This window comes from Diceros bicornis, chromosome X, assembly GCF_020826845.1.
Source record: "Diceros bicornis minor isolate mBicDic1 chromosome X, mDicBic1.mat.cur, whole genome shotgun sequence".
Classification (NCBI taxonomy): domain Eukaryota; kingdom Metazoa; phylum Chordata; class Mammalia; order Perissodactyla; family Rhinocerotidae; genus Diceros; species Diceros bicornis.
In genome coordinates this window covers 45858144-45996525 of record NC_080781.1, presented here as the reverse complement: position 1 = coordinate 45996525, position 138382 = coordinate 45858144, and the positions used below count along the sequence as shown (strand labels likewise).

The 138382-nt window shown below is 38.6% G+C and overlaps 2 protein-coding genes across 4 annotated transcripts; both read right to left on the bottom strand.

The window, feature by feature from the left end:
- Positions 1-32026: 32026 nt before the first annotated feature.
- FAM120C (family with sequence similarity 120 member C) lies at positions 32027-137227 on the bottom strand. 3 transcript variants are annotated; one of them, XM_058535916.1, is made up of 16 exons: positions 136036-137226; positions 114116-114362; positions 112785-112867; positions 107669-107797; positions 85057-85162; positions 84372-84448; positions 83661-83941; positions 82580-82853; positions 81759-81930; positions 72433-72682; positions 42687-42801; positions 40450-40659; positions 39072-39273; positions 36981-37119; positions 36541-36598; positions 32027-33226 (listed from the first exon to the last, which is right to left on the bottom strand). In XM_058535916.1, exons 1-16 carry the CDS (start codon positions 136726-136728, stop codon positions 32975-32977), a joined length of 3288 nt encoding a protein of 1095 aa, XP_058391899.1. In that variant the 5' UTR covers positions 136729-137226; the 3' UTR covers positions 32027-32974. The 3 variants fall into 3 exon arrangements, with proteins under 3 accessions (XP_058391899.1, XP_058391901.1, XP_058391900.1); XM_058535918.1 differs by lacking the exons at positions 39072-39273; positions 40450-40659 and having other exon boundaries at positions 33091-33226; XM_058535917.1 differs by lacking the exons at positions 32027-33226; positions 36541-36598; positions 36981-37119; ... (10 more) ...; positions 112785-112867; positions 114116-114362 and adding an exon at positions 124937-127852 and having other exon boundaries at positions 136036-137227.
- Positions 80609-81070, bottom strand: LOC131401011 (NHP2-like protein 1). Its single transcript, XM_058535919.1, has one exon. It carries the CDS (start codon positions 81048-81050, stop codon positions 80664-80666), a length of 387 nt encoding a protein of 128 aa, XP_058391902.1. The 5' UTR covers positions 81051-81070; the 3' UTR covers positions 80609-80663.
- Positions 137228-138382: the final 1155 nt, after the last annotated feature.

The window sequence follows — 138382 nt, the reverse complement described above, 5'->3', positions numbered from 1 at the left end:
AAAATAAAACAAGTTATGACAAAGATTTGGATGGAAGGTAATCTATTTTAGATAGGGTAGTCAAGGAAGGCGTCTTGGAGAAGGTGACATGTGAGCTGAGATCTGAATAAGAAGAAGAACTGGCGAGGGACAGAGCAGAAGGAATAAAAAGTGCAAAATCCCTGGTGTGGTGGTTGGGGCCAGTTCAGGGCACCCTCTTCAATAACATCTCCTAAGCATTTATGATGGACTGGGCCGGTACAGGTGGGGGTTGGGGTGGGGTCTCCAGACATGAATAGGAGATGCTGTGTCTACCCTTAAGGAGTATACAATCTAATGAGGGAGGTAAGGTTCAATGAACAGTAACAAGGCTGGAAAGTTCAAACCCTAAGTGCTACCTAGAGGTATGAGCAACGTGTGGGAACAAAGAAAGAGCCACAATTAATTCAAACATGTTCAGTGGGCATGTCAGGAAAGGCTTCATAGGAGGTGGCATTTGACCCAGGTACAGTGGTACTCACCCCTAAAACTTCCTCCCCAGTGTTCTTGGGAGGTGGGGTGGGGGTGGTAAAGGATAATCTGGAAGGCAAAGCTGTCCAGGGGCTGAATCTGAGGCATTTAGATTTGCTGGCAAAGAAACTGTTGGCACTGCCATGGATGGGAGGCAGCTGGCTGCTGCCCTGGAAATGTGTGTTCCCGTTGTATATCTCACAGCATCAGTGCATGATCTGAACTGGCTGTCATAGTATGAGGCTAACCTGGAAACCTTCCTCCCCTACCCCACCTCCACTTGACAATTATAAACATTTATGTTTAATTACACAGGCAACAGTGAATGCATTCCCAATGTAAACGTTCAAAGAGGCTGAAGATCCCCCACCCCCAACCACTCAAGCACTGTTCATCTCCCTAGAGGGAACCTCAGCAGGCTCTTTTCCAATTCATCTCTCTGCATATATGTACATATATCTGTTGAGATGAAAAATGAAGAGGGCTAAAGTGGACTATAAAATACATGAGGAAAAGGGGAAAAAATAAAAGAAGATATACAGATGGCCAACAGGCACGTGAAAAGATGTTCAACATCACTAATTAGGGAAATGCAAATCGAAACCACAATGAGCTATCACCTCACACCTGTCAGAATGGCTATTATTGGGCTGGCCCCGTGGCTTAGCGGTTAAGTGCGTGTGCTCCCATGCTGGCGGCCCGCGTTCGGATCCCGGGCACGCACCGACGCACTGCTTCTCCGGCCATGCTGAGGCCGCGTCCCACATACAGCAACTAGAAGAATGTGCAACTATGACATACAACTATCTACTGGGGCTTTGGGGGAAAAAAAAATAAATAAAAATTATTTAAAAAAAAAGAATGGCTATTATGAAAAAGACAAGAAATAACAAGTGTTGGAGAGGGTGTGGGAGAGAGGGAACCCTCATACGCTGCTGGTGGGAATGTGAATTGGTGCAGCCACTGTGGAAAACAGTTTGGAAGTTCCTCAAAAGTTAAAAATAGAACTACTATATGATCCAGCTATTCCACTTCTGGGTATTTATCTAAAGAATATGAAAACACTAATTTGAAAAGTTATATGCACCCCTATGTTCATTGCAGCATTATTCACAATAGCCAAGATTTGGAAACAACCTAAGTGCCTATCAACGAATGAATGGATAAAGAAGATGTGGTATATATGTACACAATGGAATACTACTCAGCCATAAAAAAAAAAGATGAAATCTTGCCATTTGCGACAACATGGATGGACCTTGAGGATGTTATGCTAAGTGAAATAAGTCAGACGGAGAAAGACAAATACCATATGATTTCACTCATATGTGGAAGATAAAAAACAACAACAAATAAAGACATAGATACAGAGAACAGATTGGTGGTTACCAGAGGGGAAGGGGCAGGAGGGGAGGGCAAAAGGGGTAAAGGGGCACATGTGTACTGTGGTGGATGGAAACTAGACTGTTGGTGGTGAACATGATGAAGTCTATACAGAAGTCAAAATATAATGATGTACACCTGAAATTTATATAATGTTATAAACCAATATTACCTCAACAAAGGTAAATAAATAAATAATGAATTAAAAGGGGGGAATGGAAAAAAATTACATGAGGAAGAACAGGCTTGCTCCAAAACAGACTTGAAAGTACAAGGACAGTGAAAACAGACAAAATAGTGACAAATAACATTATCTGAGAATTTACTATGTGCTAAGCACTGTTCTAAACTCTACTTGCATTAACTCACTCAATCCTTACAGCAACTCTATGAGGTAGTGCTACTACTAGCTTCATTTTATGGATGATGAAGTTGATCACAGAGACTTTAAATCACTTGCTCAAGGTCACATAGCTAGTATGTATCCAAGCTGGGGTTCCTGGCAGTACAGGTCCAGAGCCCAGGCTCTTCACCACTCCATTATACCTCTAGTGTGGATTTAACAGCAACTGGTGACTCTAAGAACCATGCAATGGGGGAACGTAATCAACAGTTCTTTGAATCACAAAAGCAAAATAGGGTTTATACTCACTTGGAATAAAAACTAACAGGATAGTCCCCCAGGTGCCAAACTAAGTAGCTGAGAACACCCACCCACTCCACTAGGACTGGCTTTAGGATGTATGCCACCTGTGCAGAGCTTTGCTCCCAGAAGGGGCTTCAGGCTTGGTTCAATGCTCTGCTGTCACTGTCTTGACATTCTTAATAATTTATGTATGTGCGTGAGGAAGATTAGCCCTGAGCTAACATCTGTTGCCAATCCTCCTCTTTTTGCTGAGGAAGATCAGCCCTGGGCTAACATCTGTGCCCATCTTCCTCTAGTTTATATGGGATGCCTGCCACAGCATGGCTTGATGAGTGGTGCTTTGGTGCGCGCCAGGGATCTGAACCTGTGAACCCCGGGCCGCCAAAGTGGAGCACGTGCACTTAACCACTATGCCACTGGGCTGGCCCCATCATTCTTAATAATTTTATCTTTGAATTTGTGTCTTGTAGTACTCCAATGTGTCCAAGTGTGTGACAATGGAGCACACATATGAGCAGAAGAGATACACTGGGTGGCAGCGCACACAGCCCATGGGCACAGCAGGTGGTGTGCGTGCTGAGCAGTTGGTCAGGCCGCCTGGCATGCACAAGTGCATCTGGGGCAGTCCGGGACACCATGGGACCCAGAGGGGAACATTGGACCACTGACAACAGTGGCAGTAGTAGCCAAAGCAGCAGCGTGGTGGCAGTGACCATAGTCCTGAGAGAAAGGACAGCCTCTGCATGGGGCAGTGACGGGACCCATGGTGAGAGGCAATCTTGCCTTTCTGTCACCAGAGCCTGTCCCTGCAGCATCTGCACAAATATTAACTCTGGCTTGAGCACTGGGACAGGAACTGCTGACACTCGGGCAGTAAACTTTGCCAGTAAATTATTACAAAATAAAAGTGTACCCATGGATATTGCAGTAAAATACATTAAAGGGTTATTAGAATTCTTCGAAGAGTTTAGAATCTCTAGTTTTGAAAACTGGTGCAACATTGCAAAGCATATATCCACAGGCTTAGGAATGAAAATTAAATTTAAAGATCGTCATATTAGACACATTAGACAAAAAGCCTTAGAGGAACCAATTATTAATGAGGAAGACAATTTAAAAGTGTTTTACTTGAATATACAGTGGTAGAATTTATAAAGAGGCATTTTGAATTGTAAATAAATCATGAAGACATTTTCCATTTCCTTTATGGCCTTGTCTTAGTCTGTTCAGCCTTCTGTAACAAAAATGCCATAGACTGGGTGGCTAATAAGCAAAAATTTATTTCTCCCAGTTCTGGAGGCTAGAAGTTCAAGATCAAGGCACTGGCAGATTCAGTGTCTGGTGAGTGCCTACCTTCTGGTTCATAGATGGCCATCTTCTTGCAGTGTGGTGGAAGGGGTGAAGGAGCTCTTTGGGAGTCTCTTTTATAAGGACACTAATCTCATTCATAAGGGCTCTGCCCTCAAACCTAATCACCTACCAAAGACCTCACCTCCTAATACCATCACACTAGGGGCTAGGATTTCAACATATGAATTTGTGGGGGGGGGGGGCAGGACAAGCATTCAGTCTATAGCAGACCTCCACAGTTATAGGAAATGTCAGGAGAAACATTAAATGCCAATGTATAAATTTGTATTTAAAATTAGATTCAGACTTACCGAAAACTGATTTGTATAAAGAGTTAAATCTTTTTAGAAAAATTGTTCCACAAGAATCATCAGCTCTAGATGCATTAAAATTTGTATTTTGAAATAATTTATCAGAAATCTATCTCAATGTTGTCACAGCCTGCAAAAAACAGTGCCAATAACAGTTGGATCAGCAGAAAGCTTCTTCTCAAAATGAAAAGTTATCAAATATTATTTGCTGCGGCAGCCCGGGGTTCGCCGGTTCGGATCTGGATGTGACTGAAGTTGCTTTCAATTATATTGGTTGAAAACAGAGTTGCTAAAAATATAAATTTTGATGACTAAATAATTGAATTTGCAGAAAAGCGAGCCAGAAAAATCTTATGATCGATCAAGATATCACATTAGTAACGTGTTATTATTTTATTATATAAATTATGATAAAAATATTGTTCTGCAATTTGTAAGTTTATGTTGTTATTCATGTATCAGTATTATGTTTTATAAGTAATAAAATATTTTTAAAGGGAAAAACTTTATATTTTAGTACCTTTAACTGTGCTTCCTGCCTCTCCTCTGGTTTTTGAACAAGGAGCCCTCCATTTTCATTTTGCATTGGGCCCCACAAATTATGTAGCAGGCTCCCACTCCCGGCTGGATGGTAATTGTGAGGTGATTTGAGGGAACTGTAGCCACTCAGTCTCACTGCTCTAACCAAACTCCTCTCCACTGGGAGGGGGGTAGGTGAGAGTGGCTAGGTACAGGATGACAACACAGAAATATGGAGATTAGTGTGGATATTTATCATTTTCACGTGAACAGGATCACACTGTCCATATTATTTGACCAATTGCTTTCTTCACTATGTCTTAGAGATCTTTCTACCAAAAAAAAAAAAATCAACCTTGTTATTCTTTGAATTCTTACTCAGGGAATTCCATAATTTGTATGGATCTTGATTTATTTCTCCACTCCTCTAATGGATATTTAAGGTGGTTTTATTTTTCACTAATACAGAGCTGCAGTGAACATACTGGTAGGGGCCTGCTTGTGCACAGGTGTGTTTCTCTAGGTGGACACTCAGAAGTGGGTTGCTGGGCCATGGGGTATGGATATTTTCAAATTTAATACATACTGCCATGGCCTTTCAAAAGCACTATGCCAATTTTCACTCCCATCAGCGATGTATCTTCATGTTTCCTAAGACTCTGATCTTTAAATTGTTTGCCAACTTAATAGATGAAAACAATGGTAGCTCGTGATTGTTTTTTTGTTTTTGTGAGGAGGACCAGCCCTGAGCTAACATCCAATGCCAATCCTCCTCATTTTTGCTGAGGAAGACTGGCCTTGGGCTAACATCCATGCCCATCTTCCTCTACTTTATATGGGATGCCACCACAGCATGGCTTAACAAGTGGTGCGTGGGTGCGCGCCCGGGATCCGAACCGGCGAACCCCGGGCTGCCGCAGCAGAGCGCACGCACTTAACCGCTTGTGCCACCAGCCGGCCCTTGTTTGTTTGTTTTTTAATTTGTGTTCTCCCATCACTAGTGAAGTTGAACATCTACTATGTTGTTTATTGGCCTATCCTCTGTGAACTGTTTGTTTGTAAATTTTGCCTAATTTTTCTTACAGGGTTGTTTTGTCTTTTCCATACTGAGTTGTAAGAGTCATTTATATTTCTGGATATTAACCCTTTGTCTGTTATATATGTTGCTGATATTTTTCCATAGTATGTAACATGTGTATGGTTTGTGTTATACAGAAGTTTTCAATGTTTGTATAGTCATTTGATATGTTTATATCAATCTTTTCTTCTGTGGCTTTTCCATTTTGTTTATTGAGACCTTCCTTATCCAAGGCAACAACCATATTATCTTATCTTTTTTCTTGTTCTGTTATAATGCTTTCTATTCATGACTTTAATCTATCTTAAACTTGTTTCCTTCTCAAAACCTTTGCACTTCTCCTATCTGGAACTCTCTTCCCCAGATCTTCCTAAGGCTGACACCTTCAGGGCTCAGCTCAAATATTGATTCTTCCAAAAGGCCTTCCTTGACCACCCTAACTAAATTAACCACCCACTCTCCATTGAGATGTGCCCTATTTCACTACCTTGATTTATTTTCTTTATAGATCATCTCTCTCTGAAGTTATCTAATTTATTTGTTTGTTCATGGTCTGTCTCTCCTTAGATTGTAAACTCCATGAGAGTAAGGACTTTGTCTTGTTCCCAGCTTCTAGAATACTTTTAGAGTTTATTCTAGTGAATTTCATATGATGTAGGGATAACTTTATTATTTTTTCAAAAGGATAACTATTGTCTCAACACCAGGACTCCCTTTTCTAAAGGAGAATTATCTCAGTCATCCTGTTTTTCTACTCCTACTAAATACTGAATGGGTTAAGTGTAGTAATGATTATTATTCAGTCCAGTGGTTCTCAACCCTGGTGATGTATCAGAATCACACCTGGAGATTTTTTTAAAAATTTAGATATAGAATGTGTATTCATTTCCTAGGGCTGCTGTAACAAAGTACCACAAACTGGATGGCTTAAAACAACAGAAATTTATTGCCTCACAGTTCTGGAGGCTAGAAGTCCAAAATCAAGGTGTTGGCAGGGCTATGCTCTCTCTGAAAGCTCTAGCAGAGCATACTTCCTTGCCTCTTTATAGCTGCTAGTGGTTGCAATCCTTGACATTCCTTGGCTTGTAGATACATCACTCTGCCTCCATCGTCACATGGGGTTCTCCCTGTGTGTCTGAATTTTCCTCTTCTTATAAGGACGTCAGTCATTGGATTGATGTAGTATAACCTCATTTTAACATGATTATATCTGCAAGACCATATTTCCAAATAAGGTCACAATCACAGGTTCTGGATGGATGTGAATTTTGGGGGGACACTATTCTGCTTCACTAGGTCTGTAGTGGAGGCCTAGCATGCTTAATTTTTTTTTTGGTAGGGAAGTTTGACCCCGAGCTAACATCTGTTGCCAATCTTCCTCTTTTTGCTGAGGAAGACTGGTTCTGAGCTAACATCTGTGCCCATCCTCCTCTACTTTGTATATGGGACGCTGCCACAGCATGGCTTGATGTGCAGTGCATCAGTCCACACCCAGGATTCGAACCTGTGAACCTTGGGCCGCTGAAGCGGAACGTGTGAACTTAACCACTACGCCAGCAGGCCGGCCTCAATTTTTAAAGGTTCACAGACTTGATAAATACCAGTGTTCACCTGGAAAGGTAAACATAGGAGAATAACTAGAATATTTCTGAAAAAAGAAAGTGATAGAGGTTGGTGTCAAGATGGTGATGTAGGCGGACTCTGAACTCACCTCCCATGGACACAGAAAATTTACAACTACTCTTGGAACAATTATCCATGAGACAGAACTGAAAACTGGATAAAAAGAACCCCTGCAACAAGGGAAAGTGCTGACTGAGGTGGAAGAGGCAGAAATTCCTTTCTTGAGAGAAAATAGCCACCTTCGCAAGCCGCGGTGCTTCATGGCCGGCAAGGAGCAATCCTAAGGTATGCAATCTTCCCTGGAAGAGTGGGGAATTTGAGTGGGGGAGCATTACCAGTATAAGCAGCCTTTGGACTCAGCACAACGGAGACGAGTGTCATAATATCTGGCTTTGCTGGCTACTAACAACAATAGGGAATACCCCCAGAAAAGCTATCGGACATAAGGAAAACAAAACCTGCTCTTAAATGGCCCACGTAAAATCACCTGTTTTGGAAAGCAACCTAAAATTACCAGAAAGAAAGGTGCACAGTCCTGTGGTGAAAAGAGAATCACCTGATAGGCTCTGATTGCATCTCGGTGAAAACTGAGACCTTGCCAGGGACTGAGACATGGGCGACAGCCATTCTTGTGACCTAGTACAGGTGTAATGACACACACGCTGGCAGATGCCATTGGAATTCTTCCCCTGACCTGTTAGCCCAGGGTCTACCCACCCACTAGAGCACTGATTAATCCAGCTCAGCCAGGGCAGGCAGCCCACCCTAGGGACTGGCCCCACCCAAGAGCAAGCCCTTGGGCACCCTGTGGGCCTGTGTAGGCTGGGTGCCTGGATCCTCTGCAGCCAGGCAAGTGGGCGTGCCTCTGTGGGGCTGGGCACGTGCGAAGAATGGGTAAAGGGTGTGGGGCCTCTGCAGTGTGGCAACTGGGTCTGCCTCAGGTAGTCAGGGCACACATACAGGGCAGGACTGTGTTGACGGTATGTGTGGCCTTGTGGGTGGTAGGGTTTGTCAGCTGCAGAAAACTTATGCTGCTCAAACAGCCACATAGAGGATCGGCCCCACCTTCCAAAGCCTGAAATAATTGGGTGCTCTCATGCCTGGGGCTGGCCCCACTCAGCTGCAATCCTGAGACAGCTGACAATAGCCTTGCAGGCAGGGGGCCTAGAGCGTTTGTAAGCCCCTGAGCCCAGCAACAAGCCACACTAGGGGCCTACTCACTTAACAGAAAAACGGCAACAGGAATGTGCTATTAGACCTTGCAGCCAACTGTGCAGGGGCTCCCCACACCCAATAAAGTGACTGAAGGGTCGATAGCAGCCACACGCAGCTAAGCATTACAACCAGATGGCCAGGGGGACAGCCTAGCTTCCCTGGGCACCTGCAGCAAGAGCAACCCTGCCACAACAGAAGGACACACATAGCCACACAGAGGTCATTCCTGGCACATTTGGAACTGGTGATGAGAGGGAAGCAAACTGCTGGGCCTTATAAGGCATCTCTTTCTTACCTAAGGCCACCTCTCCAAGATCAGGAGATGTAGCTGACCTACCTAATACATAGATATAAGCACAGAGAAAGAAGCAAAATGAGGAGACAAAGGAGCACATTTGAGATAAGAGAACAGGACAAATCCTCAGAAAAATGAAACAGAGATAATACAATCTACCTGAAAAAGAGTACAAACTAATAGTCATAAGGATGCTCACTGATGTTGGGAGAAGAATGGATGAACTCAGTGAGAACTTCAAAAAGGAATTGGAAAATATAAAAAGGACCCAATCAGAAATGAAGAATACAATTCTGGAAATGAAAAATTCACTAGAGGGACTCAATAGCAGAATAGATGATACAGAAGAATGGATCAGCAAGCTGGACAAAAGACTAGAGGAAATCACACAAGCTGCACAGATAAAAAGAATTAAAAAGAATGAGAACAGCAATAAACAAAAAATTAAAAAAAACAAAGAATGAGAACAGTCTAAGGGACCTCTGTGACAACATCAAGCACACTAACATCCATATTATAGCTGTCCCAGAAGGAGAAAACAGAGACAAAGGGGCAGAGAATCTATTTGGAAAAATAATAGCTGAAAACTTTCCTAACCTCAGGAAGGAAACAGACATCCAGGTACAGGAAGCACAGAGAGCACCAGACAAGATAAACCCAAAGAGGTCCACACAAGACACGTTATAATTAAAATGTCAAGAATTAAAGATAAAGAGAGAACTCTAAAAGCTTCAAGAGAAAGACAACAAGTTACATACAAAGGAAACCCCATAAGGCTATCAACTGACTTCTCAGCAGAAACCTTACCAGCTAGACGGGAGTAGCATGATATATTTAAAGTGCTGACAGGAAAAAACCTACAGCCAAGAATACTCTACCAAGAAAGGTTATCATTCAGAATGGAAGGAGAGATAAAGAGTTTCCCAGACAAGAAAAAATTAAAGGAGTTTATCATCAAGAAACCAATCTTACAGGGCCAGCCCAGTGGCGCAAGTGGTTAAGTGCGTGCACTCCGCTGCGGCAGCCTGGGGTTCACTGGTTCGGATCCCAGGCACGCACCAATGCACCGCTTGGCACGCCACGCTGTGGCGGCATCCCATGTAAAGTAGAGGAAGATGGGCATGGATGTTAGCCCAGGGCCAGTCTTCCTCAGCAAAAAAAGAGGAGGATTGGCAGATGTAAGCTCAGGGTCGATCTTCCTCACCAAAATAACAAAAGAAAAAAAAAAGAAACCAGTCTTACAATAAATGCTAAGGGGACTTATTTAAGTGGGAAAGAGAAGACAACAAATAAGAAAAAGAAAATTATCAAATAAAATCACTGGTAAAGGCGAATATACAGTAAAGGTAGCAGATCAACCGCCTATGAAGATCATATGAAAGTCAAAAGAAAAAAGTACTAGAATTACCTATTTCCATGATAAGAGGGTAATGGATACACACACACAAAAAAGAAGTTACATATGATACGAAAAACATAAAATGTGTGATGAGAGGAGTAAAAGAGTAGAGCTTTTAGAAAGAGGTCAAACTAAAGAGACCATCAACTTATTATAGATTGCTATATACGTAGGTTAGTATATATGAATCTCATGGTAATCACAAACCAAAAACCTATAATAAAAACAGAAAATAGTAAGAGAAAACAACCCAAACATAATACTAAAGAAAGCCATCAAACCACAAGAGAAGAGTGCAAGAGAAGAAGAAAAGAACAGAGAAGAACTACTAAAACACCCAGAAAAAAAGTCACAAAATGGCAATAAGTACATACTTATCAATAGCTTCTTTAAATGTCAATGGACTAAATTCTCCAATCAAAAGGCATAGGGTGGCCGATTGGATAAAAAAACAAGATCCATATTGATGCTGCATACAACACACTTCAGAGCTAAAGACACTCACAAACTGAAAGTGAAGGGATGGAAAAGGACACTCCATGCAAATGGCAATGAAAAGAAAGCTTGGATAGCAATACTTATCTCATACAAAATAGACTTTAAAACAAAAACTGTAACAAGAGACAAAGAAGGGCACTACATAATGATCAAGGGAACAATCCAACCAGAGCATATAACGCTTGTAAATATCTATGCACCCAACATAGGAGCACACAAATATATAAAGCAATTATTAACAGACATAAAAGGAGAAATAGTAACACAATAATAGTAGAGGACTTTAACACTCCACTCACACCAATGGATAGATCATCCAAACAGAAGATCAATAAAGAAACATTGGCTTTAAATAACACACTAGACCAGATGGACTTAGAAGATATGTACAGAACATTCCATCCAAAAACTGCAGAATACACATACTTTTCAAATGCACATGGAATATTCTCCAGGATTGATCACATATTAGGCCACAGAACAAGTCTTAATAAATTTAAGAAGATTGAAGTAATACCAAGCATCATTTCTGACCACAACGTTATGAAACTAGAAATCAACTACAGGAAGAAAATCATAAAAGCCACAAATATGTGGAGATTAAATAAAATGCTACTGAACAATGATTGGGTCAACAAAGAAATCAAAGCAGAAATAAAAAATACCTGGAGACAAATGAAAATGAAAATACAACATGCCAAAATTTATGGGATACAATAAAAGCGGTTCTAAGATGGCATTTTATAGCAATACAGGCTTACCTCAACAAACAAGAAAAATCTCAAACGATCTAACAGTGCACCTAAAGGAACTGGAAAAAGAAGAACAAACAAAGCCCCAAATCAATATAAGGAAGGAAATAATAAAAATCAGAGCAGAAATAAATGAAATAGAGACTAAAACAACAAACAAACAAAAATCAACGAAACTAAGAGCTGGTTCTTTGAAAAGATAAATAAAATTGACACACCTTTAGCTAGACTCACCAAGAACAAAAGAAAGAAGGCTCAAATAAATAAAATCAGAAATGAAAGAGGAGAAATTACAACAGACACCTCAGAAATACAAAAGATTATAAGAAAATCCTATGAAAAGCTATACGCCAAGAAATTGGATAATCTAGAAGAAATGGATAAATTCTTAGGATTATACAACTTTCCAGAACTGAATCAAGAAGAACTAGGGAATTTGAATAGACCAATCACCAGTAAGGAGCTCAAAACAGTAATCGAAAACGTCCCAAAAAATAAAAGTCCAGGACCACATGGTTTCCCTGGTGAATTCTACCAAACATTCAAAGAAGACTTAATACCTATCCTTCTCAAACTCTTCCAAAAAACTGAAGAGGAGGGGAAGCTTCCTAACTCATTCTACAAAGCCAACATTACCCTGATACCAAAACAGACAAGGACATCACAAAAAAAAAGAAAGTTACAGGCCAATATCACTGATGAACATCGATGCAAAAATCCTCAACAAAATATTAGCATATAACTAGTATACTAGAAGCCAAAAGGAATGGAAAGATACTCTGTGCTCTTGGAAGAATTAACATAGTTAAAATGTCCTTACTTCCTAAAGCAATCTACGGATTCAATGCAATCCCTATCAAAGTTCCAATAACATTTTTCACAGAAATAGAACAAAGAATCCTAAAATTTATATGCAACAACAGAAAACCCCAAACAGCCAAAGGAATCCTGAGTAAAAAGAACAAAGCTGGAGGTATCACACTCCCTGATTTCAATATATACTACAAAGCTATAGTAACTAAACAGCATGGTAGTGGCACAAAAACAGACACACAGATCAATGGCACAGAATTGAGAGCCCAGAAATAACCCAAACATCTGTGGACAACTAATTTTTGACAAGGGAGCCAAGATCATACAATGGAGAAAGGAAAGTCTCTTCAATAAATGGTGTTGGGGAAACTCGACAGCCACATGCAAAAAAATGAAAGTAGACCATTATCTTACACCATACACAAAAATTAACTCAAAATGGATTAAAGACTTGAATGTAAGACACGAAACTTCTAGAAGAAAACATAGGCAGTACACTCTTCAACATCGGTCTTAGCAGCATATTTTCAAGTACCATGTTTGACTGGGCTAGGGAAACAATAGAAAGAATAAACCAATGGGACTACATCAAACTAAAAATCTTCTGCACAGTGAAGGAAACCATCAACAAAACGAAAAGACAACCTAACAATTAGGAGAAGGTATTTGCAAACCACACATTTGATAAGGGGTTAAAGTTCCAAACATATAAAGAACTCATACATCTCAACAACAAGAAAATTAACAACCCAATTAAAAAATGGGCAAAAGATCTGAACAGACATTTCTCCAAAGAAGATATACAGATGGCCAACAGGCACATGAAAAGATGTTCAACATCATTCACTATCAAGGAAATGCAAATCAAAACTACAATAAGATATCACCTCACTCCCGTCAGAATGGCTATAATTAACAAGACAAGAAACAACAAGTGTTGGAGAGGATGTGGAGAGAAGGGAACTCTCATACACTGCTGGTGGGAGTACAAACTGGTGCAGCCACTATGGAAAACAACATGGAGATTCCTCAAAAAATTAAGACTAGAATTACCATACGATCCAGCTATTCTACTGCTGGATATTTATCCAAAGAACATGAAAACATGAATGCGTAAAGATACATGCACCCCTATGTTCACTGCAGTATTATTCACAATAGCCAAGACTTGGAAGCAACCTAGGTGCCCATCAAGGAACAAATGGATAAAGAAATGTGGTATATATACACAATGGAATACTACTCAGCCATAAAAAAGGATGCCATTTGTGACAACTTGATGGTATTATGCTAAGTGAAATAAATCAGAGGGAGAAAGTCAAATACTGTATGATCTTACTCATAAGTAGAAGATAAAAAGAACAACAATTGCATAGAGACAGAGATTGGATTGGTGGTTAACAGAGGGGAGGGCAGAAAGGAGGAGGGCCAAAGGGGTGATTAGGCACATGTGTGTGGTGATGGGTAATAATTAGTCTTTGGGTGGTGAACATGATGTAATCTACACAGAAATCGAAATATAATGATGTACACGTGAAATTTATCTAATGTGATAAACCAATGCTACCACAGTAAAAATAAATAAATAAATAGAACTACAAAAAAAAGTGATAGAAACCTAGTTTTGTCAGATATTAAAAATACTACAAAACTAAAATGGTTAAAATAGTTTAGAAGATGAAAAGAATTAGATCAATGGAAAAAATAGATTCCATAAATAGATCAAAATACATAAAGGAATTTAGTTTATGATAAAGGTGGCAAGTAGAATTGGTGGGGAAAAGGGCTTTTTCCATAAATAGTGCTTAGATAACCGGCTATTTAGTGGTGAGTGGGGGAGGGGAGTATCCTTACCTCACTCCTCATACCAAAATATAATTCTAGAAGGATCAGAAGTAGAAATGGAAAAAAGTGAAAACATAATTCTAGAAGAAAATATGACTGTACTTATTTGTACTCTAGGAATGCGGATGGCCCTTTTAAAGCAGAATCCTAAACCCAGATGCCGATAAAAGAAATGGATGAATTTGACTGCATAAAAGTTAAAAGCTTTGTAAGGCAAAAAATACCATAAACAAATTCAAAAGATCAACAAAACTGGGAAAATATATTTGCAATATATGTGATAAAGGGCTAGTTTCTTTAATGTACAATGAGTTCAGAAGAATTAATATGAAAAAAGCAAAACCCAATAGTAAAATGAGCTAAAATATAAGCCGGTAATTTGCAGAGAAAGACATACACACATCAATAGAGATTTTAAAAGATGTTCAATCTTACCCATGATTAAAGAAATATAGATCAAAACAATAAAATAACATCTTCACCTATCAGATTGGGAAATGTTTGATGTTTGATTATATGCAGAGCAAGTGAGAGTATGAGGAAATAGATACTTTCATACACTGCTGGTAAGACTGTAAGTTGGTGCAACTTTTTGCAGGTACAACTTGGCAATATATGTCAAAATAGAACATGCACACATTCTTTGAATGTTCTGGGCCTTGCTAGTGCCTTCGCAGCAATCATTCCCCACTTTTTCCTTCCTAACAATTTGTAGATTTTTGTGTATCTGTTCTTTCCACTCATAGCTCACGTATTTTGGAGTAAACTGGGATTCTACTCACAGTTCTTCTGGCCACAGACATTATTAGTTCAGGGAAGGAATTGTGACCTAAGCAAGCCAATTAGGGTGAGCCTTGGGGAGTCCTGCTCACTTGGAATGCTGGGTCAGAAGTTTTCTTTTCTCTGGTGGACTTAAAGGAAGACACTCACAGCCTCCATTGCTACTGGCACCCATCTCATGGCCCCCTTGACTAAACCAATAGTTCTCAGCCTTTAGTGTGCATCAGAATCACCTACTTTGTAAAATCCAGATTGCTGATCTCCAGCCATAGAGTTTCAGATTCTGTAGGTCTGAGGTAGAGACCAAGAATTTCCTTTTCTGGGCCAGCCAGGTGGCATAATGGTTAAGTTTGCGCACTCTGCTTTGGCGGCCTGGGGTTTGCAGGTTCGGATCCTGGGCGCAGACCTACACGCTGCTCATCAAGCTATGCTGTGGTGGCATCCCATATACAAAATAGTGGAAGAGGAGAGAAGTCAAGATGGCAGCGTAAGCAGACACTGAACTCACCTCCTCCCACGGACACAGCCAATTTACAACTACTCGTGGAAAAATTACCCCTGAGAGAGAACGGAAAACTGGATAAGAGGAACCCCTGCAACAAACGACAATCCTAATTGAGGTAGAAGAGGCAGAAATTGCCTTCTGGAGAGAAAAACCGCCACCTTCACAAGCCACAGAGCTCCACGGCTGCCCGGGAGCAGCCCAAAGGTATGCAGCCCTCCCTGGAGGAGCAGGGCCTGAGCCGGGAGTACTCTCGCTGTAGGCATTTTTTGGACCCAGCACAATCGAGACGAGTGGCATAATATCTGACTTTGCCTGCTACTAAAACATTGGGGAGTACCCCCAGAAAAGCTGGCTCACAAAGAAATTAAAACCAGCTCTTAAAGGGCCCATGCACAAATTCACCTATTTCAGAAAGCAACCTAAAATCACCAGAAAGAAAGGTGCACAGTGCTTTGGTGAAAAGAGACTCACCTGATAGGCTCTGAGTGCATCACAGTGAGAGGTGGGACCTCTCCAGGGACTGGGACATTGGCGGTGGCCATTTTTGTGGCCTGGTGTGGGCATGCTGACACAGACACTGGCAGACCCTATTGGAGTTCTCCCTGGGGCCTGCTAGCCCAGGGTCTGCCCCACCCACTGGAGCACTGATTTAATCCAGCTCAGCCAGGGCAGGCAGCCCACCCTAGGGACTGGCCCCACCCAACAACAAGCCCTCAGGCAATTTGTGGGCCTGCATAGATTGGTGAGTGGATTCTCTGCAGCCTGGTGACTGGGCCCACTTCAGTGGGGCAGAGCGTGCACAAGGAGCAGGTGGAGAGTGTGGGGTGGTAGTGGAGTGTGTGGGGCTCCTACCGTGGAGAGACTGGGTCCACTTCAGGAGGTGGGGGTGTGCACACAGGGCAGGACTGTGTTTACGGTGTGTGGACCTGTGGGTGGCAGGGCGTCTCAGCTGCAGAAGATGTGTGCTTCTTAAAGACCCACATAGGGGGTTTGCCCCACCTTCCAAAGCCTAAAACAATTGGGTGCTCCCGTGCCTGAGGCCAGCCCCACCCAGCTGCAATCCTTAGAGAGCTGACAAGAGACCTGAAGGCTGGAGGCTTACACCAATTGTAAGCCCCTGAGGCTAACAACCTGCCACGCTGAGGGCCTACTCACATAAAAGAAATACTGCGACACAAATGTTCTACTAGAACGTGTAGCCAACTGTGCTGGGGCTCCCCACACCCGATGAAGAGACTGAAGGGCCCATAACAACTACAAGCAGCTGAGTATTACAACAGATGGCCAGGAGCATAGCTCAGCCTCCCTAGGCACCTACAGGGAGATCAAACAGGCCACAACAGAAAGACACACGTAGCCCAAATAGGCGTCACTCCTGGAACATTTAGAACTGAGGGAAGCACACTGTTGGCCTCATAAGGCATCACTTATATAAGGTCACCTATCCAAGAGCAGGAGACATAGCTGACCTACCTAATACATAGACACAAGCACAGGGAAATAGGCAAAATGAGAAGGCAAAGGAATACATTCAAAGTAAGGGAACAGGACAAAACCCCAGAAAAGGAACTAAGTGAAACAGAAATGAGCAACTTACCTGACACAGAGTTCAAACAAAGAGTGTTAAGGATGCTCACTGATCTGGGGAGATGAATGGATGAACTCAGTGAGAACGTCAACATAGAAATGAAAGATAGGGGCCAGCCCCGTGGCTTAGTGGTTAAGGGCGTGCACTCTGCTACTGGAGGCCGGGGTTCGGATCCCAGGCGCGCACCGATGCCCCACTTCTCTGGCCATGCTGAGGTGGCTTCCCACATACAGCAACTAGAAGGATGTGCAACTAGACATACAACTATCTACTGGGGCTTTGGGGAGAAAAAGGAGGAGGATTGGCAATAGATGTTAGCCCATGGCTGGTCTTCCTCAGCAAAAAGAGGAGGATTGGCATGGATGTTATCTCAGGGCTGATCTTCCTCACAAACACATACAAAAAATTTAAATAAATAAAATAAATAAAGAAATGGAAGATATAAAATATAACCAATCAGAAATGAAGAATACAATACTGGAAATGAAAAATTCACTAGAGGGACTCAAAAGCAGAGCAGAGGATACAGAAGAACGGATCTGTGAGCTGGACGAAAGACTAGAAGAAATTACCCAAGCTGAACAGGTAAAAGAAAAAAGAATTAAAAAGAGTGAGGACAGACTAAGAGACTTCTGGGACAACATCAAGCGCACTAACATCCGTGTTATAGGTGTCCCGGAAGGAGAAGAGCGAGACAAAGGGGCAGAGAATCTATTTGAAGAAATAATAGATGAAAACTTCCCTAAACTAAAGAAGGAAACAGACATCCAGGTACAGGAAGCACAGAGAGCACCAGACAAGATAAACCCAAAGAGGCCCACACCAAGACACATCATAGTCAAAATCTCCAGAGTTAAAGATAAAGAGAGAATCCTAAAAGCTGCAAGAGAAAGACAAGTTACATACAAAGGAAACCCCATAAGGCTATCAGCTGACTTCTCAGCAGAAACCTTACAGGCTAGAAGAGAGTGGGACGAGATATTTAAAGTGCTAAAAGGAAAAAACCTACAGCCAAGAATACTCTACCCGGCAAGGTTATCATTGAAAATGGAAGGAGACATAAAAAGTTTCCCAGACAAGCAAAAATTAAAGGAGTTTCTCACCAAGAAACCAGTACTACAAGAAATGATAAAGGGACTTATTTAAGGAGAAAAGAGAAGACCACAAATAGGAAAAATTATCTATTTCCATGATAAGAGGGTAATGGATACAAATGCACAAAAAAGAGGTTAGATATGATATCAAAAACATAAAAGGAGGGAGAAGGGGAGTTAAAAAGTAGAGTTTTCAGACAGAAGTCAAACTAAAGAGACCATCAATTCTGTATATGGACCCCATGGTAATCAGAAACCAGAAACCTATAATAAATACACAAAAAACTAAGAGAAAGGAATGCAAATATAATACTAAAGAAAGCCAACAAACCACAAGGGAAGAGAGCAAGAGAAGAAGAAAGGAACAGAGAAGGACTACTAAAGCACTGAGGGAAAAAAAGTTAAAAAATGGCAGTAAGTACATACTTATCAATAGCTACTTTAAATATCAATGGACTAAATGCTCCAATTAAAAGGCATAGGTTGGCTGATTGGATAAAAAAACAAGACCCATATATATGCTGCATACAAGAGACACACTTCAGACCTAAAGACACTCACAAACTGAAAGTGAAGGGATGGAAAAAGATACTCCACGCAAATGGCAATGAAAAGAAAGCTGGGGTAGCAACACTGATATCAGAAAAAATAGACTTTAAATCAAAAACTGTAAAAAGAGACAACAAAGGGCATTACATAATGATCAAGGGAAGAATCCAACAAGAAGATATAACACTTATAAATATCTATGCACCCAACGTAGGAGCACCTAAATATATAAAGCAGTTATTAGCAGACATAAAAAGAGAAATAGACAGTAACACAATAATAGTAGGGGACTTTAACACTCCACTTACACCAATGGATAGATCATCCAAACAGAAGATCAATAAAGAAATATTGGCCTTAAATAACACACTAGAACAGAGGGACCTAGTAGATATATACAGAACATTCCATCCTAAAACCGAAGAATACACGTTCTTTTCAAATGCACATAGAACATTCTCCAGGATTGATCACATATTAGGCCACAAAACAAGTCTACATAAATTTAAGAAGATTGAAATAATACCAAGCATCTTTTCTGACCACAACAGTATGAAACTAGAAATCAACGATAGGAAGAAATTCAGAAAAGCCACACATATGTGGAGATTAAACAAAATGCTACTGAACAACGATTGGGTCAATGAAGAAATCAAAGGAGAAATCAAAAAATAACTGGAGACAAATGAAAATGAAAATACAACATGCCAAAATTTATGGGATAGAGCAAAAGCGGTTCTAAGAGGGAAGTTTATAGCAATATAGGCCTATCCAAACAAACAAGAAAAATTTCAAATAAACACTTTAACAATGCACCTAAAGGAACTGGAAAAAGAAGAACAAACAAAGCCCAAAATCAGTAGAAGAAGGGAAATAAGTAATAAAAATCAGAGCAGAAGTAAATGAAATAGAGACTAAAAAAACAATAGAAAGAATTAATAAAACCAAGAGCTGGTTCTTTGAAAAGATAAACAAAATTGACAAACCTTTATCTAGACTCACCAAGAAACAAAGAGAGAAGCCTCAAATAGTAAAATCAGAAATGAAAGAGGTGAAATTACAACGGACACCTCAGAAATACAAAAGGTTATAAGAGAATACTATGAAAAGCTATATGCCAACAAATTTGACAATCTGGAAGAAATGGATAAATTCTTAGAATCATACAACCTTCCAAAACTGGATCAAGAAGAAACAGGGAACTTGAATAGACCAATCACCACTAAGGAGATCGAAACAGTAATCAAAAACCTCCCCAAAAATAAAAGTCCAGGACCAGATGGCTTCCATGGTCAATTCTACCAAACATTCAAAGAAGACTTAATACCTATCCTTCTCAAACTCTTCCAAAAAACTGAGGAGTGGGGGAAGCTCCCTAACTCATTCTATGAAACCAACATTACCCTGATACCAAAACCAGACAAGGACAACACAAAAAAAGAAAATTACAGGCCAATATCACTGATGAACATCGATGCAAAAATCCTCAAAAAAATACTAGCAAATCGCATACCACAATACATTAAAAAGATCATACACCATGATCAGGTGGGATTTACTCCAGGGATGGAGGGATGGTTCACCATTTGCAAATCAATCAACGTGATACACCACATTAATAAAACGAAGAATAAAAAATCACATGAATTTCTCAATAGATGCAGAGAAAGCATTTGACAAGATACAGCATGTATTTATGATAAAAATTCTGAATAAAATGGGTATAGAAGATAAGTACCTCAACATAATAAAGGCCATATATGACAAACCCACAGCTAATACCATCCTCAATGCCAAAAACTGAAAGGTATCCCTCTAAGAACAGTAACCAGACAAGGATGCCCACTCTCACCACTCCTATTTAACATAGTATTGCAAGTCCTAGCCAGAGCAATCAGGCAAGAAAAAGAAATAAAAGGGATCCAAATTGGAAAGGAAGAAGTGAAACTGTCACTATTTGCAGATGACATGATTTTATATATAGAAAACCCTAAAGAATCCACCAAAAAACTTTTAGAAGTAATAAAGGAATACGGTAAAGTTGCAGAATACAAAATCAACATACAAAAATCAGTTGCATTTCTATACACTAACAACAAAGTGACAGAAGGAGAAATTAAGAATACAATCCCGGGCCGGCCCAGCGGCTCAGCGGTTAAGTGCGCGCGCTCCGCTGCTGGTGGCCCGGGTTCGGATCCCGGGCACGCACCGACGCACTGCTTCTCCGGCCATGCTGAGGCTGCGTGCCACATACAGCAACTAGAAGAATGTGCAGCTATGACATACAACTATCTACTGGGGCTTTGGGGGGAAAATAAATTAAAAAAAAAAAAAGAAAAAAAGAATACAATCCCATTTACAATTGCAACAAAAAGAAGAAAATACCTAGGAATAAACTTAACCAAAGAGGTGAAAGATCTGTACACCGAAAACTATAAAACATTGCTGAAAGAAATTGAAGAAGACACAAAGAAATGGAAAGATATTCCGTTGTCTTGGATTGGAAGAATTAACATAGTTAAGATGTCCATACTTCCTAAAGCAATCTATAGATTCAATGCAATCCCTATCAAAGTTCCAACAACATTTTTCACAGAAATAGAACAAAGATCCTAAAATTTATATGGAACAACAAAAGACCCCAAATAGCTAAAGGAATCCTGAGAAAAAAGAACAAAGCTGGAGGTATCACACTCCCTGATTTCAAAATATACTACAAAGCTATAGTAACCAAAACAGCATGGTACTGGCACAAAAACAGACACACAGATCAATGGAATACAATCGGAAGCCCAGAAATAAACCCACACATCTATGGACAGCTAATCTTTGACAAAGGAGCAGAGAACATACAATGGAGAAAAGAAAGTTTCTTCAACAAATGGTGTTGGGAAAACTGGACAGCCACATGCAAAAAAATGAAAGTAGACCCTTACCTTACACCATACACAAAAATTAACTCCAAATGGATTAAAGACTTGAATGTAAGACCTGAAACTATGAAACTTCTAGAAGAAAACATAGGCAGTACGCTCTTCGACATCGGTTTTAGTAACATATTTTCAAGCACCATGTCTGACTGGTCAAGAGAAACAATAGAAAAAATATACAAATGGGACTACATCAAACTAAAAAGCTTCTGGACAGCAACGGAAACCATCAACAAAACGAAAAGACAACCTAACAATTGGGAGAAGATATTTGCAAACCATACATCTGATAAGGGCTTAATCTCCAAAATATATAAAGAACTGATGCATCTCAACAACAAAAAAACTACCAACCCAATTAAAAAATGGGCAAAAGACCTGAACAGACATTTCTCCAAAGAAGATATACAGATGGCCAACAGGCACATGAAAAGATGTTCAAAATCATTAACTATCAGGGAAATGCAAATCAAAACTACAATGAGATATCACCTCACGCCCGTCAGAATGGCTATAATTAACAAGACAGGAAACAACATGTGTTGGAGAGGATGTGGAGAGAAGGGAACTCTCATACACTGCTGGTGGGAGTGCAAACTGGTGCAGCCACTATGGAAAACAGTATGGAGATTCCTCAAAAAATCAAGGATAGAACTACCATATGATCCAGCTATTCCACTGCTGGGTATTTATCCAAAGAACTTGAAAACACCAATGCGTAAAGATACATGCACCCCTGTGTTCATTGCAGCGTTATTCACAATAGCCAAGACTTGGAAGCAACCTAAGTGCCCATCAAGGGATGAATGGATAAAGAAGATATGGTATATATATACAATGGAATACTACTCGGCCATAAGAATCGATGAAATCCAGCCGTTTGTGACAACATGGGTGGACATTGAGGGTATTATGCAAAGTGAAATAAGTCAGAGAGAGAAGGTCAAATACTGTATGATTTCCTTCATTAAGTAGTAGATAATAACAACAATAAACAAACAGATAGAGACAGAGATTGGATTGGTGGTTAGCAGAGGGGAAGGGGGGAGGTAGGAGGGCGAAAGGGATAATTCGACACATGTGTGTGGTGATGGGTTGTAATTAGTATTTGGTTGGTGAACATGATGTAATCTATGCAGAAATAGAAGTATAATGATGTACACCTGAAATTTATACAATGTTATAAACTAATGTTACTGCAATAAACAAAAAATAAAAATTAAAAAAAAAAGAACCTGAAGAAAGGGATGGGCCCTTTCACTGGGAAAATGCATATACACTTAGATACAAAATGTTGCTTACAAATGTCTGGTTAGGAGTGAGACAGGGGAACAACTGCAACAATTCAGATGAGACACAAGGAGGCCTGCACTAAGCCACAGTAGCCGGGACAGAAAAGAGACAGATGTGAGAAACAGAAAGATGATTGAGTGTTATCAACAGATCCTGTCGTGAATTAGATTTGAGAAATGAAGGAAAGGCATGAGTCTAGGATAACTCCCAGGTTGGTTTGTGGTTTGGACAATTGAGTAGAAGGTAGTGTTGCTCATGGAGAGAAGCAGGTGATGGTGCTCAGGGCAAGCTGCCCCAGGAAGCACCACTCTGGTATGCGGATTATTTCGAGCTGAAGACAATAAGGATATTTGACCTCCCCTACTAACTGCCTAGAGAATCTGGCATGGTGGCTCATTCCTGGAACAGATCTTCTATCATGATGGCTATAAAGATAATGTAAAATAGATGTTGCAATGGGGGGGGCACCAAGCCCCTTTTATCAAAAAACTCTATCTCTCCCTGACCAAATTATCAATAGATGACCCTGAAAAAAATTGTCCTTCTGCCCTCTGAAGTCCCAGGCCACTACCCACCCCCAACACGCTCCTCGCCTTTAGCTGCAATACTTAAGCAAGCAGCTGAGACAGAGGGACGAGTTGCTCATTTCTGAGTTTCTCCCATGTATACATGTTATTAAACTTGGTATTATTTTCTCCTGCTAACCTGTCTTGTTGATTATTTGGCCAGCCATAAGAACCTTAAGGGAAAGGGCAGAGGGAGATTCTCCCTCTTCCCCTACAGTTTTGGCGTAGTCGCCAGGAGCCACACTGGCTGGCAAGTTGCCTTTTCTGGCTGGAAGACCTGCCTTCTCCCTGGACTACTGCAGATGATGAGATACGGGAACGCCTGACGAAAGCCGGCAAAAGGTAAGACTTCTTACCATGTCAGCCTCCCGGAATCTCTATCTGCGGAGTCCAGCGGAAGGAAGTGGTGAGAATTTTTTCTCTTTCTAAATTTAGATTGGCAGGAGAAAATATTTGGGAAACTAGTTTCTTGGGCTTTTAGTGACTCTTGGTTTAAATTTGGTAGAGTACTCTTGGTTTTTGATCTTGATCCCTTTTCCTCCCAGAGGTAGTCTCTGTTTTTCTCTTTTGTCTGTGTCTTTTGTTATAAGAAGGAAATACCATAGGGTAGGACGCAGGCATAGGCCCTATAAGCCTGCTGTCCGGGCCGGCCCCACAGACTGGTGAGTTTGCGGGTCTCACCAGACCGGCGTCTACAAACTTTGCTGTGGGTTATTATGCACATGAAGTGAAGGTCATTGCCAAGGGCATCTTGGAAGCCAAAAAGGCCGCAAATTTGGTGGGCGCGGGTCGAGCAGTTAAGAGCCATTAGGGCGCTCGCCACTTTCAGAAGACTCCCGTGACAGGATAAGTTGGGTCACGGAACGGGGTAGATGACACAGGTCCCCCGCCAACTGCAAGAAAATGTCCATGCAACGACGAGGTACTCTGTAAAGCACACAGTCCCCAACCCCACGGCACCTCCCCCGCTAGGTATTATTCTGGCTCCAAGAGACCTAAGGCATGGCTAAAGCTGTCATTGTGCACATAAAAAAAAAAAAAAAACCGGATGAGGTTTTTCCTTCTGTCTTGTTCTGTGTCCTGAGAAAACTTGGCTTTGTGACCAGTGAGAATATTCTCCTTGGTCTCCGCCATACGGAAGGTGCATTTACCGGGGTGCACCTTGGTGGCCAGTCGAGTAGACTGGGGTTCCGAACTGTCTCTGTCCGGCTGTGCCAAGCTCTCAGGGGAGTGTGAATATCTTTGGGAGTGAATTCTGTGGATCATGGGGGCTACATCATCTGCACCCTCACCAGGGACGCCTCTTGCGTCCATGGGAAAGATTTATTCTAAGCGTGGAAAGTTACCTCCGGGTCTTTCCTTAAAAAGGCTTATTGGTTCGAGTCACTATTGGAATAAATATACAAATGAAGATCCTACTCGTCAATGGCCAGACGACGGATCCTTTGAATTGGAAAAACTTCTAAATTGGGGGAAAAAAAAATGTTTTGAGAGCTCTCACATAATTGCTTAATTGGTACCTAAGAATTAAGGCCAGAAAAAGGAAGGGAAAAATTTGACTAGTCTTAAGACCTTGACTCAGGTTACAATTAAATTGAGAACATGTAAAAGTGTAAGTGTTGATAAGATTATAAAGGTTGGAATGTTTGAGCTAATTTTATACAAAGAGGTTACATCAACTTTGCCTGAGTATGTTTTAAAATGTCTGACTGGGAATGCTTCTCTTGTCCAAAGTTAGAAGACCAAGACCTATTGATAAAAATCTTAATGATAATTATGTTTAAAGGTATAAGAGGTGACGAAATTTACATGAAATTTTGTAGGAAAAAAACTGATGTTATTTCTATTACAGAACTGGTTAACAAAAATAGTAATTTAAATGATGGCTAATTTTATCTGAAGTCTTATGAAGTCTTATAGGCAATCTAAATAATTATTGGGAATAAGTAACTAAATAGTTGTGAAAAAGATGAATGTTGGATGAACTTTAAACAATAATTATGTGTTATGGTGGTTACAGCTTCCAAACTCTTTTTGGTGACTTAAAACTTGAGAGTTTTGCCAAGTTTTATGATAAAAATTCTCTGAGTATCATCATTTCCAAATAAGATAAGATATTAGACATTGATTGCTAAATGTACATTTGTCTACTTTTGGCTTTTCATTACAGGAAAACTAAAAGATATTTTGGGTCTATTGGTAAACATGTGTTTTATTAAAAGATTGTACTATAAAGTAATGTGTTTCTAGAAGTTATGAAGTGTTTATAAATTTTCCAAGCCATAAGATACTAATGTAAAAAAAAGTTTATAATTGTTTACTTAGTTTTTACTTACAAATTAAGGTTTCTAAGGGTTAAAATTTCTAATTAATATATGTGATTGAAGCTACTAAAAAAATTAAGAAAAATATGTCTGTGTACAAGGAAAGTAAGATGTATAAAGGTACAAAGAATGGAAATATTTTGTTTGGTTAAGAAAGATAAATTTGTCCTCAAGTACTAGGAGGGAAAAGAAAGACATGGGACAAATTCTGAATGTAAAAAGAAAGTTATAGAAGGTTTGTGGAAGAGGAATTCTGGAAAAGGAGTTTTATGCATGGTCAAGTTGGCTAAGATTGAAATGAATTTAATTAAGTAAATGAGTTTTAATAGCAGAAATAAGCTGGTACAAAATTAAAATTTGGTCTTCTGTCTCTTAAAAGGGTAATTTGCTTAAACTTGATAAAGAGGTTACAAAAGATTTTTCTTTACCTTTGAGTAAGTCTACCTAAAAGACAGAAAAAAAAAAAAAACTGTTAAAATAATTTCCTACGTTCAAAAGACTGAGGTCTCTCTATTAAGGCTTTTGGACTGTTAATGCTCTGTTTGCTTTGATTGTTTATATTTTTGACAAGCTCCACCAAAATTCATATCTTAAATAAAGTATTTTTTTTACTTTTTTCTTTGAGAATTTTCAAAGGGCCCTGGAACTTCTCAAAGAAATTTGCTCTCTTCCTATAAGGGGAAAGATACTAAACTTATTAGGCTGATTCAATATGTTAAATTACATGGAAAGCATTGTCAGACCAGTGATGATAAGCCTGCTTAGATGCTATTATGTGGGCAAATGTTATTGACATAGGTGTTTTAAAATTTTATAACATTACTGAAATTCTGATCTGTCCTGATTATCAATCATAATTCTGGTTATTATTATTTTAAAGTGTTGTATGTCACAAAATTAACCAAATTTCTCTGTCAATTGCCATTTTGAGGTCTTGTTGTTTACAGACTTATTTCTTTGCTCTAATGCTTTTGCAAAATGTTTCAACTTCAGAAAAATTCATAGAAAGGACTCTGACATTTACACTGGAACTGTACAGGTTTCTGACAAACTTTCTGATCATAAAACTGAACTTGGTAAGAAATTACAGAAATCTGATGGAGAGACTGATAACTTCATGAAGCTGCTAACAAAAAAATTGGGATCAAGAATGGATTACACAGGACTGAATGAACTGATAAGGATGATTATAATTTTTATGATTTTTCACTTGAAGTATTGCTGAATTTTTAATGTTTTGTTTTTTCAGATTTAAAGAAAACTTTTTCTTGTTTCTCCTGAGCTAGCTATGACTTATAACAATTTGGTAAATGATACTTTTGTAAGTAAAATTAAAATATTTATCTTTTTCTCTCTATCTGATCCCTCAAATTTGGAAACTCTTAGTAAGTGAATATTGTTGTTTTCATGGCAATATAGTTATTTGCATAAGTTCAATAAGAATCTGTTCTCCTTATAACAGGACACAATTGGAAACACTGGTTATGTTACCAAGGTTGTAACTGGAACATCATATTTGCGATATAACCCTACAGCTTTTGAGGAATGAAGATTTGACTTTATGGAATAAAGCCACATGGAAATATTGGCCTGGTACCTTATGTTCCAAGCAGCACTTACCAGGATAAGTAAAGAATGTCACTTATCTGGCAGGTACAAGGAACCTTGAAATATTTTGGGGGAACCTCAGAAGAGAGGAATTCACCCAAATCTATAGGTATTGCAGACAAAGTCTGATGACAAAATCCTTGGCTTGGCTTTCCTGGCCTCGAGAGACCTTTAAAGTTCAATGTGAGATTCCTTATAAAAAGTTCCAGCAAAGCAGATTTAAAAGAGCCTATGTGATCAACTGCTATTCTTGCTGTACTTATGTAAATAATTGGGCCAACTCTATTGGAACTAGACTTATTTTGCAAACTACTTTTAATTTTGCTATCTTAATAAAAATGAGGGTGATTTTAGAGAGAAAAATTATATTTCAGTAAAAACTATTTCAGTATAAATTTGCGGATATTAGATCCTAGTTTTGTTGTCTTTTGAGGTTTTTGTTTTATATCTGTTGACTGGACTGGATCCTGATTTCTTCTAGTCTCCTGAGATATCTGGCTACAGATGTCCAAACTAACGTTTTTGATTTTTTTTCCATCATTTTCATTTGAAATCACTGAAAACTAAACCTGCCCTTTTTCCTGAAGACTACAAACTGAAGCTGATGGACTTGATATAAACTTAAGAGATGACCTGACGACACCATCACAGGCTTCAGAAGGGAGGATGGGTTCTGTTTGGGAAACGTTGAGTCAAAGGTGCCTTTATAACATCCAAATAAAGAAGTTCATCAGGAAGCAAAAATGCCCTTTCTTTTGATGATTCTTGTACTGGCTCTCTTGCCCTGATATTCAACCACAAATAGGCTCCTAAATCTCTGTGCAACACTTCTGAATTGAGACAAGTATATCCCCCAATTGCAGAAAGGGATCCAGAAATGGGAGAAAAAAATTAAACTTCACACACCCAAAATTATTTCACAATTATTTTTACTAAAAGAATAGACTTTTATTAAGCACTGTAAGTTTCTTTCCATCAGCATTAACAGAACAACAGACCAATTTCCATCACAGAACAACTCCTGAGACATTTTCATTCCTTTCTGAAACGCTTCCATTAGTTCCTGCAGTTTCTCCTAAGAAGCATCCATTCAAACTTACGTTAATAAACTATGGAGCTTTTGTGGTGAGGTGGGCCAAAAAGGCAGGGAATTTGGAATCTGGGAGTGGGAAAGAGAAATACATATTATCCGTCCACTAAACACACTGTCAAGAGCACAGGAGAAGAGATATTAACACAGGAAAAAACAAGGAAAGAATTTCTTACTTTCGTCAATAATATCATTTATCAGGGAGCACTAAAAATCATTGATTCCTTGCAGTTAAAGTTTCTTTACCTAGTATGTTATTCCAAAAATAGACTAGAATAAAATAAAAGGTGGGAGGGGAAGTGTCTTCAAGGAAGTAACTAAAATGAAGTCATCAGATTTGGCAGGGTTATGAGAGATTAATAAAATCTGAAATATTAATTTGCTTCATTTACATGAAAATTCACTAGTCATTAGTTACTACCGACACAGACAAAAAGAGCATTTATAAAAGTACAAGGGCAATGTGAAAAGCTGAAATGGGCACCCTAGCACAGGGGGTATTTTATTTTGCTTTTAACTTGAAAAAGATGATTTTGTAAAAAATGAAGTTATTTTCTTAGAACATCAAAATAACCTCTGACAATATTGAAGATAATTAGCAGTAATAGCTGAATAGGTGCACTGAGCTCTACCTGCACCAGTGGACTACTGCAATAAGCCAAGGGAAAAGACAATGGAAAATCAAATAAAAGAAGATGCCAAAGTCACAGGAGGGAGAAAAATATAGGATGACACACAATGGAACAGTGAAAACTTACACCCCCCCACCCCGCCCCGAACCCCGAGCATATTTAGGAACTATGCATCAGGAAGTGAACAAGTATAATGATTAAACCTTAGTAGAATTACACTATGTACTTTAAACTGTGGTCTACTTGTATTGTCATTTCAAAGGGGGAGGGTCTTAGAGGTTGAAAGGGTAGCACTGACATGCCCACAGGAGCCTTCTAAGGTTCCAATGGATTGGATCACTATAACAAAACAGTTACTTCCACGTTCTTTCTACCCTACATAAGCATTCTTCCCCCTACCCCCACCTTAACCACCCTCCCTAATGCCTTGTCTGGCTGTTTTCCTCAGTGATCAAAAAAAGTTAATGTGACTTGGCCAGAAAATCAAGATGGAGAAAAAAAATCGAATGTAACAAGCCAAAGCAAGTGCCATTTCTTGGCCTTTAAAGTCTACCTGAAGTCCTGTGGCTCAGAAAGAAAATGATGCAAGTGAGCGGAAGTTTGTCAGGCCTGGTCCAGACCAGACTGGCCACTGAATAAGGGTGGGAATTGTAGGCTGACCCCAAGACACACCAGCAGAAATCAAGAACTGCAAGTCCTTGGGGATCCTTGGCTATATACAACCAGGGTGCTTTTGCTTGTGGCCCTATAAGGTAAAGGGGTCATTTCTGGAGGTTCCTATATGACTTTGTTCAAGAGAAGCCACATCATAGGCAGAAATGGAACCTCAAGTGAAGGATGACAGTCTCTTCAAGCGGCACTTACAGCAAAGATCAGAACCGCCTTCCCCAATTTGTCCTCCAATTAGAAAAAAGTTCATCTTCCACTAATGAACTAAAGACTAAGGTCTTTCTGGCTTCTAAATTGTATATTTTGGCAGATAAATTAAAATATAGGTATATGGCCCTTTACTGTTCTTTCTTGTAACCTTCTAAACCCAAAATGATGAATCTAAATTAAAATCAAGTTTGGAAGTGAGCCACTTGTTTCACCCTGGGCCAGGATAGGAGAAAGTGGACGTGTGTGGAAGGGAGAAGAGCAAGCCTCTTGGCAAACTGGAATCATCCCTGTCAAAGCAGCAATTTTCCTTCTCACAGTGAATGCCTACAAGATAAGAAATCTTAATGCTGTGAGAGTTAACAATACTGTCATTTTGATTGTGTCAAATAGATTCAAGATGCACAGAAACCGCAACTGAAGAAAATACCTTTCCATATAACTCCAAGTACATCCTATTAGAAAATGGAGATCTATATATATTTGATTTAACACAGCTCAGTGATTCTGGTTACTTTTAGAGCTCCAAAGTATTCCTCCCTCTGTGGCTCCAGAAAGAAATTTCCAAGCCATCTAATTTCACTACTAATCCCTCTCTTGCTAGATATAGAAGTCCTAACCTTCAAGATGATGTGAAAGGTTGGGCAGGTCCAAGAGAAGAGGGGGGATCAAATTAGGTGAGCTGGTTCCAAAGAGGAGGTTTTTGTACACTTTGTTCCTGGTTATATCTGGCTAGGTGTGCACTCTTGTCATCCTGCTTTGGTTTATGTAAGAAGTGTCTGGGCAGGGGGAGAGGCAGTCTAGGGCTCCCTCCCTCTGAAAATTGTGTGTTCTCTTAAACTGGGCCAGACTAGGATTAAACAGTCTCAGACTGTTTTCAATCTCTCATGATACACTCATTGCAAGGGGGCAGTGAGCTAACAGCCTTCTGGTTGTCTGGAAAAAAATCACCAAGGACCTGCTGTGGGTTAAGGTGCATGGGGTTTTTTCGAAAAGAGAGAGAACCCTGCTAGTCAGTTGTATTCCTGTAGAAATGTACTTCTTGGGCAAGAATATCACAAAGCCCAAAAGAAGGTGTGTGAGGCTGGAAGCCTCAATACCTGAATGAAGACAAAATGCTAATCTGTTGCACGCCGTGTTCCCATCCCTCATACTTAGGCTGCTGAGGGGGGAAACTGGAAATGCAAGGTTGTCTCAAGAGCATCTCCAGCAAGGAGGAATAGCCTCTTTGTCTGGGTCAGATTCTGGCCTCATGGGGGCTGGGAACCTTTTATAGAACACCCCTAAAGGTCTGGGCCAGAGTCCTCTGAAGTCTTCCTTACAAAGCAAATGAAAACATCCAGTAGTCAAAATGTCAATGAACAGATGAAACAAGCCGATTTCCTCACACTTCCCTACCCCACCTTTCCAATGTTAGTCCTCTCTCCTTCACGGATTCGTGACAATCAGTTCTAGCCCGAGGCCAGTTTGATCCTGGAGTTCCAGATCAGATCTCCTCCAAATTGTCTGCAAGCCCTGGTAATCACCTCCCATCCCCTTTCTTTCTCCAAACCAGGCTGCTCCTTCATAAGGAAATGCCCAACTCTTCCCAATCCCATTCCAACCTCCTGTTTTCACCATATGGGATGTGAGGGCTCTGTTCAAGATTAAGCTTGTGATAACCCAACTGTCTGTTGTTCTGAACAGGCAATCTCTGGAAAGTACTTTTTGTCTGCTTTAGAGAAGCCCATCTTCTCATAATTGTGATGGGCTTTGACTTAGTAAGAATTTTAAAGTGTGGTCTTTTGAAACCCCCACTCCATAGCAGTGGAAGCATTTCTGGGAAATTCAGTAAATCCTCTGGGACATCACCATGTATGTATGAATGCATATATCGGTATATCTATAGATATACCGATATATGCATGTGTATATATCTATAGATATATAGATATATACACACACATATATTTATATATATAAAATATGTATAGATAAATAGATCTCTTTATATAAAGGGTATGTGTATGCATATAGACACACATATTCATATATACATCCACCCACACACCGATACACAAACACACATATACACACACATATACACACAGTCTTTTGAGTTCCCTTTCATACTCAATTTCATTACATTGAGTCCCCCTCTTTCAGGGTATGGGCAGCAGGGAGTGGGTGAACTGCACCACATCTTCTATTTTACAAACGATACATGAGTTCAGAGGCAGGAAAAATCTGCCCACTTTTCCGACTCACTTGAATCCCCCAGTACAAAGGCCATTGGTAGTTTTTTTTTTTTTTAAGTGTATAAAAAAATAAAAAAATAAAATAAAATAACCAATACTACCTTACTTCCCTGAAAACATCTACTTATCCAATTGTCAGGCCAGAGCTAGAGGTGGTGGTATAAAATTCAGGGGTAGGTGAGTGGGGAGAAAGGAAGAGAAGGAGGTGGACACTGGTTATATACCAAGGCCCCACTACTTCAGAGAGAAAAAAGCAAGGTAGGAAGCCACAAACAGCTGTCCCCAGAACCCCATGAGTTTTGTAAATAAGTATTATGATGAAGACTCAGAAAAACAAAGCTGGAACTTTTCTATAGGGCCTTATGTGATGACACCTGATTGCTGACAGTCACTGCCTTACTAGGCTCCCAGGAGAGGTAAAGAGCATTTGGCGCTATCTATTCAATTTGAGAATAGGAGCTAGTCCTGTTGCCATTCGTCTTTTTGACCAGAGCTTTCCCAGAAGCAGACCACTAAGTCTGGAGGCCTAGAAAAAGACAGGGAAGGGGAAAAGATGGATACAATAGGACAAAATCCTGGATAAATCTAGGGTAAGCATTTATGTCCTCCTCTAACTTGGGCCTAAAATCAGAAAAGTATAGGTTTTCCCCTCTTCCTGATCTGGTGAAGCCATCTTCTGCTCATTATTATTCTTTCTGTTGTGCCACAGTTTCCAGCTTTTGCTCTCGTAAGCGGCTCTTTTCCCCCTTCTTCACAGGGAAGTGGCGGTTACCATTATTACACACGCTGCTGTCTCTGGATAAGGCACACTGTGATGGAGCTGGAAGATGATGATCACTCTTCTCTTCCTTGATCAATGTGCCATTGTTTCCATTTACCTGTGAGCGAGACTGACCTTGATGAGGCTCCAAGGATTTAGAAACTCCATCTGAAGTGCTCTGTCAAAAACAGAGATACTCAATGGAGACTGTAATCCCAAACTGACTGACCCTTCCCAACCATGTTCATAGGCTGGCCTGTGGAAGCTGCTTCAGTTCTTCAAAAACACCAGAAAGCCCAAAGCCTGTAATACCTAGTATACTCTAACACTGTCCTGAGAACTTAGGATGACAACAGATGGATCTGACCAAAATCCAATGGCAATGACAACAACACAATAATGACACAGCTACCATTTACAAAGCTTTACAATATATTTTTCTAATACTAATAGGGACCGTAAATAATTATGATGTTCCATTTACAGATTAGGAAGCTGAGGCTCAGAAAGATTAAAGTGACTTGCTCAAGGACACTCAGATAGAAAGTGGTGGGGCCAGGATTCCACTCCAGGTTGGTCAGCCTCTAAAGTCTATTTTCTTAACTGCCAGGCAATGCTGTCCAATGCTGACAATTGGACATAGAAAGGAAAGGAAAGGAAAACAAACCATAAAATCTATGTGCAATATTCCACAGAATCTTTCATAACTAAAAGTAATCACCTGTTTTTCTTTTAATTCCAGGAATGTGCCTGCTATTGAAATGTTAATGAGATGAACTACATTACCTTGCAGTGCAGTGCTGGCTCTCAATGAATGTTATTAGGAATAACAGCAGCTTCTGATTAGTCAGTGGTTGGGCATGCCAGGTACTCTGTTGTTCATTTTACAGATAAGACAAATGAGCCTCAAAAAAGTAAAGGCACGCCCAGACTTGCATCCCAGTCTGTTTGACTCCAAAGATCTTGTTCTTTTCACTAAGATACAATACATAATGGAAATCTAATACCTGTTGAATTTGTGGTCAATTATAAATAATAACTACTAATTTTTATTGAGCACGTCCTATGTTCCAGGCTCTGTGCTAAACACTTTACATGTATCATCTCATTTAATACTCATAACAACTCTGTGAGGTAGATCAATTTCTCCATTTTATAGATGAGGAAACTAGGGCCCAGAGAGGTTAAGCAACTTATCCAAGGTCACAGAAGTGGTAAGTGGCAGAGCCAGATTCAAAGCTAAATCATTTGGTTCCAAAGCCTATACCACATAGGGGCTACTATGAGGTGTTGCTCAAGAACCTGGAAATAAGATGAAACTAGTAAAAATCCACACAATGGATGGAATTAGCCACCTGAGGGAGTCAACAAAGAAATCAAAATGTTATAAATAAGTGACTTAAGAATTTGAAAACACACAAAATTCCAGTGGCCTAGGAATAATCTTAAGAAGACAGGACTATAATGTAAGCAGATTTAATAAGGTGAAACAATTAATTATCTCATACTCTGAAGAAACAGTGACTGAACAGAAAAAGGAGAGTTGGCAAGGTAATCGGTAGCAGCTCTGTCCAGGGAAGATGCCTTAACTAAAAACAAAGTCAATACGAGGATTTTCTTGGCCAGGCTGCCTCTTGAGTAGATAACAGTACCCCCAGCAATCTTAGCTAAGAGAAACTTAAGATCATCTACCATCCCTTGTTTTCCCTCAGTTTCCTCATCTGTAAAATAGAAAAAATAACAATATCTATTTCATAGGTTCCTATAAGGATTCAATGAGACACTCCACGTAAAGCACTTAGAACATGTTGTGCCTGGCACACTGTAAGAACTCAATAAATGCTAGCTAATATTATTGTTTTAATTCCATGTCCTCAAGCAAACTTCTGATACCATGGCCCCCCTTGCAGCTTGCACTTAGAGAAAGAAAGCTCTGGTAGAAATGGTTAAGAGCATATGCACTAGAGTCAGCCAGACCTGGGTCTGAATCTTGTCTCTAACAATTAGAGTTGTTATACTGTAATGGAATCAGCATAGCCTAGGGCTGTGGAATCATTCAGCTCAGGTTGGAATGTCAACTCTAATACTGACTTGATGGAGAATTTTGGGCAAGATGCTTCATCCCTCTGAGCCTCAGTTTACTCCTGTTTAAAATGGAGAATAATAAATACCTCATATGTATTTATAAGAGTGACTGGAAAAGAGTAAGTGTACAATATATCCCAATAATTACCATATAAAGTACCTTACTGTGATAAAGTACTGTAAATCAGTACTTTCTCTTTCATTCCCTCCCTTCTCCTCCCCACCTCTCCATTTTTTTAGACATATCCACATAGCTATTTCTGTGATCTTGGTTAATGTGAGTCAACCACTGAGCGATGGATCCACTTTATCGTACCAAAAATATCAGCGTTTTCAGACTGTATGCCTCATGATTAGACCCTGAATCATGATGAATTCACCAAGGCTGTATTACCTTATGGGAGCCCATGTGAGTGACCAGTTTTCCTTCTAGGCGTAATCCCTTTTACCTTACTGAACAGCTTCTGGAAAAAGCTGAGACGCTTTGGAAAAATCCCAAAGTCATTGCTCTCTGGCTTTGGAGTGCATTACAAAATGCTTTGTGTGGGGGACTTACCATTCTAATTCCATTTGGGGCTCAAAATAACATTAAAGAAAATCTGTATTCTTTGAGAATACATTAGACAACGGGTTAACATGGATGCAATGAGGGCTAGCTGTATACAGGAGAGCTGATTTGGGATTGAGAACTAATGACAAAGGTGCCTTGCAGTGTGGTCTAGTCAGTGACCCTTGTGAGGATTACAGACTACATGTAAAATGTTTAGAAGAGGGCTTGGTAGAAAGTGGGCACTCAAGAAATGGTAGCTGCTATACTATGAGGAGCCCATCAGTCTGAGTCCAGAACAAGATTTTGGATCACTACAAGAAGAGCCCTTCATATTTGGGGGAAGAAGAGGGTGTCTAATGAAGACCAGTGGGAACTGTGATATAATTCAAGGTATAGATTAGAAAAAAGTTTAAGACCATTCTGAGCCATTAAGAATAAGCAGAATGACAATGCTTCTCTGCTCCCATATTCAGCAGAGGCAAAAATCCCATTTTCTAAGCATCTCTGGTAGCTCCTCAGAAGCTCAGGCATGCTGCTGCCAATCCTACTGTTAACTTCACTCTGGCCCCTTTATGGCTGCATGTAGCACATACGATGCTAGGGGTAGGACTTTAGGACATAGTACCTAGTTTCTATCTTGTGGCCTCACTCAGGGAAAGGATGACACTGTAGCCCTGTGGGAACAGCCTGGGCAGGCTAACCCTCACTAGACCACTAGAGAGCAGGGGATTGAAATTAAATGCCGAGAAAAGCTGTGAAAGCTCCCAGGTTTCCATGCCTGATCTGATCTCTTGCAATTTAGCTGAAAAGACAAGAGGTATCAAACAGAAGCTAGATAATATCAAAAAGGTGCTTACTTGTTTATTTCCTTTTTTATGTCCTTTGGATCCTCTACCAGTCTGTTCTTTTCCATGCCTTTAGAAATTGGAGGAAAAAGTGAGCATGAGAAACATATAAAGCCCATATCCCCATTTTTGCTTAGTTAACTGCTCACCTCCTCTAGGAAGTTTGACCCTCTTAAGTTAGATGCCCCTCCTCTCTGTTACCACTGTAAACCTCTATCTCTGTCACTTCTACATTATACTGAATTGTTCTGTGTCCCATGTCCTCCTCTAGGGCAAAAACTTTTTCATTGAGGCAGGGCATTTAGTATATGTTTGCTGAACTAAACTGAAAACTGGCTTTAAAAATGGAAAATTAGTTAATGCCTCTTACCTTAGAAGGATTCAATAGCTGGGCATTTTCCCAAGGGCACCTTGATTGACACTAGTTCATACCAATCTATTTGAATACATACCCCTTTCCTGGCCCACCGACAGAAACCACTTGCATGCCAAAGGAGCCTCGGCCCCTGGAGGATCTGTTGCCAGCCCACTGGCCCACAACCATTCCGGCAATCTCCAGTTTTCCTCCTTGGGGTGGGATTGGATGGAGACCTAAAAAGAGAGGAAGAATGGCAGTAATGTATGATAAGTGCAAGGTAGGATGAAGGGTGAAACAAAAGATCCTACAGCCCACCTACTCTGCTTATTTCCATTTCTCTATGATAAAAAGATTCCATGATAAAAACAAAGGGTCATGGTGGGAGCAACTTTAGGGAGACTGGTTTGAAGATCTGTATACATCTACTTTAGCAAGTGGGGTGTGGATGATTCATTTTTCAACTACAGAGCCTGACACATAGTAGGCATTCAATATTTGTTGAAAGAATGAATGTCTTAAAATTTAGTTAATAGAAAATTATAGGCCAAAACCACTTTTGATTCAAATACGTATCAGTACACATTGGAGGATTAGCCAAACAACCAAACAAAACTGAAAATATCGAAGCTATACTAGCAGTAATTTATAATTGAAAGGCAAGAATAGCAACAGTTGAAAATCAGAACCAATTCAAGACAGGATAGCATGATATCTCCTTAAAACAGGAAATTCCAACTCTGTGTGTATGAGCTTACAAGCACAATAGAGCTTTGTAATTTGGCACAAAAAGGAAGCCTTCATAAAATACAGAGTTCTAATAAATCTTTAATTTTAGTTTATGGAAAAAATCTAAATGTTAATAACCCTTCACTCACTTGGCAGGTTGTTAGTAAAGAGCACTTCGTTTATATAAAAGTGGAAGTCTAAGGAACTAGGGTGCTAGTTACTCCTAGGAAGGCAAGAAAGATTTGCATTTGGGCATCTTATTGTGGCCTTTAAGGAGGCAGGAGGCTCCTCATGAACCACCAATAACTGGAGACTAAGCATCACTGGGAGCTGGGGCAATGGTGAGGACCTCCCGAGGACTTGGACGTAATTAAGGCTATCTTCTGAGACACAATAAAATCAACATGGAAAGAATCAGAGCAGGGATCTGTAAAGTCACCTTCAAGGAATGGAATGAGTGGCTGGCTCCCTGGTTTGTAAGACTTGATCATTGCCTGACTGAACAGGCAGTTACCAGAGCAGACATTCACACTGCTCCTCTAAGCACAGCCTTGAGCTAAACATCCATACTGAATTTTCTGACTCTAAATTTACGACAAACTTCAACTTCCAGCTTTATTATTTTTAAAGTGACAAGCAATGAACAACAAACACCTTCAACCATAGCAATAATACCCTCACCTGATCGTAGAAGCTCGATATTGCATGTTAAAATGTCCCCATTAAAATATCCCATTTCACCAGGGGACAGGTTGTTCGAATTATCAGGATCAGTATCTGAGCTACCCAAGCATGACTGTCTATTTATCACTAAATTGTAGCTCAGGTGTCACCATAATTTATACATAAGTGTGTGTGTATATATATGTGTGTGTATGTATGTGTGTGTGTGCGTGTGTTTATTTGCTTTCCCCACTAAACTGCAATCCCCTGGAAGGCATGGACTGTGACTTATTTCTCTCCATGCTTTTGGAAATATGTCAGGTCTACCCCCAGAGTGGACATGAGTACATCAAGCTATGGTTGTATGCTGACAGTGGTCATTTACTCTGACCTCCCATTGCTCTTCCTGCAAGCTCCTGGGTACATCTGCCTCTGGGGAATGAGTGAGCTAACCAGCAACCATGAAGATCCAGTTCACATGAGTTATAGTTCTCAAAAATAATAAAGTGGCTCCTGGTTTCCACATCAGTTACTTCATGAGTTTGGTTGATGAAAGTCAAATCCTTAGGCACCAACCACCTCTATGGAGAGTGGTCTAGGGAGTCAATGGACTTTCTTCCCCAGGCTACACCCTTCCATCTCAATAAGCTGCTCTTCAAACTATCACAACACAGCACAGAAGGTAAAAAGGATAAGATATATGTGAAACTGCTGATTCCGTAACTGGCAATAATTACTGGATGAGTTATTATGAAATAGATTGAGGATGAAAAATACCTCATTCTTAGGTACTGACCTGCAAACCCTCGGCTCCTTCCTTGAAGAGGAGGTGGCATTGAGCCCATGGCTCGGGAATAAAGTGAAACAGGGTAGAGAGAGGGCACCATGGGAGGCACAAAAGTAGGTGACGGAAGTAGAGCAGAAGGCGGTGGATGGTTCATGTTGACTCCTTCAAGGATACTCTGTCTCATCTTTTCCACTTTGGTTGCCAGGTCAGCCTTCAAATGAAGAACAGAATAATAATAGCAGCTGCCATTTTTAAAATTTCTCCTATGTTTCAGGCACAGTATTGGGCACTCTAGGTAGAGTCTCACGAGTCTATTCCCATTAAGGGAATCGAGGCCTGGAATTAAATGGCTCAAGGCGACACAGTCACGAAAGCCTGTCTGACAGCAAAGCTCCCACTCTTTGCAGAACACCACAATACCATCATACTAGTTCTGACCGAGGGCTTGTAAGTCACATTAACTAGGTCAAGGAAGACAAATATAACAGTAAGTATTTACCTGTGGTCTATTACATGGCCAGCAACAGGCTAGGCCATTTTTTAAGGGGGAGGTAACAGAATTAGGTAAAAGAGAGAAGAATAAAAACTTGACATATACAAAGCCTTTTAACCTTCTCCCCCATACCCAGGATCATCGACCCTGACCCCTGTCCAGGATTAAGTCCATGCCTCTAGTCCAGAGGGCGGCAAACTTGTTCTGAAAAGGGCCATATATTTTAGGCTGTGTAGGCCATGTGGTCTCTGTCACAACTATTCAACTCTGCCATAAACGAATGAATGTGGCTCTGTTCCAATTAAAACTTTATTGGAATAAAAATTCCAATTGTTGGAATTTTGGGGTAGTTTGACAATCCCTGCTCTAGTCCCTCAGCTCATTCCCCCCAAACAGATAAAGGAGTAAGTAAGGGTTCCTTTCCCTTGCCTTCTCTCATCTTTCCCAAGGTTTCATTGCAAAAAACCCACTGCTTCTAATCTGTCATCTACTTTACTACCCTCTTCTATTTCCAAACATAGTTTCTATACAAAAAATGACATTACTTACAAAAGTGACTTACAGTTTTTGTAAATAAGGGAAATGAAATTCTCAGAATTAGAGGAAAGGCATATAGTATATCTGATATTCACGGCGAGGAAATACCCAGAATAAGAAAAGGAATATGAAAACATGAAGCTCATAAAAATTTTTTTCTAACATATGATTTTATAAGATGTACGTATCAGACTCTGTGCCTTTGGGACTATTGTTGACCATATTAGGTTAAGGTCAGACACATTCTCCCACTTCTGCTACCTCCCTCCCAATGTCTGTGCTCCTTTCCCCTCCCTGCTCATTCATCCCCACAGCAGATCAGAGATGGCCCTTAGCAGCTGCCCAACATGCTGGTACCTGGCCATCACACAGCTCAACCAGGGATACTCGCTCTCGGCCTGCTTTAATTAGCTTGCTCTGGAACAGCTTGCCATCAAAGTAAATCCAGGGGCAGCAGTGCTCCCAAGGGACTGGCTGGCCACAGGCATCATTAGCAAACAGAGCTGTGTCAACTCCACTCATGAAGAGGGCAGCAAGCTGGATACCTCGGGCATCCAGTTTCTCAATCTGAAAACACCACAGAAGAAAAACTACTATTAAGAAACTATAAGAAATGATGAAATCCAGCCATTTGTGACAACATGGAAGGACATTGAGGGTATAATGCAAAGTGAAATAAGTCAGAGGGAGAAGGTCAAATACCGTATGATTTCCTTCATTAAGTAGTAGATAATAACAACAATAAACAAACACATAGGGACAGAGATTGGATTGGTGGTTGCTGGGGGGGAGGGGGGGAGGGAGGGGGGTGAAGGGGATGGTTCGGTACATGTGTGTGGTGATGGGTTGTAGTTGGTGTTTTGGTGGTGAACATGATGTAATCTGTGCAGAAGTGGAGGTGTAGTGATGTACACCTGAAATTTTTACAATGTTGTAAACCAATGTTACTGCAATAAACAAAAAATTAAAAAAAAAAAACTATTATCAGTTACATTTACTCTTATTCCTGCCATATTGATTATTCCAGTTAAATTTGAACATGTTGCCTTTCAACATAGACATTTGAGTGCACAAGCAGCTTCTATCTCTGTCTTTCCCTGAGACTATTTGAAAGATACTCGTCACAAAATAAAAAGACATCAGCTTTAAAATTTTAAAAGACACCAACTTGAGATACCAATTTTTTTTGCCTGTCAAATTAGAAAATATTTAAAAACTAAAGACCCAAAAAACACCCAATGCTAATGAAGATACAGTGAAATAAATGGGCACACTCATATAAATCTGATGAGGAATGTATATTACAATTAAGCAATATGTATCAAGAATCTTGAAAATGTTCACATTTGTTGACTGAGAAATTCTACTTGCAGGAATCTATTCTAAGGAAGTACAGATGTGAATAAAGCTCAGTGCATAAAGATGTTAATTATAACATTACATATAATAGGGGAAAACTGGAAACCAAATGGCCAACATTATAATAATTAAATGATATATCTATATGATAAAATATTATTTACTAAAAATTTTTAAGACATAAAAAATATGTGCTATGTTAAGTAAAAAAATATAATATATAATTACATAAACAATATCTCAACTATGTAAAAAATACATGACGAAAGACTGGAAGGAACCATCAAAATGTTCATAGTGGTTACCTCAAGTTGGTGTGTTAGATGGCTTTAATAGGAAAAGGGGAAATACTTGCAGGTCCCCTCCTAGGTGTGGTCTGGAGTTGGTAACGGCTCTAGGACCAAGCAATATTACATTTACTGTAAAAAGGAACCACCCACTGTTTGCCTGACTGTTTCATCTTTCTCCTAGTTGACTTCACTTAAATTAAGATTTTGCAAGTCTTGTTGGACTGGATATTCTTCTAGTTTATCCTAGGACCTCAAAGGGTCATGGGTACTGAAGTTGGGAGAGGATTGTCCTACATTAATAGCTAATATTTATTGAGTACTGTGTACTTAAAATATGTGAGACACTGTTCTAAGTGTTTTGCATGGACTATTTTATTTAATATCCTTATAACTCTACAAGTAAGGAGACTGAAACTAGAGAGGTTAAGCAACCTGCCAGGGTCACCCAGCTAGGAGGCAATGAAGCTAGGATTCAAACCCAAGGCAGCCTGGCTTCAGAGCCTCCCCTTTAATCTACTATGTTCTACTGTCTTCAGTTATATGGTAGATTTATTTTCTTCCTTATGCTTTTCTAGACTTCCCTCTAATAGCCTAAAAGTATCATTAAAAGGGGAGAGTGGACATTTACTCAGAGACAAACAGAGGACACCAGGATAAGTTCCCTGTAGTGTATCTTACAAGAGTCAGAAACCTTACTGTGGTCTATGGGCCACAACTTATTTGTCTCGCACAATATCCATCTTTTCGGTCCATTCTCACCCATCAGTATGGGAACAGTGTTGCAGGTACCTCTTGGTTTTATTAATAGACATAAATATTTGGCTAAAGTAAATCAAACATTTACTTGTAGAACCTACTCTTCTCCCCAGCTCCAGGAAAAAAAGACCTAAAGTAAAGCTATGAGCTCATAAAAGAAAGAATTTAAATGAGGATGGATCAAATCACCTTGAGTTCTTGAAGTTGATCTGGTTCATAAAGCTGGGTAGACACTGCCTGTGCAAGGAAGGTGTCTAACTCATGGCGATGCAGGATTCGGCCACCAGGCCATTGAACCATGTACCTAGAAAATGGAAGTATCATTATTAAGCCACAAAAGTTTATCTATCCATCTCACAAATACTTATTAAGCTAAGAAACTATCATGGGCCAGATCCTAGGCTAGGTTTTGGCAATTCCAATGGAATAAAGTAAAAGAATCTCTGCCTTTGGTTACTTGCAGTCTGGGTGGTAGAGGATACAGGCATGTACGTCAACAATGACAGGACAGTGTGTCCCAAGACAGAAGAATGCACACGGTGCTACGAGTGCACAGAAGAGGGCTATGACTGGAAGAGTGAAGGAGGACATCCTGAAAAAAAATCATCAGGAGCTGAGTTCCAAAGGGCCTGTAGAAATTAGTGAGAGAAAAGGTGGGGAAAGGATATTCTAGGCTGAGGGAACAGTATGTGTGAAGGCATGGAGGTGTGGAGTTCAGAATGATATACCAGGTTCTGCAGTGCTGGAGCTAAGCAGGTTTGCAATGACAGGAGGTGAGATTAGAAAGTAGGCCAGACTATGGAAAACAGTATGAGGGTTCCTCAAAAAATTAAAAATAGAACTACTATATACGATCCAGCAATTCCGCTTCTGGGAGTATACCTAAAGGAAACGAAAACATTAATTCAAAAAATATCTGCTCCCCCGTATTCATAGCAGCATTATTTACAATAGCCAAGACATGGAAACAACTTAAGTGTCCATAAATGGATGAATGGATATAGATGTTGTGGTATATAGATACAATGGAATATTATTCATCCATAAAAAAAGAGGAAATCCTACCATTTGCAATAACACGGATGGACCTTGAAGGCATTATGCTAAGTGAAATAAGTCAGACAGAAAGACAAATACTGTATGATCTCACTTATATGTGGAATCTAATTTAAAAAACACACCAAACTCATAAAAAAAAAAGAGATCACATTTGTGGTTACCAGAAGCGGAGGGTGGGGGGCGGGGGAATTGGAGGAAGGTGGTCAAAAGGTACAAAGACATGCTAGAGACGTAATGTACTACATGATGACTACAGTTAACACTGCTGTATGATATATAGGAAAGTTGTTAAGAGAGAAGATCCTAAGAGTTCTCATCACAAGGAGAATTTTTTTCCTCTTCTTTTTATTGTATTTATATGAGATGAAGGATGTTAACTAAACCTATTGTGGTAATCATCTCAAAATATATGTAAATCGAACCATCATGCTGTGTGCCTTAAACTTACAAGGTGATGTATACCAATTGTTTTTCAATAAAACTAGGGGAAAAAAAGTAGGCCAGATCATAAAGGGTCTCAAAAACAGTATTAAGGAATTTGGACCTTCATCATAAAAATATAAGACACTTAAGGATTGTCAGCAGAAGAGTGATATTGACTGGTTTGATATTGACTGGCTCAGAGGGTAAGAGACAAGAGTCATGGATACTAGTCGGGAGGCAACTGCAGCAATCTGTGGCCAAAGAGGTTGGAACAAAGGCACCGGCTGAAGGGATGGAGGGGGCCAGGGGACAAAGACAAGAGCTAGTAAGGAGATAAATCCATAGGATCTGGTCATGGATTTTATGGGAAGGGGATAATAAAAGGGAAGTCTAAGATTCCTAGAATTCTGGCTTAGGCAGATGGCTGGATGATGGGGCTATTCCCCAAGACAGGAAATCCACTAATTAAAGAAGTAAGTACTCATTGATGAGTATTTGAATTGAATTTCATGAACTGAATATGCTTTACTGTTCTAGGCACCAAGAATACAGAAAGAGGAAGAGAGAGAGAGATGAAAAAATACAAATACATCAGTACAAAGTCTATGTCCTTAGCTCCCTGAAGGCCCACAAGACAATGATCATTCATAATTATTGGAGCTGTGTGAGACTTCAGAAACTTGGCATTTAAAGCAAGGGCTGGTCTCCTCTGAGTGGCACATGGGATAGGTTCCTAGGGACCCTGGCCTAGTTACTACTACCAGGAGGCAGTATGGTACCCTGGAAAAAGCCTGGGCTTTGCAGCCAGACGGCCTGACTTCAAATCTCTAACCTGCTGTTCCTCATCTGGAATGATCACAATGCAGGCAGCCCTACCACCATTACTCTTTCTTCAAGCCCAAACTGTCATTTCTCTGAACTCCAGGATGGTTCTGGGATTGCAGGACATGCCAACAAGCCCTGTTGCTTCTTTAGGAACTAAATTCTAAATAATTGAGCTTCCCAGGCCACACAAAACTTCCCTTTGCCCAGAACAATTTCCATCCTCTTCCCTGCCCACACATTCTCTACTTGGAAAATTTATGCATACTTTATAATCTATTTAAGATTTTTTGATGTTATATTATGTAGTACATAATTCATAGCTTTTACCTTCTACCAATATAAAATATTCTCCTTTGTCCTCCTTAATGCTTTTTTTGACTTGAGGACTATATTATCTGTTAATATTGTTTCTTTTGATTTGTAGTTCCTTGATTTACCTTTGCCTATTCTTTTATTTTTAATCTTTTCATCTTATTTTGTTGGCAAAATGTAAAGCAAAAATAGAAGAAAATGAACAGAAAATGCAATTACAGTGAGAGACTTTAGTATACTACCATCAAGCTATGACATGTAAAATATACCTAAAATAAATTTAAAGTCACAGAAGATTTGATTAATACAATAAATAAGGTTCAAATGTGTGACTGATTTTGTACAAAGAAAACATACTCTTTTCAAGTGCCCATGTGAGTTCCTATGAGGTTTAGGACCTTGTTTGTTTGTCCTTGTCTATTGTCTTGTTTATTACTCCTATTTTTTATGAACTGTCTAGCATAGTACATGGCATAGAGTAGGTATCAGTAAATATTTATTGGGGAACTGACTGAATGTATCAATCAGGTCATGCCAGAAAAACCAAAACCCAAAAAACCTCAACAAAAATCCTCCAAAGGAGAAGTGTACCAGTCACATCCTGACCACTACGAAAGAAAAACTGACCTAAAGGAACTCTTAAAGGAGTCAAGTGTAGGAGAGGCAGGCTCACAGAAAGACTAATACAACAGGAAGAATGTGATTTTACAAGTTGAGCAGATTGTTCTGGGTGCTGTAAGGAGAAAGTGACTAATTTACCTGGGAGAATCAGAGAATGCCTCACAGAGGAGGGAACATTTAATTTCCTAGGGATTTGAATTTTTTGTTTTGTTTGGTTTATACGTTAATGTTAATTTGCAATTTTTCAAGTCTCTCTAATCTTAGTATGGTGCATGGCAGAATGGCCGCTCACTAAATGTTTGCTGGAAAAATGAGTCAATGTCAGGATATTCAGAAGGAAATGCTAGCTCCATCTTTTGGCCAGCATTGCTATTCAACCAGCCTTGAATGAATTATGAGACAGAGAGTATAGGGTTCAAAGAGTCAGAGGAGTGAGAGAGACATAAATGAGACAGCAGGAAATACTAATTATTAAATCAACCAATATTTAGTGATGCTCCTTATGTGCTATTTTTTTAATTATATGATTCCAATAGGTAGTTTCTGTGGAAAAACTACAGCATTACTAATTTCCCAAGGAAGTTCCTCAATCTCAATGACAAGATGACATCTTATTACTATTAGTAGTATTTACATTATTATACACACTATATACAAGTATTATTTATTACATTATAACATATGCAGCACCTAAAAGTTACTCATAGGAATAACATTTACTAAATGCCTTTTGTATTCTAGATACCGTGCCAAGAACTTTATATACACAGAATGTGGTAGCAAAGAATGCAGACTTGGAGTCTGACATACTTGGTTCCAATCTAGGTTCCACAACTTCTTTTCTATGTGACTCTGAACGAATGCTTTAAACTCTAGGGACTTTAGTCGTTCATCTCTAAAATGGGGATAATACTACCTTCATCTGAAAAGGTGTAGTAAGTAAAGGAGAAAATGCACGTAAAAAAACTCAGCATAGTGCCTGGCACAGCAGCACTCCTGGTTACCACTCATAACTGAGCCAATTATGGTATAATCTTTCCTTTACTATTTGGTGAAGCCCCCACATCATATATTAAATTCTCATAGGTACAAAGATCTATTTCTATCCTATTTATTCCATGTTTATTTCTCATGTCAGTACCATACTGACTTAAATTTTAAATATGTTTTAATATTTGGGAGTCTCCCCTTTTACTCCACTTCTTTTAATTTTAAATAACATTCATGATTTTATTCTGATTACAAAACTCAAGTTTATTCTCTTTCAGAAAATGTAAAAAAAGCAAAAAAAAGTATAAAGAAAATGAAAAATAAAAACTGAAATAATTTGCACTCTTCTCATACAGATATAACCACCATTAAGATTGCTATGATTTTGACTTCTTTCTTCCTAGTATCTCAAATCTCAATTTTTCCCTTTCATACTATACCTAGAATATTGTATCCTGCTTTGTTCACTCAACATTATACTATGAGAACTTCTCATTCATTGACTACTTTTCCAAAACATGATTTTTAAGGATAGCATGTTCATCATATGAGTGTATCAATTTACTTAAACATTGCTGCAATGTTGGAAACTTATACTGTTCATATTTTTTCTTGTATACAAATAATACTACAAAGATTATTTATTCCCTTAGGATAGATTCCTAGAAGTAGAATTATTATATCAAAGGTTATGTCCATTTTAAAGGTCCTCAATACATATTGCAAAATTGTTTTCCACACCAGTTTGTCCTATCTTCAGCAGTGTGTCAGCATGGATTATCATTAATCTTTCATGATTTAATAGGCAAAAAAAGTCCCTTGCCACTAAATTTCTGTCTCTTTGATTGCTAATGATGAGGTTGCATATTTTTTCCAAACACATGTTTACTTCTATGACTGGTCTATGTCCATCATAGACATTTCAGTTAATTTGCTTGTTCTGTCTATAACTCCTTCTCAGATAATCTAAAGCCTTATCTTTATAATAGAGACAGCTATTTGGACACAGGGTGGACAGCTGAGCCAAGTCAAATAAATCCATGGCTTGCCCGAGTCTTGAGAATTTGAGGTAAGAGATTCAAAGACTGATGAAACAGACAAGCAGGAAGAAGAGCTACTCATGCCCCTGAGAGAGTGGGCGCTCTCCATTCCTGCCTTTCCAGCACTATTCCCTGTATGCACCACTTTTCTTGTTCTTGGATGACTAGGAGACTACCTGTTATATCTTTACAGTAAGATAATTGAGTGGCTTTTGTTTCTTGTAAACAAATGAATCTGAAGAGAATGTCATTTACCCACTTTTGTTTTGGGGTGCTAGTATTTAAAAAGCTTTTATATATTTGAGAATAGTGACACACTTGTCTGTCCTAACTGTTGCAAATATTTTCCCAGTTTGTCATTTGTCTTTTAATTTTACGTATTGTGGTATACAGATGCAGTCATAGTTATCGATCTTCCCCTTTTTATATCTTCCCTTTTTGGAGGGGAGGGGCTCAAGTCTTTATTTTTTTCTTTAACACTACTCATTTTTTAAAATAAACTTTACATTTTGCAATAATTTTACATACACACCTTAAAAAGCTTTATTGAGGTACAATTTACATACCATAAAATTCATCCATTTAAGTGTAGAGTTTATTGATTTTTAGTAAATTTACAGAGTTATGCAACTATCACCACAATTGAGTTTTAGAACTTTTGCATTGCCCCCAAAAGATCTCTCATGCCCATGCCCTTTTCATGTGCTTATGTTCCAATCCTATATCCTCTTGTGTGAAATGTCTATTCACATCTCTCACTCATTTTTAAACTGGGTTGTTTTCTTATAAGTTATAAGAGTTCTTTATATATTCTGGATACAAGTCAGATCAGATCATGATCAGATACATGATTTCTAAATATTTCCTCCAGTCTGTGGCTTGTCTTTTCAGTTTCGTACTGGTGGCTTTTAAAGTGTAAAAGTTTTGTATTTTGATGAAATCCAAATTTTTTTTTAGTGGATTGTGCTTTGGCTGTTGTATCTAAGAAATCTTCACCTAACCCAAAATCATGAAAATTTTCTCCTGTAAGTTTTATACTTTTAACTATTACATTTTGGTCTATGATCCATTCTGAGTAATTTTTGTGTATAGTGTGAAGGATCTAAATTTATCATTTTTATCAGATCAGGTCAAGTTGGTTGACAATGTTGCTTGAGTCTTCCATATTTTTGCTGACTTCCTGTCTAGTTGTTGTATCCATTATTGAGAGTAGGGTATTGAAAAATTCTATCAGTTTTTGCTTCATGTATTTTGGGGCATTTTCATTAGGAATACATATGTTTATAATTATTGTATCTTCCTGATGAATTGATCCTTTTATCACTACAAAATGTTCTTATTTGTCTATAGTTCCAACACTTGTCTTAAAGTCTATTTTGTCTGATATTAGTATAACCATTACAATTCTCATGTGGTTACTGTTTGCATGGTATATCTTTTCTATTTTTTTCCTTTCAGCCTATTTGTGTTTTTGAATCTAAAGTATATCACTTGTAGATAGTTCATGTTTTTTATCCAATTTGACAATCTCTGCCTTTTGATTGGAGTGTTCAATCCATTTACATTTGATGTTGTTGTTGATGTTTAGATTTATGCCTTTTTTGCTTTTTTGTTTGTTCCTCTTTTACTGCCTTCTATTGTGTCAAACAGATATTCTCTAGTGTAGCATTTTAATTCTTTTATTGGCTTTTTATTATATTTTTAGTTATTTTCATAGTGGTTGCTCTGTGGATTATAATATACATCTTAACTTACACACTACTTCAAGTTAATACTAAATAATTCCAGTAGTATACAGAAACTTTGCTCCAATATAGTTCTCCTTTCCTCCCTCCACTGTGCTATTATTGTCATGTATACCTTTATTCTAAAACCAACACACGATTTTATAATTATTGATTTATAAGTTATCTTTTAAATCAGTTAAGTGAATAAATGAGAAAAAATATATTTATACCACTTTTTATATTTACCTATGTAATTACCTTCACAGGTGGTCATTATTTATTTATTTATTATTTATTTATTTTTTAATCCATGCTATTTTTTGTGTGTGTGTGAGGAAGATCAGCCCTGAGCTAACATCCATGCTAATCCTCCTCTTTTTGCTGAGGAAGACCGGCTCTGAGCTAACATCTATTGCCAATCCTCCTTTTTTTTCCCCCCAAAGCCCCAGTAGATAGTTGTATGTCATAGTTGCACATCCTTCTAGTTGGTGTATGTGGGACATGGCCTCAGCATGGCCGGAGAAGTGGTGCGTCAGTGCGCGCATGGGATCCAAACCCAGGCCACCAGTAGCGAAGCGCGCGCACTTAACCGCTAAGCCACAGGGCCAGCCCTCATTATTTATTCATTGGTGTCATTTCTTTTCATTCTGAAGGACATCATTTAATACTTCTTGTAAGGCAAGTTGGTAGCAATAAATTCTCTTAATCTTTGGTTATCGGGGAATCTATTTCACTTTCCTTTCTATTTTACAGGTTTATTGAGATAAAATTAACATACTATACAATTCATGTATTAATGTACAATTCAATGTTTTTTAGTATATTCACAGAGTTGTGTAACCATCACCACTATCTAATTCCAGAACATTTAAATCACCTCAAAAAGAAACCTCATATCCATTATCAATCACTCTACATTTCCCCCTCCCCCAGGCCTCTGGCACCTACAAATCTATGGATTTGCCTATTCTAAACATTTCATATAAACAGAACCATATAATATACATCCTTTTGTGAACAGTATATTTTACTTAGCCTAATGTTTTTCAGGGTTCATCCACGTTGTAGCATGAACCAGTAGGTAATTCCTTTTTATAGCTGAATAAATTCTTTTTTATTTTTTGTGAAGATCAGCCCTGAGCTAACATCTGCCAATCCTCCTCTTTTTTGCTGAGGAAGACTGGCCCTGGGCTAACATCCGTGCCCATCTTCCTCCACTTTATATGGGATGCCACCATAGCACGGCTTGACAAGCAGTGCGTCGGTGCACGCCCGGCATCCGAACTGGCGAACCCTGGGCTGCTGCAGTGGAGCGTGCGCACTTAACCCATTGCGCCACCAGGCTGGCCCCACTGAATAAATTCTATTGTATAAATATACCACAAGTTGTTAACCTATTTATCAGTTGATGGACATTTGAGTTGTTTCCACTTTTTGGCTATTATGAGTAATGCTATATGAATATTTGTGGACATGTCTTCATTTTATGTTCTAACCAGCAGTGTTCCAATTTTTCTACATCCTGACCAACACTTGTTGTCTGTCTTTTTTTTTATTGTGAGGAAGACTGGCCCTGAGCTAACATCTGTTGCCAATCCTCCTATTTTTGCTTGAGGAAGATTGTCATGGAGCTAACATCTGTTCCAATCCTCCTCTATTTTATATGTGGGACACTGCCACAGCATGGCTTGATGAGCGGTACATAGGTCCCTGCCGGGATCCGAACCCGCAAACCCTGGGCTGCCAAAGCGGAGCGTGCAAACTTAATTACTACGCCACAGGGCTGGCCCCGTCTGTGTTTTTATAGCCACCCTAATGGGTGTAAACTGGTATCTCATTGTAGTTTTCATTTGCATTTCCCTAATGATTAGTGATGTTGAGCATCTTTTCCTGTGCTTGTTGGCTATTTGCATATCTTCTTCCATTTTAAAAATTAGGTTAAATTATTTATCTTTTATTGTTGAGTTGTAAGAATTCTAGGGCCAGCCCCGTGGCTTAGCGGTTGGGTGCACGCGAACCACTGCTGGCGGCCTGGGTTCGGATCCCGGACATGCACCCACGCACCGCTTCTCCGGCCATGCTGAGGCTGCGTCCCACATGCAGCAGCTACAAGGATGTGCAGCTATGACATACAACTATCTACTGAGGCTTTGGGGGGGAAAAAAAAGAATTCTATATATATTCTGGATACTAGACCCTTATCAGATATATGATTTGCAAATATTTCCTTCCATTCTGTGGGTTGTGTTTTCACTTTCTTTACGGCATTGTCCCCAGCACATGACACAAGCTTTAAGTTTCGATCTAGATCAGTTTATCTATTTTTCTTTTTGTCACTTATGCTTTTGGCATCTATCTAAGAAACCAATGCCTAACCTGAGGTCATGAAGATTTACACCTGTTGCCTTAGGTCTATGATACTTTTTGAGTTAATTTTTGTGTATGATGTGAGGTAGAGGTCCAACGTCATTCTTTTGCATATGGATATCCAGTTATCACAGAACTAGTTGTTGCAAAGCCTATCTTTCCCCATTGAATTGTTTTGGTACCTTTGTCAAAAATCATTTGACCATAAATGGAAGGGTTTATTTCTGGACACTCAACTGTACTCCATTAATTTATATGTCTACCCTTATGCCAGTACATCACTGTTTTGATTACTGTAGCTTTGAAGTAAATTTTGAAATCGAGTAGTGTGAATCTACAATTTTGTTCTTTTTTTCAGGATTGTTTTGGCTACTCTGAGTCCCTTGCACTTACACATTAATTTTAGTGTCATCTCCTTAATTTCTGCAAAGAAGCCATCTGGGACTTTGGATTACATTGAACATGTAGATAAATCTGGGTAGTATTGCCATCTTAACAATCTTATGTCTTCTTATACATGAACAAGAAATGTCTTTCCATTTATTTAAATCTTCTTTAACTACAGTTTTCAGTGTACAAGTTTTGTACTTCTTTTGTTAAATTTATACCTAAATATTTCATTCTTTTTGATGTTATTATAAAAGGAGTTTTCTTAATTTTATTTTTGGAATATTGATTACTAGTATATTAAAATATAATTGACATTTGTATATTGATTTCATATCCTGTGACTTTGCTGAACTAATTTATTGCTCTTTTTTTAAAAAATTGTGGTAAAATAAACACAACATAAAATTCACTATCTTAACCATTTGTAAGGATACAGTTCAGTGGTATTACATTCACATTGTTGTGCAACCATCACCATCATCCACCCCCATAAACTCTTTTCATCTTGTAAAACTGAAACTCTATACCTATTACACAATAATGCCCCATTCTCCCCTCCCCACAACTCCTGGCAACTACCATTATAATTTCTGTTTTTATGATTTTGACTACTCTAACTACCTCATATAAGTAGTTAGTATTTGTCTTTTTGTGACTGGCTTATCTCACTTAGCATAATGTCCTCAAGGTTCATCCACGTTGTGGCATACTGCAGAATTAACTTCTTTTATAAAGCTGAATAATATTCCATTGTATGTATATACCATATTTTGCATATCCATTCATCACTTGATAGACACTTGGGTTGCTTCCACATTTTAGCTATTGTGAATAACGCTGCTATGAACATGGACGTACAAATGTCTCTGAGACCCTGCTTTCAATTCTTTTAGGTACATATACCCAGAAGTGGAATTGCTGTATCATATGGAAATTCTATTTTTAATTTTTTTGAGAACTGTCGTACTGTTTTCCACAGCGGCTGAACCCTTTTATATTCCCACCAACAGTACACACAGGTTCCAATTTCTCCATATCCTTGCCAGCATTTGTTATTTTCTGTTTTTTTTTGATAGTAGCCATCCTAATGGGTGTGAGGCAGTATCTCATTGTAGTTTTGATTTGCATTTCCCTAATGATTAGTGATGCTGAGCATCTTTTCATGTGCTTATTTGCCATTTATACATCTTCTTTGGAGAAATGGCTATTCAAGTCCTTTGCCCATTTCTTAATCGAATTGTTTTTTTCTTGTTGAGTTTTAGAAGTTCTCTCTATATTCTGGATATTAATCCATTATCAGATATATGATTTGAAAATATTTTCTCCCATTCTGTGGGTTGCCTTTTTACTTGAGTGGATAGAGTCTTTTGATGCACAAATTTTTTTTAAGTTTCATGAAATCTAATTTGTCTATATTTTCTTCTGTTATCTGTGCCTTCGGTGTCATATTCAAGAAATCATTGCCAAATCCAATGTTGTGAAGCTTTTGTCCTATGTTTTCTTCTAAGAGTTTTATTGTTTCAGGTCTTACATTTAGGCCCTTGACTTATTTTGAGTTAATTTTTATACATGGTGTAAGAGTCCAACTTCATTCTTTTGGATGTGGATATCCAGTTTTCCTAGCACCATTTGTTGGAAAGACTGTCCAGCCCCTATTGAATGGTCTTGGCATCCTTGTCAAAAATCATTTGACTGTATATGTGAGGATTTATTTCTGGGCTCTCTATTCTATTCCATTGGTCTATGTATCTGACTTTATGCCAATACCATACTGTTTTGATTACTGTAGCTTTGTAGTAAGTTTTTTTTTAATTGATGTCATAATAGTTTATAACATTGTGAGATTCCGGTTGTACATTATTATTTGTCAGTCACCATATAAATGTGTCCCTTCTACCCCTTGTGCCCACCTTGCAACTCCCTTCCCCCTGGTAACCACCAAACTGTTCTCTCTGTCTGTGTGTTAGTTTATTGTAGTAAGTTTTGAAATTAGGAAGTGTGCGTCTTCCAGTTTCATTCTTGTTTTTCAAGATTGGTTTGGCTATTCAAGGTCCCTTGAGATTCCATGTGAATTTTAGGATGGGATTTTCTATTTCTACCAAAAACATCATTAGGATTTTGATAGGGATTGCACTGAATCTGTAGATCACTTTAGGTAGTATTGACATTTTAAGTATAAGTCTTCCGATCCACAAACATGGGATGTGTTTCCATTTATTTATGTCTTCTTTAATCTCTTTAGCAATGTTTTATAGTTGTCATTGTACAAGTCTCTCAGCTCCTTGGTGAAGTTAATTCCTAAGTATTTTATTTTTTTGATGCTATTTTAAATGAAATTGTTTCTGTAATTTCCTTTAATGACTGTTCATTGTTTGTATATAGAAAAGCAATTGATTTTTGTGTGTTGATTTTGTATCCTGCTCCTTTGCTGAATTCATTTGTTAGTTCTAACAGCTTTTGTTCTGGAGTCTTTAGGGTTTTATACATATAAGATCATATCTTTTATCTTCTTGTTGATTTTCTGCATAGTTGTTGTATCCATTTTTGGAAGTGGGGAATTGAAGGCTCTGATTATTATTGTTGAATTGTCTATTTCCCCCTTCATTTCTGTCAGTTTTCACTTGATATATCTGTAGGCTCTTTTGTTGAGTGCATCTATTTATAATTGTAATCTCTCCCTGATGAATTGACCCTTTAATCATTATAAAATGTCCCTCTTTGTCTCTACTAATATTTATCTTTTTTAAAAATTGAGATCACATTGATTTATAACATTGTATAAATTTCAGGTGTACATCATTATATTTCACCTTCTGTATAGACTACATTGTGTTCACCACCCAAAGTCTAACTGCCATCTATCACCGTACACATGTGCCTCTTTACCTCTTTTGCCTCCCCCCACCCACCTTACCCTCTGGTAACCACCGATCTGTTCTCTATATCTATGTGTATGTTTGTTTATTTATCTTCCACAAATGAGGGAAATCATACAGTATTTGTCTTTGTCTATCTGACTTATTTTGCTTAGCATAATACCCTCAAGGTCCATCCACGTTGTCACAAATGGCAAGAGTTCACCTTTTTATGGCTGAATAGTATTCCATTAAATATCTATATACCACATCTTTATCCATTCATCTGTCAATGGGCACTTAGGTTGTTTCCGAGTCTTGGCTATTGTGAATAATGCTGCAATGAACATATATCTTTTTGAAATTGTGTTTTCATGTTCTTTGGATCAATATCCACAAGTGGAATAGCTGGATCATATGGTAGTTCTGTTTTTAAGTTTCCATACTGTTTTCCATAGTGTCTGCACCAGTTTGCATTCCCAGCAGCAGTGTATGAGGGTTCCCTTGTCTCCACATCCTCTGCAACGCTTGTTATTTTTTGTCTTTTTAGTAATAGCCATTCTGACAAGCATGAGGTGACATCTCATTGTGGTTCTGATTTGCATTTCCCTAGCAATTAGTGATGTTGAATATTTTTCCATGTGACTATTGGCCATCGGTATATCTTTTTTGGAAAATGTTCAGACCCTCTGCTCACTTTTTAATCACTTTGTTTTTTTGTTTTTGAGTTGGATGAGTTCTTTATATATTTTGGATATTAACCCCTTATTGGATATATGATTTGCAAATATCTTCTCCCAATTGGTAGGCTTTTCATTTTGTTAACGGTTTCCTTTGATGTGCAGAAGCTTTTTAGTTTGATGTAGTCCCATTTGTTTATTTTTTCTTTTGTTTCCCTTGCCTGAGGAGACACATCCAAAAAGATACTGCTAAGACTGATGTCACAGAGCATACTGCCTATGTTTTCTTCTAGGAGTTTTATGGTTTCAGGTCTTACATTCAAGTTTTTAACCCATTTTGAGTTAATTTTTGTGTATGGTGTAAGATAATGGTCTACTTTCATTTGTTTGCATGTTGGCTGTCCAGTTTTCCCAACACCATTTATTGAAGAGATTTTCCTCTTTCCATTGTATGTTCTTGGCTCCTTTGTTGCAAATTATCTGTCCATAGATGTGTGAGTTTATTTTTGGCCCTTCTGTTCTGTTCCATTGATCTGTGTGTCCATTTTTCTGCCAGTATCATGCTGTTTTGATTACTACAGCTTTCTAGTGTATTTTGAAATCAGAGATTGTGATACCTCCAGCTTTGTTCTTTTTTCTTAGGATTTCTTTGGCTATGTGAGGTCTTTTGTGGTTCCATATAACTTTTAAGATTTTTTGTTCTATTTCCATGAAAAATGTCATTGTGATTCTGATAGGGATTGCACTGAATCTGTAGATTGCTCTAAGTAATATGGACATTTTAATTATGTCAATTCTTCCAATCCATGAGCACGGAATATCTTTCCATTTCTTTGTGTCTTCTTTGATTTCTTTCAATAATGTCAGTTTTCAGTGTACAGGTCTTTCACCTCCTCGGTGAAGTTTATTCCTAGGTATTTTATTCTTTGTGTTGCAATTGTAAATGGGATTGTATGCTTGATTTTTCTGTCTCCTACTTTGTTGTTAGTGTACAGGAATGCAACTGGTTTTTGTATGTTGATTTTGTACCCTGCAACTTTACTGTATTTGTTTAATATTTGTAATAGTTGTTTTGTGGATTCTTTAGGGTTATATATATATAAAATAATGTCATCCACAAATAGTGAAAGTTTTACTACTTCCTTTCCAGTTTGGATACCATTCATTTCTTTTTCTTGCCTAATAGATCTAGCTAGGACTTCCAATACTATGTTGAATAAGAGTGGTGAGAGTGGGCATCCTTGTCTTGTTCCTGTTCTTAGGGGGATAGCTTTCAGTTTTTCACCATTGAGTATGATGTTGCCTGTGGGTTGGTAATATATGGCCTTTATTATGTTGAGGTATTTTCCTTCTATAAACATTTATTGATAGTTTTTATCATAAATGGATGCTGAATCTTGTCAAATACTTTCTCTGCATCTATTGAGATTATCATGTGATTTTTATTCTCCATTTTGTTACTGTGGTGTACCACATTGATTGATTTGTGGATTTTGAACCATCCCTGCATCCCTGGAATAAATCCCACTTGATCTTGGTGTATGACCCTTTTAATGTATTGGTGTATACAATTTGCTAATATTTTGTTGAAGATTTTTGCATCTATGTTCGTCAGCGATACTGGACTGTAATTTTCTTTTTTTGTGTTGTCCTTGTCTGGTTTTGGTATCAGGGTAATGTTGGCCTTGTCGAATAAGTTAGGAAGCATCCCCTCCTCTTCAAATTTTTGAAAGAATTTGAGAAGGAAAGGTATTAAGTCTTCTTTGAATGATTGGTAGAATTTACCAGTGAAGACAAGTAGTCCTGGACTTTTGATTTTTGGGGACATTTTTGATTACTGTTTCAGTCTCCTTACTCGTGATTGGCCTATTCAGATTCTCTACTTCTTCTTGATTCAGTTTTGGAAGGTTGTATGATTTTAGGAATTTATCCATTTCTTCTAGGTTCTCGAATTTGTTGACGTATAGCTTTCCATAGTATTCTCTTATAATCCTTTGCATTTTTGTGGTTTTAGTTGTAATTTCTCCTCTTTTGTTTCTGATTTTATTTATTTAAGCTTTTTCTTTTTTTCTTAGTGAGTGTAGCTAGGGGTTTGTCAGTTTTGTTTATCTTTTCAAAGAACCAGTTCTTAGTTTCATTGATCATTTCTATTGAATCTTTAGTCTATCTTTCACTTATTTCCACTCTGATTTTTATTATTTCCTTCCTTCTACTCACTTTGGGCTTCACTTGTTCTTCTTTTTCTAGTTCCTTTCGGTGTAATTTTAGATTGTTTGAGATTTTTCTTGTTTCTTGAGGTAGGCGTGTATTGCTATACACTTCCCTCTTAGTACCACTTTTGCTGCATCTCATAGATTTTGGTATGTTGCATTTTTATTTTCATTTGTCTCCAGGTATTTTTTGATTTATCCTTTGATTTCTTCATCGATCCAATAGTTGTTCGGTGCATATTGTTTAGTCTCCACATATTTATGACTTTTTCAGCTTTCTTCTTATATCTGATTTCTTGTTTCATACCGTTGTGGTCAGAAAAGATGCTTGATATGATTTCAATCTTCTTAAATTTAGACTTGTTTTGTTTCTCAACATATGGTCTCTCTTGATAATGTCCCATGTGTACTTGAGAAGAATGTTATTCTGTTGCTTTTGGATGGAATGTTCTATATCTATCTATCTATCTATCTATCTATCTATCTATCTATCTATCTATCTATCTATCTATCATCTATTAAGTCTATCTGGCCTAATGTTTCATTTAAGGCCAATGCTTCCTTGTTGATTTTCTGTCTGTCTGATCTATCCATTGATGTAAGTGGGGTATTAAAGTCCCCTACTATTATTGTGTTGCTGTCAAATTCTCCCTTTAGGTCTGTTAATAATTGCTTGATATACTTTGGTGCTCCTATGTTAGGTGTATATATGTTAAATGTTATATCTTCTTGATGAATTGTCCCCTTTATCATTATACAATGTCCATCTTTGTCTCTTGCTGTTTTTTTGGCTTGAAGTTCATTGTGTCTGAGATAAGTATGGCTACATCTGCTTTCTTTTGGTTGCCATTTGCTTGGAGTAATATCTTCCATCCCTTCACTCTGAGCTGATGTTTGTCTTTAGAGCTGAGATGGGTCTCCTGGAGGCAGCATATTGTTGAGTCTTGTTTTTTAATTCATCCAAACATTCTCTGTCTTTTGATTGGTGAATTCAATCCATTTACATTGAGGGTGATTATTGATATATAATGGCTTAATACTGCCATTTTGTCTTTTTGTTTCTGGGTGCTCTATATTTCTACTGTTTCTTTTTCCTTGTGTTTCTGTCTGCCATTTCAGTTGGGTGGTTTTCTGTGATGTGTTTCTCAGTTTCCACTTTTTTTATGGTCTGTGACTCTGCTCTGAATTTTTGTTTTGTGGTTATCTATGTATGAAAGGTCTCATAGATAAGATAGTCCTTCTTCTGCTGATAGCCTCTTATCTTCATTTGCCTATCAGATTTTGTCATTTTCCTCTTCCCCTTCTATATTTTTGTCACCAATTATCCCTCTTTGTATTGTGAGCTCATCACCAAATTGAAGTTGTTATAGTTATTTTTAATGCTTTCTTTCCCTTTAACCTTTATGTTATAATTAAGTGTATATTATCCTATTCTAATACAGATTTCCGATTTTCTGATTCTGACACCTTGCTCAAAGCTTTGTATACCTTTGCCTTTTTGTTTCATGTAGGAGAGCTCCTTTCAACATTTCTGGTAAGGCAGCTCTAGTGGTGGTGAAATCCCTCAGCTTTTGTTTGTCTGGGAAAGCCTTTATTTCTCCTTTGTATTTGAAGATACCTTTGCTGGATAGAGTATTCTTGGCTGACAATTTTTATCTTTCAATGTTTTCAATACATCCTTGCACCTTCCCCTGGATTGTAAGGTTTCTGCTGAGAAATCTGCTGGTAGCCTAATGGGGATTCATTTGTAGGTTATTTTCGTTTTTCCCTGGCTGCTATTAATATTCTTTCTTTGTCATTGATTTTTGACAGTTTTAATTATCATGTGTCTTGGAGAAGGTCTTTCTGCGTTGAGATAATTAGGTGTTCTATTAGCTTCATGAATTTATTTATATATATATAAAATTTATAAATTTTATTTATATGCAGTTCCTTCCCCAGGTTTTGCAAGTTCTCACGTATCATTTCTTTAAATAAGCTCTCTGCTCCTTTCTCTCTCTCTTCTTCTTCTGGGATACCCATTACCCTTATTTTGCCCTTTCTAATGGAGTTGGATAATTCTCATAGAATTTTTACATTTTTTAAAAGTCTTAGTTATCTCTCCTCTTCTACCTGCATCCCTTTATAGGTTTCTATCTTCGAGCTTGCTAATTTTCTCTTCCATATGATCTGTTCTAGTTCCTCTGCTTTCTAATGCATTCTTCGTCTCATTTATTGAGTTCTTCAGCTCCAGAATTTCTGTTTAGTTCCTTTTTAGAGTTTCAACTTCTTTGGTAAAGTATTCCTTCTGTTCATTTATTTTATTCCTGAGCTCATTGAACTGCCTTTCTGAGTTTTCTTGTAGTTCCTTTAGTTTCTGCATGACAGCTATTTTGAATTCTTTATTAGTTAGATCACAATCTTCCATGACTTTACACTTGGTTTCTGGAGAATCGTTTTCTTTGTGTAATGCTATGGTACCATGGCTTTTTGTGGTACTTGCTGCGTTATTCCTCTGCCAGCACATTTGTTGTAGCAAACAAGCTTTTTATTTAGGTATAGCTGTGTTTGTTTTGATTCAAAAACTTTTGAACTGGCTGGAGATTAAAGGCCTCTCTTTTGTTTTTCAGTAGGTAGTGCTACAGTGCTAGTTTTTGGTTTCTTTTACCTGAGCTGACTCTGGCTATATTTGAGGCTCTGCCCATTCCACCCTCCAGTGCCTCTATTTGGGGTGTCACCAGTACTCTAATCATCACCGCCTGCACTTCTTGCGGTCATTGATGCCTTGCTGCTGCCAGTGTCACTGCAGTCGCTGGCTTTGCTGCCAGGGGCACAGAGATGGCTGACACTTCAGCCACATCTGGGACCACCTGGGTCGGAAGCTCCACTGCTGTGGTGGGGAGAAGGGGGAGGGTGTGGAGGGAGCCAGGTATGTGGAGCACTGACTCAGCTGTTGCCTATTACCTTGTGGCCACAGGCAATGCTGCAGTTGGGATGTCTGAGTCCTATGGGCACTTCTGCCACTGCTACCATGCTTTTAGCTGCAGCTGGATGGCCTGGGACCATGGGGCTCCACCTCCACTGCTGCTCTGCTTCCCATGGCCGCAGTCACTGCTGCAGCTGGCTGGCTGGAGTCACTTCTGCTGCAGCCTCTGCTGTTGCCCACCAAGTTCTCTGGGGCTGGGGACAGCTGGCACAGCCACCACAGCAGGGGGTCCAGGGTCCTGGGCACTGCCTCTGCTATTCCACATTTAGCCTCCTCTATGTGCTCCACTTTACCCTCCTCCATATGTGCTGATGTGTGGATCTTTCTGGCATCCTAGTTTGTTGTGCAATGTACACTTTGTTTGGGTTATGGATGTTTTACTTGCTGTAGGTTGAAGGAGAGAGATAAAGGGATCCTCTCATACCACCATGATGATGACATCTTAAAACATTTTATTGTCTTAATGTTTATTTTGTCTGGTATTAGTATAGCCACTCCAGCAATCATATGGTTGTTGTTTGTATGTATATCCTTTTCCATCCTTTTACTTTCAATCTATTTGTATCTTTGAATCTAAAGTGTGTCTCCTGTAGACAGTATATAGTTGGATTTTTGTTTTCTTATCTAATTTGACAATCTCTGCCTTTTGATTGGATTTTTAATCCACTGAAATTTAATGTTACTGATATGGTAGATTTGCACCTGCCATTTTGCTTTTTATATGTCTCATGTGTTATTTGTGACTCTATTCTTTCTTTATTGTTTTCTTTCTTTTAAGTGGACATTTTCTAGTGTAACATTTGAATTCCTTTAATAATTTTTACATTATCTTTTTGAGTTATTTTCTCTAGGGTTTATAATATACATCTTAACAGTATCTATTTTAGATATATACTAACTTCATTCCAGTGAAATATCAAAACTGTATTCTTATATAGCTCCATTCCCTTCCCTCTTTCTTGTGATATTATTGCTATACATGTTACATCTGCACAAACCCAAGAATATATTGTTATAATTATTACCTTATATAATCATTTCTTTTAAAGAAGCTGAGAGAAGAAAGGAGAGCAAATAAATATTTATAGTTTTTGTTCTATTAACCTAATTATTTTTGGTTCTCATCTTGTAGATTTACCATCTTGTATCATTTTCTTACTCCAATACATCTTTGTTCCCATACACCTTCTTTTTGCTGATACTGTCAAATATATTATATTTTTATATGTTATAGGCTCAGTATACCTTCTTTTTGCTGATACTGTCAAATATATTATATTTTTATATGTTATAGGCTCAGTAATATAATTATATACATATTGTTTGATGTAACTACTTTTTAAATAAGGGAAAAAAGGAGAAGAAATATGCAATTATTCTGTCTTTTGTAATTACCTACATAATTACCTTTACTGGTGTTCTTTATTTTTTTATATGGATTTGAATTACTGTCTGTTGTCACTTGCTTTCAGCCTGTAGAACTTCCTTTAGTATTTCTTATAAGGCAAGTCTTCTAGCAACACATTCTCTAATTTTTTCTTTTATTTTGAATGTTTTTATTTCACCTTCATTTTTGAAATATAGTTTTATTGGATTTAAGACTGACAGTTGAGAGTTTTATATTTCAGCACATTGAATTATGTTGTCCCACTGCCTTCTGGTCTCCACTGTTTCTGATGAGAATCTAATCTTTGTGGTTCCCTTGCATATAATGAGTCACTTTTTTCTTACAGCATTCAAGAGCTCTCTTTGTCTTTGGCTTTCATCATTTTGACTATGATATGTCTGGTGTGGTTCTCTTTGTGTTGATGCTACTTGGAGTTTATTGAGCTTCTTGGATGTATAGATTAATGTTTTTCATAAAATTTGGGAAATTTTCAGCCATTATTTTTTTTGAATATTTTTTTCTATCCCTTTCTCTCTCTCCTCTACCTCTAGTACTTCCAATACATGTATGTTGGTGCACTCAATGGTGTCACTCATTTCTCTGAGGTTCTGTTCAGTTTTCTTTATTCTTTTATCTCTCTGCTCTTCAGATCACATAATCTCTATTAATCTGTCTTCAAGTTTGCTGTTCTTTCTTCTGCCAGCTCAATTCTCCTGTTGATCCTCTCTAGTAAATTTTTCATTTTGGTTTATTGTACTTTTGAACTGCAGAATATCCACTTGGTTCTTTTTAATACTTTCTTTATTGATATTCTCTATTTGAGGAGACATTGTCATCACAATGTCTTCCTTTAATTCTTTATGCATGGTTTCATTTAGTTCTTTGAACGTATTTAAAGTAACTGCTTTGAAGTCTTTGTCAGCTAAGTTTACCACCTAGGCCTTTTCAAAAACCTGCTTTATTTACTGCATATGGGTAACACTGTCATGTTTCTTAAAATGTCTTGGAAGTTTTTGTTGAAAACTGGATATTTTAGATAATATATTATAACAACACTGGATAATGACCCCACCCTCCAGCCCAGGGCTGGTTGATGTTGTTTGCTTGTTGTTCTCTTGTTTCATTATTTAGTGACTTGGCTGCACTAATTCTGTGAAATCTATTTCCTATGCAGGGTGCAGTCTCTGATGTCTCTACTGAGAGTTTTCCCACTTGTTTTTATCTTTTAGCCTGGCAATCTAGATGTCACCCCTGGGTCAGCATAAGCCACTAATTGGTCAAAGGTTATGCTTAAGTCCTCTTAGCCAGTTAGATTTTTACCCATTACTATTGAATATATATGTGGAGTAAGGCTGCTATCATAGTTCTGGGAGTTTACACTTTTTTGCCCCACATTCAGTGAGGGATGAGCAGTTTGAGGTTCCTTTTCTGATCATTGCTGAGAAGGCATAGCTTTGGGTACTCACAGGCTTCCAGACTTGCAGGTATGAGTTTGATTTTAAGCCTGGCTTCCTAGGAGTTGCCTTTGGGTTGGAGAACTTTATTGCTCAGTCATTGTCTGTCCAGAGATGGTGTTTCAGCTCCTTGTGCCAGTGAGGTATCTGCCACGCATCGATGGGTCTTTGTGTGGTTTGGGGAACGCTCTGAGGTCTGCTCCATGTCCTGTTCTGGTTGCTCCTGAGTGGGTGCCATCTAGTGCGTGCATACATCCTTCCTGATCCCCAGAATTGACTATGATCTCAGGAGAGCTCTTCTGACTGTTTCTTTCCCTGGTTCTCTCTATAAAACTTCTGGACTCTCTACAGTTTGCTTGTATCATGCAGCTACCAGCCTCCTCTTAATTGCTCACCATCAAGATCCCTATTGCTCTTGACATGCTCTTAGACATGGAATTCTCCATGCTCTTTTCCAAATAAAGACAGTCCCTTAAGGCAGAGGTGTGGAGCTCCTCATTCTTATGGCCTGCTGCCCACCCTCCCCCCAAGAAGAACTCCTGGTCATTGCACCGGAGCTGGGGCTGCCTTTCCCAGAGTGACAAGTGACACACCTGCTCTACAAGTGGGCATTGAGGATGGGGGGAGCTGAGGTCTTTTTGGCTTGACTCTCTCAGTATGGAAACTCTTTCCTACACATGAGCTGAGTGGGGATGATTAGGGCCCTGAGTATTCTTGGCATGCTGCCCCTGGATTAGAGCTTCTGCCCCTGAGTGGAGGCTGGGTGCGTCATCCTCGTTACCATACCTACCTGGACACAGGGCTGGAGTTGATTAAAAATGTCAATATTCCCCTCCCAGGGTGAAACTATAACCCAAGAATGGGAGCTGGGAGGAAAAGGAGCCCCCATCTTCTTGGCTATCTATGCCTGAGGGTTAAATGATTTTAAAAAATTATTTTCACCAGTTAAGTTGTAATTTTGCTGGGCAGAGGGTTTGCCCACCTCCTTACACTGTCCTTCTGGAAGTCTCACCCTCTGTCTTCCTTTTTTTTTTCTTGTAGTAAAATATACATAATATAATATTTGCCCCTTTAATAATTTTTAAGTGTACAGTTCAGTGGCATTAAGTACATTCACTTTACACTGCACCATCACCACCACTCATCTGCAGAACTTTTCTTCTTCTCAACTTGAAACTCATACCTATTAAACACTAACTCCCCATTCCCTCCTCCTCTCAGCCCCAGGAAACCACAATTTTACTTTCTATTTCTGAATTGGACTACCCTAGGTACCTCATATAAGTGGAATCATACAATATTTGTCCTTTTGTGACTGACTTACTTTACTCAGTATAACGTCTTCAAGGTTCAGCCATGTTGTAGCATGTATCAGAATTTCCTTTCTTTTTAAGTTTGAATAATATTCCATTGTATGTATATACCACCTTCTGTTTATCAATTCATCCATTGATGGAAATGAATTGCTTCCACCTTTTGACTACTGTTAATCTTCTTCTGGTTCCCTTGTATGTGATAAGTTGTTTTTCTCTTGCTTCTTTCAAGATTGTCTTTGTCATTTAACAGTGTCTAAGTATGGATCTTTGAGTTTATACTACTCCGAGTTTTTTATCTTGGATATGTAGATTTAAGTTTTTCATCAAATTTGGGAAGTTTTCAATTCTTAATTCTTCATATATTTTTCTAACCACCCCTCTCTCCTGAGTCACCTATTATGCATGTATTGGTATACTTGATGTTGTCCTACAGGTCTCTTAGGCTCTTTTCATTTTTATTCATTCTTTTTACGTTTTTTTTTTTTTTTTGCTGAGGAAGATTTGCTCTGAGCTAACATCTGTTGCCAATCTTCCTCTTTTTTTTTTATGTGAGCTGCTGCCACAGCATGGCCACTGACAGATGAGTGGTGTAGGTCCACGCCTGGGAACAAAACCTGGCTGCCAAAGTGGAGTGTGCCAAACTTTAACCACTAGGCCATCAGGGCTGGCCCATTTGTTTTACATTTTGTATTCAGATTGGATAATCTCTGTTGATGTAACTTCAAGTTCACTGATTTTTTTTCTTTTCTCAGCTCAAATCTGCTGTTGAGTTCCTCAAGTTAATTTTTCATTTCAATTGTTGTACTTTTCAACTCCAGAATATCTATTTGGTTTCTTTTTGTAATTTCTATCTCTTTATTGCTATTCTCTATTTGATGGATCATTGTTACCATACTTTAATTCTTTAAATATTGTTTCCTTTAGTTCTTTGAACATATTTATAGTAGCTGATTTAAAGTCTTTATTTACTGTGTCCTACCTCCATACGCCCTCAGAGACAGTTTCTATTGACTGCTTTTCGTCCTGTGTATGAGCCACACATTATTATTTCTTTGCAAGTCTTGTAATTTTTTGGTTGGACATTGGACAGTTTTGGTAATATATCATAGTAACCCTGGACTTTTGACTCCCTCACAAGCATTGTCATTGCTGCTGTTTTTGTTTGTTTAGTGACATGTCTGGATGAATTTTGGAGAGTCTGTCTCTCCTGCAGTGTGTGGCCTGATGTCCCTGCTCAGATTTTTATTTTTATTTTTAACTCTTCTTTTCATTTTTAAGCCTAGCTTCCTAGGAGTCTCCCTTGGATCAGCATAGCTTGTCAGCTAATGATTAGTCACAAGTTGTGCAGAAACATCTTGAGACAATAAAACTTCCATTTTTGCCAAGAGGAGTATATATATGTTTGGGGCATACATTAAAAATTCAGGCAGTTTAGAAGTCTAGCTTTTTTTTTTTTTTTTTGTGAGGAGATCAGCCCTGAGCTAATATCCGCCAATCCTCCTCTTTCTTTGCTGAGGAAGATGGCCCTGGGCTAACATCGGTGCCTATCTTCCTCCACTTTATATGGGACGCCGCCACAGCATGGCTTACCAAGCAGTGCGTCGGTGCGCGCCCGGGATCCGAACCAGCGAACCCCGGGCCGCCGCAGCGGAGCGCGCGCACTTAACCGCTTGCGCCACCGGGCCGGCCCCTAGAAGTCTAGCTTTTTAAATATTTATTTATTTATTTAGTGTGTGTGTGTGTGTGTGCACACGCGAGGAAGATCAGCCCTGAGCTAACATCCATGCCAATCCTCCTCTTTTTGCGGAGGGAAGAATGGCCCTGAGCTAACATCCGTGCCGATCTTCCTCCACTTTATATGGGACACTGCCACAGCATGGCCTGACAAGCAGTGTGTCGTTGCACACCTGGGATCCGAACCTGGGCCGCCAGCAGCGGAGCACGCGCACTTAACCGCTACGCCACGGGGCCAGCCCCTAGAAGTCTAGCTTTTATTTTTACCTTGTGCAGGTCTCATGTTCAGTCAGGTATGAATATGTAATTGGGGCTCTCTCCAGTCTCTCCTGAGTGTGTTTACAGCCCTGTGCATGTACACAACCTTCCAGATCTCCAGGAATTTATGGAAGCTTATCAAAGCCCTTTATGACTGTTTTATTGCCCAGATCTCTCAGTTAAATTTTTGGCATGGTGTACTGCCACCAAAGGCAACTTAGGTGTTTGCCTTCCCTGATTGTTTGCCAATGTTTTTACTGTTGTTCTTGACAATACCCTGGGCTTGAGACTTCTTTATTTATTTTCATTTAAAAAATTCCTTTCTTATCTCAAGATCAGTTAAATCATTGCTTAGTTTTTATTCTACCTTTTATCTTTCTTTTTCTTTGAATTTATCTCTATAATCAATCCATCTGGAAATACGTGAGGCAAGGCTCTAACTTGATGTTTTCTCCCCAAATACCAATCCAGTTTTCTCAACAATTATTAAAAAATTTATCTATTCCTCCTTGATTTGTGAAGCTTCCTTTAGCATATTTTAAATTATAATGTGTCTAGGGTCTTACTCAGTATTATCTGTTCTAAAATAACGACCTGTCAATTTTTGTGCCAGTATCACATCATTTTAGTATAAGTTTATAATACATTTTGGTATTTTCTTTTTGTTTGAACCAAGACTCCTCTTATTGTTCTTTTTAAAAAATTCTAAGCTATTCTTGTTCATTTGCTTTTCCCAACAAACTTTAGAATTATTCTGTCAAGTAAACAAAAACTAGTTCTTATATATCTTTACTCTTTATATTTCAGGATAGCACATGGTTAACTCAAATGCCCTATTACAGCTGGGAATGAATCTGCTGCTTCTTAATAGAATTGCTTTTCAGAAGAGACTCCTTAACTTCACTCATGAATCTAGAGGAGTGAACTTGTCCAATTTCATGTTCTATTTCTGGAAAACTGTTGAGATTTGAATGAACCTTTGCTAGAAATGATAGGGCCTTGGTGCATGCCTCTCCACATTCAACAGGGCTGCACCACACCCCTAGAAGCCTGACAGAATCCCTCACTATCCCTCCCTCCTCAGTGGTGACTATTATATGTGTAAAGTTTCTGCCTTCCTCAAACTGTATCAACCTGTCCTAGTAGACTCTCATTTCTCTAGGCCGACTGTCCAAGAGCTTCACCAACATAAGTTTTAGTCACAACTTCCCTAGCATTACTACTTACATGAGAGGTCTCTTTTACCTATGGCTAGTAGAAGCAATTGAGGAGTTGAGACTCCTAGTACTCAATTAGACCATAGTTCAATGTTTCTCCTACCCAGTCTTTACTTGACATTGCTGGGCAGTGAATTATTTACGATAAGTTAATGTTCATTTAAAGGTGAATTTTTAATTTCCAACCAGATTTTATGTTAATCTTTAAAACTGCATTTTTCTACCATTTTGTCTTTTAAAAAGCATAAGAATTAGGAGTTGGAGAGACTTGAGTTCAAACTCTTGCACTACCCCTTACTAGCTATGTAACCTTTGCAAGTCACTTCTCTGAGCCTTTGTTTCCTCAGCTATATATGGAGATAAATAATACTTACTTTTCAGCACTATTATGAGGATTAGTAACATCATATACAAAGGGCTGACTTAGCACATTGCCAGGTACATAACATGTAATATTATAGAACCTGTTCTTGATGATTTTATGGAGATTATTGCCTTGTGCTTTAATAATGATCTTACATGGATTACTGATTTATACAGGGCAGTTTCCCCCTACACTAAATGGCTCCAGATGATGCCTCTTCTTTTTGCGTTTTTAGGTCTCTTTAAAATCTTAAAAAAAAATAAAGATTATATCTTTTTCCCTGATTTTAGGCAGTAGGCTATCACTTACCATTGCTGTCACTGGGACCGATTCTAAGAATAGCTCCTACTCCCTGTCTCACCTCCCTTGCAATTTGCTGCATATGATCTGTTGTACACTGGGAAATCAGATGACCAAATTGTCAAAAACATGTCTAAACTAAGAATAAATAGGTTGAGCAGGAGGCTAAGGGGTTCTCTTCAGGGGAAGCATATAAAACCTATTAGGTTATTAGAGCATGGTCTTTGTGATAGCTATTATAGCTGTTCATAAGACATTTTTACTTATTTTCATGTTCTTGGATGTGTCCCAAAAAACATAGAGAATCAAATAAATGGGAAAATGAGCTATTACTATACTTTTTTTTTAATTTTATTTATTTATTTTTTCCCCCAAAGCCCCAGTAGATAGTTGTATGTCATAGCTGCACATCCTTCTAGTTGCTGTATGTGGGACGTGGCCTCAGCATGGCCGGAGAAGCAGTGTGTCGGTGTGCACCTGGGATCCGAACCCAGGCCGCCAGCAGCGGAGCGTGCACACTTAACCGCTAAGCCATGGGGCCAGCCCCTATTACTATACTTTTGAGAAAAAAAAAAAACATGTAATTCCAAAGTTAATATGGGACAATGCAGGGCTGTGGCCCAAGAACATGTTAGGAGCTAGAAGGAATGAATCCTATCCATTATTCTTACTGGGAAGACTTTGTAAGTCACCAATCTTAATGTCAAGGCAGTTAGAAAATTAACATATATTAAGCATCTATTATATGATAGGGTCCCTGCATGCATTATCTCAATCCTCAAACAGCTCTGAGAAGTAAGAACTATTATACCCATTTATAGTGCGGAAATGGATACTCTAAAAGGTTAAAGTGACTTTCCAAGCTGAAAAGTGCCAGAGCCAGAATTCAAACTAAGGCCTGTCCAGTTTCAAAGCTCAATGCTCTATAATCCTCTGGTGACTTGAAGGGACTAACTTCCTCTTTGCACAAAAACTTACTTCTTCTACATTAGCAAATAAACAATGAGAAAGTATAATAGAAAACAGAATACCATCTATAATCCCAACAATATATATCAAGTACCTAGGAATTAATTTAAAATGCAGAAGACCTCTATGGAAAAAAATTAACTCTACTAAGATATAAAGGAAGAGACCTGAATAAAGGGAGAGGTAAACTATGATCTTTGGATGGGAAGACAACATAATAAAGATGTCAACTCTCCCCATATTAATCTATAAATTCAATTCATTGACAAAAACCCCAACACTTTTTGTGGAAACTGGACTAATTATAAATTATATACGGAAGAATAAAGGCTCATGTGGTTCAAGAATAGCTAGTACTAGTCTGAAACAAAAAAAGCAAAGAGCAGAGATTTGCCCTACCTAATATTAAGGCAAATTACAAAGCCTTAATAATTGAAACAATGTGATCCTGGTGAGGGATCAAATATAGGCAATGGAACAAAATAGAATCCAGGAACGGACTCATGTATCTATAGGAACTTGGTACAAAGGAAAGGTGGTAATACAAATCACCAGGGAAAAGAAAAGATAACGTAATAAATGGAGTTGGGAAAACTGGCTTATTATGTAGAGAAAATAAAATTAGATCCTTTCTTATAACATATACAGGATAAATACCCACTAAAGACCTGACATGGAAGGCAACATTATAAAACTATAAGAAAATGTAGAAAAATATCTTTGTGACCCAGGGGGAGGGAAGAATTAATTAAATAAGATTTCCAAAAGCACATACCATAAAGGTACAATTAGATGGGTTTGACAAAACCAAAATTAAATGCTTCTTGGTCAGACGTTAAGTGTACTGATATCTGCAATTTACTTGGAAATGTATCAAAAAGGATGGATAAATGGATGGCTAGAGATGAATAGATGGAGAGTTAAACAGGATAAAGAAGCATAGTAAAATGTTAATTGTAGAATCTAAGTGGTGGCATATGGGTGTTCACCATACTATTCTTCCAATTTTTCTATATGTATGAAGTGATGATATTAAAAGCTTGGTAAAAATGAAATACTTTTGTTCAACAAAGATATTGTACATAAAGTTTTAAAGAATTGTGACTGATTGGAAAAGATGTTTGATACACACACACAGAGATATAGAAAGGATAATTGCTACACATGTATATGTATACACCCACACATATCTGACAAGAAACTTCTGCAATCAGCAAGAAAAAGACAAGTAACCTAAAAGAAAATTTGCAAGATATATAAACAGTACTTCAGAGAATGAAAAAACAGATGGCTAATATGTATAAAATAGAAGCTCAACCTCATCTGTAGTGAAAGAGAGGCAAATTAAAATAAAAGATACTATTAGAAGCCCACTGGATTGGCAAAAATTAAGTTATATGATATCGGTACTGGCAATAATATGAAGAAATAGAAACCCTTATGCATTGTTCATAGGACTATAAATTAGTAAAAAAAAAAACTAGAGAGTAATTTGGCAATATTTAGTGAAAAACCTATATGCATATTTTACAGGATCCAGTTAATGCTACTCCTGAGTATATACTTCAGACAAACTGACACAGAAACACAGAGACAGAGAGAGAGAGACCTATGAAGACATTCCCTGCAGCACTGTTTGTAATACCCAAGAACTGGAAACAACTATCTATCAATCGATAAATAAAATACTGTGATATTAGTATTTTTTGTGCGTGAGGAAGATTAGCCCTGAGGTGAATCCTCCTCTATTTTTTGAGGAAGATTGGCCCTGGGCTAACATCCATACCCATCTTCCTCTACTTTATGTATGGGACGCCTGCCACAGCATGGCTCGAAAAGCAGTGCATGGGTCTGTGTCCCGGATCCGAACCTGCGAACCCTGGGCCGCCAAAGCGGAGTGCACAAACTTAACCACTACGCCACTGGGCCGGCCCCTGATATTAGTATTTGATGGGACATAATCCAGTAGTCATGAGGAATGAACCATAATGTGAATATGGATAGATCTCAAAAATGACAGAGTGAAAAACATAAGAAATAGAATGAGATGTACAGCACATCTTTTATGTTAAAAAAGGAAAAAATCTATACATATAAACACTATAGACAGTGCATGGATACACATATGTATATATGGAATATATAGAAGATGGCTTGGAAGGACACACATCAATATCCAAGAGCAGATAACTATTGGTAGAGAGGAGAAGGGAACTGGATCAGGAATAAAGACTGAAGGGGACAAAACCCAAACATAAAACCAAATATAAAAGAGAGGTCATGCATAGACTGATGATGACAGAGGATCATAAACTGAGAAGACTATCATAGTAATCAATTTCAGTGTTTCTTAAGTCTAAGCAAAACATAAAAACCTCCCTACCCCAAAACACCATAAAAACACTTGCTTAAAGGAAATGTTAAAAAAGTAAAAGAGAAATGAACTGGTCACCTCCCTGTTACATGGCTTACCGGAGTACACAGCACATGAGTAGCAGATGGGTGGGGACATTAGCTGGATTGAGCATACTGGGTGTGTCTGACTTCATGCAGGCCAGGAAGGCCCTCATCCTTCTGTTCTTGTCCTCAATTGCTTTGCCTAGCCAGAGCTTCTTGAGGTTTGGGCAAGTCCATTCCCGAAATGTCAGTGCAGACACCAGCTCAGGGGTTTGAGGAGACTTCCCTTTATAGGCAGACCACTCTTTAAGGATCACTGAAGGAACTGGAAAACAGAAATTGAGGAAAAACAGTCTCTAGAGAATCTCTGAGCATTTCCGCAGCTGGCCACAATTGACAGGATCTATCACATTTCAACATCTTTTTATTTTTTGTCGCTATAATTTTTATTTTTAGCAGTAGAAACAGCATGAGTAGTAAGCATTTTTTAGATGCTTTATATGTGTTAAGTACTTTACATATAAATGTAAATCTCATTTATTCCTCAGAACAATCCTGAGAGAAGTATTATGACTATATTATCACAAAACGTATGCTCATTTTGCAGATGAAGAAATCAAGGCTCAATGTCACACAGTTCTTTTTTTTTTGTGAGGAAGATCAGCCCTGAGCTAACATCCATGCCAATCCTTTTTTTGCTGAGGAAGACCGGCCCTGGGCTAACATCTGTGCCCATCTACCTCCACTTTATATGGGATGCCGCCACAGCATAGCCTGACAAGCGGTGCATCAGTGCATGCCCGGGATCCAAGCCTGAGAACCCGGACCACCAGAAGCGGAGCGTGCACACTTAACCACTAGGCCACAGGGCCGGCCCCCACATAGTTCTTAATTACTTTAAAACTCATTTTAATAATGGCCATGTTTTTTTTTTTTGCAGTAACATTGGTTTATAAGATTGTATAAATTTCAGGTGTACATCATTATATTTCGATTTCTGCATAGGTTACATCATGTTCACCACCCAAAGACTAATTACAATCCATCATCACACCACATGTGCCTAATTATCCCTTTTGCCCTCCTCCCTCGCTCCTTCCCCTCTGGTAGCCACCAATCCAATCTCTGTCTCTATGTGTTGTTTGTTGTTGTTTTTATCTTCTAGTTAAGAATGAGATCATATGGTATTTGACTTTATCACTCTGACTTGTAAAACTCATTTCTTAAGTAGATATACCAGGCTAGGCAAGGAAAGAAGTCCAAGGAAGAATTACATGAATACCTGGCTTCATAACAGACTACAGGACACCCCAAAAGACTTTAAAGAATTTCACAACATTCTCAAAAACCAACAACTTTTAGATTTATGAAGGTGTAACAGACAAGGAAAACATAGCTTCTGTCTACTTCTAGTATACCTCAGGCTCCTAAACTGTGACTTCTTTCATTTAAGACGTCTAGCATTTACTCAATTACCCAAGCTAGATGCCTGGAAGTCATTCCAGAATCCTCGCTCTCCTTCACTTCCTACACATCTGGTTATTCCCAAGGTCCTGCTGATTCTACTACCTTATCATCCCTTATATCTGTCCTCTGTTCTTCATCACAACAAATATTGCAGAGGTTCAGATCTCATCATCTTTCACCTGAAAAGAGTCTCCAGACTGTTGTCCCTGCCTTCATCCTGTCTGGTCTCCCTCATACCCATGCTCCACAACCACTAGAGTGCTCTTTTTAAAAAACTTTTTAGTTTGAAATAATTATAGATTCACAGGAGTTGTAAAGATAGTAGAGAGAGGTCCTGTGTACGCTTTACCCAGTTTCCCCCAATGGTTATATCTAAAATAATTATAATACAATATCAAAGCTAAGAAGTTGACATTGGTATAACTGTGTGTATAGTTCTCTGTCATGTTGAGATTTGTGTAACCACCACCACGATCAAGATACAGAACTATTCCATCACCACAAAGATCTCCGTTGTGCTACCCCTTTTATGGTCATACTCAGTGCCCTCCAGCACCATCCATAATCCCTGGCAACCACTAATCTGTTCTCCGTCTCTATAATTTTATCAATTTGAGAATGTTATATAAATGGAATCATACAGTATGCAACCTTTTGAGACGGGTATTTTCACTCAGCATAATGCCCTTGAGATCCATCCATGTTGTTGCATGTATCAATAATTCATTCCTTTTTTTGCCAAGTAGTATTCCATGGTATGGATGTACCACAATTTAACCATTCACCTTTTAAAGGATATTTGGGTTGTATCCAGTTTGAGGCACTTATGAATGAAGCTCTGTGTACAAGTAAATATTTGTGTACAAGTTCCTGCATGAAGATAAGTCTTCGTTTCTCTGGGATAAATGCCCCAAAGATTAAGTGCTGAGTTGTATAGTAAGTCTATTTTTAGTTTTGAAAGGAATGGCCAAATTGTTTTCCAGAGTGTGGTTACCCTTTTACATTCCCACCAGCAAATTTATGAATGATCTAGTTACTCCACATCCAGTTCAGCATGCGGTATTATCACCATTAGTTACTTTAGCCATTCTGATAGGCATGTAGTGATACCTCATTGTGGCTTTAATTTGCATTTCTCTAATGGCTAATGATGTTGAACATCTTTTCATGTCTTTATTTGCCATATATATATTTTCTTCAGTGAAATGTGTGCACGTATTTTGCTGATTTTCTAACTGGATTGTTTTTATAATGTTCAGTTTTGAGAGTTCTTTATTATTTTAGATATTAGTCTAGATATGTGGTACTTGTTCATCTATGGATGTCCAATTGATTCAGCACCATTTATTAAAAAGACCATCCTTCGTCCAATGAAGTGCTTCTGCAGCTTTGTCAAAAATCAGTTGGCTGTACTTATATGAGGCTATTTCTGGGTTTCCTATTCAGTTCCATTGATCTATGTGTTTATACCACTGCCAATACCACACAGTCTTAATTATAGTAGCTAAAACATAAGTCTTGTAATCAGGTAAAGTGCTCCCAATTTATTATTCTTTTTCAAAAATGTTTTAGCTATTCTAGTTCCTTTGTCTTTCCATATAAATATTAGAATAATCTTGTCTATACCTACAAAGAATCCTGCTGGGATTTGGATAGGAACTGTGTTAAGTCTGTGTACCAATTTGAGGAGAATTGACATCTTTACTATGATGAGTCTTCCAATTCACGGACATCTATGTCTCTCCATTTATGTAGGTCTTCATTGCTTTCTTTCATCAGGATTTTGTAATTTTCAGCATACAGATCCTGAACATCTTTTGTTAAATTTATACCTACGTATTTCATTTTCTTGGGAAGGATTGTAAATGCTATTGCATTTTTTAATTCAGTTCCACATATTCATTGTAAGTATAGAGAAATACAATTAAATTTTGTATGTTTATTTTTGTATCCTGCAACCTTGATGAACTTATTAGTTCTAGGAGTTTTGTTGTAGATTCCTTGTGGTTTTCTACATAGACTATATGTCACCTGCAATTAGGGACAGTTTCATTTTTTCCTTTCTGATCTGTATGCCTTCTATTTCATTTTCTTGCCTTCCTGCACTGGCTAGAACTTCCAGTCCTATTGAAGAGCAGCAGCAAGGGTGGACATCGTAGCCTTGTTCCTGATTTTAGGAGAAAAACATTCAGTCTTTCACCATTAAGTATAATGTTCACTGTAGGGATTTTGTAGATGTTCTTTATCAAGCAGAAGAAATTCTCCTCTATTCCTAGTTTTCTGAGAGTTTTTTAATCACCAATGGTTGTCAAATTTTGTCAAATGTTTTTCTGCATCCATTGAAATGATCATATCATTTTTCTTATTTAGCCTGTTTATATGGTGGATTACATTGATTGATTTTTCAAATATTGAATGAGCCTTACAGCCATGTAATAAACCTTACTTGACCACGGTGTATAATTATTTTTATATGTTGCTGAATTCTATTGACCAATATTTTGTTAAGAATTTTTACATCTATATTGATGAGGGATATCAGTCTGAAGAGTTGTTTTTAAGTACTGTCTTTTTCTGGTTTTAAATCAGCATAATACTGGCTTCATAAGAATGAGTTGGGAAGTGTTCTCTCTTCTATCTTCTGAAAAGGACTGTGTAGAATTGATGTTAATTCTTTGTTAAACATTTGGGAGAATTCTCCAATGAAGTTTGACTCCAATTGAGTCAGATTTCTTTTTGGGGAGGTTTTAAATTAAATTTCATTAATATTTATAGGGTTATTCAAATGATCTATTTTATATTAGATGAGTTGTGATAGTTTGTATATTTTGAGAAATTGGTCCATTTTGTCTAAGCTGTCAGATTTATGTGCAGAGTTGTTTATAGTATTCCCATATAATCCTTTTGATGTCTGCAGGCTCTGTGACATATCTGTGAAATATCATTTCATTCTTTTTTTTTCTTCTTATATTGAAGTATAGTTGACATACAATATTATGTTAGTTTCAGGTGTACAACATCAAGATTCAACATTTATATACAGTACGAAATGATCACCATAAGTCTAGTAACCATCTATCGCTATACAAAGTTATTACAATATTATTGACTATATTACCTATTCCGTATATTACATACCTGTAACTTACTTATTTTATGACTGGAAGTTTGTACCTCTTAATCCCCTTCAGCTATTTTGCCCAACCCCTCACCACGCTCCTCTCCAGCAACCACCTGTTTTTTCTCTATATCTATGAGTCTGTTTCTGTTTTGTTTGTTCATTCGCTTTATTTTTTAGAATCCACATATAAGTAAAATCATACAGTATTTGTCTTTATCTGACTTATTTCACTTAGCATAGTGCCTTCTAGGTCCATCTATGTTGTTGCAAATGGAAGGTTTCATTCTTTTTTATGGCTGAGTAGTATTCCATTGTATATATATACCACAATCTTTCTCTATCCATTCATCAATAGACACTTAGGTTGCTTCCGAATCTTGGCTATTTTAATAATGTAGCAATAAACATAAGGGTGCATATATCTTTTTGAGTTAGTGGTTTTGTTTTCTTTGGGTATATGCTCAGAAGTGGAATTGCTGGATCGTATGATAGTTCTATTTTTAATTTTTTGAGAAACCTCCATACTGTTTTCCATAGTGGCTGCACCAATTTACATTCCCACTGACAGTGCACGAGGGTTCCCTTTTCTCCACATCCTTGCCAACACTTGTTATCTTTTTGATAATAGCCATTCTGACAGGTGTGAGGGGATAACTCATTGTGGATATTGGTAATTTGTGTCTTCTCTATTTTTTTCTTTCTTGTTAGAAATTTGTCAAATTTATTGTTCTTGTCAAAGAATGGGTTTTTATTTTATTGATTTTTCTCTATTGTTTTTCTGTTTTCAATTTCATTGATTTCTGCTCTTATCTTTATTATTTCCTCCCTTTGGTTTGCTGCTGGTTTAGTTTTCTCCTCCTCTTCCTGTTTCCCAAGGCGAACATTTAGATGACTGATTAGAGACTATTTCTCTTTTCTAATGTGAGCATTTCGTGCTACAAATTGCCATCTCAGCAATTACTTAGCTCCATCTCACAAATTTTATTATGCTGTGTTTTTATTTTCATTTAGTTCCATGGATTTCTTTCTTTCCTTTGAAATTTCCTCTTTGACCTATGAATTATATAGAAGTGCTTTGTTATTTTCTAAGCATTCATAGATTTTCCTGTTATCTTTCTGTTGTTGATTTCTAGTGTGATTCCATAGTGCTCTGAGAATATACTCTATGATTTCAATTCTTTTAAATTTATTGAGGTTTGTTTAATGGCCCAGGATATGATCTATCATGGCATATATTCTGTGGGCATGTGAAAAAAACGTGTATGGTGCTCTTGTTGCGAGTTCTGTAAGAGTTAATTAGATCCTCTTCATTGATGGTGTTGTTGAGTTCTACATTCTTGCTGATTTTCTCTCTAGTTCTTCTACCCATTATTGAGAGGGGAGTTGAAGTCTCTAATTATAATTGTGGATTTGTCTATTTCTCATTAAGTTCTATCAGTTGTTGCATCACATATTTTGTGGCTCTTTTGTTTGGTGATACATATTTAGGATTTCTATGTTTTCTTGGTGGATTGACCATTATGTAATGTCTCTCTCTGTCCCTGGCAATATTTTTGCTCTGAAGTCTACTTTATGTGGCATTAATATAGCCATTCCTCCTTTCTTTTCAATAATATTTTCATGGTATATCATTTTCCACCCTTTTACTTTCAACCTACCTATATCATTTATATTTGAAGTAAATTTTTTGTAGACAGCATATAGTTGGGTCATGTTTTTTATTCAGTCTGTCAATCTCTGTATTTTAATTGGTGTAGTTAGACTACTTACATTTAATGTAATTATTGATATGTTAGGGTTTAAGTCTGTCATTTTATTTTATTTTATTTTCTGTTTGTTCTGCTTGTCATATCTCTGCTTTCTTATTTTTCCCTTCCTATGTGTTACCTGAACTTATTTTAGAATTTCATTTTGATTTATCTATAGTGTTTTTGAGTGTCTATCTTTGTATAGCTTTTTAAGTACATTTTCTAGGTATTACATTTTATATACATAACTTATCACAGTCCACTGGTGTTGACATTTTACCAGTTCAAGTGAAGTGTAGAAATGTGTCCTTTGTTACATCCTTTTACCTGCCCCCATTTACAACCATCTTAAATATTCTCTCTACAGACATTGAGAACCACATTAAACAGTGTCACAGTTTTTGCTTCAACTGTGACATAATTTAGAAAACTCAAGAGAAGAAAGAAAAATCTATTGTATGTATCAATATTTTTGTTCTTTCTCCCTTCATGATGTTCCAAGATTCCTCCTTTTATCATTTCCTTTCTGTGTAGAGAACTACCTTTAGCAATTCTTTTAGTGTAGGTCTGCTTGTGAAAAATTATCCTAGTTTTCCTTCATCTGAGAATGTCTTGATTTCTTCTTCATTCCTGGAGGATATTTTTGTTTGATATAGAATGCTGAGTTGTCAATTCTTTTCTTTCAGCCCTTGAAAATACTGTGCTACTTCCTTCTGGACTCCATGGCTTCTGATGAGAGATTAGCTGTTATTTGTATTATTTTTCCCCTATAGGTAAAGTGTTGTTTCTCTCTGGCTGCTTTCAATAATTTTTCTGTCTTTAGCTTTCAAAGGTTTTACCATGATGTATCTTGGCACATTATTTCCTTGGGCTTATACTGTTTATAATTCACTCAGCTTCTTGAACCTGTGGGCTTATGTTTTTTGCCAAATTTGAGAATTATCTCAGCCATTATTTCTTTGAATACTTTTGTATTCCCACCTTCTTTCTCCTCTCCTTCTGGGACTCTGATTATACAAATATTAGATCTTTTGTTATATTTCCACTGGTTCCTGTTCATTTTTTCAGTCTATTTTCTCTCTGTTATTCAGATTGGGTAATTTATATTGTTCTGTCTCCAAGTTCACTGATTATTTCCTCTATTGTCTCCAATTTGCTGTTTAACCCATCTATTGAGTATTTTATTTCAGTCGTTGTGTTTTTTAGTTCTTAATTTCCATTTGTTCTTCTTTATTTCCTCTATTTCTTTACTAAGACTTTCTATTGTTAATTTGTATCAAGCATGTTCAGAATTGTTTGTCAAAGAATTTTTATGATGACTGCTTTAAAATCCTTGTTAGGTAATTCAAACATCTGTGCCATCTTAATGTTGGCATCTGTTGATCTTCTTTCCTCAGGAAGTTTGAGATCTCAGTTTGAAATCTTTCTGGTTCTTGGTATAATGGGGGATTTTCAGTTGAAACTTAGACACTTTGGGTATTATTTTAAAAGATTCTGGATCTTATGTAAATCTTGTGTTTTAGCAGGTCTTTTCTGACACCACTCTGGTGGGTGAAGGCAAATACTGTCTCGTTACTGCCAAGTGGGAGTGGAAGTCCTGGCTCCTCACTTGGCATTGTCTGACACCTCCCCAGCAGGAGTAGGTGGGACACCATGTTACAGTCTGGCAAGAATAGAAGTCCAGGCTCTTCACTCAGCCTTTGTGGGTGGGGGTGTAGGTGGGCTGCAGTTTTTCTGTGATGTTTGGCTGGAGTAGAGTGGTTATTATATAAAAATTTTCTGCTTGCTAGGTTGTTCCTTTTGGGTCCTTTGGCTAGAGAGAGGAGGCTTTTCTTAGGTTTTTTTTTTTTTAGTACTGAAATATTTTATAAATAGAAAGTAGCTGGAAATACTACATGGTAACACAGACAATATGATACACAACCTCTGGGGGAGGAGTCAACAGGGAGGGTGTGGCAAAGGCCACCAGTTTAGACTAAGAGCCTTTCAATGGACTGCTGAATTGATTGGATCTGCTGCTTCAGCTGTGAGCCTTCTTTGATGGTGACAGAACAGGCAATGACAGGCCTGGAGACCCCACAGGCCCAACCCAGGGCCTGCTTGGAGCACACATACACATAGGAGACATTCCTGTCTTCACACAGCAGCAGTAGGTGCAGGATGATCTCCAGGGGCTTGGCTTCTGCAGCCATCACAATGAACTCAGAGATGCCTCTGTTGAGGGTTTTGATAGCCTCATCAGCTCCCTTCTCAAGTTGCTTGTAGTTACACGATTGCTGAACAAGGTCCAATAGTTTCTCGGTGAGGTGGGTGTCTGCGAGGCAGTAGGCCTTTGGATTTACATCAGCTTCAGTCATGGCTGTAGTTCTGCGGTCTCGCCACCTTCGGAGCACAGACGACGTCAGAACATGAGCACTTGCCTTGGCCTCTTGGGGCTTTTATTGGTCTGCACCTGTTCGCGTTTCTGGGCTGCCAGCTTGTCCCGCACCCAGTCTGGGATATATGAAGCAAAAAGAAAACCCAGGGAACTAACTCACCACTGTGTCATTCCTTGGATCCCAAGGTCCTTAGCTAGTTTGCCTTCTCTTCACGTTCTAGAGTGTCTTGTGTTTCTTTTATATGTAATATCCTGGGCTTTTAGTTGCATTTAGCAGGAGGAATAGGGAAAAGTATATTTACTCCATCGTCCAAGAACCAGAAATCTAGGAGGGTTCTTTTGAACACACTAATTTGACCATGTCGCCCTGCAGCTTAAAACATCAATGGCTCCAACTACCTACAGGATCAAATTCCAAAACAAAACCTTACTGAGGAGGAGAGACTGTGTCAGATACACTTCTACATTCCAAAGTCCAGCATGGTTCTTATAAGTAGTAATCACTCTGAATGCTTAATGATTAAAGAATTGGGGCTTAAGTTAATGCATTTCCCATACCAATATGTATTCTGGTGAATTATGCATTTTCTCAAAGACTGCCCCATAGCCAGAAGTATGATGTGTTTACACAGACATTTTTGCTCTATGTCAACCTATGAGAGAACTGTCAAAGCCAGAACTAACTCACCTTCCACAGGCAGCCGCCGTCGTATGGCCAGGCGTTCCATTTTCCGCTGTGTCTCTGCCAGACTGAAAAGGACCCCGTATACATATTGACGAGCTGACCGGAACAGGAGAGCAGCTGGAGGCAGCTCCATGTTACACTCATCCTCAATACATACAGGGATCTTAATCTCACCCTAACAAGAAAATGGTCCAGGGGAAAAGAGAAAATGAGTTACCTCAAGGTTTGGAATTGAGCTGAGAAGAACCAGTAATGAACTGTAGCCTTTGTAGCCTAGTTGCTAAATTTTCTACTTGTATTTAGACAGAGTTTCAGACTAAAAAGAAGCTGTAACAAGCTCAGCTGACCATAGCTAGCTTAAAAGCTATGTTTTATGTTTAAAGTCTCTGCTATGACTGACTATAGCTGACTAAATGGGGAAAGTCTATCTTAGACATTTTGCTGGGGATGGATTTGTATGGTAACACTGGAGAAGAGGAATAGCTCTGGAGAAGCAGAGGAGGAGGTAAAGAACAAGGGCATAAAGTCTCTTCTTAGATTGTGTCCATCCCTAGACCAGAGTCCACCAACTTGGTGCATTATCTTCTTTGAAATCTCACAATTACACTTCTCTTCTTGGAGCCTCATTTACAGCACAGTCCCATCTCCTGCTGGTCTCGCCTCACTTGAGGCCCTTAATACAATGAAAGACCCCAGTACACTTGGATTCCTCCTATCTCCCTTCAGACACCAATGATCAGAACTTTCTCTGGTAACTTACAGTTCTAGGAAGTGTGAAGTATAGTGTTAAGAGCAGGGAGGTAGGTATTAATGTGCTTTCTCACCTTAGTGAGGATGTGGTAGATATACGGGTACATAAGACCCCTTCGGTGTCTATGTTCGGCAACCCGCAAGACTTCTGGAGCTACTGGAGGTAAGGGTGGAATGGTGATGTCCATGTGGTTCCTCGTAGACATAGATAGCAGAGATGGGATGTGGGGCTCACCATCACCCAGGCTGGCATCTGAAACTCCAGCATCAATGGGCTGTACCCAGGACCCTCTGTCACCATTTGGATCCTCCCATCCAGGCTGCTGCTGAAGTGTTTCTGTGATGTGACTAAAAAATTTAGGAAGACAGTGCAGAAGAGAGAAAGGAGGTTGATAAAGATATTCCAACTCAAGATGTCTGTTCTGATGCCAAGGAATCTTACAAATGTTCTGGAAGTCAGGACACTGGGTTAGCACTGGACCTGATTTTCCTCTCAGTGGCCATCACTGCCCTCCTGGCTTCTTTCATCTGACACAAATCAAGGAGATCAAAAGTCGTGGGAACTATTCTGAATACTTTACACCTTGTAAGAGGCCATATTTAGAGGCTGCTTATGTTCTAAGAACATAATTACAATTGAAACCTCAAAGCAGCTCTGTTTCCCAGGAACAATCTGCTTGGAAGAATAATCTAAGAACAAATGAGCTAGTACAAAATCCCACTGTTTTAATCCTCTAAGAACCCTGTCTTAGTTACTAAGCGATAGTTACAAAGTTACTTAGTTACTTCTCAACTGTTCCAATACTTCAACTCTATAAGTTGTTTTCATTTGTTTTTACATTCAATCTACCCCCCTCACAAATTGAGAAATGACAGCAATGATATATAGCACACCCATACCAGGGCTTCCCTAACCAGCTGCTATGCTTCCTTTTACCTCAGTGGCCTGGGTATCTGAAAATTACCACCTATACAAGGTCAAAATAACCATGAATTGGCCAAGCATAGAGAGAATTTTCCTACTTTGCTTAAAAGCAAAGAGACACAGAGAAAAGCCAGAAACATACACTTCCCCACACCCCTACGCAGGTTACCAGCAGAAGAATACAGATGCTTCAAAAATCTGTTCCCTTGGGTGCCTAAACAGATACTTACTCAGAGCTGGCTCCATTTGGTTCATCACCATCAGAGGAAGAGGAGTGGGAAGAGTCTGGTCCCAAAGGAGGTGAGGCTTTGGAAGTCAGGTAATTGGGAAATTGGGATGCAGAGGAGTCATAAGAGACAGCCCAATTGGCAAAGGGGCTGTCCTGCAGCATGGGATCCTCAGAAAAAGCATGGGATTCCCCCAAAGCATGGGAGGAGAAGAGAAGAGAGGAGTTGGGTCCCACTGGGAATGGTGGTGGATATTTCATTTTCTGGGGCACGTGGTGAGAAAACTAAAGAATAAAACAGACAGAAAAGCTATTTAACATTTTACCAGGCTCCAAGATGGTTCCCTCATAGTGGATGATGCAGTAGCAGGGATTGTTGCGATACAAAGAACCTACTGAGAATAACAAGAAATAATTCTAACAGTGATGTATGGACAGAATCCTCCAGAGGCAGGACAATGGATCAATTCACGTCTCCTAGAATCATTCTTTGACATTAGCTAATCTATCTTCACAATGCCCTAGTGGTTACTGATTTGGATGTTTTCTTTACATAGTCTGCCAGCCTCAAGTTGAGAGTGTGATATAGGTATATATAGCCTTGACATTCTGATAACACTGGATCACCCTAACTCCTTAACTCATATTACAAAAATCAGGAAGCAATCTGGGTCTAGTGCTAACAAATGGTCTCAGGCCTCTTAAAATATATTACCATAGGCTTTCCAGCAGAGATAGTGCCCATCTGATTTCGTGGAAGGGGAGGATTTCCAAGCCGATTATTCCGAAAACCTGAAGCCAAGAGAAAGGGCTATACTTTAGGCAATCCTAATAATTCTACCATGTTAGATTCTGCTAACCCCATATCACACGAAAAATTATTATTAATAAATAAGTTACAGTTTATTGAACAGCAACTATGTGCCATGCTGGGAACCTTATATAAATTATTACATCTGATAACAACCCTATATAGTAGGTATCACGAGTGACATTTCATGCAAATGTGACCTGCCAAGATCACACAGCTAGTAAGCAGCAGAGGTGGAATTCAAACTCAGGCCTGACCCCGAAGACAGGGCCATTTTACATATACCAGGCCACAATGGAGGTTAGCATCAAAAGAAGCCCAATCTAAAAACAAAAAATTAAAAAAAAAGAAGCCCAATCTAAGGAAATGGCATTGGACACCATCTATAAATTTGAGAAATCAGGACCCTATCTCATGTCACTCTCACTCTTACTACTTGGAAATCAAAAGGAGAAGGTCTACCAAACAGGAATGACCTCTAGGAGAGTGCAGTACAAACAAGTGATTCCATTCTGGCCCAGGAGTTCCTGAGGGACTAACTTAGTTTCCCCTATGGACAGAGCAGCTCGGGGACACATGGAAGACTTACCTAGAAAGGAAGAGGGACCCACTACTGGCAGCGAAGAGAGTTTGGTTGTGACTGAATAGTATTCAACTGCTTTCTTGAATCTCTCTATTTTATCTTCTGTCCTGGACTGGATGTTGGAACATCAGATGTTCAGAAGAAGAAACAAGATGAGAGTGTTTTTTTCACACAATTTATAATTTGAGAGTCAAAGCAGTAGCAGAAATCAAATATTTAAAGAAACTCAAGAGAGCAATTTTTCATGTTATAGAAAAGATTACATAGGGAGAAAGCATTAAAAAACGTAAAATCTGGAATACTTAGAAAAAAATTGAGTTTAAAAATAAATAAATAAAGTTTACTTACATTTTATGCTATTCTAAAATGGTCACATGATCATTAGAAAACATACATAAGGATGGGAGAAAAAAATTACATAGTACCACCACCCAAAGATATTTTCGTGTATTTCCTTCCAGTATTTTTTAAAATAATCCTTTTTTTTTTGGTGAAATATTGCTGGTCTATTTTAATACACATATTTTTCTATAGTTGATACCACATTCTATGTATAATTTCATATCCTTTTATTATAAGATAATTTTGAATGCCTGTACATTTTATCATTATAAATGTATCATAAATTATATATTTCCCTAATACCCAACATTTAGGTTATTTCTCACATTTGGCTATTATAAGTTATGCAGCAAAGAACACATAGGTACATATAAGTTTTTGCTGGATTTCAGATTATGTTCTTAGGAAAATGTCCCAAAAGTGGAATTATTGGTTCAAAAGGTATGAACATTAAAACCAAAAGCACTTAAACATATACAAAAACCACAATGTGACATCACTATATATCCACCAGAATGGTTAAAATTGAAGATTATAAATATCAAGCACTGGCAAGGATGTGGAGCAACTGGAATTCCAGTACATTGCTGATGGAAATGTTTATTGGTACAGTTTGGAAAACAGTTTGGCAACTTCCTATAAAGTTAAACACATATTTACCATATGGCACAGCAAGCCTACTCCTAATATTTACCCAGGAGAAATGAGTACATATGTCCACCAAAAGGTATGGACAAGAACGCCAACAACAGCTTTATTCATAATAGCTTCAAACTGGAAATAACTCAAATGTACATCAATAGAAGAATGGATAAATTGTGGTAATTATAGTAACAAAAAAAGAACAAAGTACTGACTAATACATGCAACAATATGGATAAATCTCAAAGACATTATACTCAGTGAAAGAAGAGACACAAAAGAGTACATATAAAGTTCAAGCAGAAGCAAAACTTGTCTATGGCAACAGAAGTAAAAATAGTATTTACCTCTATGAGATTGGGGTTGACCGAGAAGGGGCTTTTCCTTATCAAGCCTTTTCCAATGTAATTTTTAAATTCTCTTGAATATAATTTTATGACCTTCATAATATTTCATCAAATGGAATATAAGATATTAAAGTCATTTCTAATTTCTCATTATAAATAATGCTCTGATAAGCATATATATATATATATATATTTTTTTTTTTTGGTGAGGAAGATTGGCCTTGAGCTAACCTCTGTGCCAATCTTCCTCTATTTTGTATGTGGGATGCTGCCACAGCATGGCTTGATGAGCGGTGTGTAGGTCCACACCCAGGATCCGAAGCTGTGAACCCTGGGCCACTGAAGCGGACGGCGCAATCTTAACCACTATGCCACTGGGCTGGCCCCTGATAAGCATATTTTTCTGTAACTTTATTGGGTCCTTTCATAGGACATATTTTTAGAAGTAGAATTACTAGGTCAAAGGATATGTTCATTTTCATAGACTCTTGACACATGATACTAAATCTCTTTCCAAAACAGATGTCTCAAGTTATATTCTCATCATCAATGCATGAGATTGCCCAATTCACCATATAGCCCCAATGTTAAGTATTTTCTACCAAAAAAATCATCTCCTAACTATAACAAATACTTGTTTCTTAGAGAAAAATTAAAATGCGTCATCAAAAACAGGAAAATTTAAAACATTTATAATCTTATCTTTCAGAGTATGTAATTGTTAACACTCCAGGATCTATAAAGCATTCCCGATCTCTTTATTTACATGCGTGCAGGCACACAAACACAGAAATCAAGATCTCCAGGTCCTCCAGCCTCACTTAGAAACAAAAGCAGTCTGCTTTCTCAAAAAATTGGACTTAATTATAATTGTTTGAAAAAAGGGTTCCAAATCTAAAGAATTTTTGCAAATTACTGACTTACATAATGATATCTACAGGGTTGAATAACATTCCAGTGTATCAAGGTTCCATTATTTATGTATTCATTATTATTTCCTTATTATATTTAATAACACACATAATAATTGAAAACAATCTCCTAAAAGATACAAGTCATACACGGAATCTTCCTTAATATCTCCATCTCTGCACCCACTCTCCTCCCCAGTAGTGACTTCTGTTACCAGTTTGGTATATGTCTTGTCATAACTTTTGCTGTGTTTATATACATATATGTATGCACACCAATATGGTTTTGCTTTTTTCACATAAATGGAATCATATCCTCACATTGTTTTTCAACTTCTTTTTTGCACTTAACAATATCTTGTAAACTATTCAACGTCAGTGAGAATAGATCTATGACCCAATCCCCTGAGATACCGAATTATGTATACTTCCTTCAACGTACCACTCTGTTCTAAGACCTGACAGGGAAACATTTACTCTTCCCTCAAGGGGCACCACTTCTATGAAAACTGTACTGTGTTTTTTCCTTGTTGTACTTATTTATTTGCTTCGGTCTCCTCATTTAACCTCAAGTTCTGTGAGGACAAAGAATGGTTTATTCACATTTATATCCTAGTGTCTAGCATGGGACCTTGTCTGTAGAAGTTCATTTAGTATTTGACATGTGATCGTAATTGATAAAGTCCTACTCTTTTCTTTTATAGCTCCACAGAGCCCACAGGCAGCAGAGTAGAACTCCACACTTTGACACTATTACCTAGCAGTTTTTGTATGTTTGTTTAGAAGAACTCTCCTCATAATTCTACAACTGTCAAAAACGCTGTTTATAAAAAGTATACAGCAACAATGAAAAATGGTTTAAGACATAATGTTAAGTGAAAAAAGCAGGTTAAAAATTTTTACATTGAGATGATTGCCACATCAAAATGCACATATAAAGGAGACTAAGAAACATTGTTTCTTATTCCATAAGGTGGAATTAGGAGCAAAGTCTCTATTTTTTTTTGGTCTTTTTTTTTTAGTGAAAGGGGAGATCCCTGTTATTAAGAATAGTTATTATCCAAGTTGCAAAATTCATGAAGCTACAAAGGGAAGCAAAAGCTATAACATTAACAATATTCATCACTCGGGGGAGGGAGAAGTCAAAATGGTGGTGTAAGCAGACTCTGAACTCACCTTCTCCCACGGACACAGCCAATTTACAACTACTCATGGAAAAATTACACACGAGAGAGAACTGAAAACTGGATAAGAGGAACTCCTGCAACAAAGGCAAATCATAATTGAGGTGGAAGAGGCAGAAACTCCCTTCTGGAGAGGAAAAGCACCGCCTTCACAAGCCGAGTGCCTCAGGGCCACCTGGGGACTGCCCAAAGGTACGGAGCCCTCCCTGGAGGAGTGGGGCCCTGAGACGGGGAGCGCTCCCGCTGTAGGCACTTTGTGGACCCAGCAAAATCGAGATGAGTGGCATAATATCTGACTTTGCCTGCTACTAAAACATTGGGGCGTACCCCCAGAAAAGCTGGTGCACAAAGAAATTAAAACCAACTCTTAAAGGGCCCACTTGCAAACTCACCCGTTTCAGAAAGCAACCTCAAATCACCAGAAAGAAAAGTGCACAGTGCTTTGGTGAAAAGAGACTCACCTGATAGGCTCTGAGTGCACTGCAGTGAGAGGGGAGACCTCTCCAGGGACTGGGACATTGGCGGCGGCCATTGTTGTGGCCTGGTGTGGGCGTGCTGACACAGACACAATGGGAGTTCTCCCTGGGGCCTGCTAGCCAAGGGTCTGCCCCAGCCCCTAGAGCACCGATTTAATCCAGCTCAGCTAGGGCAGGCAGCCCACCCTAGAGACAGGCCCCATCCAACAACAAGCCTCAGGCAACTTGTGGGCCTGCATAGATTGGTGGCTGGATTCTCTGCAGCCTGGCAACTGTGCCCACTTCAGTGGGGCAGGGCATGCATAAGTAGCAGGTGGCGAGTGTGGGGAATGGTGGAGTCTGTGGGGCTCCCGCCGTGGAGAGACTGGGTCCACTTCAGGAGGTCGGAGCACGCACACGGCGCAGGACTGTGTTGACTGTGTGTGTGGACCTGTGGGTGGCAGGGCTTGTCAGCTGCAGAAGACTTGTGCTTCTCAAAGACCCACATAGGGGATTTGCCCCACCTTCCAAAGCCTGAAACAATTGGGTGCTCCCATGCCTGAAACAAGCCCCACCCAGCTGCAATCCTCAGAGAGTGGACAAGAGACCTAAAGGCTGGAGGCTTATAGCATTTGGAAGCCCCTGAGCCTAACAACCTGCCACGCTGGGAGCCTACTCACTTAAAAGAAATACTGAAACACAAATGTAGTGTTAGAACTTGCAGCCAACTGTGCTGGGACTCCCCACACCCGATAAAGAGACTGAAGGGCCCACAACAACTACAAGCAGATGAGCATTACAAAAGCTGGCCAGGAGCACAACTCAGCCTCCGTGGGTGCCTACAGGGAGAACAAACATGCCACAACAGAAGGACACACATAGCCCACATAGGGGTCACCCCTGGAACACTGAGAACTGAGGGAAGCACACTGAAGGCCTCCTAAGGCATCATGTATATAAGGTCACCTATCCAAGAGCAGGAAACATAGCTGACCTACCTAATACACAGACACAACACAGGGAAAGAGGCAAAATGAGGAGGCAAAGGAATACATTCCAAGTAAGGGAACAGGATAAAACCACAGTAAAGGAAGGAAGTGAAACAGAAATGAGCAACCTACCCGACAGAGAGTTCAAACAAAGAGTGTGAAGGATGCTCACTGATCTGGGGAGAAGAATAGATAAACTCAGTGAGAATGTCAACAAAGAAATGAGAGATACAAAAAAGAACCAATCAGAAATGAAGAATACAATACTGGAAATGAAAAATTCACTAGAGGGACTCACTCAAAAGCAGAGTAGAGGATACAGAAGAACGGATCTGCGAGCTGGACGAAAGACGAGAAATCACCCAAGCTAAAAAGGTAAAAGAAAAAAGAATTAAAAAGAGTGAAGACAGTCTAAGGGACCTCTGGGACAACATCAAGCGCACTAACATCCGTGTTATAGGTGTCCTGGAAGGAGAAGAACGAGACAAAGGGGCAGAGAATCTATTTGAAGAAATAATAGATGAAAATTTTCCTAACCTAAGGAAGGAAACAGACATCCAGGTACAGGAAGCACAGAGAGCACCAAACAAGATAAACCCAAAGAGGCCCACACCAAGACACATCATAATCAAAATCTCCAGAATTAAAGATACAGAATCCTAAAAGCCACAAGAGAAAGACAAGTTACATACAAAGGAAACCCCATAAGGCTCTCAGCTGACTTCTCAGCAGAAAGCTTAAAGGCTAGAAGAGAGTGGCACGATATATTTAAAGCGCTAAAAGGAAAAAACTTACAACCAAGAATACTCTACCCGGCAAGGTTATCATTCAAAATGGAAGGAGAGATCAAAAGTTTCCCAGACAAGCAAAAATTAAAGGAGTTTGTCACCAAGAAACCAGTGCCACAAGAAATGTTAAAGGGACTGATTTAAGGGGAAAGGAGAAGACCACAAAGAGGAAAAATTGTCTATTTCCATGATAAGAGGGTAATGGATACAAATGCACAAAAAAGAGGTTAGATATGATATCAAAAACAAAAATTGAGGGAAGAGGGGAGTTAAAGAGTAGAGCTTTCAGACAGAGGTCAAACTAAAGAGACCATCGATTCTGAATAGAAGGAGAAAGGAAGAGAGAAGGACTACTAAAAGACTAAGAAAATAAAAAGTTTAAAAAATGGCAGTAAGTAGATAATCATCAATAGTTACTTTAAATGTCAATGGACTAAATGCTCCAATTAAAAGGAATAGGGTGGCTGATTGGATAAAACAACAAGACCCATATATATGCTGCATAGAAGAGACACACTTCAGACTTAAAGACACTCACAAACTGAAAGTGAAGGGATGGAAAAAGATACTCCATGCAAATGGCAATGAAAAGAAAGCTGGGGTAGCAGTACTCATATCAGACAAAATAGATTTTAAAACAAAAACTGTAAAAAGAGAAAAGAGGGGCATTACATAATGATCAAGGGAATAATCCAACAAGAGGATATAACACCTGTGAATATCTATGCACCCAATGTAGGTGCACCTAAATATATAAAGCAATTATTAACAGACATAAAAAGAAAAATAGACAATAACAGAATAATAGTAGGGGACTTTAACACTCCACTTACACCAATGGATAGATCATCCAAACAGAAGATCAATAAGGAAACATTGGCCTTAAATGACACACTAGAACAGATGGACCTAGTAGATATATACAGAGAATTCCATCCAAAAACTGAAGAATACACGTTCTTTTCCAATGCACGTGGAACATTCTCCAGGATTGAACACATATTGGGCCACAAAACAAGTCTAAATAAATTTAAGAAGTTTAAAATAATACCAAGAATCTTTTCTGACCACAACAGTATGAAACTACAAATCAACTATAAGAAGAAAATCAGAAAAGCCACAAATATGTGGAGATTAAACAAAATGCTACTGAACAACAACTGGGTCAATGAACAAATCAAAGGAGAAATCAAAAAGTACCTGGAGACAAATGAAAATGAAAATACGACATGCCAGAATTTATGGGATACAGCAAAAGCATTTCTCAGAGGGAAGTTTATAGCAATACGGGCCTATCTCAACAAACAAGAAAAATCTAAAAAAAACAATCTAACAATGCACCTAAAGGAACTGGGAAAAGAAGAACAAACAAAGCCCAAAATCAGTAGAAGAAGGGAAATAAAAATCAGAGCAGAAATACATGAAATAGAGACTAAAAAAAAAATAGAAAAAATTAATAAAACCAAGGGCTGGTTCTTTGAAAAGATAAACAAAATTGACAAACCTTTAGCTAGACTCACCAAGACAAAAAGAGAGAAGGCTCAAATAACTAAAATCAGAAATGAAAGAGGAAAACTTACAACAGACACCTCAGAAATACAAAAGATTATAAGAAAATATTATGAAAAGCTATATGCCAACAAACTCGACAATCTGGAAGAAATGGATAAATTCTTAGAATCATACAACCTTCCAAAACTGGATGAAGAAGAAATAGAGAATTTGAATAGACCAATCACCAGTAAAGAGATCGAAACAGTAATCAAAAACCCCCCAAAAAATAAAAGTGCAGGACCAGATGGCTTCCATGGTCAATTCTACCATTCTAACATTCAAAGAAGACTTAATACTTATCCTTCTCAAACTCTTCCAAAAAATTGAGGAGGGGGGGAAGCTCCCTCACTCATTCTACGAAGCTGACATTACCCTGATACCAAAACCAGACAAGGACAACATAAAAAAAGAAAATTACAGGCCAATATCACTGATGAACATTAATGCAAAAATCCTCAACAAAATACTAGCAAATCACATACAACAATACATTAAAAAGATTATACACCATGATCAAGTGGGATTTATTCCAGGTATGCAGGGATGGTTCAACATTCACAAAACAGTCAATGTGATACACCACATTAATAAAATGAAGAATAAAAATCATATGATCATCTCACTAGATGCAGAGAAAGCCTTTGACAAGATACAGCATCCATTTATGATAAAAACTGAATAAAATGGGTCTAGAAGGAAAGTACCTCAACATAATAAAGGTCATATATGACAAACCCACAGCTAATACCATCCTCAATGGCGAAAAACTGAAAGGTATCCCTCTAAGAACAGTAACCAGACAAGGATGCCCACTCCCACCACTCCTATTTAACATAGTACTGGAAGTCCTAGGCAGAGCAATCAGGCGAGAAAAAGAAATAAGAGAGATCCAAATTGGAAAGGAAGAAGTGAAACTCCTACTGTTTGCAGATGACATGATTTTATATATAGAAAACACTAAAGAATCAACCAAAAAACTTTTAGAAGTAATAAAGGAATACGGTAAAGTTGCAGGATAAAAAACCAACATACAAAAATCAGTTGCATTTTTATACACTAACAACGAAGTAGCAGAAGGAGAAACTAAGAATACAATCCCATTTACAATTGCAACAAAAAGAATAAAATACCTAGGAATAAACTTAACCAAAGAGGTGAAAGATCTGTACACCGGAAACTATAAAACATTGCTGAAAGAAATTGAAGAAGACACAAAGAAATGGAAAGATATTCTGAGATCTTGGATTGGAAGAATTAACATAGTTAAGATGTCCATACTTCCTAAAGCAATCTATAGATTCAATGCAATCCCTATCAAAGTTCCAACAACATTTTTCACAGAAATAGAACAAAGAATCCTAAAATTTATATGGAACAGCAAAAGACCCTGAATAGCTAAAGGAATCCTGAGAAAAAAGAACAAAGCTGGAGGTATCACACTCCCTGATTTCAAAATATACTACAAAGCTATAGTAACCAAAACAGCATGGTACTGGCACAAAAACAGACACACAGATCAATGGAATACAATCGGAAGCCCAGAAATAAACCCACACATCTAGGGACAGCTAATCTTCGACAAAGGAGCCAAGAACATACAATGGAGAAAAGAAAGTTTCTTCAACAAATGGTGTTGGGAAAACTTGACAGCCACATGCAAAAAAATGAAAGTAGACCTTTACCTTACACCATACACAAAAATTAACTCCAAATGGATTAAAGACTTGAATGTAAGACCTGAAACTATGAAACTTCTAGAAGAAAACATAGGCAGTATGCACTTCAACATCGGTCTTAGCAACATATTTTCAAGCCCCATGTCTGACCAGGCAAGAGAAACAATAGAAAAAATAAACAAATGGGACTACATCAAACTAAAAAGGTTCCTCACAGCAAAGGAAACCATCAACAACACGAAAAGACAACCTAACAATTGGGAGAAGATATTTGCAACCCATACATCTGATAAGGGCTTAATCTCCAAAATATATAAAGAACTGAGCATCTCAACAACAAAAAAACTAAAAACCCAATTAAAAAATGGGCAAAAGACCTGAACAGACATTTCTCCAAAGAAGATATACGGATGGCCAACAGACACATGAAAAGATGTTCAACATCATTAGCTATCAGGGAAATGCAAATCAAAACTACAATGAGATATCACCTCATGTCCGTCAGAATGGCTATAATTAACAAGACAGGAAACAACATGTGTTGGAGAGGATGTGGAGAAAAGGGTACACTCATACACTGCTGGTGGGAGTGCAAACTGGTGCAGCCACTATGGAAAACAGTATGGAGATTCCTGAAAAAATTAAGTATATTACTACCATATGATCCAGCTATTCCACTGCTGGGTATTTATCCAAAGAACTTGAAAACACCAATGCATAACAATACATGCATCCCTGTGTTCATTGCAGCATTATTCACAATAGACAAGACTTAGCAGCAACCTAAGTGCCCATCAAGGGATAAATGGATAAAGAAGATGTGGTATATATACACAATGGAATACTACTCAGCCATAAGAAACAATGAAATCCAGCCATTTGTGACAACATGGATGGACATTGAGGATATTATGCAAAGTGAAACAAGTCAGAGGGAGAAGGTCAAATACCCTATCATCTCCCTCATTAAGTAGTAGATAATAACAACAAAAAACAAACACATAAAGACAGAGATTTGATTGGTGGTTACCAGAGGGGAAGGGGGGAGGGAGGAGGGCGAAAGGGATAATTCGGCACATGTGTTTGGTGATGGGTTGTAATTAGTATTTGCATGGTGATCATGATGTAATCTCTGCAGAAATAGAAGTATAATGATGTACACATGAAATTTATACAATGTTATAAACCAGTATTACTGCACTAAACAAAAAATTAAAAAAAATAATAAAAATATCAAAAGAAAAAAATATTCATCACTCAACTGAGCACTTATAAAATTTTTCCTCAGTCTACATACAATGGAATATTATTCAGCCTCAAAAAGGAAGGAAATTCTGACACATGCTACAACATGAATGAAGCTTGAGGATATTATGCTTAGTGAAATAAGCCAGTCGCAAAAAGACAAATACTGTATGATTCCATTTATATGAGGTACCTAAAGTAGTCAAAATCATAGAGAAAGAAGATAGAATGGTGGTTGCCAGGGGCTGGGGAGAGGCGAAAATGGGGATTTATCATTTAATGGGTATAGATTTTCAGTTTTACAAGATGAAAAGAGTTATGGAGATGGATGATGTTGATGGTTGCACAATATTATGAATGTATTTAATACCACTGAACTATACACTTAAAAATGGTTAAGATCGTAAATTTTTTTACGTGTATTTTACCAGTATAAAAAAAAATGGAAGGAAAATTCATTCTCCATCTAAAAAGTGTCCCTTACTTAACACTAGTATCTCTCCCTATCCAACATGTGGATTTCTTTCTTTGTAGGTCAATGTCTTCCTAACTGTCTCAGGCAAACAGCTGAAAGTACAATGCAAATCAACAAAGTGAATGAGCAACTCTGTCACAAGGGTCAGGATTTCCTAAAGACAAGGAAAATGATAAAGGACTACTCACATCATGCTAGAAGCCACAGACAAATGAGGATCTGGTGTAGTTAGTGTTCAACACCGGTGGAAGTGAAAATTATGAAAGATGATGGCAGGAAAGTCACTTGAAAAGAGAATGATTTGAATATCAAAAGAATGTGAGCCTTTTGGGGAAAATAAAGCCCAAGTATACTTTTTATAAAAAACAACTCTATGATTATGCTAGAAAGTTAAATGTGAAGTACTGGATGTTGGATTGTGCTATCAAAACATTTTGTTAAGAAAAATTATGCCCCCAAAACCAAACACTGATTTCATTCTTTATTCATTAAAAAAAAAGTGTCTATATGGGGCCGGCCTGGTGGCGCAAGCGGTTAAGTGCGCGCGCTCCGCTGCGGCGGCCCGGGGTTCGCTGGTTCGGATCCCGGGCGCGCACCGACGCACTGCTTGGTGAGCCATGCTGTGGCGGCGTCCCATATAAAGTGGAGGAAGATAGGCACAGATGTTAGCCCAGGGCCGTCTTCCTCAGCGAAAAAAGAGGAGGATTGGCGGATGTTAGCTCAGGGCTGATCTCCTCACAAAAAAAAAAAAAAAAAATGTCTATAGAGAGGTTTCCATCCTGGATAAGATGGAATAAGCACACTCTAGCTTGTTCCCACTGAAAGTAGTTATAAAAACCAGGAGCAGCTATTTGAGGACTCTGAAAAATCAACAGTAGCAGGAGGATTGGGGAAGAAGACCAGAATTCAAATACCACTGAACCAAGGTTGAGTTTAGCTTTCTGTTTCCTCCAGCATCCCCTGGTGTGGACATAATGCAGCCTGAAATGTGGAAGCATCCATTAATGTGGACAGAGAGAGTTCCAGAGAAGACTCTACTCTATTCTGGCTTGAAGAGTGAGACAGGGGTCTCTGAAAACTCAAGAAAGTTTACAGAAATCCTCATTTTCTTTCTTTTTCTTTTTTCTGTTCTCAGGTGTGCCAGCCTGAAGCAAACCTGTGGTGACAGCAGTGGCAGTGGGGGAATAGCAGGATATTAAAACTCTGAATGCCAGGAACCCTCCTCTCCAATCAGAGGAGCAGTGCTTTCAAGAGGGTGGGGTGAGCCTCCGATGCTTTTTCTCTCTCTGTCTCTGTCCTCCTGCTACTTGGCCCCTGACACTGAAAATGGGTGGCCCAATGAACAGGGAAGTACTGAAGAGATTACCGAGAGAGAGCAGCTCAAGAAGCAACACCATAAAGTTGTTTAAGAACTCCTGGGCTCACCCTGAGCTGCACATGTACCGATCTGACACTAAACAGCCCTGAACACTAAACTAGAGACTGAGAACTGAGGAGACAGACCACCACCCAAGTCCCACACTGGCCACTGGGTGGCATACACATGGGACTAAGCAGGTTTGCAAAAGCTTTGAAAATTGCACTGAGACTAAAACCACAGCCCACAGGATGGTGAGAACTATGGTCTGAACCTAAATGGGTCAACTGCCTCTTAAAACTATCAACATTCCCCATTATATTGAAACAAGATAAAAAATCTCATAATATTCAAAATGTCCAAGATAAAATCCAAAATTACTTGCCCTTGGCAGAACCAGTAAAATCCTAACTTGCATGGAAAAATTCAATCAATAGATGCCAATGCTGAGATGACACACATTGGAAATATCTGGCAAAGACTTTAAAGCAGCTTTCTAAAAATGCTTGAAAGTAAGGGGAACACATTTGGAACAAATGGAAGATAGAAAGTCTCAGCAAAGAAATATAATACATCAAGAAGAACAAAATGGAAATTTTAGAACTTAAAAATACAATAACTATAAAGCTTAAAAAAACTCATTGGGAGTGATGTCAGCATCACGGTGGAGTGAGCTTTCCCCTTTAGACTCTCTCCACCTGAGATACAACTAAAAGGATATTCGCACACCAACAAAGCATACTCACACAACAAAAAAAATGTTTGAGAGACCCACACAGCGGTATATCTGAAGGTGAAAGTGTTGGAACCCCCCGGAGGAAGTGGGGAGAGGTAAGGAGAAATCCTCCCCCTCCTCATTCAATCAACGACTCTACGTCTGCATGGCTCCCAGAGAGAGAGGGTGAGGGGCGGCCGTCTGTGGGAAAACCATCACTCTCCAAGTTCTCTCACAGCCTGTGGGAAATTCACACGCTGTGAATTGATGGCGGGAATGCCATCAACATCTGAGCACCCCAGGAGAGCAGATAGTGAGGGAAGAACGCGAAGCCCCGGGGATCCGGCAGGTGAAAGAGAGAGGCCCTCCTCCTACACGTCTGGCGCTTCAGCACAACCGGTTGGCCAGAGCGCCCATGGGTCGCAGTGGGCTCAGAATACACAGCTCTTGACCCCCAACAAGTGGCAGTAGGTGGAAACTGTGACCAGATATATTTAGGATGAGGAAAAATAAGCCAACATCCGCAGGCACAATGCAAAAATATATTAAATCTCCAGACCAGAAGGAAAATGACAAGCACCCAGAAATCAATCCTGAAGGTATAGAAATTTATAACCTAAACAACAGAGAATTTAAAATAGCTATCATAAAATAGCCCAATGAATTACAAGAAAATATAGATAGACAATTCAATGAAATCAGGAATTTCTTCACAAAAGAGACTGAAACTATAAAAAAAAAAAATCAGAAATGTTGGAGATGAAAAACACAATGGAGGAGATAAAGGAAAATCTGGAATCTTTAAAGAACAGAGCTGACAATATAGAGGAAAGAATTAGCATTATTGAGGATAGGAAGGCAGTAATAATCTAGATAGAGGAGGAGAGAGAACTAAGACTAAAAAGAAATGAAGAAATTCTATGAGAAATATCTGACTCAATTAGGAAATGCAACATGAGGATTATAGGTACTCCTAAGGGAGAAGAGAGGGAAAAAGGAACAGAGAGCTTGTTCAAGGAAATAAGAGCTGAGAACTTCCCAAATCTGGGGAAGGAGCTGAAAATACCAGCAAAGAAGGTCAACAGATCTCCTAAATATATCAACATGAAAAGACCCTCTCTCCAAGGCATCTGCTAGTAAAGCTGGCAAAAGTCAATGACAAAGAAAAAATTTTAAGGGCAGCTAGACAAAAAAATAAGCAACATAAAGGAATTCCCATCAGGCTCTCAGCAGATTTCTCGACAGAAACTTTATAGGCTAGGAGAGACTGGGATAATATATTCAAAATTCTGAAACACAAAAACTTTCAGCCAAGCATGCTCTACCCAGTGAAGATAACCTTCAGATATGATGGAGAAATAATGACCTTCCCAGATAAATAAAAGCTACAGGATTTCATTGCCCCAAGACCCCCACTACAAGAAATGCTCAAGAAGGGCCTCATGCCTGAAAAAAAAAAAAGAAAAAGGGGATACAAAGCTTTGAACAAGGAGAAAAACAGGTAGACAAAATGAGAAAAATTGCAGCTCTCTATCACAATAGGTTAGCAAACACTTAATTATAAAAATCAAAGATTAAGAGAAGGAAAACACCAAAATAAATATAACTCGTCACTTTAAACACACACTCACAACACAAGATGGAATAAGTTGTCACAATAATAACTTGGAAGGGGAAGAGGAAAGGGAAGGAATCAACTTAGCCTAAGGAAATAAGAGGTCATCAGAAAATGGACTATCTCATCCATGAGACTTTTTATACAAATCACACAGTAATCACTAACCAAATAATCAGAACAGAGGCACAGATGATAAATAAAGAGAAAACTAAAAGGGGACAGCCCGGTGATGCAAGCGGTTAAGTGCATGCGCTCTGCTGCGGTGGCCTGGGGTTCACTGGTTCAGATCCCGGGCGTGCACCAACTCACTGCTTGGCAAGCCATGCTGTGGCAGTGTCCCATACAAAGTGGAGGAAGATGGGCATGGATGTTAGCTCAGGGCCAATCTTCCTCAGCAAAAAAAGAGGAGGGTTGGCAGATGTTAGCACAGGGCTGATCTCCTCACAAAAAAAAAAAAAGAGAGAGAAAACTAAAAGAATCATGATACAGAAATACCAAACTGAATTGGTAGTCCAAAACACACGGGACGAGAAACAAAGGAAATGAAAAAGAAATGGAAAATGAGTGAAAAAATAGCAACATTAAGCCCTCATATATCAATAATCACTTTAAATGTAAATGAATCGAATTCTCCAATCAAAAGACACAGAGTGGCGGGATGAATTAAAAAGCAAGACCCAACAGTATGCTGCCTCCAGGAAACACATCTCAGCTCTAAACATAGGCTCAGAGTGAAGGGATGGAAGATGATACTCCAAGCTAATGGCAAACAAAAGAAAGCAGGTGTTGCCATACTTATATCAGACAAAGCAGACTTCAAGATAAAACAGGTAATGAGAGACAAAGAGGGGCAATATATGATGATAAAAGGGACACTCCACCAAGAAGACATATCAATTATAAATATATACACACCCAACACAGGAGCACCAAAGTACATAAAGCAAATATGAACAAACCTAAAAGGAGATATTAACAACAATGAATAACAGAAGGGGATCTTAACATCCCAATTACATCAATGGATAGATCATCCTGACAAAAAGTCAATGAGGAAATAGTGGATTTAAACGAAAAACTAGACGAGATGGACTTAATAGATATATACAGAGCACTCCATCCAAAAAAAGCAGACTACACATTCTCAAGCATGCATGGAACAGTCTCAAGGATAGAACATATGTTGGGAAACAAGGCAAGCCTTGATAAACTTAAGAAGATTGAAATCATAACGAGCATCTTTTCTGACCATAATGCTATGAAACTAGAAATCAACTACAAGAAAAAAACTGGGAAAGTGACAAAGATGTGGAGACTAAACAACATGCTACTGAACAACCAAGGGATCATTGAAGAAATTAAAGGAGAAATCAAAAATACCTGGAGAGAAATGAAAATGAAAATATACCATACCAACTCACATGGGATGCAGCTAAAGCGGTCCTGGGAGAGAAACTCATAGACGTACAGGCCCACCTTAACAAACAAGAAAAAACCCAAATAACCAACCTTAAACTACACCTAACAGAACTAGAAAAAGAACAAGCAAAGCTCAAAGTCAGCAGAAGGAGGGAAACAGTAAAAATTAGAGAAGAAATAAATGAAACTGAAACCAAAAAAAAACAGTAGAAAGCATCAATGAAACAAAATGTTGGCTCTTTGAGAAGATAAAGAAAATTGACAAACCCTTAGCCAGACTGACTAAGAAAAAAAGAGAGATGGCTCAAATAAATAAAATTAGAAATGAAAGAGGAGAAATTACAATGGATGCTACAGAAATACAAAGGATTATAAAAGAATACTATGAAAAACTATATGCCAACAAATTGGAGAATCTAGAAGAAATGGATAGATTCTTAGACTCATACAACATCCCAAAATTGAATCAAGAAGAAATAGAGAATCTCAATAGACCAATCATAAGTAAAGAGATTGAAACAGTAATCAAAAACCTCCCAAAAAATAAATGTCCAGGACCAGATGGCTTCTCTGGAGAATTGTACCAAACATTCGAAAATTTAATACCTACCTTTCTAAAACTATTGCAAAAAATAGAGGAAGATGGAACACTTCCTAACACATTCTACGAGGCCAACATCACCCTGATACCAAAGCCAGACAAGGACAATACAAAGAAGGAAAATTAGAGGCCAATGTCACTGATTAACTTAGTTGCAAAAATCCTCAACAAAATATTGGCAAACCAAATAGAGCAATATGTTAAAAAGATCATACACCGTGACCAAGTGGGATTTATACCAGGGACACAGGGATGGTTCAACATCCACAAATCAATCAACGTGATACACCACATTAACAAAACGAGGAATAAAAACCATATGATCATTTCAATAGATGCAGAGAAGGCACTCGACAGGATCTAGCATCCATTTATATAAAAACTCTCAAGAAAATGGGTATAGAAGGAAAGTACCTCAACATAATAAAGGCCATATATGACAAACCCACAGTCAACATCACACTCAATGGGGAAAAACTGAAAGCCATTCCTCTGAGAACAGGAAAAAGACAAGGGTTCCCACTCTCACCACTCCTATTCAACATAGTACTGGAGGTTTTCGCCAGAGCAATGAGCCAAGAAAAAGGAATAGAAGGAATCCAATTAGGCAATGAAGAAGTGAAACTCTCACTATTTGCAGATGACGTGATTTTATATATAGAAAACCCTAAAGAATCCGTTGGAAATCTATTAGAAATAATCAACAACTACAGCAATGTTGCAGGGCAGAAAATCAACTTATAAAAATCAGTTGCATTTCTATATACTAATAACGAACTAACAGAAAGAGAATTCAGAAAGATACTCCGGTTTACAATTGCAACAAAAAGAATAAACTAACTAGGAATAAATGTAACCAATGAGGTGAAAGACCTATACAATGAAAATTATAAGACATTACTGAAAGAAATGGATGATGATATAAAGAAATGGAAAAATATCCCATGCACATGGATTGGAAGAATAAACAGTTAAAACGTCCATATTACCTAAAGCAATCTACAGATTCAATGCAATCCCAATCAGAATCCCAATGACATTCTTCACAAAAACAGAACAAAGAATACTAAAATTCATATGGGGCAACAAAAGACCCCGAATAGCTAAAGCAATCCTGAGAAAAAAAGAACAAAGTCGGAGGCATCACAATCACTGACTTCAAAATATACTACAAAGCGATAGTAATCAAAACAGCATGGTACTGGTATAAAAACAGACACACAGATAAATGGAACGGAACTGAAAGCCCAGAAATAAAACCACACATCTACAGATAGCTAATCTTCAACAAAAGAGCTAAAAACATACAATGGAGAAAGGAAAGTCTCTTCAATAAATGGTGCTGGGAAAACTGAACAGCCACATGCAAAAGAATGAAAGTGGACCATCTTTATTTGCCATACACAAAAATTAACTCAAAATGAATCAAAGACTTGAAAGTGAGACCTGAAACTATAAAACTCCTGGAAGAAAATATAGGCAGTACACTCTTTGACATCGATCATAAAGGGATCTTTTTGAATTCCAAGTCTACTCGGACAAGGGAAACAAAAGAAAAAAATAAAAAAGTGGGACTTCATCAGATTAAATAGCTTCTACAAGGCAAATGAAACCAGGATTAAAATGGATAGACAACCCACCAGCTGGGAGAAAGTATTTGCAAATCATACATCTGACAAGGGGTTAATCTCCATAATATATAAAGAACTCACACAACTGAACAACAAAAAAACAAACAACCCAATCAACAAATGGGCTGAGGATATGAACAGATACTTTCCCAAGGCAGATATACAGATAGCCAACAGGCACATGGAAAGATGTTCAACATCACTAATCATCAGGGAAATGCAAATCAAAACTACACTAAGATATCACCTTACACTCGTTAGAATGGCTATAATCACCAAGATAAAAAATAACGAATGTTGGAGAGGTTGTGGAGAAAAGGGAATGCTCATTCACTGCTGGTGTGAATGAAAACTGGTGCAGCCTCTATGGAAAACACTGTGGAGATTTCTCAAAAAATTAAAAATAGAAATACCCTATGATCCAGCTATCCCACTACTGGGTATCTATTCAACGAACCTGAAATCAACAACCCAAAGAGGCTTATACACCCCTATGTTCATTGCAGCATTATTCACTATAGCCAAGAAGTGGAAGCAAACAATGCAAGTGTCCCTTGACTGATGATTGGATAAAGAAGATGTGGTATATATATATATATATATATATATATATATATATATATATATATACAATGGGATACTACTCAGTCATAAAAAAAGACAAAATTGTCCCACTTGGAATGACGTGGATGGACCTGAAGGGTATTATGTTAAGCGAAATAAGCCAGACAGAGAAAGACAACCACCACATGATTTCACTATGTGGAAGATAAACTAACACACGGACAGAAAGAACTGTTTGTTGGTTACCAGGGGCAAGGGGGTTGAGGGGTGGGCACAAGGGGTGAAGGGAGGCATTTACATGGTGACTGACAAACAATAATGTACAACTAAAAGTTCACAATGTTATAAACTATTAAGACATCCAGGAAAAAAAAAAGTAGAGAGAAAGAAAAAAAAAAACCTCATTAGATGGGCTCTAAGCAGAATAGAGATGACCATGGAAAGTGTCAATGAAGTTGATGATAAATCAATAGAAATTATCCTGTGTTATCCACGTCCATACCACCCTCAATGCATCTGATTTCGTCTGATGTCGGAAGCTAAGCAGGGTCAGGCCTGGTTAGTCCTTAGATGGGAAAAATTATCCAGTGTGAAATACACGGAGAAAAATAATGCTTTAAAAAACACAGAGCTTCAAGGATGTATGGGATAATACCAAAAGGTCTAACATTGGTACCATTGTGATCATGGAAGGAAAGGAGAATGTGGAACAGAAAATCTATTTGAAGAAATAATAGCTGAAAACTTTGCAAATTTAGTGAAAGACATACTTAGAAATTCAAGAAGCTCAGCATACTATAAACAGGATGAATTCAAAGAAATCCATGCCAGACACATCACTGGCAAATTCTACCAAACAATTAAAGAAGAACAACACCAATTGTACACAATATTTTCCAAAAACTGGAACAGGAAGGAACATTTGCCAACTCATTTTATGCGTCCACCATTACCCTGATATCAAAAGCAGACAAAGACAGCACAGAAAAACTACAGACCAATATCCCTCATGAAAATAAATGCAAAAATACTCAATGAAATACTAGTAATTCAAATCCAGCAATTTAAAAAGGAATAATACAGCTTGACCACATCCTGGAAATGCAAGGATGGTTCAATATTCAAAAATCAATGGACTAAAGAAAAACCACATGATCCTATCAACAGATGTAAAAATTGCATTTGAGAAAATACACCATCCATTAATGATAAAAACTCTCAGTAAACTATGAGTAGAAGAGAACTTCCTCAACCTGATAATGTGCATCTACAAAACCTACAGCTAATATCATACTTAACACTGACTGAATGCTCTCCCAAAAGATCAGGAACAAGAAAAGGACATCTTCTCTCTCAGCACTCCTATTCAACATTGTTTGGAAATACTAGACAGTGCAGTAAATCAAGAATAAAAAGGCATACAAACTGGAAAAGAAAGAAATAAAATGGTCCCTATTCACAGACAACATGATCACCTACACAGAAATACCAAGAAATCTACCAAAACACTCCTAGCAAGTTTAGAAAGGTTGCAGGATACAAGGTCAACACACAAAAATCAATCATACGTCTATATACTAGCAATGAACAATTAGAAACTGAAATAAACAAAACAATATCCTTTACCATAGGGGCCTTAAACATAAATATAAAAAAAACATTTATAGGACTTCTATGCTAAAAATGATAAAACACTGATGAAAGAAATCAAACACGACCTAAATAAATGGAGAGACAAATTGTATTTATGGATTTGAAGACTCAACCAAATTCATCTATATATTTAAAGGAATTCCAATTAAAATGCTAGCAGGACTTTTTGTAGATATAGACAAGATTATTCTAAAATGTATATGGAAAGACAAAGGAACTAGAATAGACAAAATAATTATGAAAAAGAAGAATAAAACTGGAGGAATCACTACTCAATTTTAAGACTTACCATCAAGCTACAGTATTCAAGACAGTATGCTATTTGCAAAGGGATAGACACACAGGTCAATTGAACAGAATAGAGTCCAGAAATAGACCCACACAAATATGGACAATTGATTTTTGACAAGGCAATTCAATGGAGAAAGGACAGTTTTTTCAACAAACTATGTTGAAACAATTGGACATCCACATGCAAAAACAAAACAAAACACCTTACACTTTATACAAAAATGAAGTCAAAATGGATGACTTGTTCTAAATGTAAAGTGTAAAACTATATAATTTTTAGAAGAAAACAGGACAATATTGTCATGCTTATAGTTAAGCAAAAAGTTCTTAGACATGACACCAAAAGCATGATCCACAAAAGATAAAAACTAATAAAAATTAAAAACTTTTGCTTTGCAAAAGGCACTGTGAAAAGAATGTAAAGACAAACTACAGACTGGGAGAAAATATTTGCAAACCAGATATCTGACAAAGGACTTGTATGCAGGATATATAAAGAACTCTCAAAACTCAACAGTAAGTACACAAACAGCCCAATTAAAAAATGGGCAAAAGACTGTTTATGAATAGACCATTAACCAAAGAGGATATATGGATGACAAATAAGCACAAGACAAAATGTTCATCATTAGTCATTTGAGAAATGCAAATTAAAATTATGATGCGCTACCACTACACACCTATTAGAATGACTATTAAAAAAGTACTGACACGGGGTCAGCCCCGTGGCATAGCGGTTAAGTGCGCACACTCCGCTGCTGGCGGCCCGGGTTCAGATCCCAGGCGCAAACCGACATACCGCTTGTCAGGCCATGCTGTGGCAGCGTCCCACATAAAGTGGAGGAAGATCGGCCGGATGTTAGCTCAGGGCCAGTCTTCCTCAGCAAAAAGAGGAGGATTGGCATGGATGTTAGCTCAGGGCTGATCTTCCTCACACACACACAAAAAAGTACTGACAATAACAAGTGCTGGTGACGACTGAAACAGCCACTCTGCAAAATGGTTTGGCAGGGTCTTATAAAGTTAAAGTTAAATAGTCATTTACCATATGACCCAGAAATCCCACTCCTAGGTATTTACACTAGGGAAATGAAAACTTATGCTCACACAAAAACCTGTACACAAATGTTTATAGCAACTCTATTCAAACCACCAAAAATTGGAACCACTCAAATATCCTTTAGGTGTGAATGGATAAACAAACTGTGGTATCTCCACACAATGTATACTATACTACTTGGCAATGAAAAGGAATGAATTATTGATAGATGGAACATGCAACAACTTAGAAGAATCTCAAAGGCATTATATTGAATGAAAAATGCCATTCTCAAAAGATTACATCCTCTATGATTCCATTCTTATGCTATTTTCTAAAAGATATAAGTATAGTGACAGAGAGACGGGTAGTTGCCAGGATTTAGGGATAGGGTTGGGTGTGATTACGAAAGGATAGCATGAGAGATTTTTGGGGTGGCTCAACTGTTTTGATCCTGATTGTGATGGTGGTTACATAAATCTATATGTGTTAAAAATTCATAGAACTCTACACACACATATACAAAAGTCGGTTTTACTGCATGTTAATTTAAAAAATGAAACTGAAAAACCCAGAGTGCAAGTATAAATTAAATTGTTAAAAATAACTTATTTTCCTAACTTTGAGTTTCATTTCACAAGACAAAAATCCCAGGCAAGACTTTTTTTACTATTAACAATGAAATACTGATTCTTATTTTATGTAGACCTACTTTAAGTGGTCTTTTTCATTACCCATTATCCTCCACTAAGCAAGATCTCCTTTATATTAAAATACACATTGAAACAAAAAAAAGAGTAGAAGGACATGTGCCAGATTATAACTATAGCAAGGTGTTTCTGGGTAATGAGATTTTAGGTGACTTTTTTTCTTTATTTTCTAAATTTTCCAGAATGAGCTTGTAGAACTTTGATACTCAGTAGAAAAAAGGTAAAGAATCCTTTCAATCCAGGCCTAGTAATGTTTTATAAAGGAAACTTTGGGTCTCCAGTCTGTAAGCATGGAGAAGACAAGCAGCTAGGAGGACAGAAAGTAGGCAGCACAGAAAAAGATCAGATCTGCGGGTGGTACTGGTAAAGGTTAGAAAACTGGTGACTCTTAGGAAGGGGAAGGCTAGCTCACCTGAGACTGTTTGAAAACATCTTTCCCAACCACATCCAGGTTTGAAGGGTCTTTGATAGAACTAACATACTCGGAAACAGCCTTGATCACCACATCACAGGGAGGAAGAACCAGCTGATGAGCTCGGACCTAGAAGAGGTAAGACAAGCAAGGGATACTGGATACTGATGTCAAAGATGGAGCACTAAGAAAAAGGGTGAGGTAGGGATGAAATGCAGAATTCAAATTCAGTAAATTCCACTGAGAGATAAAACCTTTTCTTTAAAATAATTTTCCCCCTAATTCTCAGTACAGAACATTTGGAGAAGATCAAAAAGTATAAAGAAAGAGATAAAATGATATCATCCATAATCCTACTACAGAGATAAACACTATTTTATGATACTGGCACAATTAATTAGTTTTCTTTCATGATACATTTTGGCTGCTTCCAATTTTGTGCTCTTAAAGGTAATGTTGTAATGTGTGAACCATGTTTGGATCCTGATTTGACTAACCACAAAAAGGCCTTTTTTTTAAATTGATGTTTTAATAGTTTATAACATTGTGAAATTTTGGGTTGTACATTTTTGTTTGTCCATCACCATATATATGTCTCCCTTCACCCCTTGTGCCAACCCCCTACCCCCATTGCCCCTGGTAACCACAATACAGTTTTCTCTGTCCATGTGTTGGTTTATATTCCACATATGAGTGAGATCATACAGTGTTTGTCTTTCTCTTTCTTGCTTATTTCACTTAACATAATACCCTCCAAGCCCATCCATGTTGTTGCAAATGGGACGATTTTGTCTTTTTTTATGGCTGAGTAGTATTCTGTTGTATATATATACCACATCTTCTTGATCCAATCATCAGTCGAGGGACATTTAGGTTGCTTCCACTTCTTGGCTATAGTGAATAATGCTGCAATGAACATAGGGGTACATAAGCCTCTTTGGATTGTTGATTTCAGGTTCGTTGGATAGATTCCCAGTAATGGGATAGCTGGATCATAGGGTATTTCTATTTTTAATTCTTTGAGGAATCTCCATACTGTTTTCCATAGAGGCTGCACCAGTTTGCATTCCCACCAGCTGTGTATGAGGGTTCCTGTTTCTACACATCCTCTCCAACATTTGTTGTTTTTTGTCTTGGTGATTATAGCCATTCTAACGGGCGTGAGGTGATATCGTAGTGTTATTTGATTTGCATTTCCCTGATGATTAGTGATGTTGAACATCTTTTCATGTGCCTATTGGCCATCTGTATATCTTCCTTGGAGAAGTGTCTGTTCATTTCCTCTGCCCATTTTTAGATCAGGTTGTTTGTTTTTTTGTTGTTCAGTTGGGTCAGTTCTTTATATATTATGGAGATTAACTCCTTGTCAGATATATGTTTTGTAAATATTTTCTCCCAGCTGGTGGGTTGTCTGTTCATCTTGATTCTGTTTGTGTTTGTCTTGTAGAAGCTCTTTAATCTGATAAAGTCCCACTTGCTTATTTTTTCTCTAGTTTCCCTAGTCTGGGTAGGCATGTCATCCAAAAAGATTCCTTTATGACCAATGTCAAATAGTGTGTTGCCTATATTTTCTTCTATGAGTTTTATAGTTTCAGGTCTCACTTTCAGGTCTTTGATCCATTTTGAGTTAATTTTTGTGAATGACGAAAGCACATGGTCCACTTTCATTCTCTTGCATGTGGCTGTCCAGTCTTCCCAACACTATTTATTGAAGAGACTTTCCTTTCTCCATTGTATGTTCTTAGTTCCTTTGTCGAAAATTAGCTGTCCGTATATGTGTGGTTTTATTTCTGGGCTTTCAATTCTGTTCCATTGATCTGTGTGTCTGTTTTTGTAACAGTACCATGCTGTTTTGATTACTATTGCTTTGTAGTATGTTTTGAAGTCAGGGATTGCGATGCCTCCAGCTTTGTTCTTTTTTCTTAGGATTGCTTTAGCTATTCGGAGTCTTTTGTTGCCCCATATGAATTTTAGTATTCTTTTTCTATTTCCGTGAAGAATGTCATTGGGAATCTGATTGGGATTGCATTGAATCTGTAGATGGCTTTAGGTAATATGGACATTTTAACTATGTTTATTCTTCCAATCCATGTGCATGAGATGTCAAAAAGGCCTTTTTGAGACAATCAGCAAAATCCAAAATTGGACAGGATATTAAGATGATACCAAGAAATTATCATTAATTTTGTTAGGAGTTATAATGGCATTGTGCTTATGTAAGAAAATGCCCATATATTTTAGAAATGCATATCAAAGAATGTGAGACTGAAATGATTTGAGATCTGGCATTTCTTTTAAAATACATTAGCAACAGCAACAAAAAAAAAACCTAGCACATGTGGCCACATCTTGATTAAGTGTTGGATCTGGAAGATGTTACAATGGTTGTATATTATTATATCATTTTCTCTACTTTTGTGATGCTTGAAAAATTTTTAAATAAAGGCTTTTCTAATGCTGTGATGAAATCTAGGTAAGATTTCTTGTCCACTTTCCAAGTATTTAATTACAAGCTTCCTAGAATGGTAATTACTGAGTCAAAGGGTATAAACTTCTTAAAGGCTTTTTATATAAATTGTTTAGGCAAAAGGCTGTACCTTTCATTCCTTCAACAAATATTTGTTGCCTACTGTGTGCCAGGCACTGTTCTAGGCACCAGGGATACAGCAGTGAACAAGACAGACAAAACTCCCTGCCCTCATGGGAGCTTAAATTCTAATGTAGGTGTGTTGGGATGGGGTGAGGGGAGTCAAACAAACAGAATAAATAAGTAAAATGCGTAGTGTGCTACATATAGATTAAGTACTACGGAGAAAATCTAAGCAGAGAACGGGCTAGCAAATGCAAGTGTGCGTGTGTGTGCATATAATTTTAAATAGGGTGGTCAGGAAAGGCCTCACTGACAAAGTGACATTTGAGAAAACCTATAGGAGGAAATAGCTATGTGGGAGAAGAAAGCGTTCCAAGTAGAGGGAATGGTAAGTGCAAAGGATCTACGAGCAAAAGAAAAGGGAAGATGAGATCAGAGCTATTAACAGGGGGCCAGACAGTACAGCGCTTTGTAGGCCATGGTAAAGATTGCATGAGTGACATGAAGAGCCACTGGAGAATTTTGAATAGAGAAGTGACATGATCTGAGTCAGTTTTTAAAAGGATCACTCTGGCTGTTGTATTGAGACTAGATTTGGGGTGGGGGTGGGGCAGCAGGGAAGAGTACAAGCAGAAGACCAACAGTTAGTAAGCTGTTATAATAATCCAAGCAAGAAAGAATGGTGGCTTGACCAAGGGAGTAGCAGTGAAAATGGTGAGAAGTGGATATATATATATATATATATATATATATATATATACATTTTTTTTTTTTTTGGTGAAGAAGATTGGCCCCGAGCTAATATCTATTGCCAAACTTCCTCTTTTTGCTAGAGGAAGATTGTCACTGAGTTAACATTTGTGCCAATCTTCCTCTATTTTGTATGTGGGACGCTGCCACAGCATGGCTTGATGAGCGGTGTGTAGGTCCACGCCCAGGATCTGAACCCACGATCCCCAGGCCGCTGAAACAGAACACGTGAACTTAACCACTATGCCACAAGGCCGGCTCCAGAGAAGTGGATATATTTTGAAGGGAGAACAGATGGTATTTGCTGACGGAGATGTGGGGCATGAAAAAGAGAGAGAGAAGTCAAGGATGACTCCAAGGGTTTAGCCTGAGCAACTGGAAAGATGAGGTTGCCATTAATGAAAATGGGAAAGGCTGTGAGAGGAACAGGTTTAGGGGAAAGATCAGGAATTTCCATTTGGATATATTTATTTTAGATGTTTAGTAGGCTGATAGATATTAGAATCTGGAGTTTGAGGGGGAGGTCAAAGCTGGAGACATATATTTGGGGGTCATCAATGGACAGATGGTACTTAAAGTCATGAGACTAGATGAGATTGATCACTAACGCCCCATGTGTAGACAGAAAAGAGAAGTAGAGAAGAAGACAACAAAGCTGCAAAAATATGGAAGCAGCAGCCAGTGAAGTAGGAAGGAAACCAGAAAAGAACGGTGTCCTTAAAGCCAAGTGAAGAACATGTTCTAAGGAAGAGGGAGTGAGCAACTGGGTCGTATGCTGCTGACTGGTCAAGTAAGATGAAAACTGACAGCTGGCCGTTGGATTTATTAACATTGAGGTCATTGGTGACTTTGTCAAGATCAGTGGGAGCTGGTCACTGGAAAAACCAAACCATGATTAGAATCTTGGAATTTTAGCCCCATCCCCATTCTCTTGAGAAGGGAGAAGGGCTGAAAATGAAGTTAATAACAGATCATGCCTACATGATGAAATCTCCATAAAATCCTCAAAGTATGGGGTTTGGAGAGCTTCCAGGTTGGTGAACAAATCCACATACTGAGAGGGTGACACACCCCAAATCCACGGGGACAGAAGCTCCTGCACTCAGGTCCCTTCCAGACCTCACTCTATGTATCTCTTCATCTGGCTGTTCATCTGTATCCTTTATCATATCCTTTAATAAACTGGTAAAGGTAAGTAAGTGTTTCCCTGAGTTCTGTGAGTCGCTCTAGCAAATTAATAGAACCCAAAGAGGGGGTCATTGGAACCTCCGATCTATAGCCAGTTGGTCAGAAGCACAGGTGATATCCTGAGCTTGAGACTGGCATGTGAAGTGGCAGGAAGGGCAGCCTTGTATCACTGAGCCCCTAACCTGTGGGAACTGATGCCACCCCCAGGTAGATAGTGTCCAAATTGAGCTGAATTGTAGAACACCCAGCTTGTGTCACAGAGAAATGCTTGATGTGGGGAAAAATCCCCAAATATTTAGTGACTAGAAGTGTCAGAAGTGAAGTATTCTGTGTGAGTGTGGTAGTAGTGTGAACGTAAAGGAAAGACACAGGAAAGAAAGACACAGGAGGAAGAACTGTGTTTTTCCCTACACAGAAGGTAGAAAACTGAGTTTTTCCTTTTTAAAGGGTATTGATCATAATTATACATTTTTTGTCTGTAAATATTTGAAATATTTTAAACCTAATGAAAGATATTCTATCAAAACTCCAGTCAAAACCTGAGATCCCCTAGGCATGGATGTTTAGGCAGGAAATGGGGCACATTACCTTAAGTGATGCAAGGGGATGTTCTGGTCCCAAGAGGCTCCAGTGAAAAGCGGCCAGGTCCTCATCTGGGAGAATGTGGTTACCTATAAAGTACATTTGTCATTTATTGACTGTACAAATGTTTTCTTAGAACCTCCAGGCCGTGAAAGAGCTTCTGAGAGAGAAAATGATCAAATAATTCACACAAGTCTATATTCTTCATGTAATAACTACAGTAGCTGTGTTGATTCCCTACTATGTATCATATGCATTATATATATCATCTGTATAATAACTGTGTATGGTAGTATTATTATCCCCATTTTACAGATAAGGAAACTGAGGTTCAGACCTCAGTTTGGGGACTTAGCCCAAGGTAGCACAGTTAATAAGTGCCCACACCAGGATAAGAAGCTAGGACTGTCTGACTCCAAAGCCCATGCTATTTTCTATCACCTAGTCATGCTGCCTTTTATAATAGCAGCTACCAATTACTGACTGCCTAATAAGTGCTGGACTTTTTATATTTCTCACTTCATTTAATCTTGTCAATAACACCATGAGGTATTATTATTCCATTTCACAGATGCGAAAGCTGAAACCAGGGAGGTATAACTTCAGTGATTTGCCTAAGGCCTAATTCCAAAACTTGTACTGACTCCATTAGATCATCCAAGCTCAAATCCTTTGGGATTATAAGCAGATGTCACACTTGAGAAAAGATATTGACCATGCTGTCCATCCTTGGAAAACCAACTCAAAACATAATCAACTCTGCAATTTACTTTGAAATACATCTTTAAAAGATTGATTGATAGATGGATAGAACAGATAGATATATGATAAAGCAAGTATAGTGAAATGTTAACGGCAGAATACAAGTGGTAGATATAGGATTTTCACTGCAAAATTCTTTCAATTTTGCTATATGTTTGGAAATTTTCATAATAAAACATTAGTACAAAAGAAACAAAAAGAAAAACATAAATAACAATTCACGTTCTTCATCAAAATTTAGACACTGGGGATGAAATGCTAATACTCTGAGTGGGAAACAAAAGTTGTCTAGAGCTAGTAAAACATTTGGCCTAAGATAGTGCTTTGCATAAAATAGTGATGGCATGTAACAAAAGAAAAAGATTAACAAGAATCAAAATAATGTTCTGGAATATCCTGTATTAATGCTTAAGACAAACATGCTGTGTTTCTAGTAAGAAGCCCAGAAGCAGTGTTTGGCAGACTTTCAGAAGATAAATCCAATAATGATAGGCTAAATCACCCTGGTCTTCATCTCTCAACACTGGAAGACGAGACTTTACCAATCACTGGAGTCTGTTCCTTGGACTACCTACCTAGCAGCGCAGCAAATATGGGAAAATTCATCCGCTTCAGGCCCAGCTGCTTGGCTACCTCCTGCATCAGGAACTGGTTGGTAGTGAGGTTCTTCCCATTCCAGCTCAGCTTCAGAGCATGGGAACTGTAGTAAGAGGGAATATTGTAGAGAGCATACTCGGAGTCATGGGCAAGAAGGCCATGGAAGCCATTTTCCCTGAAAAAAGCCACCACTTCCAAATGGTGGTCTTCAAGGCTCTGAAAGACCTAGGGCGGAAGAAGAGAAGAACATGTCATGCAACAGAAGCTGACCTATATTTGGTTATAAGTCAGGAAGCTTAGTAACTAAATTTTATAGTTTGTAGAAATTTAAGATTATATGTGGCTAAACAGAATACTCAAAAAAAAAAAATCTCCCAGCCTAGAACTTGATTATTTCTGTAAACACAGACAGCATATCCATGTGTTCATTCAAATGCCCAGTCTTTTTTGACTCCTTTCATGAAACTGTGGCCTGAAGCTCTTCAAAATTAGAATACTGAAATTAACATCGTATATATTGCTTAAGTTTTTACTTTAAACAATAACAGAAGAGACCTTGGTTAGAAAGATAATAAAGCTACTATTTATTGCTCAGTACCTTCTACATGCCATGCATACTTTACACACATTATCTCATCGTCAGAACAACCATGGGCAAGGTAGATATGGATGAAAAACCTTACACATGGAAAGAGACACAGAAAGGTTAAGTAACACATAGCTAGAATCTGAATCTAAGTTCATTGAACCCTTTTAAGAAATTCTTGCTTTCTTTCTTAGGAGCACCTTAGACCACAGGGCACCCAAATAGGGCACTTTCAACAGGTAAAGTTCAGAAACATCATCTCATTTTAGAAATGGGAAAACTAAGGCTGCAAGAGGTTAGCTGCCCTCAAATTTGCATAGTGAGAGAGTATAGACAAGATTCAAACCCAGGCTGATCTGACTCCAGAATGCATTGTACCAGGCTTTCTATTGTAAAGCCATTTTTACATTGTACCATGCTTCTTCCTAGAGAGCACTATTTTTTATGTAATAGAGGCAGACCATTAAGTGCCCTTCCTTTGCATGCCTCTGTCGCTACACTTAAAGCATACTAGAATGATCTGCATACTGGTTCCACCACACTAAGTTCCTTGACCACAGAGACTTTATTTATCTCTGTATTCCTCGCTCCCACATAAGACCTGGAGCATAGTAATATGAATAATAATGGCTAACAGATACTGAACGTGTACTGTGTGCTAAGTGACGTTTCAAGTACTTTACATGCGTTAACTCATTTAATACTCAAAACAATCTTATGAGACCATAACTACTATTATTATCCCCATCTTACATTACTATCCCTAAGGTCACACTGCTGAAAGGAGCAAAGCCTGGATTTTAGCTCTAGAGTCTGTGGACCTTGATAATTTTGCTGAACTCAACTGACCTATTTTTTCATTTAAATTACAAAGAAATGGTAGTTTTCTGGAGTCTGACAGGAGTTGCAATACATTAAACTTATGCTAGGCTACGGAAAGAGAGTCTAGTCACAGTAGATAGTCATGCCACACATTAAGTCACACAAGGGGAGGGACAATGGTAAGCAGACAGCAAAGCAAGGTCTGTATTTGTTTGATATGCAGGCAAAGGAAACAAAAATCCTTACTTTGTACTGCAACATAATTACACCTAGAGTTATGACTAACTCCAGGTGGGTCAGGATAGGAGCACAGTTTTATGCTGTCCCCTGGTGATAGTTTCCTCCAGCACCTCTCATACAAGTCACTGATTGAGCATCCATCTGCCTTATACTAGGCACAGTGCTAAGTGTGATACATTTTCTCGCATCATCACAACCTGACCACATAGGCATTATAAGCCCCATTTTACAGATGAGGAAACTGAGGCTTAGAGAAGTGAGGTGCCATGCTCAGGGCCAGAGAGCTAGGAAACAGGAACCTGGGCCAAACTGACACCAAAGTCCATGCTCTTTCTACTACAATGCATTACCTTTAGCTGGTCTGAAGCTGATTATGCCACCATCCAAGTGGCTTCAACTCCAGAAAGCCAAGGACTAGTGATTTTTAACTAATCCAGTGGCTCTTATAACACTACAAATATAAATCACAATCACCCGAAGAGCATTTTCAAAATATACAAACCTGTGCCTCACCTCAGACCTGCTGAAACAATTTCCTGAGGGTAATCCAAATGCCTATATTCCAAAATAGCTTCCAGTAGGTTCTGATGTACACTCCCAATTAAGAACCACTGAACTAATCCAATTATTCGTTTTTTAAAAAAAATTTCAGCTTTATTGAGATAAAATTAACCTATTGTAAGATATTTAAAGTATACATCATGGTGATTCTATATACGTATACCCAATTACTCTTTTTACTGCTTAGGCAACTGAGGCCTAGAAAGGATAAATGACTTGACATAGTTACCTAGCTAATTTGCAGCAGAACCAAGATTAGAACAAAAGTCTCATGATTCCAGGTACAGAACTTCTTTCATGACGTATTCTGAGGTAAGTAATGGAAAACAATAGAATAAGAATCTCACAAATCTCCCTCACAATTCCTCAGCACCCCACTCCTACCAGGCTAGTTTGCTAACTACCCTTCTTCAAGATTACTCCTGTTTCCTTTGTTTCCCTGCCTAGAATGCCTTACTGCCTCTCTTTCCCAATGTTCCAAATACTTTCCATAGGCCTACTGCCTCTGATATAAATTCTTTGATTATTTCCCTCCTTTTAACTCTTACACTGAGTTAACTGTCACTCTTACGTCAGCTGTTACGTCAACTGTCACAACAGTTGACACAGTCATGGAACTAACTTGACAATATCATCATCTCCAAGTTTTTTTTGTGTTTTTTTTGGTGAGGAGATCAGCCTTGTGCTAACATCTGCCAATCCTCCTCTTTTTTTACTGAGGAAGACTGGCCCCAGGCTAACATCCGTGCCCATCTTCCTCCACTTTATATGGGATGCCGCCACAGCATGGCTTGCCAAGCAGTGCGTCGGTGCACGCCCGGGATCCGAACCGGCGAACCCTGGGCCGCTGCAGCGGAGCACACGCACTTAACCGCTTGCGCCACCGGGCTGGCCCCAAGTTTTTAAACCATAGATTCCTTCTTACTCTTGCGTGTATCCTTCATGGTCCTAACCAGCACTAGGAAGGACATAGAGCAGGAGTTGACAGAATAGCAAAAAAAAGCCCACAGAGGTTGTGAAAAAGAAAAGGAGCCATGGCAAATGAAAGGGCACCATCGTCTCAGCATTTGACTTCTACAACAGATGTGCCAACGTCACTGAGAAAAGTCTGCCTGGATTGCAGATTACTTAGAGCTCAAGTAGCAAACTAATATTAGGTATTAACTGATGAGTACCTACTATGTACCAGGCACTGTCCCAAGCTCACCACATGTCCACTAACCTTGCAATAACATCATGAGGCATTTCTCCCTTTTACAGATGAAGGAACAAGGAGGCTCAGAGGATGGTGAACTTGACCAAAGTCACATAGGTAAAAAGTGAAGCTGGCCAATAAGCACATGAAAAGATGTTCAACGTCATTAGTCATTAGAGAAATGCCAATCAAAAAACCACAATGAGAAACCAGGTAACACATACTAGGATGGCTATAATTTTCAAAATGTAAAATAACAAGTGTCGGCGAGGATGTGGAGAAATTGGAATCCTCCATATATCGCTGGTGGGAATGTAAAATGGTGTGGCCACTTTGGAAAACAGTCTGGAAGGTCCTCAAAGGGTTAACATAGAGTTATTATATAATCCAACAATTCCACTACTAGGTATATACCCAAGAGAATTGAAAACGTATGTTCACACAAAAACTTATACATGAATGTTCATAGCAGCATTATTCATAATAGTCAAAAGTGGAAGCAACCCAAATGTGCATCGACTAATGAGTAGATAAACAAAATGTGGTATATCCATACAAGGGAATATTATTCAGCCATAGAAAGAAATGAAGTAGTGATTCATGCTACAACATGAATGAACCTTGAAAACATTATAAAGTGCAAGAAGCCAACACAAAAGGCCACATGTGGTATGATTCCTTTTATATGAATTGTCCAGAATTAGAAAATCCATAGAGATGGAAAAATAGATTAGTGGTTGCCAGGGACTAGGGGAAAGGGGGAATGGAGAATGACTGCTAGCGAGTACTGAGTTTCCTTTTGGGGTAACAAAAATGTTCTGGAATTAGATAGTGTTGATAGTTGCACAACTCTGTGAAAAGACTAAATACCACTGAATTGTACACTTTAAAGTGGTGAATTTTATGGTATGTAAATTATATCTCAATTTTTGAAAAGTGGAGATAAGATTCAAATTCAGCTCTGTCCACAAAGCTCATGCTCCCTAACTCTTGCTTTAATAACTTTTTATTATGGAAAATTTTAAACATACAAAGGTAAAGAGAATAGCACAATAAACGTCCATGCTATCATTATCCAGTTTCAACTACTATCAATATTAAGTCATTCTTGTTTCATCTACCTTGGCCCCCTTTTTTCTGGCATTTTTTTACACACTTTTTGTATTGTGATAAAAATCCACATAACATAAAATTTACCATCTTAACCATTTTTAAGTGTACAGTTCAGTACTGTTAAGTATACTCACCTTCTTGTGAAACAGATCTCCAGAACTTTTTCATCTTGCAAATCTGAAACTCTATACTCATTATTCAACAACTCCCCATTTCCCTCTCCCCCCAGCCCTTGGCAACCACCATTCCACTTTCTGTCTCTATGAATTTGACTACTTTAGATACCTCATATAAGTGGAATCATACAATATTTGTCTTTTTGTGACTGGCTTATTTCACTTAACATAATGTCCTCAAGGTTCATCTATGTTGTAGCAGGTGACAGGATTTCCTTCCTTTTTAAGACTGAACAATATTCCATTGTATGTATATACCACATATTCTTTATCTATTCATCTGTCAATGGACATTTGAGTTGCTTCTACTTCTTGGCTATTGTGAATAGTGCTGCTATGAACATGGGTGTGCAAATATGTCTGTTTTCAGTTCTTTTGGATAAATACCTAGAAGAGAAATTTCTGGATCATATGGCAGTTCTATTTTTAATTTTTAAAGGAACTTCTATATTGTTTTCCATAGAGGTTGTACCATTTTATATTTCCACTAACAGTGTACAAGTGTTCCAATTTCTCTACAATCTTACCAATACTTGTTATTTTTGTTTTCTTTCTCTTTTTTATAGTAGCCATCTTAATGGGTGTGAGGTAGTATCTCATTGTGGTTTTCGCTGGCATTTCTCTGATGATTAGTGATGTTGATCATCTTTTCATATGATTGTCGGTCATTTCTGGCATACTTTAAAGCAAATGCCAGATATCAAATCACCTATAAATACTTTATTATTTATCTGTAACAAATAAAGACTTTAAAAGTAACAAACACAATACTATTATTTCACCCAACAAAATTAACAAGTTTCTTACAGTCCCCATTCTATTTTTCACTATTGCCTCAAAAATGTCTTTTGATAGTTGGTTTTTTCAAATCAGGATCCAAATAGGGTCCACATGCTACATTTGGTTGATATAGCTCCTAAGTACCTTAATTTATAGCAGTTGCCTTTCCCTTTATTTAAATGTCATTTATCTGTTGGAAAAAAAATACCTCATTTTTTAAATTACAAAGGTAATATAGATTATTCATCAAATGGTGTTAGGATAACTGGACATTTATCTGAGAAAAATAAGATGGATCCATACCTCACACTTGAACTGGGGTAACCATAAAAATAATAGAAGACACCCTGGGGGAATTTTTTAAATAATTTCAGAGTGGGGAAAGTTTAAGTATAAGAGAAAACCCAGGAACAGTAAAGAGAAAGATCAATCCTCTTGACTACACAAAAATCAAACATGTCTACTTGGGAAAAGCCAATATAAGTAAACTGAAAAGCCAAATGACAAGCTGCAAAAAAATTTGCAACTCATAGTGCAGACGGCTAATTTCTCTAACAGTGAAAAAAGAAAAAGCCTAACAACCCAAGAGAACATTTCACAAAAAAAGGAAACACAAATAGATCTTAAGCACATAAAAAACTGATTAAACTCACTTGTGATAAGAAAAGTCAAAATTAAAACAACACTGAAACATGGCATTTTATCTATAAGATTAGCAAATATTGTATTGGTGTGGGAAACAGGCACTAGCAAATATTGAAGGTAAGCGTGTAAACAGTACAATCTCTAGGGAGAGTAATTTGGCAAGATCTTTCAAAATTATAAATGCACATACCTTTTGACCCAGGAATTTTGCTTCTAGGGATTTATCTTTTAGATAAATAAGGCAATTGGAACAATAACGCAAGTGCTTAAGTGTAAGCAATGGTATTGCAATTGTACAAAGTATTCACTGCAGAGTTATTTGTAACAGCTGAAAACTGGAAACAACCTAATTAATTGCCCATCAATAAGGGACTAGTCATATAAATTATAACATATGCACACAATGGAATAGGGTGGACCCACATAAAATAAGGACAAAATTCTGTGTACTCATGTGGAAAAATAAGCATGATGTATTAAATGATAAAAGCAAAGTACAGAATATTATGTAAAGTATGCTACCATTTGTGTTTTTAAAAAGGTACATTTTTGTGTGTGTATAATAGGTATATAAATAATATGTATTTATATAATTATATATATTTGCTTTTATATGCATAGTATCTCTGGAAGAATATACAACAAACTGATACTAATGGTCACCTCCAGAGAGGAGAACCTAGTGGCTAGGGACAGGGGTGGAAAGGAGATTTTTTGTTTTTTTACCATATATCCTTTTGTGCCTTTTGAATTTTTATACTATGAATTGCAATACTTATTCAACAGATAAATTACAAGTGAATAAAAGCAGAACATACTCTGGGTTAAAAAAAAAAATCAAACAATACAGAAGGGTGTACAGTGAAAAGCAACAGTCCTTTTACTCCCCATTCCCTGGAGGTAATTGCTATTCCAGGCCTCTCCCCTGAAGAGTCTGATTCAGTAGGTCTAGGGCTAGGCTGGGAACCTATTTTTTTAAACCACTTTATTGAGGTATGATTGACATTCAAAAGCTGTATGGAATTAATGTATATAACTTGATGAGTTTAGAGATAAGTCTCATCACCACAGGCAATGCCATAAACATATCCATCACCTCCAAAAGTTTTCTCCTGCCCTCTTTATTATAAGAACACTTAACATAAGATCTACTCTCTTAGCAAATTTGTAAGTATACAATACAGTATTGTTAACTATAGGCACTATGCTGTGCAATAGATCTCTAGGACTTATTCATCTTGCATAACCAAAACTTTGTACCCTTTGACTAACATCTCCTCATTTCCCCCTCCTGCCAGCTCCTGGTAACCAGCATTCTACACTCTGCTTCCATGAATTTGACCATTTTAGATTCCTCATGTAAGTGGTATCATGAAGTATTTGTCCTTTTGCATCTGGCTTATTTCACTTAGCATAATGTCCTCCAGTTTCATCCAAGTTGTCCCAAAAGGCAGGATTTTCTTCTTTTTTTTAAGGCTGAATAATATTCCATTGTTTGCATATACCACATTTTCTTTATCCACTCATCCAACAATGGACATTTAGGTTGCTTCCGAGAACCCCAGGTGATTGTCATAATGAGGCAAGTTAAATAAACAGTACTCTCTAGTCAGATCACACAGCAAGGCAATTTATTCCTAGAAAAATACAATCTAGAGTGACTGAAGGCAATTAAATCCTGACCAGGGCAAGGAAAAGGACTTCCAGCCACAATGCCCCTCAGAATAGCTGAGCACCCTGGCTCCATTTCTACATTTATGACTGCTACCACCTGTAAGCAAAATGACTTCCAGTTCCTGGCCCAAACTGGTCCAGTTTAGTTTTTAACCCTGCAATTTTCCAGGAAACTAAAATGATTTAGGTGAGATTAAACAACATACCCAACAACTAATCAGAAAAGAAACATATTTGAGCTTTAAAGAAAGTAAGAGCTGAGATCCTGAACAACTGTCTATAGCTTTTAATTGCTGGATCACTGTTCAGTCCAATGAATATGAATTGAGGGCCTACTAAGTGCCAGGATGCAGACAGCACAGAGTAAGACACTTAAAATACATGTGAAAAGTTATAAGCCCAGGGTGCCATGGGAACACAGGAAAGGCACCTAACCGGTCAGTAGGGTAATGCTTTCTAGAGGAAGCAACACCTATTTATAAAACTCAGGGGAAAACAGCTCTCTGAGAAAAGTTTAATGTCTCATTTCTAATCACAAGTAGTCTAAAGCAGTGGCTTTCAAATTGTGCTTCCCAAACAAGGATTTGGGTAGATGCAGAATTGGACCAAATAACCAGACAGGACAGGTGCTCCTACTTTCTTTTCAATCTGAGCTCATATTCTCCATTTTACCTATTTTTATACTTTGGCTCTTTCAGGAATATTTTATTGAAGAAAATTTGCTATTAAAAACAACTAGAGGTATTTATCACTAGAAGGCAAACTCCCAAGAAGGCTAGGATTTCTTGGTCTGTTTTGTTCATTGCTGTATATCCAGTGTATAGAACATTCGCACAGAGTAAGGAACCTATGAACCATTTTGACTTTCAACCAATATTTATTGAGCCAGGCACTGATACATGCCAGGCACTAAACTAGGTGTGGGGGATACAGCAGTGAACAAGAGCCCAAAACTCCTGTCTTCAAGGAGCTGGCATTCTAGTGATATTTCATGAGAGGCACTGGGCTAAGCACTTTAAGACATATCTCATTTATCCTTCTAACCTTGTGAAATGGGTACAATTAATCCCCCTCCTCCCTCCAATTTTTTTAACAGAAAAATTGAAGTAACTTGCCCCAAATCACATAGCTAGCAATATGGCAGAACTTGGATTTGAACCCAGTTAGGTTTGACTTCAAAATAATGCTCTTTCCATCAAATATGTTGTTTCTCAAATAAAGACAACTGGAAAACTGAGCAGACACTAACTGCAGATCAATTCATAAAGTAATACAATAAAGCACAGGGCCATAAAGAATAACTACATCGTGAGCCCGTTAGTTGCAATGATTATATTACACCCCTCTGGGTCTCTAGAATCCTGTCTGGACCATAGAAAGAGCTTAACCCAGAGGCAATACTGCTTTCTGACCTCTGAAATACTTGACTTCCTCCAGCTCATCCCAAATTCTGCTGGGATACTAGCCTTACTCCCATCTACCATGTTAAATACACCAAACTGGTGTCTGATTCAGGCTGGGCTCTGTGGTCCACCTTCTCCACCTGTTCTCAATTCTAAAGCAAAAAGAAATCAGAGATGACAAGAAAGCATACCTTATAAGAAAAGTCAAGGGGAGGGGTGGATTATGTATAAGTCTGCTTTAGCAATATAAATATGGTTTATACTTCAATTGCAAGGCCTATGTGTCTTGAAGTCTAACTACTGAAAAATTATAGACCAAAACTGTTGATGCAAATTTGCATCACTATATTGTGGAGTTCAACAACCATTAAGAGACAAATTAGATAACCATGAAGCTAAAGAATAACGTAGAATTAAAAAGTAAGAATAGCAGCAATTGAAAACCATAGCCAATTTAAGGCAACATTGACAAAGTGACCTTCCCTCCCAACTGCAGGAATTTCAATTATCTACATACACATGTATGGTAGAGTCTCTGCCATTAAATACCACAGTCAAGGGGCCGGTCCCGTGGCTTAGCGGTTAAGGGCGCGTGCTCCGCTGCTGGGCGGCCTGGGTTCGGATCCCGGGCGCACACTGATGCACCGCTTCTCCGGCCATGCTGAGGCCACGTCCCACATACAGCAACTAGAAGGATGTGCAGCTATGGCATACAACTATCTACTGGGGCTTTGGGGGAAAAAATAAATGAATAAATAAAATTATCAAAAAAAAATACCACAGTCAAGCTAGAGATAGTAGAACACTGAAACAGTGTTCAGTAAAGGCTACTAAGGTGCTAATTTTAATTTTGTGAATACCCAATTTTAGTACCCTTAATTGCTCTTAGGCTGCCAGGAGCCCAGCCCATTTATGTAGGTGAAACTCCCTGTCACATGTAAGAATGAAAGGAAAAACTTAGATTTTTAAAAATCTGTTGTGGCTCATCTGGGGACTGGAGCCTCTACTTTGAGAATAACTTTTATAGTCAGGCAATTAAGCAGGAACTTTGGCATCCAGTGGACCTACACTCAAATTCAAGTGATGGGGCAAGTCTTGGGCAAGTCACTCAGCTTCTTCATGTATAAAATAGAGATTTTGCTAAGTCCTACCTAAGTATAAAACTTAGAAATTATTTCTATAAAATACCTGGCACACAAGCTCTAAAAAAGTGGTTATGAAATAAATCATAGACTGTTTATTCTGCAGAGAGAAAGCCTATGGTATGTACTACTCTCTGCAGGTCCTCAGAAATCATTTGAGAGAAGTAGATAGCAGAATAGGCACTTTGTTCTGCCCAAAGCAAATCTTCACAATTAAAAAATCAGAAGGCCTAATGAAAGGTATCCTTAGGAATAAGAGGAAAAACAAGAGTCAAAGAGAGCTTTTGGGTTACCTCGGGAAGGAAGACAGGAACTGCAGAGAGGACAATGATGGTGAGAAATTTCTAAGAATACTAGAGCCAGGGGCTGGGCAGCTAACATAAATGAATGAAGGGGGCTGAGATAAGAAAATCAACTACCAGAAATGTAAATTTTTTTAACTAAACTATGCTGTTGGTGTTAATGATATAAACATGCAAAATACTGGAGTTTATATTTCAATCTCAAAATTAAAAACACAAGTTAAAAAACAGAAAAATTTAATCATTATTACATTTTTGTGTGTGATTTATTCTCCTTTGACTTAGAACAGGAGGTCTGATGCCTTTCTTATGTACCAAGAGGTCAATGTTAGGTCTTATATTTTTGTGTTACAACTTGCAGTAAAGAATTTAGCCTTGAATCCTTTTACTGGAAATGATTAATTTTATCCTATCTCATAATGGAAAACAGCTGTTTAGAAATGTAGGCATTTGCAAACACAGATAGACGTTTTGCAGTGTTTTTTATATTTAGGGTAACTACTCCCAAGATATTTGTAGAATTCTGGTATTTCAATGACATCATGCTTCATTTTCAGTACTATAGCACAGTAATTCAATATCTCCGTTGTAGCTCTTCTTTCACACCATGAACATTAATTGAGAAAGTCTAACTGAATAACATTAGTTCATTTTCATAAAATATAATGTCAGAGAACCTTTTCTGGAATTCGACAGACAACACCACAATTTTGGGAATGTAATTCAGGCCATTACTTTCATTTCTTGGAAAGCAATTTCAGCAAAGGAAAGTCAGCCAGTTTATCTCCTGCCAAATGCGTTTCCCAAAGGCTTAATTTTGCTAGGAACAAGCAAATACAACCATACATTTGTGAAGGTATATCTGAACAACCTTCTTTTATTCAAAGTCTCTAGATGAGTTGTAATATCAACCAAACAGGTCAAATATTTTATTTCACTTTGCTGGTGCTCTGAATGCCTTTTGGATGCCAAATAAGTCATTTTTTCCAGTATCTTCAGTATCATGCTTCAACTAGGACAATCAATTTCCATATGAGGGCAGATTTCCATAACATACATCTAATAATTCACAAAGCAAAGTATTCAACTGTGTTTTGTACAAACCACAATGTTAATTATTAGCTCCTGACATGGTTCATTTTGAACTTTTGCACAAAAGTGAATCCTAAGGAGTGATACAATAAATAGCTTTAAGTCCTTGTAAAGTGTTTCTGCTTCAAATTGAAGTTTCCTAAGTCCAACAGTCCTATTGTAGAAGCACCATCTGTAGTCATATTCACTAATTTTGACCAATCTATACGAAAAATTTCAAGACATTCCTCAATGCACAAATCTAGGTGTTTCTGGATGTACCTGTCACGGGCTCCAAGTCCAAAAGAGTGAGACTGCATCAAACTCTTAACACATGAATCATATGTAGGTGTAGTGGTTCTCAAACTTTACAGTGTAACAGAATCAGCTGGAGGGATTGTTAAAACAGACTGACAAGCCTCATCTCCAGTTTCTGATTCAGTAGGTCTGGGCTAGGGCCTGAGAATTTGCATTTCTAACAGGTTTCCAGGTAGTACAGTGTTGTTGGTCAGGGACCATACTTTGAGAACTAGTGACTAGGCACACATTTAAATGTATAGTTATATGGATAGTGTCTATATCTGTTGCAACCAGCTGCAATCTAAAACTTCAGAAATTTAACTTCTTGACCCAATTTGTCCTAAAAATCTTCAGCCACCAATCTTTAACATCCTGAGCAATAGTATTTCCTACCTTTGCAAATGCCTGTGGCGTAATTTCTACCACACTCGATGCTCTTTTCTTAAACTACAGATCTTCTTCGACTATCAGTTATGTTCCAATAAACCCATCGTTAAGTTGAAAATATCATAAGTCGAAAATGCATTTAATACACCTAGCCTACCGAACATCATAGCTTAGCCTAGCCTACCTTAAACATGCTTAGAACACTTACATTAACCTACGGTTGGGCAAAATCATCTAACACAAAGCCTACTTTATAATAAAGGGTTGAATATCTCACATAATTTATTGAATACTGAAAGCAAAAGTACTGAAAAACAGAATGGTTGTATGGATACACAGTGGTTGTAAGTGTATCAGTTGCTTACTCTCATGATCTCGTGGCTGACTGGGAGCTGCAGCTCACTGCTGCTGCCCAGCATCGCAAGAGAGGATCGTACCACATATCGCGAGCTGGGAAAAGATCAAAATTCAAAGTACGGTTTCTATTGCATGTGTATCGATTTCGCACCATCGTAAAGTCGAAAAATTGTTAGGACAAACCAGTGTAACTCAAGAGTGTCTGTAGTACCTACAATAGGCTTTCAAGCCCTGGCATTTTTCCATTTAATACATAACTGCATTTCATGGCAGTATCACTTATTTTGTCTGTATTCAAAACATAGCCTATTGAAATTCCAAGCCCTTTTAAAAGTTTTTTTGTTTCAGCACTCATCATTTTTGTATACTGGTCATATTTCTTAAAATTGTTTATTTTTAAAGTGTATTAAATTGTAGCCTTTCAAAAGATACATTTTATTTAGATATAGAGGAATACTCATCACTTCCACCAAGAAACAGACTCTGATTTTCCTTTCAATATATGACATTCTTGTATAGATGATCTTTTTTTTCAATTTTCATAGATGTAGGTACAATAAATATTTCATGTTCATCAAAACTACTATCAAAAAGTACAAGCACAACAATCAATGGTGTTTTAGTTATCTGTTCCTGTGTAACAAATTACCCCAAAAGCTTATCAGCTTAAAAAAACATTTTTTATCGCATAGTATCTGTGCGTGTGGCTTAACTGGGTCCTCTGGTTCAGGGTCTCTCACAGGCTGCAATCAAGGTGTCAGCTGGGGCTGTAGTCATCTCAAGGCTCCCCTGGGGAAGGATCCGCTTCCAAGCTCACTCACGTGGCTGTTGACAGGATTCAGTTCCTTGCGGGTTGTTGGAATGAGGGCCTCAGTTTCTCACTGGCTGTTGGTCGGAGGCCACCCTCAGGTTCCTTGTCATGTGGGCCTCTCCATAGGGCAGCTCACAACATGGCAGCTTGCTTCATCAGAGTGATCAAGCAAGAAGAGCGAGCACGAGAGCGAGCGCCGAGAGCATGCAAACAAGACGGAAGTCACAGTTTTTTATAACCTAACCTTGGAAGTAACATCTCATTATTTTTGTTGTAGTCTGTTCATTAGAAGCAAGTCACTAGGTCCAGCCCACACACGGGGTGGGGGAAGATTTATTTAGTCTCTTATTTAGAGTGTGAATAGCAGGAGGTGGGAACCCCTGGGAGCCATTTTAGAAGATGGCTATCATGAAAGGCAAGTGGCACTTGGTCACTGTGTCAGGGAGACACCATGGAGTGGTAGAGACTCCAATAAATGAAGACCATGTGGCTCAGCAAAAGGGGGCAACCAGTGTTGCCAGATCTGATATTTTAAGAGTGGTTGCAAATTCAGACTGTTTTGTAATATTTCACAATTTTTAAAATGTTGGCAACAAATCATATTTGTTAAACAAGAAATGTGTTCATATAATGCAAGTTTAATGATAGAGAGAAATGAGAAATCATTCGACTGGATGATGCCTTAATATTCAGTCCAAACCCATTATTTGACTTCAGATTCTGATGAACACTACTGACCAGTAAAAATCAATGAAATTTTTTTTTTTTTTGTGAGGAAGACTAGCCCAGAGCAAACATCCGATGCCAATCCTCCTCTTTTTGCTGAGGAAGACTGACCTTGTGCTAACATACGTGCCCATCTTCCTCTACTTTATATGGGATGCCGCCACAGCATGGCTTGACAAGCGTTGTGCCAGTCCGCGCCCAGATCCGATCCTGAGCACCCGGGCCGCCAAAGCGGAGCGTGCACACTTAACCGCTATGCCACCGTGCCGGCCCTCAATGAAATTCCTAAAAAAAAAAATGTGTGGGCCTATGGGCTGCCAGTTTTCCATCCTTGCCATTTGGTATAGATGAAAGGGCAAGGGTTTTCGTGTCTGGTATGCAAATCCTGGTTTTGCCATCTCCACTGACTATATCCTTGGGCCTATGACCAGGGCCAGAGAAATGACCCTTGGGGCTCATACTATTAGTATTTTCTTACTTGTCTCCCCTACTAGGCTATGAGCTCCTACAGGGGTAGAGTACCCCCCTGACCTCAACAATCCCTCATCTCACTTCCCTACTTCATTCTTCTCCACAGCACTTGCTATACCAACTATACCACCTAAAATACTATATGTTTTGTCTTCTTATCTTGTTTATTGTCTGTCCTCCCCACTAGAACATAAACATGAGGTCAAAAATCTGTTTTGTTCACTGCTTTATCCTCACAATCTTGACCTGTGCCTGGTGCACAGTAGGAGCCTAATAAATATTTGTTGAATGAATGAATTCCATTGTTCATAGTAGTTAGCACAGGATCTGGCACAGAGTAGGTATTCAAAAAATGTTAATTTAACTGAAAAGCATTAATTGTCCTGATAATTAGAATAGGGTGAAATGAGGCCAGAGAATGGTAAGGACCCTGCATACCATGCCATGCTAAGCTTAAAGCACGAGAGCGCAAGGTCCAACCTACTTGGTACACAAGGTATTCTGGTCCAAGTAATAGTAGCTGGCATTATATGGCATTTACTATGTGCCATATAATGTTCTAAGCACTTTACTTATATTAAATCACTTAACACTCACAACAAAGTCTATGATGTAGGTAATATTACTATCTTTATCTTCCAGATGAGAAAACTGAGGCACAGAGAGGTTAGCTTACCCAAGTTTATATAACTAATAGGTAGAAGAACAAGGATTTAAACCCAGGAAGCCTGGCTCCAAGGTCTGTGCTCTTAGCCATTATGCTACACAAACTAAATATAAGAAAAAAGTGTTCTGGAAAAAGTTATTAAAATGCAACTATAAAAAATGCAACTATACTGTTTTGAGATATATTAAAGATGAGGGATTTTGGTGTCAAATATGCTTAGATTCATATCTTGGCCCAACCATGTTCTACCAGTGCAACCTTGGGCCAGTGACTATGCTGAACCTGTTTTTATTTTAGCTATAAAAAAATGGAGATTAATACATATCCTGAAGGGTGGTTGTGAAGATTAAATGACATAATGAATCTATGTAAGGTACCCAGCCCATGTGGTAGCTATCATTACCACTACCAAGGGGGAATTTACTCTATAAATGCACTGCTAAGCAGCTACAAAACTTACTTTTACTTAACAGGAGTCTGGCAATTCCATTTGGCATCTGAGTTGATTTACATGGAATTAACATACAACATTATAAACGAGTGGTTCTAAGTTCTTATCTGACCTTTAAAGCCCTCTACAGTCAGTCAGTCAATCAACCAATATCTCTCTCTCTTTCAACAACCATTATTGTATATACTGTGTCAAGCCCTAGAGCAAATCCCTGCCCTCTTGGAACTCAATTAAAAGAGAATTATATATAAACTTCCAGGTATAAGATAAATAAGTTCTGGAGATATAATGTACAGCATGGGGAAAAAAAGAAAATTACAATGTGATATGAAAATACTATGAGACAGAAAAAATATGAGAGGTAAGAAAAGAGCACTCTGGTAGCACAAAGGAAGGTGTCCTTCACCTTGGCTGGGAAAGACTTCATAGTGATAACTTCTGAGCAAGAGTTAAGTAGAAATGTGCTATGCAAAGGTGAGAGTAACATAAGAAAAGCACTATGTGACAGGACATAGTATGTCTAGAAAACTAAAAAAGTTCAGAATGGTCTGGTCATTTCAACGGCTGGAACAGGTGTGGACACAGGTAAGCACCAAGTAAGGCTAGAGAGACTTTGGTATCAGACTGTGAAAGACACTGTCTGCCATGAGGAGAAGTCTGGACTTGGTAGGGTAGGCAAAAAGTAGACAGTGTGTATCTTTGGACACACAACAAAGTCAGCTTTGGTTTTCAGGATGGTATCACTGACAGCAATGTGGAAGATGGAAGAGAGTGGTAAAGGAACAAGTTGAGGCTGTTTTCATGGTTCAGATAAGAAATGATGATGGCCTGAACTAAGGCAACGGAGGTGGAAGTGGCTGCACTCAGGAAACATTTTTGAGGCAGCGTGATAGGATTTGATGATCAAGTGGATATGGGAAGCAACAGGAGAGTTAAGAATTGAAGACTCCACAGTTTCTGGCTTGAAATGGATGAAAGACAACATTCATAGAAAAAGAGAATATTGGAAGTAGAACAAGTTTGGGGGAAAAATAATTAGTTCCATCTTGGATATTTTTTAGTTTAAGTGACCTATAAGACATCAAGTACTAGAGAGTTGAAGAGATGTGTCAAAACCTCATGAGAGAGGTCGGGGTACAGAAAGAGCTTTAGGACTCATCAGAATACAGTTAATATTTAAAGCCATAATAATGGATGAGATTGCTTAGGAAATGAATGTAGAAAAATATGACTAGGACAGAAGCCTTGAGAGTACCAATGCTTAAGGAAGTAGGCACAGGAGGAATAACTTAGGAAAGGAGAAAAAAACTAGAGACTTAGAAGGAGAATCAGAAGTGAGCAGCATTATGGAATCCAAGGAAATAAATTCAAGGAAAGGATGGTTCAATAGTGTCAATTAGCTCAAAGAGGACCAAGACAGGGTAAGGATGGAAATGGATGTGGCAGCTTCAAAATGGTAACATCAGATATAAAGCAGCAATAGGCTAGGGAATGGGAATCAATACAGTCTTTTTTCAAGAATAATGGATAAAAGAGAAGAATGGGGATAAGGATAATGGCTTAAGGGAATTACAGAGTAAACGGGAAGTGTTTGTTTTTTAAAGATTATTTGTTTATGCTGTGAGTGAAAGAAACCAGAGAGGGAGAGACTGAAAATGCAGAAAATAAAGAGACTGCTACTTTTGAATTCCTGTAACATTACTATATGACTCGCTTACTTGGCACTTAGCTTACACATTTGCCTTGTCCTGGCAGTATTATACATTTAGCAATGCTGGTATAAACTAATTGCTCAATAAATCTACTTATTATTGTTTTTCATGTATCCAGGCATATTATCTGGCCAATAAAAGTATATAATCTTACAGAAGAATGTACAAAAAGAAGGAAAGAGTGTTGGTGGAATTGTGGAAAGAGACTTTGAGCAATACAGACCCAGAACAAGAATTTTTATCCATCACTTACTAGTGTCCAGAACAAAGAAAAATCATTTCACCTCTTCGCACCTCAGTTATTCATCTGTTAAATGGGAAGAATACTGTGCATTCTTGCAAGCTTGTGAGGATTAAACGAGATATTTAACTTTATATACAACTTGGTGCTCAAGAAGTAGTAATGATTACTATTGTCATAATTTTTCCTACCACTAGAGCACCTAGAAGAGTCATTGACTTGTCACAATGTGTCTATGACTGAGGATAAGTAAATAATCAGGAGGCATAGCAGCCACTGCTACACTATATTCTAGAGAACGAAAGCACAAAATGACATCAGCTCTTGGTCAGACTTCTCACACTTTGTCATTCATGTACCACCAACATGATTTCTGCCACATTCAAGTACTGCAACTTAATAATTTTCTTTAAATCAATTCACTTTTCTTTAATTGGCCCCATTCTATAGAATTATAGCTGTGAAATGGTGGGTTTGATGTGTTATCTTTTTTTCTAATATATATTAACCATTAAAACAAAGCATTCATCCCCTTAACCACCCCACATCATCTCCCAAACCACATTCTAAAACTGATTTAGATTGCTCTACTTCTGAGACCCTTAGGAAGAGATCAGGCTAGCAGTTTGTGGGTTTAGTTAATTTTTCTGCTATTGGCGATTATCACTTACAAAGGTGTGCAAAACATACAAATGAAACCAACCAAATGACATAATTCATCCCAATAATATACATTGAATCTTTTCATAGGAAGTCCTAAGTTGTCTAAAGCTAAACAGAAAACTCAGCAATTTATCTTTTATTTAATCCCTTCACCTCTATTTTCTCTATCACAAATGAAAATGAGATTGGGAACAAAGGCCCATCTGTGGCCTTGTCTGAAGAAGAAAACCAAGGGGAAGAGAAATACAGTAGTGGATTTTGTTCTGAAGCACTAGCATTTCAGTCAAAAGAAATGACAGGCATGCAGATCATCCAAGTGAAAAACTGCTATCTTCAAGATAGTGGAACACTCCTCTGAAAAGGCAAACCACAATCAGTTATTAACCAATACCTTTCAAGTCTGTGTTATAAACCAGGAAGTTCTCCATCACTCCAACAGTGACAAAAATCACTGACCAGGAGAGAGAACTTCATTCACTGATAACATTGACAGATACTTGACATATGCAATTTTGGAGCCAGTCTTAAATCCACTACATATATTAAGAGCCATACTACACACTTTTTAAGTCATTCCTACAATCCATTCTCTTAGAAATCACTGATCTATTCATCTAGGAAAAAAAAATGTATCCTGCACCTAAAATATACAAAACATTATGGAGAATATAAAAAGATCAAAGAGTTTGTTTATAATCTAGCATGGGGAATAAGATTTATATATTCCCCAAATGGTGGTTCTCAGGACTGAAGAGGACTGCTGAGAATTTTTTCCCCAACATTTTATTACGAAAAACTTCAAACATATGGTAAAGTTGAAATAATTTTACAGTTAACATGTGAATACCCACCACCGAGATTCTACCAGTTCTACTATCCTTGCTTTATCACATATCAATCCACCTAATTTTTTGATGAACTGCCGGGATTTTAAAAATGAGACCATGTGTGATGAAGCATTTCAGTAGGCCACATTAGGGTTGCTTCTCAAAAATTTTGACTAATGGGGTGCATGAACAAAAAAGTGTGGAAACCACAAACCCATACTCAGTGTTCAGAGGTCCTGCCAACCTCCAATCAAAATCTATTCAGAGCTCACAGCAGGCCATTTTAGGTATCCATACCCTAGTCCATTATCAGAACTATCCTTCCCAGCCCTCTTTAAGGCTCAGCACCAATCTGAGAAGCCTCCTCCTACGTTCACACCATTACCAGAATTAGCCATGCTCCCTATAGGGGCCACATTTTTCATCATTTGCAATTAGCTCACAGTATCTGCAACTTTGTTTTCCGTCTGTCTCTTTTACTAAACCCTGACCTCCTTGAGGGCAGGGATTCCCCTTATCTACCTCTGAAACCTCAGCAACCAGCATAGTACCTAACCTATAGCAAGCACTCCAGAAATGGATAATATAAATGAATGACCCAGACTTGTCTTTACCCAGGAGCCAGGGAAGATTTTAGTCCAGTATGGGAATGATCTAATCACACTGGCACCTTAGAAAGACTCATCTTAGAGCACCGTTGTTAAGAGCATGAGCTTTGGAGCCAGATTGCCTGGGCACAGATCCCAGAATCCCAGCTCTGCCATTTATTGCCAAGTGACTTTGGCTAAGTTTCTAAACCTCCTGTGCCTCAGTTTCCTCATTTGGAAAACAGGGATAATACTGCTTCACAGGTTATTGTGAGGATCAAATGAGATTTTGTTGTTGTTGTTAAAGCACATAGATTAGCACCTGACACATAGCAAGCATCCATCCATGTTAGCCACTGTTGCCAGAAGGAGGTTAATAACGACAATGAAGTAAAAAGTCCTTAAAGCTTGAGTGGTAGCAGTGAAAACAAAATGGAAAGAATGGCCGTGAATAAAGAATCTACTGAAAAATGTTCAGTCAGGAAGGCAAGCAAATGAGTGTCCGTTATACATTTTTTTCTACTTTGTATGTTTGAGATAGCTCATGATTGGACTTTTTTTATTATTAAAAACAGCTATAATCTACCCAGCTTAGGCACAGATTTGATACCAGTACAAGGAGTCTAACATGACTGAACTCTAGCCATAAGTTCTATGACCACTGCAAGCTTCTCTATGCAGGTCTTTCAGTCTCTCAGCTGAGTTTTTCCTCCTCATTACTCCCTCCAACACCATTTCTTTAGTTTATGATTCCGACAGTTCCCTGTCCTGTCTTCTCACTGTGAGCACATCCCCAACAGCCTTGGCTGGGAGATGGGTTTGAGGTTTCGTCCTACCCAACCCTGTACTACTTTTCTTCTTCTTCTTCTTCCTGCCCACCTCCTTTGCTTCTCAAGCCTTGCTATTCCCTACACGTAGGAGTTTGAAACCTAAGAGTATGGGAAAGCAACAGAGCAATAGCAGTGGTGCCAAGAACTGGGGATGCTGCCAAGCTGTTCTCCAGGCCCCATATGCAGTGACCAACTACATGCAGAGCTTGGACTTAATTGCCCATGGGGCCTCACACTCTTGATATTCCTTTCTGCTTCTGCTCATTTTCTTTCCCCCACTTAAAAGCAGTCTCTTCCCAAACCTGTAACCCATTCAAATCCAACCCATCCTTGAAGACCTAAGTGAGGTCCAACTTCTCCAAGGAAGGCTCCCTTGACCATTTTAGCCCACAGATGTCCCCGCTACACACACACACAAAACACGTACTGTACTTACAATCTGCACCATAAAGCATAATCACATTCACATTTTATACCATTAAATAAATGTTTCATGTGTATATATTTGATTTTCCAAGGATAGGAACCGTGTCTCCCACGTCTTTTAAACCCCCTACTCTCAGTGGATTAATACTTGTTGAACAGTGACTGAGGCCAGTGGGTTTTTTGGTTTGTTTGTTTAGGCTAAGGCAGGAGGAGGTAGAAGCATGTTGAAATGAAAAAGGCTGAACGGACAGATGGGTAAAAAAGAAGCACTGGGTCAAAATGAGAAAAAAAGTTGTAGGAGAAAGGTGTTCAATTAGCATTTGTTTAATTGATTTGCTGCAAGGTTGGAAAGAGATACATAAAAGAGAGATGCCAACTGGAAAAAACTGGAAAGAGGCATTTCACCTTGAGGCAGAAGGCAGCAGGAGAAAAACGGGGCTACAAAAGAAATGCTGCTAAAACCTAGAGATAGGCCAGTTGGATAAATGAAGGTAAAGGGAGTTATCGGGATGACATGGGTAGAGATGTGGTTATGTTGGAGAACAAATTGGTAAGGGGTGGTATGAAGGGGTGGGTAGATGGATAAAATGATCGAGGGTAGTTAGGCAAGTGGGTTAGCTGATCGGGCGGCGAATGTGTAGATGGGAGGCAGGTAAGTGGGTGGGTGTTAGGTGTTTAGTTGGGAGGGAATAGGTGTGGGGCGTATTATTTAAGATCCGGCCCCTCCCTCACCTTGACCCGGAAGCGGATGAGTGCTAGCCTCACGCAGTGGCTCAGGCAGGCCGGTGGCAGGAACCAGGCCCGTGGAGGAGGGGTGCCCTTGTTGCCCACGTGTCCCACGATCAGTTGCGCTGTCTGCCGCTCGGCCTGGCACCGACGGCCCCACTCGGCCAGCCGGTCCTTGCCCAGGCCCCCGGGGAACATGACCACCAGCTCCAGGCCGTCGCCGCCGGGATAGGCACAAGCCTGGCACAGCGCTGACAAGTAGCCCAGCATGGCGTTCCATTGGCCGCCACACACCCAATCCGTCTGGTAGCCGCCATAAAGCCGCGGCAGCGCCGAGCCCGCGTCCACCAGCACCCGGGCCCCGGGCAGCGGAGGGGGCGGCGGCAGCGGCGGCGGGTGCAGCCCGGAGTGCGCCGGCCCGTGGTGGTGGAAGTGGTGAGCGGGGTGATGGTGCCGAGTCGGCCCCGCGCCCCCGGAGTAGGCACCCAAGGCAGCGGGCGGGAGTGGCGGTTGCAGAGGCGCGGAGCCCCTGGCGGCGCGTGGAGCCCCGGGCGCTAGGGCTGCCATAGGTGGCAGCTGGCGATGCTGATGCTGCTGCTGCTGGCGTGAGACCGTGCGCGCGAGTTTGAGGAGGTCCACGGGCACCACGGCCCCGGGACAGCGCTTCTCAAGGAACTCTTGGAAGCCCTGGACGCCCATGCTTCGTCGGCGGGCAGACGAGACGGCGGCTGCGCCAGCAGGCTAGGCGGCGATCTGGGCGCGAAGCTGGGGGCGGGCGCGTGCGCACTCCGCGGGGGGCGAGGGGGCGGGAAAACGATTCCCGAGGGGAGGGGTGAGCGAGCGAGGGAATGAGGCCTGGGTGGGGAGGAAACCATAGATTGGATTTGGGTGGGGAGGAGGGGTGAGGCCGACCGCACTCTGGAGAGGTTGGGAGGTTAAAAACAATGATGGGCTCTAGTCACTTCTCTTTTTTTCCCCTCTCCGGCTGCTCTTCACCGCTTCAAAAGGGGCGAAACCTCTTACTTCCACCTCCGGGAGCCATGTTGCCTCGTCTTCTCTGTGGTACACGCGCTCTAGCTGGAGGAGGGGGAGCGGGGCGGGGCGGAGAGGCATCCTGGGAATTGTTGTCTTCTCTACAGTCTCAGGATACGGTCGTGGAACAAGATTACCACCCCTGTCAGCCCTTGCGCTCACAGGGACACAAGTGGCAGGGGGTGCTGATATGTGTTTAGGATTTGCACTCGAACTCCTTGCATCCACCGAGTTGCTCAGGCTATTTACTGCTTTTCCGAGGAAGAGGAGTTTGGGGGGAAGGAGTGATGCATCATGGGAAAGGAAGTAGCAACGGATTAATTGAATTCACCTAAAGTATGCTAAAATTCTCCAGAAGTGAGAATTTTTCTTTCACGGGAAAAAATAATGTCTGTAGTTTTTAATTAATGAGAAAGTGAAGTGAACTTTTACATATGAAAAGTAAAAAAAATAACCACCAACATTTCTGTAGCAATCCATTTAACTTTTAGCTACAGTAATTTTTTGAAGAAGAGTTGCTGGCTCCAGTTTATGAATAGTGAAACTTATTTATTTGCCCAAGGCAGTGAAGAGACAAAGTGAAATTGAGTATCCCTTATCCTCAGGATCTCTTTGGTCAGGGAGATAAGCACCAACACAAATTAAACTACAAGTTGTACTTTTCTGGTACTCACTGCTACAGTATCCTGTGGTTAGGACTTTGTTTCCAAACCTCATTGTGAATCAATCTGTCAGGGAGCTGTCACAAAATAACCCCAAGGACTCCAATTCCAGACGTACAGAATCATAATCCTTTGAAAAATGTATTTTCAACGTGCTCCTCAGTTGATTCTGATGTAGTACCTGTCTTCTGACTGGCTTTTAGGGCCCACTCTTTCAGGAGGGGGAGGGCAGAAAACAAGATCTGTTCTGTTCTGTAACAGTGAGTAGTAGGCAGATCTGGCTTGGAACTTAATGGAAGGTGGGAGATAATAGCAGGCAGAGTTCGAATGCAGAAGTGCAGAACCCAAGAGTAGGCAACATGAATGAAGACCGAGAACAGTCTATTAGGACGCAAAAGCTGAAAAAGCTTCAAGCTCCATAAAGGAATTTATCTTAGAAGAATAGTGGCGATAGAACAAGACAGATTGGCAAAGAATAAGTAGATGGTGAAGCAGTGCACATAGGTAACTCTTTTGAAAACAAGCAGTGAAAGGAGAGAGCAGTGGCTTGAAGGGATGAAGGATGGAAAGAATAGAGGTTTTCTAGTATAATGGACACCTATCACATTGTCTGCTCAGCCCTCCTTTTCTAGGAACTGACCCTCCCCCCATTCACAGAG

What these genes read in the sequence shown, in the direction of transcription:
- LOC131401011 (XM_058535919.1), bottom strand. Translation starts at nt 81,050, where the DNA reads ATGACTGAAGCTGATGTAAATCCAAAGGCCTACTGCCTCGCAGACACC.
- FAM120C (XM_058535916.1), bottom strand. Translation starts at nt 136,728, where the DNA reads ATGGGCGTCCAGGGCTTCCAAGAGTTCCTTGAGAAGCGCTGTCCCGGG. An exon ending in CCAAATGGAGCCAGCTCTGA is followed by an intron (nt 82,854 to 83,660) that starts GTAAGTATCTGT and finishes TAAATTTTTTAG; the next exon opens with TCACATCACAGAAACACTTC. An exon ending in GTCGGTGGGCCAGGAAAGGG is followed by an intron (nt 36,599 to 36,980) that starts GTATGTATTCAA and finishes CAATTTCTAAAG; the next exon opens with GCATGGAAAAGAACAGACTG.